The 105,298-nt window shown below is 42.0% G+C and overlaps 2 protein-coding genes across 11 annotated transcripts; both read right to left on the minus strand.

The window, feature by feature from the left end:
• Positions 1 to 16,116: 16,116 nt before the first annotated feature.
• FAM124B (family with sequence similarity 124 member B) lies at positions 16,117 to 30,482 on the minus strand. 7 transcript variants are annotated; one of them, XM_053390035.1, is made up of 6 exons: positions 30,318 to 30,482; positions 26,932 to 27,061; positions 25,902 to 25,936; positions 25,500 to 25,690; positions 20,462 to 21,204; positions 16,117 to 16,805 (listed from the first exon to the last, which is right to left on the minus strand). In XM_053390035.1, exons 3-6 carry the CDS (start codon positions 25,928 to 25,930, stop codon positions 16,149 to 16,151), a joined length of 1,620 nt encoding a protein of 539 aa, XP_053246010.1. In that variant the 5' UTR covers positions 25,931 to 25,936; positions 26,932 to 27,061; positions 30,318 to 30,482; the 3' UTR covers positions 16,117 to 16,148. The 7 variants fall into 7 exon arrangements, with proteins under 7 accessions (XP_053246010.1, XP_053246009.1, XP_053246008.1 ...); XM_053390034.1 differs by lacking the exon at positions 26,932 to 27,061; XM_053390033.1 differs by lacking the exons at positions 26,932 to 27,061; positions 30,318 to 30,482 and adding an exon at positions 29,912 to 30,278.
• Positions 30,483 to 43,066: 12,584 nt separating this feature from the next.
• Positions 43,067 to 93,358, minus strand: CUL3 (cullin 3). 4 transcript variants are annotated; one of them, XM_053390042.1, is made up of 17 exons: positions 92,937 to 93,358; positions 70,134 to 70,331; positions 63,131 to 63,244; positions 61,461 to 61,621; positions 59,661 to 59,775; positions 58,358 to 58,586; positions 57,211 to 57,356; positions 55,759 to 55,935; positions 54,783 to 54,953; positions 53,366 to 53,473; positions 48,143 to 48,267; positions 47,792 to 47,888; positions 47,087 to 47,221; positions 46,266 to 46,334; positions 45,272 to 45,458; positions 43,879 to 44,024; positions 43,067 to 43,556 (listed from the first exon to the last, which is right to left on the minus strand). In XM_053390042.1, exons 1-17 carry the CDS (start codon positions 93,000 to 93,002, stop codon positions 43,425 to 43,427), a joined length of 2,376 nt encoding a protein of 791 aa, XP_053246017.1. In that variant the 5' UTR covers positions 93,003 to 93,358; the 3' UTR covers positions 43,067 to 43,424. The 4 variants fall into 4 exon arrangements, with proteins under 4 accessions (XP_053246017.1, XP_053246018.1, XP_053246019.1 ...); XM_053390043.1 differs by lacking the exon at positions 92,937 to 93,358 and adding an exon at positions 92,322 to 92,420; XM_053390044.1 differs by lacking the exon at positions 92,937 to 93,358 and adding an exon at positions 77,125 to 77,197.
• Between the last annotated feature and the right edge of the window lie 11,940 nt (positions 93,359 to 105,298).

The raw sequence follows: 105,298 nt of genomic DNA on the forward strand, positions 1-105,298 counted from the left end.
AGAAAACAGGAGCCCCATCACAAGGCTCACAGAGGCAGCATGTGTGTCATTTCACAGGCATACAGAAGCTGCTGATCAGACTGGGAAGACAGTGGTACCTTGGGTTACAGATGCTTCAGGTTACAGACACTTCAGGTTACAGACTCCGCTAAACCAGAAATAGTACCTCGGGTTAAGAACTTTGCTTCAAGATGAGAACAGAAATCGTGTGGTGGCGGCGCAGCGGCAGTGGGAGGCCCCATTAGCTAAAGTGGTGTCTCAGGTTAAGAACAGTTTCAGGTTAAGAACAGACCTCCGGAACGAATTAAGTTCTTAACCCGAGGTACCACTGTATTTTAATTGCAATGTTTATAAGAGACTTTTAAAAAAACAAACATTTTCTTAAGAGCAATTTTGTCACTATTCTGAGGTATGCTTAATGTATTATGAGCACCCAACTTATCTCAGAGCCAGATCACCTTTGCTTTTTGAAATGTGTTAGACCAGGCTTCCTCAACCTCGGCCCTCCAGATGTTTTGAGACTACAATTCCCATCATCCCTGATCACTGGTCCTGTTAGCTAAGGATCATGGGAGTTGTAGGCCAAAAACATCTGGAGGGCCGAGCTTGAGGAAGCCTGTGTTAGACAAAATGCTTGAGTTTAGGTTCAGGCTTTACTTCAGATCCCAACTCAACCCTAACATTTATTGGATGGCTTTGGACCAGTGTCTCTCTTACATTCTCTCACACAGGGTTGTTGTGAGGATAAACAAGAGGAAGAGGGATTCATGAATGTCAACTTGAGCTTCTAGGAGATACGGAATGATAACAAACCAATCAATGCTAAAATGTATTGATCTAGATGACACATGGTCTTTTAAGCACACGTAATCCATTTTTAAGTGATAGTGCTGTTTTTGTCTTTTTGCCCTTTAAGCTTAGACATTTTTATGCCCCCCCCCCAAGTAAAATGTGAATCAGACTTTTGTCAACTGCTTTCTTGGGTAGCTCTGACTCTAGGACAGGGATGGGGAACCTGTGGCAGATCCCAGTGTTGTTGGTGCTGTGCTAAAACCTCTTCGCCAGTTTCTTGAAAGTTTTCTTCTCCTGAAAAAGAGACTTTTCATTCTCCAGCCCCTTTCTTAGGGCCATTGAGAATCCCTTTAGAATTTGGGGTGTGTGTGTGTGCAGGCCTGAGCTTATCTTATTGTTGTGAGGCAGCCAGCTGTGGGTGGTTGTGTGTATTTTTTTGTTTCCAGTACACATTTCTCTGCCACCTTCCCAGTCACTTGCACTTTTTGCTCTGAAAAAGCCCCATGGGAAATGTTATCACATTTCATCTCCCCCCTGAGCTTTATTTGAAGCAGGGAAGCCAGGGAGATGGGCTACTGAGCACCTGAAGTTGTTACAGTCACTGATTTTTCCCTTCGACTGAAAGGCCAGGCCACTAGAGAGATGATTCACAGACTTTAGTGAAAGAACCCCCACAAACACCCCTTGCCCACCTTGAAAGTAAAATAAGCACAACAAATGCCCCACAATCCCGTCCATGAGCCCCCTCCCTGAAATTTTGCTCTCCTCTTTTGAAATTAATGCACAGAAGTTGGTGGAGAAGGCTAAAACAATGCAGGATACATTTTCATTCTGTTAGTGCATTCAGGTGTGAGAAATATTGAGCTAGTTTTCCTGAATATAATGCTAGTGCTTCTGCCCCATTTATCTAGTGGTCCTTTCACATTGCAGAACCTGTTGTGTTACAGAACTGTAGCTTTTTGACCAATAAACTGGTATTCACACCAGTGGGCATGGTGTGACACAACAACCAACATCATTGGACAATGTTGCTACTCCCCCAAGCTTTCCACCCATGTGTGCTTCTGTTCCCCCATGAAAACAGCAGAAAAGTACTGTGTGCCAATATGTTGTTGTTGTTTAGTCGTTTAGTCGTGTCTGACTCTTCGTGACCCCATGGACCAGAGCACTCCAGGCACTTCTGTCTTCTACTGCCTCCTGCAGTTTCCTCAAACTCATGCTGGTAGCTTCCAGAACACTATCCAACCATCTCGTCCTCTGTCATCCCCTTCTCCTTGTGCCCTCCCTCTTTCCCAACATCAGGGTCTTTTCCAGGGAGTCTTCTCTTCTCATGAGGTGGCCAAAGTATTGGAGCCTCAGCTTCAGGATCTGTCCTTCCAGTGAGCACTCAGGGCTGATTTCCTTAAGAATGGAGAGGTTTGATCTTCTTGCAGTCCATGGGACTCTCAAGAGCCTCCTCCAGCACTCAGAAGCATCAATTCTTTGGCAATCAGCCTTCTTTATGGTCCAGCTCTCACTTCCATACATCACTACTGGGAAAACCGTAGCTTTTACTATACGGCCCTTTGTTGGCAAGGGGCTGTCTCTGCTTTTTAATATGCTGTATAGGTTTGTCATTGCTTTTCTCCCAAGAAGCAGGCGTCCTTTAACTTCGTGGCTGCTGTCACCATCTGCAGTGATCATGGAGCCCAAGAAAGTAAAATCTCTCACTGCCTCCATTTCTTCCCCTTCTATTTGCCGATATACCACCCTAAATTTCATCACTTTACTTCCACATTTTTTGGGGGGAGAAATAACAGGGAATCAATTAATATAGAAATGAGTGCTATATTCCACTAGATTTCCAGGAGTGGCTTTTATGCTCTGTGAGAATTCAAATATAATGTGGAGATTGACAGCTAGGAAATGTCAGGGAAATGGGGTGAACTGTTGTGTCAATGCAGCCCACAACTAGGCTGACCAGTGGCCATGATGGCTGGGGCTGATGAGTTCCCAACTCCTGCTGTAGAACGATGCGTACAATGGAGAGAGTATTCATAATGATACTGAATGAACAAAGATTTAAACAAGGGCTTTGTGCTCTACCTTTCGGATGCTGCAGACCTGCAGGCCGCAGCAACTGTGGCAGAAATGGAGCCTATGTGAGAAATCTGAGCTGGAAAACCTTGATCTGTGGGCCAAGTCAAATTCTTGGTTGGGAGTCTCACTTGCCAAGTCGTAACAGAGTGGGCGAAGGATAGATTTCCAACCTCAATTCAAAGAATTTCCTTGCTTTAATGATTATTAAGAATGCGGTACAAAGATTGCCCAACCGCAAGATGCTAAGTGCATGAATCAGTTGTGCAATATGTACAGATTTAGAATGTGGAGCCGCCTCACTAATTAAAAAGAAAGGAAGAGGCAATATGCTTTTTATACATTTTTTCATGGACAGAACACTGATATCTGTCTCACGTTCAACATGATACTCTCATGCTAGCCGCCTCTCCGTACGTGTTCACTCTCCATCTTTTCAGATATCATTATCACACACATTGCCATTCATCCAAAAACCCTTCATTTTATCTATGAATTCTTCCTTCTCAGTCTCTGAAATTCAGCTTAGTTGCCAAGTCTTGTGTTTTCCCCCCTCCTATACACATTGCAAATATGCATATCTTGCTCCTAGCTTAAGCCATTTCTCATTTTAATTGCTATGCACTTTTCTTCTCTCAGAACTTGTTATGAGACTTTTATTCCTATGTACCAACTGTTCCCATTTTCCAGGGGTTGCTGCTAGTAAACCTCCCCACTCTCTGCCACCACTGTTTGCCTTCCGGGGAGACCGGGTATTTCTTTTCATGTTTCGTGAGACACAGGCATGACAATGGCTTCCCTTGAGCTTTCAGCCCTTCCTCAAGCCTATCTAGAAGTTAAATCTCTGAGCAGGAGGAGATGTGTGTTAAAAAGCTATATTGTGAGCTTAATGAACATTCTTATAAGTGGACACACATGAACACTAAGAGTCAAACTATATGTTATGTAAAGCGTATGCTTATAAAATGTCCTTATGACTGATCACTCTCTTTCCATAATGAAAGCAGACCCCAGTGTCATGACTCCCAGGGAAACCTCTTGGCAGGACTGATCAGAGGACGAGGAGGAATGGGAGGAGAGTGCTGAGCTCAATGTTGGGGAGGTGCTGAGAAGTCCACCAAAAGACAAATCCACCCCGCTTGTGCCAGATGTTTCAGAAGAGGAAGGAGAGCCACCTGAACCAGCCCCTGCCCTACCTTCCTACTAACGTGGTCTCCCCAGCAACCAAGGTGCCTCATCCCCATCTCCAAGGACGTGCCATCAGATGTGCCAGTGTGAACAGATCCAGCCTAGTCACAAGACTGTCCACTTGCTTGCCCAGCCCTGCCTCCTGGGACCTGAAACCCACAAATGACTGCACCCACCCTACTCTCCAAAAGCAGGGCAAAGGGAACATGTCAAGTGTTGAAACAACATCTTGATGTCATGAACTGGAAGGATGATGGGGAGGAGGAAGAGGATCCCAGCAATGGGTGTATTCAGGACTGGGACACACAAGGGCAAACAGGGGGTGAGGAAGGAAGTACTCACTGGGTTGCAGAGGATGGCAAGAGGATGGTGGTCAATTCCCTGGAACCAGAGCAGTAGGATCCATCATCAGAGCCAGAGGGGCCCCTGTCTCCATGAACATGGCAGGCGTAGGGAGGTGTAGGGAGCAGTGTGTGTGGGGGGGGTGCTCCAGGGGCCTGAGACAGGCAAGGGCCCACAGCCCAGCTCCCTAGCTGGCCAGGTGGGGCTTGCTAGCTCTGGTAGAAGTTCAACTGTAGTAGGCTTGGAGCAGGTGAGAGTCACATGGCTCATCAAGCCCAGGTGCTGCAATCAGCATACAAAGTACAAGAGGACAGCAGAGCTGAGGTGCTGGCTCTGAAAGAATCCTGGGGACTGTAGTTCAGAGCTACATTTCTCTCTCTCTCTCTCCTCCTTCCTTCCTTCCTTCCTTCCTTTTCCTTTCTTTCTTTCTTTTTGTTGCTAAGAAAAGAGAGTCGCTCTAAGTACACTTTAAATAACATGCTTTGTAGTAATGTGGAGTTTGGCCCTTACGTGCCACTTGGCATATGCTGACTAGAGTTGTTTAAAACTCCCACTGCCAAATCGGTGTGAACATGACTTATTCCTGACCAGCAGCCACTGGTGACAAATGGGAATAGCAAGTGAAACTGTGTAAACACCTAAAGAAGGGCTTCCTGTAATGAGGAAGGCTCTGTTGAATGTTTTTCTGAAGTATCATTCGCACGGATGACTCTAAGTGAACCAACAATGATTCACTTCTGAGACCTTCAGATCCAGAGCTGCTCAGAGGAGCCCCACACACCAAATAATGGCACCTTCTCCAGCTCTCAATCAGCTTGTATGGGCAGTGATCAAATTAGCTGGGGAGGACAGAGGAATTGCCCCAGAGATGTCATTGCAAAGTCCTTTGGTGTGATCTTCTACTTCCAGTTTGGGCAGCTGTCTGCCATGTGGACCAACAGTAGCAACTTGTCTTGGCCACAATGTTGAGGGAACAAGATGACTGTCCCACAGACAAGTGCTGCTTTTTTGAGGTGCTGCTTTTCGTGTAGCTAGCAGATACTGCTCCCTCAGGGATATAGGAATTGCTTCTCATTTGCCATGAGAATGAACTTCTACATTCTGGGAAGCAGAAGTCCATGATTTGAGTGTTTGGTCGGATCCAGCAAGGCTCTTCTTCTTATGTTCTTCCTTATTTATTCTTCTTGCTGCAGCGAAATTATTTAGAAGTATCGCCTGCTAGCAGGAGACCTACAAAATGACTTTGCTTAAGATACACAGATAATGTTTAGAGCTAAAAGTGGCTGGTTCATTTGCCGGCTGGAAAAGAATACATTCTGGAACAGGGATAGACTGGGGGGAAATGGTTACTATAGCAGCAAAAAGCCTTCCTGGTTTGTCATGCTTTTATAATAACAATATGCTTGGGTGTTTACATGACCAAAATTACATCAGTAGTCTTCAGCATCCTACTCATCCTCAAATAATGTGTAAGAGAGAGCCTAGTTGACCCAAAAGAGGTCTGGGGAAAGAGAGATATCCCAGCATTAGTCTCATCTAGACAACCAAAGTTGTGGGGTTTTTTCACTGGAATTTTCTCACTCCTTATCTGACTCAGAGAGAGATCCTGGCAGTGAGCTAAGCTGTTCCCACCCTGAAATATGATCTCATTGAGCTGTTAATTGTTCACAGCTACCATATGTTGCTTTGTGGTGCAAAAGTTGACTTTGACTAACTTGGTTTACCATTTAGTCCTGTGTCTGGAGTCTCTTCAGACAGGCTGTGCTCACCAGGTTCACTGACAGGAAAAGTGAAAGAGAGAGAGCTGTTACTGGCACCACTGCAGATGACAGGAGCGAACAAGCCCCAGATCTGGTTTGCGTTGATATGAGGCTTTGGTGTTGAACTTTAATTGCAGGTAATTTACAAGTTCCTTGGCAAGGCTCCCAACACAGCTCTGCAGCAAAGTTTCATCTAGTCTACACTAAAAGGTAAAGGGAAAGGGACCCCTGACCATTAGGTCCAGTCGTGACCGACTCCGGGGTTGCGGCGCTCATCTCACTTTATTGGCCGAGGGAGCCGGCGTACAGCTGCCGGGTCATGTGGCCAGCATGACTGAGCTGCTTCTGGCGAACCAGAGCAGCACACAGAAACACCATTTACCTTCCCACTGGAGCGGTACCTATTTATCTACTTGCACTTTGACGTGCTTTCGAACTGCTAGGTTGGCAGGAGCAGGGACCGAGCAACGGGAGCTCACCCCGTCGCGGGGATTCGAACTGCCGACCTTCTGATCAGCAAGTCCTAGGCTCTGTGGTTTAACCCACAGTGCCACCCGCATCCCTCTAGTCTGCACTACAGCTTCATTAATGTGTGAACCCAAAATTCAGGATCCCCTCAAACTGATCACAAAAAAGAAACTCTGCACTACAAGGGCAAGCACACATAGTTAATTCACTGTGGCAGACTACAACACAGTTTTCCTCCCAATAATTATTATTAATCCTTAATAATAATTGATACATATTCCCCCCAAAACCAGCTTCAATCCAATTAGAAAACTTGAGCTGCAAATGAGCACACATGCACAGGTAACAGGTTCGTGAGCAAGAGTTCTGTGTGTGTGCTGCAGGGGCAGGGGAACCAAAACGGGCATGTGCATTGGGGTGAAGACATCTCCAGCCTCTAGCTCTGGTGCAAACTGTGTGCAAATGTGGCTTGAAATACAGCTGGCATGTGTGAGGGGGCGGGTGCCAGGAGCAGGCCAGCAATAACTCACACAACTTCAGTGAAGTTAACTCTTTATTCAAAGAAACAAGACAGCCCAGGAGGCCAGGCCTAGTAAGCACAGCAGCCCTTCCTAGTAAAACCTTCCCACAGCTCCCTAAGTCTCCTGCCCTGGTTCCTTCCCAAGCAATCTGAGGTTCCATTGTCTTGCCTGTCTTTGCTCTGCCTCTTTGGGTTCTGGGAGACTGGGTGGGGTGGGGAGCTGGTCACAGCAAGAGGGGGAGACCCCGGGCTTCTTCACCAGCCTGCCTCATCTCCAGCCTCCACTTCTGGACTGCTCTCTGCCCCAGCCTCTTCTCGCTCACTAAATCCTGTGACCTCTTCAGCTTCTGACACATCCTCCTCTCTGTCTGCTCCCTCTTCCCCCTCTGACCTCTCAACATCATGTCCCACCACCACCTGGTTCCCTTGGGGGTTCCCCAGCTGGTGCCTCCCAACCCTCCTCTGCATTCAGCCAGTCCATGACTGTGTGTTTGTGACATCAATGTATTTTAAGTCGCTAATGTAAACATATTCTCAGTGCCGCCTTTGGAGAACTCGGCAAGGGCAAAACTAGAATGGGTCCGCCTGTCATTGGCTCTGGCTTCACTACTGTTGGTCTCCTTGCCTTTCGCCCTACCAGAGACCCACAGCCTTTACCTGATGTCCTGGCATCCCCTGTTTTGCCTATACCAATGTTGAAGCTCCGACATTGGTAAGGCAAAGGCCATAGAGATTTGTCCAGTCCAAATCCATTCAATGAATTAAATGGTCCCTGAGGACAGATCTCTCCCACCCTCTGAGGAGATCCAAAACATCCGATGAGGCCTGGGATGCCCTCCCAGGGACCTGCGATTGCAGCCCGAAGCACGTACAGAAGAGGATGCAAAACAAAAATCCCGCCCCCAAAAGAGCAGAGTTCTTGGAAATGGAGAAAAGGGTGATAGTGCCAAAGGGATGAGAGGTGGGAGGAGAAGGAATGAAGGCTGGAACAGGAAACAAGTTGTTTCCATTTCTGTGACACGTTGTAAAGATGATAAAATGTTCTCAGCGCTCCTACTGGGCTGTAAGCCACCCTGCCTACTCCTTCTTTGTGATGAAGTTCAGGTAGACAATGGTGTCAGCTGCCTGGGCACAGGATTGGCCCGAGGCTCAGGCAAGACAGTCTCTGCACAGCTTCAGATTGTGAAACTGCGTGATGCAAGACTCTGATTCAGAGCTGCGTGTAACCGCAGCCAGCAAACTTTGCCCTTTCCTGCCTGGATTGGCTTCACAAGGCAGAAGAGTAAAGGGAAGATGCAGATGGCTGAAGAAACAAGACCCCGAAACAGTGGAAAGGGAGGCAGTTTGTAATTCTGACTGGAGATGAGCAGCCACACTCCAGGAGATTTACAGAAGGGAGAGTGACAGCCGGGGAAAGCTTGTTGTTGTTGTTTTGCTCCTGTGCAAGGAGCTATTCAGACATTAGAGATGTGCATTGACTTCAGACAAATCCCAAATCCAGAGCCAAAGTGTCACATTTCAGAAGGATTTTGGACAAATCTCAACTGAAGCAGGTACCTTCTGAATCAACCTAAGCCAAACTGGGCTGTTTCACAGAGATTTGGTACCAATACAGATGGACAAAGGCACTTAGTGAGTATGTAAAAACAGATACTCCCAAGCTCTCCATAGAAAGGAAATGAGGGGAAGTAGGGCTCAGTTCTGTGACTGACAGGTCTAGCTGCCAACCAAGGAACAGCTTTGCCAAGGCTCTCCTTTTTTCTTCCCGTCAGTTCTTTTGGGAGGGATGTAGAAGGAACTTGTCAGATTATCTCAGTGATTGGGCTGAGATTCACTAGTTGCAGTTATATCTTGACAGTGCCTGAGATCAAGTTTTTAAAGAGCTAGACAGGATTCCTAAGGCTGCCCTTGGTCCAGAGATATATTCACACCAAACAACTTCTCAGTGAAAACATTCACTCTCTCAGCACTTCTGAACACTTTGTCCCACAGTATGATTTTTAAAAATTAGTATTCTGGATTATTTCTCTGGAATATTACCATTTCAGAAATATAATTTTTATTCTGTTAAGTGTGTGCCTCTCTGGAATGGGATGAGGGCTGGTGTCATAAGTCTGTCCTGAACTCAACCAAAAAATGACTTGGGGCCTACTGCATTGCGTGTGTGTGTGTGTGTGTGTGATGCAAACTGATGTGACAGCCTGCCAACAGCGGTCACAGAAAAGGCATCAGAGGACAGAGTTGTCAGGACTACACTAGGAACACACACATTTTAATGGAACATCAGGAGTGCTGATTTGTTATACAACTGGTGTCTTGAATGGTTTTGTCCACTGGGAGGTGCAAGTTAAGGGCACACCACCCTCTGCTGGTCAGAACCATACTCTCATAGCAGCAGGTTACGGTAAATTGGATGGCAGGAGAAATTCTTTTTATTTTACTCGGAGACCTTGGAGGCGGATGTCCCCTCCCTCCTCTCAATATACATATTTCTTTCTAATAAAAAGGTGACAATCTGCTTTTATACTGATATCTGAACAGACAGTTTATAATGTTTGAGGAGTGTTCTCCATTCATGCAGAAACCTCTCTATGCTGAATCTATATTGATGCCAGGATGTGCTTCACTCCCAAATTGTCCTATTCACATCTGATATAAGAGGCAGTACACCTCTTATATTCAGGACACCAGCTGTACTGAAATATTTTAAGAAACTGCCTCACATAGTGTCTAAATTCTGGAATGCCCTACATTTGCAAATAACGTTCAGCAACCCCTGCTTATAAGTCTTACAGGATCATCCATATTGCTAAGACCTAATGGGAGCATGAGGGATGCGGGTGGCGCTGTGGGTTAAACCACAGAGCCTAGGACTTGCCGATCAGAAGGTTGGTGGTTTGAATCTCCGTGACAGGGTGAGCTCCCGTTGCTCGGTCCCTGCTCCTGCCAACCTAGCAGTTCGAAAGCACGTCAAAGTGCAAGTAGATAAATAGGTACTGCTCTGGCGGGAAGGTAAACAGCATTTCCGTGTACTGCTCTGTTTCGCCAGAAGCGGCTTAGTCATGCTGGCCACATGACCCGGAAGCTGTACACCGGCTCCCTCGGCCAATAAAGCGAGATGAGCGCCACAACCCCAGAGTCGGTCACGACTGGACCTAATGGTCAGGGGTCCCTTTACCTTTAATGGGAGCATAGGAAACACGAAGGTGAAGATCAACGACAAGTTTCAAGAGGGAGACATCTGGCCTCCCAGACCACACCCTAATCACAGCTGCTGGCAGAAAAGGCGCCTCAGGGATTTGCTTACTCACAAGTAGAGCCCATCCTCCAAAGCCTCTCAATGACTCTGGTCCTGTAGTTGTTGTTGCTCTTGGGCCCTCTTGGTGCTGGTATTTTCGACGACTGAGGAGAGGTCCCACCTCCTCCTATGACAACTCCAAGGGTTCTTTAGCAGGTCACACACCAGACAGATCCCTTTTAAGGGAATCCTCAGCACCAGTTTTGGGAGACCTAGCATGTAGAAACATGGAAGGCATGGGTGGCCCACGCATGAGGCAAGGTGAGGCAACTGCCTTGGGTGGCAGGATTCACTAGGGCAACAGATCCCAATGTCAACTGTTCTTTGACCCATGTTCCTGATCTACATCTTCCTTTGCCCCTTCTTCCCAGACAGGAAGGGAGACGCCATTTTGACATCTGCTTCAGGTGCAGTGCCAAAATGTCTTGGGCCAGCCCTGGGAGGAGGCGCCACGACATGCAGTCTCACAGGCAGGTTCCATGCATGCAGAGGGCTCCAGCATCCATCATGTAAACAGCTGGTGCTGCTACATGAATGCTGGGCAGTGGCAGCAAGCAGCTGAACCGGACAAAATAGCGTTAAGAGCTAAACAAAAGATCCTGCAAGAAGTAAACGGATAAAAGCCTTTAGGAAAAGTTGCCGCTTCTGACCGTAAGGTGGCGATGCTGTGTGGGGATCATACCACACACAGCTGAGTTGAAGCAAGCATTTCAAGAGGAACAGCCGGCACCTTCTCCTGTTCTGCACAACTTATTCTAATGCAGTGTTTTCACCATGGCATTTTATGAACATTTACACAGTCTTAATGTTTGGATTTATTTGTCCCTGGAGCCCCCAGCATGGTACGTACATATGCCCAAGACACAGCTCTTCAGTTGTTATGTGCAGGTTATTTCCCTCTCAATGCTCATCAGTAGATCAGTCTTATTACTGGGAAGGGTGTCAATCTGCATCCCATCTGGCTGGTAGGTTTAAACCTCTCTCCCCACCCCGTGTCATGCTTATTTTATTACCTTATTAATTTTTTTCCCCTTTTGCCACCACTGCCAAAATTGCTGGGGTCATGGGAGAACAGAAAAGAATTGTCTGGAAAACCAGCTCAGACTGCCAGGCCTGGGGCTAGCCACACCTGTGGTATAGCTTCAAATTTTTTTTACAAGGGTCTATGCCACCATCTGCCAACATACTGCTTGGGACTGACAGAAGTTGTAGCCCAAAATTTCTGAAGGGCATCAGGTTGGTGAAAGCTGTCCTATGCAATTATTTCATTTATTCATTCAGGACAGTTACATATAACCTTTCATAATATGTATCTCCCTGGGCACAGAGCATCTCATAGGTTAGAAAAGTATTCTTTTGTTCAAAGAATCAAATCTATCCCACCTCTCTCTCTCTCTCTCTCTCTCTCTCTCTCTCTCTCTCTCTCTCTGTGTGTGTGTGTGTGTGTGTGAGAGAGAGAGAGAGAGAGAGAGAGAGAGAGAGAGAGAGGTGGGATAGATTTGATTCTCAGGCCCTTGGTCAGGGCACACTGGGCAGAAATACTAAAACTTTCCTGTTTTGTCTTCAAGATGCCACAGAATGCTGTTCCAGCTCCTTGGTAACTAGTTAGCTGAAGCTCAGAAAAGCAAAGCAAAAAGTACTCTGCTGCTATTTTCAGGCTAGACAAAAGATGCTATTGTAGCCTAACGTTGCATCCAGCAGTGCCTGCAAACTTTGGCACTTCCTTGCACTCCCCCCTCCAAACGTCACTTCTGCCTCCCTGATCCTCCTGACCCAATCCAATAGCATCCATGTTGCCAATCTGCAATGCAAGGCACCTGATCATTTAAATCACTGCAGCACTTGGGCATGCCCGATGGCTGACAATTGTCATGATTCATTCTTTCCAGTGCTCTTTGGCTGGGAGGGTGTGTGCGCGCAACAAAAACACCTTCATGTTGAAAATCACAATAGCAAATGAAGATGTTTGCTGAATTGTTTTCTTAATAGGCAGAGGAGAATGATGTTCTGCATACTAATTGGAAAGCAAAGTAGACTGCATCAACTCATTTCTGACATTATCTTAAACACTCATATTGTGCTTCCCCCCCTGGAGGTAATGAATCTGTAAATGACAAACCCTACATGGAAAAGTACATGTATTAATGGAGTACTCAAAGAGGTCTTTACAACATACACTTTAATTACTAACATAACTATTTAGCTGGATGTCAGAATTCTGCAAACAACATTTAATGCCAATTTGCAGAGAGTCTTGCTGGGAGCACAAGTAGGAAGACTGCTGGTCAATGTGCAGGCTTCTCATCAGCCCTTGTGAGAACAGGATACTGGACTAGATGGACCTTTGGCTGATCCAGCAGGCATCTTCTTAGTTCAAGGTTTTAAAAAACCCCATGCCTATCAGCTATCCTTCTCTCAGGGAAGGGGCATTGCTCAGTTTTGCAAAAGGTCCTTAGTTCAACCTGACATCTCCAGGTAGGGCTGGTAAAGAATCCTGTCTCAAACCCTGAGGAACTACTGCTGGTCCAAAGGATAGGAAATCTGTGGTTTTCCAGATGTTGGATACCAACCTCAGGCAGCAGAGCCACTGGTCAGAGGTGATGGGAGTGGTAATCTGGCAACACATGGAAGTCCATGGGTTATTTGCCCATAGTGTGACTAACACTGAGCTATATGGACCAATGGCCTGACTTGGTATGCAACAGGTGTTCCTTATGACAATATTAGCACAATACTGCGTGCTACTTGGGGACCTTATGTCCCAAATGTGAATTGAAGCAGGAAATCACAAGTGCATTGTTCATAGAGAACACATTGAGAAATGGGAGTGCATTATTGCTTAATGCCCTACACTACCTTATAAAGGAAGACAGAACTGAACTGAGTTGGTGACTCTGAGCTGAATTGAGCGGAATAGCCTCAATTTAAAAAAAAATTATGGGCTCAACTCATGAGAAGTGATATGAAATCTGTGTTGATGGTGCATGATCTATATTGCATCTTTCATATATCCAGTGCATTACTTGGTGTTACCATTACATTGCCAGTATCCAGGGATGAGCCTGCATGCATGGATCATTCTGTGTTTCTCCTCAAGTACTGTGCCTGAAGCTACTTTGCAGATTTCCCCTTTGCTGAAGTGTGGACAAACTCAGGAATAACTGGGAAGGAGTGTGGCCTTCAGGGCCACTTCATACACATATTTGACTGTGTGCAAGCTTCCCTGAAACTGGCAACCCTTGGGTTGGCAGATTCCATGGGCACCTTCACAAGTAGAGCAAAGGGCCCCTCTCACGTTTAAAACTCTCGTCACTGCCTTCATAATCTCTTCAGCTCTCCCCCTTCCTAAGGTAACTTTCACCTCAGTTTCCCTCATGCATACAGAGTAAGGCCTTGAAGATTGCCAAGTGGGGGCACTCGTTGGTTTAACTTATGTCTTGTTAAGAGACTCTGGTTTGAACAATGTTCTAGTTGGAGGTTGTGGGGAAGAGGATAGAAGTGAAAAGAGCAGAAGATGACGTGTTTGAAAATATAGGTCCTATTTTGTAAGTATAAATGATGCTTTTATTTCTGGAATAGGCCCTTTCCTCACCCATAAGAATGCTGCAAGCTGAACCGTACATTTCATAGGAGACAGCAATACATGACAACAATGCATTATTACTTTTTAATGTGGCACAGCTGGGGAACGCTATGAAAACAATGCCAAGAATTATTGCATAATTAGACAGAGAAAAACACATTTGCTCAGGTCGCTGCTGTAAGCAAGCTGCCTGGCACTAAGGCCGAATCATGGCTCAGTCCAGGCTCAGTATCACCTACCCAGCTGGTAGCAGCTTGTTAACATTTCAGACAGACCTCCTTCCTCAGTCATGCTGTGGAGGTCTCCAAAGTCACCAGTTGTTTATAAACAGCCAACGTTGGTACCTACCCAAAGGGTTGGGTGTGCAAATCCCTACCCCAGCCAGGCAGATCCAACACAACCTACCCACACATGTCATGATTTTCTACACACTCATATACTGGCATACCTTAATGTCCCTGAGGCAAGGCTTAACTTCCACAGAGCATATCCCATTCAACTCCTCCTCTGACACACATGCTGGAAATGTGATAGGGTCAAAGCACATTCAAGGAGACTGGTATCTGTTTCCCTGTGCTTTAGATCTGGCTATAAATTATCAGTAGTGAAGCCAGAAAAAGTAGAAGCAAACCTTTGGCTCAGCTAGGATTCATTCAGTAGCTGAAGTAATATCATAGAGTGACATTGTGCTTCCTAGCGTTCACGGGGGAACCAAAAAGATGACACGGGATATATACTCCAAGAGATAAGCAGCAGAGCAGTTTTGAACAGCTTGTGTAAGTACAGGGCAATGGGGAGGGGAGAGAGGAAACAGGGAACAGCCCAAACTCAGACCGGTGAGTCTATTCTATCTCTAGTCACCATGCGATGCAAGAATCAGCTATAGGACACTACCAAGTATAATAAAAACAAAGAGATCTCCTAGAAAGAAGCCCCATACATTCAGATTTTAACAGGGACTAAGCACACACAAGGGAAAGGGGATTTCACAAGCTAGGCCACTTAAATCTGTTACCCAGCAATCCTAGCTCTAAAGCCAAAGTGTTCAGTTCACATTGTGTGACATGAAGTTTATATACTTCGCAACCTACCAAACATGTAAAATTCATACGTTAGCAAACTGCAGCATCATGAGGACTGAAAGTGAAATATACTCAGAGTTGCAAAGTGATTTCATGCTTTTTATTCAGCTCATAGTGGTGAGGAGGAATGAATGAAAGTCCCCTCAAAGTATCTGCTTTATATACATTATTTACACAATGGGCTGCACATGATTGGCTAATTCCGGAATTCTACTGTAAGCCAATCAGGTTGTGGATTCACTTCTATCTGGAGCATGATTGGGTGGTTCCTGCCAACCAATCATACTGCTGCATTGTTCTAGGACCAATCAGACTGCTGCATTCTGAATCCTATTGTTCTAGGACCAATCAGACTGCTGCCTTTTGGATCCTATTGTTCTAGGACCAATCAGACTGCTGCAGTTTGGATCCTATTCAACTCAGTACATAACAGAAAGGCTCCTAGCGCAAAGTCATAATCACAAAGTGTGCTGCTCCCTCACAGAGAGGAGCCAAATGCAAACTATGGGAATAGAGCCGTTCAGCTCCCCAGAGACTCTTAAATGAGATGATGTTGTATGAATTCAGATATCTGGTCCCATGAGTGCGAAGTTCTTCTGCATAGCTAAGCGCATCTCTCTAGAATGTGGAAATATTGTGCCACCAACTGGTGGCAGCACAGGGATGCTGAAAGCTCATAGAAGCAGAACAAGTTCATCTCTCCCAGGTTGCTAATGGATTTTAGTGAGCTTGTGGAACACTGAAATGAATGGCTTGTTTCAATCTATTGCACAGTAATCCTCCAGTGTGTGAAACTTCTCTCACAGTCCTCTTCTTCTTTTTAATCTCCTAGCATTAATCACTAGTCCATAACCTTATTTGCTCTCTTGCAAACTACGTTTAGCCTTTCTTTTTTAACACTAACATAAAAGGTAGTATAGGCAGCTGGGGTATCTACACAAGGACAGAGTCGTTGTGCAGCATACAGTTAGTTCTTTAGTGTTATTTCAGAAATAAGGCACTTAAAATAAAATCTAGAACAAGATTTATACTTAAAAAGTCATATAAAGAATTCTTCATCATCATCCTTTCCATTTCCACGGCTTGTTTTGGATGCTCCCAAGGGAAAACTTGATGGTACCTGTCCTGATCCTTTATTCCTCTTGGCAATATGTGATGACAACGGATTGTTTCTGCCCTCAGAGTGCAAGCTGATCATGGAGCCTGATCCTGTTAACAAACAGCAGGATGCCTGAGACTGTAGAAGCGCTTTCTGTATGTCTTGTGAAAATCTATTTAGTGGCGAATCACTGCATTCGGAAAGGATCACTTTGTTGCCTGTGTCAACATTAGTCTCCTCCTCCCTTTGATGAGGCCAGAGTTCATGACTGGAATGTCTCAATTTAGTGGCCAAGTTCGTTTGAGAACGGCCTAAGCCCTGGAGAGAAGAACCTGCTGGTCTATATGACTGGGATGAAGAGCAAAAGTTGCTTGGCGAGTGACTGCAAACACTTCCCGGAGCATATGCAACTTCTCGTGAGGATTTGCTTTTATTCTTCATGGCTCGAACTGTCCGGTTTTTGGGCTGTACTGCAATTTTTCTTATGGCCAGTGGAGATGGACTGGAGGGGTAGTGAAGGGGCCCTTCCTCGTGTTCATGGCTGTGCCAGCCGGAAGAGGAGTCTTGATTCCCAGTGTGCTTTGAGTTGCCTTGAACCTATAAAATAAAACAAAAAAAATGAGGTTAAGCATCATCCATCATGGGATCAAAACTCCACCTGCCCCTGTGGAACCACCATCCACAAATCAATAGTTAAAGAGGCTTCTACCAAGAACTTTAAAATCATATCCCTTTCATGAAGGGCAAAAACTCATGGAAGAAGATGGAGTAAAGTGACGTATTATGTATTGTCAGAGCTGCCCGAGGTCCCAGCTCACAAAGGACCAACGCCGCTTCGTTGTTAAGTACGAAAGTCTTTATTGACGTTCAGTTTCACTTTCACAGCCGCAACGTGCAGCCCTACGTCTCAAACTCTAGACCGCTGAAGCTCCGTCTGAATCTCCTCCCCCCAGACACCAGTTTAAGACCCTGGCCTTGCTCCACCTCTTCCTTTGCTCTTTCCTCCTCTGGGTCCGCCTGTCCGTCGGGGTCTCGCCCTTCCTAGACTCTTCTGACGCTGAGTCCCCTGAATCTTCCCCCTCCCTCCGGCGGGCTTTAGGACCTGGTTCCCAATCCGGGTTTCCTGCTGTCCCGCGCGCCTGTACATTTGAACTTGGCGCGCGCGCCCAGCCTGCAACTTTCCTCCTGACCATTGCACTGCTGCTGCCACTGCTCCCCCCTTCGGGGAGGCTAGCTGGAACTGACCTCCCCTCCGTTCCCCCACTTTCCGATGGAGGCGTGGTCAGCCCTGACTCATCTTCTCTCCCTGCTGGAGGAGACGCTGGTCCTGACACATGTGACTCTTCCCCCCCACTACGCTCTGGTGGGGAAGCTGGTCCTGATCCCCCGCTGCTGCTTTGGGAGTCCCCGCTGGCCCCTTGTTTCTGGTGCGTCCCCCCGGGACCCCCCTTGCCCTGACCATCGGCGCCCCCTTCTGGGAATCTTCTGATTCGCTGGAGAAGCTCATGGAATCTCTCGGGTCACTGTCATACTCCCCTACGCTGCCCTCGGATTCCTCCCCTTCGCTCTCCATTTCCTCTCTCCCCTGTGCTTCTGCTCCTGAGTCCCTGACATGTATGTTTGTATTTTTCTTACAAAACTGGCATAGATAGTTTTTAGAATCAATACAATGCTGCTGTTACAAAATGTGATGTTGTGAAATAGCATTATAATTGGTTTTTGCAATGAACTTTAAGGTCTATTAATCCAAACAAATACATGTGAGAACGTACAAACACGAACTATCATTAGGACACCACTTGAAAACAGTATTCCGTGAGGGCCATGTTTTCTAATGCTTTAAATCCTTTCAGTGAAAGCATTTCTTGCCCTTATGGCAATCTTTATTATCTTTATTTTGACTTAACTCCCCTAAAAAAACCCTCCAAACCAATATTATTCTCTGAATGGATAGAGGAGAAAATGGAAGGCGACACACAGATGTGAACAATTCCACGCCAGAGCTGAGTGATAGACCCAGTGTTACTATTGGCACACCTACATGGCGGAGTAATGCTCAATAAGCTTAGCACCTTAACTAGAATCACAGAAAATTCTCTTGAGCCTCTCACCTAGTTAATTCACCAACTTGGTCATTTCTGGATTTCAAATGGCAGCTGCCCTGCCTAATGCGTCCCAAAGATCCTCAGACTTTCTGCTGAGGGCCTTGCTCAGAATCTGCTTACCCTCATTTCATCACCAGATTGCTTTCTATGTGAATATACACTTTTCCTATGTTCCCTCTTCCTTCCTTTGTCTTCTCTTGGCTCACCAATAGAATGAACAGCCCCAGACTCTTCCTTCTTCCTTCCTCTAGTTCCTCAGCCCTTGCTGAGGTTGAAGACAACCTCTTTCCTTTATTTCCTTCTTCTGCAGTCTATACCGTAACTCTTTCCTCCTTAGTAAAGTATTTCCTTTGCACCGGTGTCTGCTTTCCCACTCCTAAGTATCCTCCCCATTGGGACCTGCCTCTAAAGTCTCCAGATGCATCATTGTACCCAGCAGTTGTCCAGAGGTTGTGGTGTCCTAAGAGTGCTTCCCTCATGCACCTTCACTTCCAGTTGAGATGTCTCCTTGTCATATAAGACTGGTTGAGGCATTTCATGGGAGCAGCATTTGCCAGATATGCCCCACTCACCGTGAGATGCTTTTGTTGAGCTACAGAACACAACAAACCAAACCACGAGGTGGCAGCCCATGAGCAATACTTGTGGCTCTGATGCATTACCTTAACACTGGATGTAGATGTAAACTAAAGTGTTTTGTGTTATGAAAGCAGTTGGAACAGGGTGGTCCTCCAGATGATGTTGGATTCCCAACTTCCCTCAGTCCCCCCTATCAAGTATGGCCAATGGTCAGGGATTATGGGAGTTGTAGTCCAACATACAGGTGGCGTGTGGGTTAAACCACAGAGCCTAGGACTTGCGAACCAGAAGGTCAGCGGTCTGAATCCCTGTGACTGGGTGAGCTCCTGTTGCTCAGTTCCAGCTCTTGCTAACCTAGCAGTTCGAAAGCACCTCAAAGTGCAAGTAGATAAATAGGTACCGCTCCGGCGGGAAGGTAAACGGTGTTTCCGTGCGCTGCTCTGGTTCACCAGAAGTGGCTTAGTCATGCTGGCCACATGACCCGGAAGCTGTACGCCTGCTCCCTCGGCCAATAAAGCGAGATGAGCGCCGCAACCCCGGAGTCGGTCACAACTGGACCTAATGGTCAGGGGTCCCTTTACCTTTACTACATACAGTCCAACATACAGACGGCCACAGGCTCCCAGCACCTGACTTTAAAAGTCTTTTTATGAATATAGATTGGTAAGAGATGAAACACATGACACCAGTAAGATATACCATGTACAAAGACCAAGAAAAACAAGAAAAAAGTGTGTGTGTGTGTGTGTGTTCCTGCTACTGCCCCCAAACTACAAAACTCCATAAAACATTGGAGTTGGTCCATGCAGTTAAGTTCACAAGCATTTTTCACATATAGTTATAACAGTGATTTGTGGCGTTTTCTTAAAGTATGTTTTGTAATACACCCCCTCCCTGGAAGAGTTATTTTTGCAAAATAGTAACTGACTTGCCTACAAGCATGCTTAAGTCCAGACACTTCCCAGAAGCATTTTAGCATGTTATTTGTCTTTTAATGGCTAAAGGCAAAGCAAATATGAGGAATTTTAATTCCTATTAGACTTCCGTGATACACTTCCCAGTTTTGTTGGAGTAAAAACCATCGTTTTAACGTTGTGACTCAGGATGAAGGCAGGAGAAAAATCCCAACATAAATATTCAGCTTTAACTGGGGTACAGGAACATGGGCATCCCCGTTTTTAAAAGAAATAAACGCAAAAGGGGAAAAGGGTTATGAATAAATTCAGGCAGCATTACGATCATAATTCAAGAAACCCTCAACAACAAGCAGTCTAACAGTGTCTGCTGCTGTGTTAATGCAATATCCAATGCAGTAAAGAGAGGTTCATCGGTGGTACATAGGGATATGCCTTATGCTGAGTCAAGACCTTTGGTCCATTTAGCTCAGTATGGTCTATATCAATTGGCAGTGGGTCTCTAGGGTTTCAGACAGAATTATTTTCCAGTCCTACATGGAGATGCTGGGAATTGAACCAGGGACCTTCTGCATGCAAAGCGAATCCTCTGCCCCCTGAGCTACAGCCATTCCCCCTTGCAGATTGCGCCCACCATTTATAAACCAAGCAATACCTGAAACAGGATCTTGTTCCCTTCGTAGTCTTCGGTTTGCCACCTAGTGCTGCTAATAGGAATGCAGGGATTAGGCAGAAGCGGCACCAGCTGTCCGATTTCATGCACCTTGAACTGCAACACCGAAGACTCCTTCGAGTCAACGCATATTCCCAGAGGCAGCTGCTTCAAGCAGAGCTGGACCGCAATGCTCTCCGTCACGTACAGTACGAAGGCACAGAAGCTGCTTTTCTGCACCGTCGCTTCCTTCTGCAGGATCGTCTCGTAGAGCCTCACTGCATCGGCGTAGTTATCAAAGCTACAGTAGAGTGTGACGCGCAGGATTTCCGTGCCGTAATGAACTTGCCTCAGTCCCCACACGGGCATGTGCTCGTCCAGCCCGTAGAAGTCCTGGTCGTCAAGGGCGTGGGAGGACAGCTTCCTGCCGGCAATCTCCAGGTGGACTCGCTGCCATGGTGGGCGCTGGAAAAAGTCGTGGACTTGGAAAATCCGCTCTTCCCCTAAGTCCTCATGCAGGAAAAGTAGGACAGATGTCCCAGGGAACCTGGAGCTTCTCTGGCGGTACGTCTCATAATACTTAATGGGAGAAGTGCGTTCCGAGACAAGGAAGAGGCGCACGTCCAGGCAGATCCATTCTTGAAGCTGATTGAGGGCTTGCTGCAAGGGCAACGCGTGTCCACATTTGGCAAGCAAGTGCACAGTCATCACCAATGAGTCTGTCCTTCCATCCATTGTATAGTGACCTTGAAAACACAAGGAATAACACAAGCGCTGCCTCAGTGCCTACAGATTAAGGGATACCACACACAGCAGCAAACACAAAAGTACAACAATTAAACTCTGCACTTCCCAACCAATTCCCACTTAAGCTCCTCTATATGCTCTGCAAACCTCAGAATGGCACTAACACAAGAGATTAATCTTCTTTTTATTACCTGCACATTGGATGTTAGAAATGTGATGATAAGACAAGGGTGGGGGAAATCTCGCATCTCCTAGCTCCCAAGCCTGAGCTCTGTACTTAGGACGACTATCTCATGTTTGCAAATCCAGACCAGATTTTCTGTCATGGCAAGATATTACACAACCCGTGTAAGCCACCATCTCTGTGCAAATGCAAGGTGATGCTAATGTTTTCAAAGGCTCAGTGCTGTTTTCTTCTTCAAATCTCTATGCTGTGTGTGGTTTCTTTTTATACAAAGCTAGCACTCTTCCTGAGACAACACCCTTCTGTCCTGTGCTGATAAACCTTAAAAAAAAAACAACGGCAAAAAAGACATAGGACAACTGAAGAGAATACAATGTGGATGCTGCAGATAACAGATGTCTATCTCCCAAGAAGCAATTTCAAGAGAGACAAGACTTCAGGGAAACTGTTTCTAAATGCTGCCTTTATGCATGGCTATTGCACATGCTGCCATCTGGCTCTGCACCAATTATTCCAGAGGCCTCATTTCCTCACAGCAATCTCAAAGCAAAGTGTGAGTGTATATGTGTGTGTCAGAGGGAGTTTCCTAGAAATGTAAGCTGTTTGTTTGTTGCCTAGCTACCAATGTCATGGATTTGAGATCAATCCTGAAAGTGTAAAACACCTTTGCTTCAATCCTTTAGAGCAGCCTCCCCCACAACCTGGTGCCTTCCAACAGTTTTAGACTACAACTCCCATCAGCCTCAGCTGGGTAGGAGTTGTAGTCCAAAATATCTTGAAGGCACCAGGTTGGATGTGGCTGCTTTAAAGCATTTAGGCAAGTTTTATTGTTTTATCCCACCTCTCCTCCAAGGACCCCAGGGTGTCTTACAAATTCTTACACACACACACACACACACACACACACACACACACACACACATTATTTTCGCAACTACCCTGTGAGGTAGGGAGAGAAGGAATGTAACTGGCTCAAGGTCACTCAGCGAACTTCATAGCTGAGCGGAGATTTGAACCAGGCTCTTCCCAGTCTTAAGGCTTGATTTCTGCCAGCTACCGCCCTAGCCATGCAGGAGTAGCTTCCACGTAGCTATGTTAACATTTCAATGATTCAGTGGGACGGTCAGGGCCAGTTGAGTGACGTCTAACCACAGAATGAGCAGCCCTGGGGAACTCCAATCCCAGGGGAAAGATTCATGTGATTTCCCTAGGCTGGAAATCTGTGGCTGCTTTCTGAAATGATTCTGGTCCCCATCTGTAAAATAGGTACAGGAGTGTCATGCAAATTCTATGCAAATTAGAAGTGTCACGTGCAAACTAGAACAGCTATATTGTAAACTATGTTTTGTTTAAAGAAGGCAAGAATAAAAGTGATAGAATCATTGTTTCCCATTCTGCGGATGTCCTAGATGGACGTAAAGCAAACGTGCAATGCTAGCAAATCCCATTCCCAAGTCATTGCAAAAGGCAAACAAAAGATGGCCCCGCTTGCAGTGTTGCTTAGATACAACATGCTTAAAACTATCTTTCTGGGGAGCTCCTAAAGCAAAATGGCAGGAGAGGGGTAGAGATCACACAATACAACAATTATCCCATTATCAGTAATTACCACCTGCTTCCTGTTTTCCTGTACAACCTTCCTGTGGGGGAATATGCTAATATTCTATCTTACTGAAAACCCTAATTTTCCTAAATGTGAATGCAGGAAAGCAACTTGCCCTGTTTCCCTAGCTATTACTCAGATGGGTTTCACCAACAATACCCCATCCTTTGGCGTACGCAGCTGTAGTCTTCTCTCTCCACCGAAACCCCCTCGCCGTCCTTTTTTTGTGTTTTGCTTTCTTCTTTGTGTGAAGATTTTGTGACACCCACACTGAGGTGGGGGAAAAGGGGGAGTGCATATTTTAAAAGCTGTTTTTGAGGTAAGAAGGGCCATAGCCCAAGGTTTAAATCGCATGGTTTTGCACACAAGAGATTCAAGTCCAGGCATCTCCTGTTAAAAAGGTGGCAGCATTGGGACTGGGAGGTACCTGTGCCTGTCAGGATAAGAAATGTAAGGCTAATGAGCTTGAGTCACGACATAGCTCACTATTCTCTATCTTGATGCATTTTTTACAAAAATTACCATATTGCTCTTTAAGCTTAAAGTATCTGCGAGTCCAAAGTAATTTTTCTGGACAAAGCCCGCATGGTCAATATCCCAATCACTGACTACTTCCATTGAGAGGAGAGGAGCTGGAGAGAAGAAGCAGTACCTATTATAAGTTTCACCAATTCCATATCACTACGTTTGCTTCGCTCATCTAATTTCCCAGTTACTTGCTTTAACGAATGTGAACATACCTGATCCTCACCTTCCAGAATACTGTGTGATTGGAATGAAGTTTTCATTTAGATTTCGTATTTCTTCAAATGTCATTTCATCTAATGTTAGCCCTACTCAGAGGACACCCATTCAAAATAATTGACATGACTAACTTGGGTCTATCAATCTCAATAGGTCTACCATGAGAATAATTAAGTTCCATACAGTCCAATGTTCTCTGTGCAGGGGAGGAGGCAGGGGGTTGCTAATAGTCCTATGCAGTGGTTTAAAATTACTAGCGACCAAAGCAAATTTTAATGATTGTTCTGTGTTGCTTTTAAAGGTCTTTGTATTGCTATATGCTGCCCTGATGTTCTGCAAGAGAGCCGTATATAAACACTTGGACAAATAAACACTTTAGGATAACCAATATAAAACACATATTTAAATATGAAATTTGCAGATGGCAAAAAGCTGCGGAATGCAAAAATGAGACAGAATTGACTTATGAATTAGCACACAAAATTGATATGCACCAGAAATAAACTGATCCATTCATCCCCGCTTGCTTTACAACGTGACGCTATGCATATTTACTCAGATGTAATTCCTACCATATTCAACAGGGCTTACTCCCAGATGAGTATGCACATGACTGCAGCCTCACAGAGCAATCCTAAAGCTCAATCCACCACCTTGGAATGGGTTAGGAAGCAGCAATTGTGTCCATTTTCTGGGATCCACCAATATGTATTCTAACTACACCTACCATAATTGAAGATGGGTGGAAACTGCCATCAATGAGATCCCCACTGGCAAAAGAATAGGGATATTTCTGTGGCAGGGAGGGACGGAGCTGAGCTGACTGAAGACCCACTGTGACCCAAGTTCAGCAAGTTCATCTACCAGTGATGGGCTTGAACTGGCTCTTTCTGCAAAATGGGGAAGAAACCACCCACCCCTATCTTGCAGCCTGACTGGCTTTCACAGCAGGGCTTTGAATGCAGCTGTGGCGTCACCTCTCCTGGACGGGAGCCAGGACCGCTCCCTTGTACAATTAAGATGGATTACAATATTGAGCACACCAAACAGGTAATGCAATACTTTTTAGGAGGTGCAATTCAACAGACCCCAAATAACTATAAACTGATATTTTTTTAATTTTTACAAAGCCCCTTTGAGCTAACACTATTTGGCTTGTGTTAATAGTTTCATCCTTTCTATTCGAAAATAAAAAGTTTAAACTCTTAATAAAAGTTTGTGGCTTTCTCCACTTTAGAGTAGAAAGATAAAGGCTATCTTTATGGGAGCAGCAGGCGTGCATACGCACATCCCTCTGGCCTTCTGGTCGTAAACAGCTCATGCTTTGTCCTCACATGAAACACACCCATGACAGCTTTTCTAATTGGTAATTTATACTGCAGCTGGCATGACATTGTTCCTTCCGCCTCTCTAGGCGGCTGTTTGAGCTGTTCATGGAGCCTCAAAAAGCTGGTCCCTTTTCAAATTCTAACCCCGGCTAAAAAGAAAGAAAATCAGAATGAAAGAGAGAGAACCAAGTAAATTTCACTGGGATGGTAAACACAATAGCTTGGAGTAGCGTTCCCAAAGGATGAAACTTCTCAAAGTATGAAGCTTGACTGTGCCTGCCTATGTGCACAATTCCAAGCCCAATGCTATCTCAAGCCAAGGCCATTTGGAATTCCTGGGGTGTCTCCCTAAGGTCAATAGAAAAATATATTCCTATTGTATGGATATAATAAAAAGTATATTTGAAATGGGCAGAGCACTCCAAACTGCCTTACATTGGGTTGTGGGGAGCTTGGAATGAGTGGAGGCCTCTCTCCTCTTGGCACCAGGTTGATTTGCTGATGTGTATGTATTAATATATGTCCATCGAGAAGGAAGCAATGCTAATTCACACCAGTCTGAGTCATTTGGAGTTCTTAGCATTTTCAATAAGAATTGCACTTGGGGATGATGTGTGGTACCAGATCTCATAAAGCAGAAAACCTTATCGGTATTCAGACAGTTGCTAGAATTACATTTGGACCAATATAAGGCTTTTATACTTTGCAGACTGCAAGGAGAATAGAAAGAACCCAACCAACTAAAGTTTCTGGGCTAGTTTTCAGGACTTCGGCATCTAATCTCTAGCATCCCTTCCTTAATCAAAGCATATATACTGCAAGGAAATGATTACTTACTTGTGGCAAATGCTGTCAATCCACTGCATTGGAACCTGAAAAAACAGAAGTTATTGGTACATTGGTACATATGGGGTACATTGGATAATCTAGTCCAGCCATACCATTTTGATTTTACTTAACACGGGTGCTTTCAAATGGCACTGTTCCTTTATGGTGAGATTGCCAACTGATGCTAGGACTGCTTTAAGCAAGTCATATGGGCCAGGTACATGATGCCCCACCCCAAAGTGCCCCTCACACTACAATTAGGTTGGGCGGGGAGCATACTTCAGTCACTGTTCCCAGGGAGGTGGGGAAATCTTCCTGCAGAGTGCTGTTGGGGAGGGAAGAGTTAGCCTAGCTGTTGGAGGTGCCTTGAGCTACTCTAGATCAGAGTTTCCCAAACAGCTGTTTGTGGACTACAATTCCTATCATCCCTTACCACCAGTCCTGCTAGCTAGGGATGATGGGAGTTGTAGTCCAAAAACAGCTGGAGACCCAAGTTTGGGAAACTGCTCTAGATGAAGCTCAGCCCAGGACTACTATGCGTATTGATCTGGATCAATGACTAAATTACTTATTTTATAAAATTTATACACCACTTGATTGTGTAAAACAACAACAAAAACCCCAGTTTACCAAAAGATGAAACAGCGAAATCAAGAAAAAATTCCAAAGTACTTTGAAACATACAAAAGTTAACACACTAAAACAGATTAATTTACTTCAACTTTCAGAGTCCCTTCCAAAAATTATGTGATTCTAACACTTAAAACTTTATCTACCGCCAAACAGACAAAGCCAATATGCCAAGAGCCTACTGTCACTGTGTAGCCTGCCCCATCCATGCAAGCCCCCTGGCCTGTACCCTCTTAACATACCGGTACTTTCTTGCACACAGGAAAACGTGCAAGAGAGTCAGTAGTTATCTCATAAGGATGACTGTCTTCCCTGACTCTTGCCACCTGCCAAAATTCTATGCTTCAAAATCTCTGTGAACAACAACAAAACAACAACAACACAAAGCTGTGAGAGCTTTGGGTAGTACCCCAGTTTTGTGCTGTTATGGTAGAGGGGTTCACACTTTTCATATTCCTGAGCAGAGGCTGGTTCTTTGTATCAGAGACGGACACAAGGGAGATGGCAGTCCACAGCAAACACCAAATGCCTGTGGGGTTCTTGTAAAGAATGATGGTCTTTGTTAAACATGGTACAAGTTATCATGGTAGTTATGTTATTAAGCAAGAGTAGATACTCCAATTTAGTTAGATCAGTTGCGTCTCAACCGTTCAAATATCCAAAATAAGAAGCCTTAAAGGCAGATTTGCCTTTGCTTAAAAACAGAAGCAAATTCAATGTTGATAATAGTTTGCACAGAAAACTGAGGACTTCTGATTTGTGACTCAGCTTCTAAAGATCACAGCAATGTTGCTACCTTACTCTCGTCCTCCAGATCCCAACTCAAAACGCACTTCTTTGAGGCCACTCGTTTAACCCCTTACTGTGCAACCCTACCCATGTCTACTCAGAAGTCCATTTAATGGAATTCACTGGGGCTTACTCCCAAGTAAATGGGATAAGTCTCATTAGTCTCCCCCCCCAGTTGGGTATGAAGACTAATGGAGCAACCCTAAACACCTTTACTCAGTAGTGCCATTAATAATCACTTCATGGTTAAGTGTGTATAAGATTCTGTTTTACATGAGTAACAAAATTTTCTTGCCTCTCTCCAACTTCTTGATCTAAATTAAGAGATTGTAAGAGGCTTGGCAGGAGGTACTTATATTTTGCTTATGTTGCTTTCTAAAGTGCCACACACCCAGGTTGTGCTACGTTAATAATGATTTTATTTGTTCCCACAGATAGGTCACTTTTTACCGTCACAATGCCAAAACAATTGATTAATAGCCATATAATCTCCCTTCTCTTTCCATCCTCCTTGCCCTTCATCACCTCACTTTCTTGGAGGCTGCAGAACTGTTCCCATAGCAGTTCTTAGGGAGCTGCAGGCAGGGAAGCCAGAGACCAAAGTTAAGCACAAGTCAAAAGGTCACATTTCTCAAATAACCTAGCCAAGAGGATGAATAAGGACAAGCTACCCTGGTAACCTCTTGATATATTACTTCTTTGCAAAATGGGCTTTCATTCTTACATTTTTACTTTTGCTTTTATGTACATCATTTTGTGAAGATTCTGTTTAAAAAACACACAACAGATTTGGCCAAATACAAATGTATGTGTGTATAAAAACTGATACTGCAAAGGTTTCATCATATGGCCCTTTATCTGCTCCTCATTCAACAACAGAACAGCATGGCAAACCCACTTTGCACCAAACAGTAAGTGTAAGCAGTGAAGGACTATTGCAGGGGGTCAGCAACCATTTTCAGCTGTGGGTTGGTCTGCCATCCCTCAGACCATGTGGTGGGCCGGACTATATTTTGAAAAAAAATATGAATGAATTCCTATGCCCTGCAAATAACCCAGAGATGCATTTTAAATAAAAGCACATGTTCTATGCATGTAAAAACACGCTGATTCCTGGACCATCCACAAGCCGGATTGAGAAGGTGATTGGGCCGCATCCGGCCCCTGGGCCATAGGTTGTCTACCCCTGGACTAGTGGTTTCTTTGTACTAAGTACACATCCAGATTTTGGGAGAGTGAAGGATGTGTACATAAGTGGAAGACAAACAGGTTTTTGGTGTATGTGTGTGTGTGTGATGGGAAGAGAGAATAAACTGCATATCTAGCAGTCATTTGAAAAACCTTTTCGGGGACAGTACCAATAATGCCTGGTGCATTGTGTTGCAAGCTTAACAACACAATCCTACACGTCTACTTAAACTAGCCCCAATGAACTAACCCAATGGAACTTACTCAGAGGCTTCTATTCCAAAGTAAGCCTAATGCTACAATCCTACACACTCTTGTGGAAGCAAGTCTCCCTGAACTCGTACGGAACAAACATACAGAGGATTGCACTGCGCTTCTCCTTAAAGAGGTGAAAGGAAAAGTGGAAGTTGTTATTTGCAGTTAAAACTTGATCAGCAAAGGACTCTTACAGACAAACGCTATGGGAATAAGGCTATCTGTAGATACTAGTCGTAACAGCATTACTATTATTATTATTACTTGCCCACTCTTCACCATAAGGACTCTGAGTGGGTCACAACAATGTAAAAATACAGTATCATCCCTGTGTCAAAGACACCTTACTGGCCTCAACTAGAAGTTGATGGTTGGTCCCACACTGTGTTAGTCCAGCAAAGTTTCAGGAGTCTCTTGAAGACCTTTCTATGCAGGCAAGCTTTTGTCTAATTAAACATCTGCAGTCACTTTAATTATTCTCTGTATTGCTTTTAATGGTGTTCTGTACTCACCACCCTATTTTATGATATGAAAGCACAGAAATACTTCTATAAATACATGAAGAGTAACCATTAGAATCAGTTAAAACCATTTTCAATCTGAATAATATATGTTAAGAGCCCAGGCAGCCTGCCTCTGAATAACAGTCGTTGGAGGAAAACAGGAGAGGGAGAAGACTACAGACCTCATGCTCTTGTTTTCGGGCTCCCCAAAGGCATCTAGGTGGCTGCTTTGAAGGCAGAAAGGATGCCAGACTAAATAAGACCTTTAGTTTGAGGCAGCTTCTTCCACCCTACCCGTTTCTCAGCCCCATGAGATTACTTACACCAGCTGCCTTTGGCTGGTGGGAAGCGACCCACTGCCAGGTCACACAGCCTGATCCAAGGTGGATCACAACAGCAGCAGCACTGCCAAGGGGTTAAAGGTGGGTTCTGGGTCTGAAAAAGCTGGATTTTATTAATGGATTGATTAATTGACTGATTTTATATCTCACTTAGCCCAGCCGACCTTTTCGCAGTGCAGGACCCAAGGCAGCCTAAATTTAAACACGACTGACTAAAAAATACACAATAAATAAAAATATTAGGGGGGGGGGACCAATTAAACAAGGAATCCTATGAAAAACGACCCTGAAAAAAACTTTAAAAAACACTCACGCCACTTTTGCAAGGTAAAATATTTACAGCTGCATTTCTCTCCTGTTCCCAACTTCCATCCGGTGGATAAACAAAAACCATAGCGCTCTTCAGTTCCCTGAGAGACTAGGAAGGGCCGGGCTGGAGGAGCCTATATTTTAAGTTTTTGGCAAGCCTGGGCAACAAAGTTGGCAACGTGACCTTTGGGGTGGGAGGGTTAAAGGAGTAGTCCCCCCCCCCAACCGACGCCTATCGTTCCCGTTTCCTTGGGAAAAGCACCCACCACCCATCCTCGCTGGAGAAAAGGGACGCGAGATACAGGAAGGAGCAACGGCGGAGTCCGAAGAGACGCGCCGCAGCCTGGATACCAAACAACAAACGCTCGGGCCAGCGGCTCCAGCGCTTCCCCCGGCAGCTCCGCGCCTACCTGACAGAGCCAGCGCCCGGCTCCATGGTGCCTGCGCCGGGAAGGCGCCCCGGAGCCTCCTGCGCCTCCTCAGCCGAGCGCGCCTGCAGCCCATCCTGCAACAAGTGAGCCGGCACGCCGGCTTCGCCTCTGCCCAAGCCACGGCCCGCCCTCTCCCCGCGCCATTCGGAGGCGGGACCGCCGCGCTCCCCGCCCGCGCCGGGTTTTAGCAGCTGCTCGCAGGAGGGGGGCGGAACGCGGCCGCCTCAGGAGCGAAGCTGTACCCCCAGCCACTCCCAAATACCCTTATACTAAAACAGGGAGGGGAAAGGGCTATACATAGGTCGCTGGGGGTTGTGGGGCACCTGCGTGGCGCACCAGGCGGCGCTAGGCTAGGCCGAATCCTTGCCACAGGGTGGGGAACTTGAGTCAGGTCCTTTTGGGCCAAAGCTCCTGAGGGCCACACGCCGGCGGTGGGCGGAACAACCAAGGCAATGTTTACCCCCTCCTCTCTACCCCTGCAACTCGCCTGTTCTGCAGGCACTGCTATTCCCACAGTGGCACACATATCATAGCAGGGGCAAGGAAGCATTTACAGCCAAAGGGCCTCCCAAGGGCCACATGCCAGTAAAAGGTAAAGGCAAAGGACCCCAGGATGGTTAAGTCCAGTCAAAGGTGACTATGGGGTGCGGTGTTCATCTTACTTCAGGTTGAAGGAGCCGGCGTTTGTCCGCTGACAGCTTTCTGGGTCATGTGGCCAGCATGACTAACTGCTTCTGGCACAATGGGACACTGTGACGAATGCCGGAGTGCACGGAAACGCCATTTACCTTCCCACCGCAGTGGTACTTATTTATCTACTTGCACTGGGATGCTTTTGAACTGTTACGGCCTCGGTCCAGAAGGAGCGTCTCCACCCCCATCATTCTGCCCGGACGCTGAGGTCCAGCGCCGAGGGCCTTCTGGCGGTTCCCTCATTGCGAGAAGCAAAGCTGCAGGGAACCAGGCAGAGGGCCTTCTTGGTAGTGGCGCCTGCTCTGTGGAACGCCCTTCCAGCAGATGTCAAAGCGATAAACTGAAGGCTGAAGCCTTATCCTTGCCAGGGAATCGTTTGCCTGCGTCCCCAGGGCCGAAGAGAGAGCAAAAAGCACCAGGAAAGATTCTTCTTTGGAGAAAAAAGTTTTATTGAAATCTGTGCACAGAGGTGGCCAGTGGGATCGTTCCCAAAAGACTGGCCCATAGATACAAATAAACAAGCATCTTTATACCTGAGAGTCTGCCCATCTCTTCCCACCTCTTCAAATTCTCCAATCAGCTGGCAAGGTTAAGCTTATTTCCTTATATGGTATATAGCTATCTAAACGCCCCTCCTTCCCTTGTTCGTGTGTTCTTCTCTTGCATTACTGCATCAGAGAGCATGTGCAGAGAGTACTGCAGTTTCTACTTAGCTGAGAGAAAAAACAGGAAATGGGCTTCCCTGCTAGCCAGCAGAAAGAGGAAGCTGGCCTTTCTGCAAAGCCGCTGCTCGCTGTCTGCTAGCCGGCAGAAAGAGGAAGTGGGCCTCTTCCCAATTCAGCAAAGCAGGATAGTATGCAATTTTAACAGAGCAATTTACTTTAGAAAACAATTTATCAGAGCAGAGCAATTTACTTAAATATAAAATACAGGGAATACCTTCCCTGTCCCTTCATTCCCTCCTCTTCTTTTGGGACAACCTATCTCCTAGGTTCGTCCTGGTCTCTCGGGTTTATAATCCTGGGGAAGAGCAATAAGGGCCATGATTCTTTTTGCATCACACCTTGTAAGCATTGCACGAAGCAGGGTATACAGAGGCAAAGAAGCAAAAGGATTAATAGCGGCCCTGCTAATAATACCACAATATGCCTGAGCCAACTGCCATGAGGCAGCCAAGAACATACCCAACCCCATAGATCACCTCCTGTAGTTTTCAGCGGGTTCCTGGCTATCATTGTTTCCATGTGATCAATGGTGGCTGAAATGCTGACATTATTATCTGGGACATATCTATTTTATTGCTGAAGGGCCCACTGATACTCGTGCTCTATCAGCTGCCTTGCTTCTTGGGAGGTTGTGTCCCACCTCTCTGAGGAGGAGCCTATTATCTTAACCAATTTTCCCACCTGTCCTTGTGGATGCTTAATACTCTCATGATTTCTTCCCAACACACTGTATCCGAAAGGGGCTTCTCCCTCTACATATATTAACATATACCCACAGGAATATATATCCACCCTTGCAGAGGCCTGACACACAGAGTGACTATATCAAAGAGTTCTGGCCCCAATATCAAAAGTCCTGGCGGTGCCTTAAAATTTGCTGGGAAAAAAGTCTCTACGTTGGGGACGCTGCCCGCGGGCGTCCCTCCCATCCACTTGTCCAGTCGTCTGGCGCTCTTCTGGAGATGGTTAGCTTCAGAGGATCATCAGGATTTGGTGTAACTGTCCAATCTAAAATAGCCTTCTTCACTTAAGTGTGGTGGACCCAAGGGGTGAGGTCAGGAACTTTAACAGCAGTGGGCCTAGGTCCACCTGTTAGAAAGAGAGAAAATCTCGGGAGAATTACTGCACATAATTATTAAACTGCACATTTTGACTAGCATGGGGGGTTATTGCAGAACTGAGTGGACAAAGGTTGGTCCATTGTCAGATTCTATTGACCTAGGTAGTCCATAGCGGGGAATGATCTTCTATAACAGGCACCTGGTTACCTCGGACGCCCCCTCAGTTCTGGTAGGCCAAGCTTCAACCCATCCTGTATACGTGCAGATCGCCACGAACAGGTAGCGGTATAGTTCACAGCGGGGCAATTCAGTAAAATCCACAACAAGGTCTTCCAAGGCTACCACTGCATAGCCTGCTTTTCGCTGTCCAGCCTTAACAAAGCTGCTTCCATCCACAAACCATGAAGGCCAGTGGGGGTTTGCTTCATCTTTGAGGTCAGGCCTGCTAAAATATTCTTCATCATCTTTGCTTGGGAGAGGAAATAGGTACCCTTCATGTCAAGCAGAGCTGGGACTGCATGCGGGGTCACACAAACAGTGTCTTGGCCAAAAATAAATTTGTCTGCTTTGTTCAGTAGGGTGGCTACTGCCACAACTGCTCTCATGCACGGCGGTAAGCCTTGTTCTGTAGGCATCAGGCACTCAGATAGGTATGCCACTGGCTGTTGCCAGCTTCCCAATTTTTGGCACAAAACGCCTTTCGCCGTCCCTTGGTCCTCATCCACAAATAGAGTAAAGGGTTTTTCGGGATTTGGGATGCCAAGCGCTGGGGCTTGCTGTAGTGCCTTCTTCAAATCCACGAAGGCTTGCTGTTGTTCTGTGCTTCAAACAAAGGGGTCTCTCTCAGTTCCTCTGGTTGACTCATGTAGAGGCTTGGCAATGATGCTGTAATTAAATATCCATATCCTACAAAATCCTGCAGACCCCAGAAAGCCACGGAGTTCTTTGGTTCTGGTATCAGGATAATAGCCTGCTTCCTTTCTTCACTGGTAACAAAAGGGTGTTCCACTGTGATTGGCATTGCCTCAAGATCCTATGTTGGAGCAGTCGCTCTAGATGCACCCACACTCCTTCAGTCGCCCTTCGTGGGATGGGATACTTATTTACTGCAACAGGATTGACAAATGGCTTGGGCTTCACAATTATTGGTGGGATATTCTTTGCCATTCCTGGGGGGTTACCTTCAGCCCATACCGCGGGGTTCACTTGTTCCAGAATACTGGCGGGGATGGGTCCCTCCTCTTCTTTTACCATCATGAGGCGCCAGTACTCCCTCAGGGGTGCCTCCACAACCAGTTCCCCAAGTGACATAGTGGACAATGTGGCTTCTCCCGATGGCTTAAAAGTAATTTGGGCTTGCAACTTTACCAACAAATCTCTTCCTAATAATAGAATAGGGCATTCTCTCTTCCAGTGCCCTTCCTGTCGGCAGATGGCGCACTGATTCCTCCCGAGACGGCTTCGCCCTCCTCCCCGGGCACTTCCTCTTTCCTGAGGGGTGGGTGTGGTAGCCTGTAATGCCATCAACTTCCTTGTTTGATACTTCTCCTTTTTTCTCTGGGCCTCCTCATCTCTCTAATTGTAAGTGGTTTGAGCTATTTCCAACATCTATTCCAGCCCATGGCCGATGAACCCCTCAGGCTTCTGGATTTTTTTCTTTTGGCGAATATCGGACGCTGCCTGAGCTACAAAGGCAGCCTTTATAATGGGGCGTTGGCAATATCATCTGGGTTCTCCTCAAAGGTAGGGTTCTAATTTCTCCAATTGCACACATCAGCACTTGAAAAAGGCACATGTTGGACTGTATAAGTGCATGGTGGTGCTTCCCCACCCTGTCCTGGGGGGCCTGGTGGGTCATACACTCTGCGTAGAGGCATCATTGCAGTCCCACCCTTTTTCTGTGCCTTATGGGACTTATGGAGGGACACCCTGGTTGCTGCTAACAAATGGGAACTAACATCCACTTCTTTCACATAGGGTTGTACATACTGTTGCAATCTCAATTGTCTGATACTGTGTCCACATTTTTTCCTTTCTTTGCTAACTCAATTAGTCCCTTCATAAACTCCTCATCATTCTCTTCCTCTTCGCTCTCTAATTCATCAACCTTGGAGGGTTCAGGCTGAGGGCCGGCTCCTCCCTGGTCCTGGGGCCCTGGGCCTCGGGGATTCGCTAGAGGGGCAGTTGGTGGAGCATAGGGTGGCGGCGGTTTAATGACTTCCCCCTCTTCTCCTTCCGGTTCTGGTATCACCGGGGGGGCCTTTCTGACTTCCCTGCCGGTCGGACTGCACATATTGTATTTTGTGGGGCGTCGCCTCGGCAGGCTTTCAGCCACGGTGGATTCTTTTCTACATTGGTTTTCCAGGTAGAAATATAAGGGATCTGGTCTGGGTGGACGTTCAAGATATTTTGATATAGTGGGTTGATTAGTTGCAAATTAAATCTGCCCTCCGAGGGCCAATTAGTTCCTTGGGTGGGCCAATCAACCTCACATAATGTCCTCATCCTCTCTCTTCTCAATTTGAACCCAATCATCATGCTTCGTAGCTGCTTTCCAGTTGGTTAAAAAGCATTTCAGAGGACTACGTTAGCTTGCCCCAGACCCCATTTTTTTCAGATACTCCGCTCCTAACCGGGCTTAAGATCCTTTCACACACCAACCACTACAGACTGTGACTTGGCGAACTCTCGTTGCCAAGAAATGCACAGCCCTGCAATCGCTCGGCCAAGGGGACGCTAAGCCCCGGCCCACACTTGACAATTCAGCCACTGGAGTATCTGACATGCAACATACAAAACACACCCCAATATAATTCCAACATGCAACACACAAAACACACCAAAATAATTTTCCCTCTGTTTCCCCTTTCCCCAACCTTACTGGCGGCACTCTACTGCCACCTCTGTTTCCCCTTTTCCCTTTTCCCGTCCCTGTCTGGCGGGGCGGCACCTTATTGCCACGGCCAGTTCCCTTGTTCCTTTTCTGGCGGCACTCTACTGCTCACAGCCAGACCCTTTATCCCTTTTCTGGCGGCACTCTACTGCTCACAGCCAGGTGAAGCTGTCCAGGCTTCCTACCACGCCCTTTCCCTTAGGGTTACCTGTTCCGCTGCGGACCCCTCCTTCGGCCGTCCTCTTTTCTCCCTCGACCAGGTGTCTCACTCCGGAGCGGTGTGGCCGGCTCCCCCCACGAACAGGCAGGGGTGCGCACTTGGAGCCGCGAACGCCGGTCCGGGGCTGTTCACCTAGGTCGGGCCTGGCCCTCCCCGGCCCCCTGGGGTGGGGCAATTCCCGGCCAATGCACCAAAATGAAGGCTGAAGCCTTATCCTTGCCAGGGAATCGTTTGCCTGCGTCCCCAGGGCCGAAGAGAGAGCAAAAAGCACCAGGAAAGATTCTTCTTTGGAGAAAAAAGTTTTATTGAAATCTGTGCACAGAGGTGGCCAGTGGGATCGTTCCCAAAAGACTGGCCCATAGATACAAATAAACAAGCATCTTTATACCTGAGAGTCTGCCCATCTCTTCCCACCTCTTCAAATTCTCCAATCAGCTGGCAAGGTTAAGCTTATTTCCTTATATGGTATATAGCTATCTAAACGCCCCTCCTTCCCTTGTTCGTGTGTTCTTCTCTTGCATTACTGCATCAGAGAGCATGTGCAGAGAGTACTGCAGTTTCTACTTAGCTGAGAGAAAAAACAGGAAATGGGCTTCCCTGCTAGCCAGCAGAAAGAGGAAGCTGGCCTTTCTGCAAAGCCGCTGCTCGCTGTCTGCTAGCCGGCAGAAAGAGGAAGTGGGCCTCTTCCCAATTCAGCAAAGCAGGATAGTATGCAATTTTAACAGAGCAATTTACTTTAGAAAACAATTTATCAGAGCAGAGCAATTTACTTAAATATAAAATACAGGGAATACCTTCCCTGTCCCTTCAAAACAACTACCTGACATTCAGAAGACATCTTAAGGCAGCCCTGTTTAGGGAAGTTTTAAACGTGTGATATTTTACTGTATTTTTGGTTTTTATGGAAGCCGCCCAGAGTGGCTGGGGAGGCCCAGCCAGATGGGCGGGGTATAAATAATAAATTATTATTATTATTATTATTATTAGGTTGGCAGAAGCTGGGACAGAGCAATGGGAGCTCACCTCGTTCCGATTTGCAAGCGCAAGAGGCTCAGTGATTTAGACCATAGCGCCACCTGCACCCCTACACATGCCAGTAGTGGCGGGGGCCAAAGGCAAAAAAAAAGTGGATGACTTATAGAGAAGGATCTGTTCCAGTAACACAAGAATCACCTGCTCCCTGCCGCTCCACCATTATACATCTAAGAAAGAAAGGGACATTGTCACATCTTGGCTGGTCAAAATCACTCAAGAAAGGTGTAGGACATAGCTTTTTTGAGATTTTTGATCTGAGGAGGAGGTATATTCTTGGGAGCACCCTAAGAACCAGAGAAAGAAGCCTGGGAGGCTGTATTTGGTTGTGGGGCCTGAGGTTCCCCACTCCATATTGTAGGTTAGTCTGGCCCCAAAGTTTCTCAGACTATTTGCAGAATTCATGCTTTTCATTCCCACATCAAATTGTTCACCAATGCCTTACTTATTCATCTGTTTATGTATCATCCAACAAGGTGCCACATAAGCTCTTGACAATTAATTACTTGTAGCGCAATAGGTGAATTGTCTCCACCAAAGCTGTTATTACAAAAGTGTCCTATCCACCCTGTGTTGGTTTTTCCAAATAGGCCAGCCCTCTCTTGATACCATAATTACTTCATGATGCCTACACGTGTACAAACTTGCTCAGACGATGCATTCACTAGATTCTGTCATTCTCAAACACGTTGATGCTGTTAGAAGCAAAAGTTTCATAATATGACCTAACATAGCCTCCACTGGATAAAAGTGTTTTAGTTTACATTAAGTAGTAAAACTGGGCTGAGGGACAGTAAAATATCTTCCAACAGCAGTTAAGAAAGCATTTACAGGACAGCACTAAGTGCAGGCTGTAAATAAATCTGCAAAATGCAGGACAAGTTGTGCAATTTTTGTCTGGCTGCTTGTTATTGATTGGATATAGCTCAAGTTGCAAGTATTGTGAATGATCTATTGATCCGTTTAAATGATGGAAGCTATCATCTTTGAGATATGGTCAAAGATATGCAGGCCTGTCATCAGGTGCAGAATTCTTGAGCATTACGCATGTCTATATTCCATCCATAGACATGGCAATAATTAAAATGAAGATGTGCACATTTCAAAGAATACAATGTGCTCGACCTAAAAAAATGTGTAGAAATTCTACAAATGCTAACTTTGGCAGCATGGGGGTGGATGGTGGGTGGGATAAGTTCTGTTGCTCTGGCTCCCGCCAACACACCTGCTTCATTGATTCTGGCTCAAAGTAAACCTTTCCACCTTCAGAACTATATTACGGAAATGTTTGCAGATTTAACCAATAAACTGGCTAACCCACTAAAGCAAATAATCAACTAAATTTCAGTCAACCCTAGTTTCGAACAAAGTCTTCGGGATCATGTTAACTTCCATCTCATCTGTAACTTTCATCCAATGCATGTTAATATTCTATGTAGCTCTGCGTACCAGCTCCACGACAAAGGGTAAAGCCACAATTTAATATGCATTGAAGGTAACCCTGCATTTCCTCCCATAATGCTCTACAAAAGGTTTTGTGACATAATTGCAAAGCTGCCTTGGCAGATTGCTCTACAGTATAATTTTAGGTGTCTCAGTAGATTACTTCTCCAATAAACCAGCCTCCATCACCAAATGATAGTGGATTCTTGTCATAATACTATGATGGGAGAGGGCTGTTCTGTCATTTAGAGGCTTCAGATGTTATTGTCAAGTAGCTTCATAGAAATTGGAATTCTGTGGAAAGTTATGGTATCATTGCCTTCTAAAACATCCCGCTTTTAAGCAGAACATGTCAATCACTGCTTTAGTAATATAAAAGTGCAGCAACCATTTTAAGGGAAAAGCTGTATGGAGCTCAGAAACAAAGCAGAATAAGGTTTACAGTAAGCATGACAAAAATACTAAGTACAGAAAACAGGAGCTGCATTAATTTACTCTAAAGTTGCACATTAACACAATCAGAACTTTATGTAGGCATCTTTACAGTATTTGCAGTTTTCATATTTACTGTGCTGGATTCAAACAAATGTGATTTTAACGATTTTCCTCCCATGCTGAAGAGGGATCCTTTTTCAAGGAAGGTTCTTTCATATGGTTAAGGGTTTGTTTTTAGGAAATGTAATTTGATCTTAACAGGACTGAAAAACTTTGTCTCAACACATTATAGATTTGAGGGTCTGTTTTCTGTAGTTCTATCCAGAATGGCTGTCTATGCCTCCTGAGAGATAGTGGATACCCTTTGCTGGCTCTGTGCCAGCAAACAGCACTATAGCATTGTCTAATGATAGAAAATAAACATGTTCAGAGAGGTTGAGTCAAAACATGTCCCAACTTGTCTGCTCGATGCAAGAAGGACCCCCTCCCTAACCTTTTGGCAATTCTTTGCTAACACCTGTAATAGCAGGTGTGGGAAAACTTTGGCTGAACTACAGCTCTCATTGGCCGTATTTATTGGTAAAGCTTGCTGGGGTTGATGGGAGCCATAGTTCAGCAATATCTGGAGGGCCAAATGTTCCCCACACCCATATAATTGGAACTGCTTACTCATGTTAGCAGCAGTGATGGTGTAACAAAGCTCACTTCTGCTACACTGGTAAAATCTGAAATGGTAGATATTTGATAAAGGTAAAGGTAAAGGTACCCCTGCCCGTACGGGCTAGTCTTGCCAGACTCTAGGGTTGTGCGCCCATCTCACTTAAGAGGCTGGGGCCAGCGCTGTCCGAAGACACTTCCGGGTCACGTGGCCAGCGTGACAAAGCCGCATCTGGCGAGCCAGCGCAGCACACGGAACGCCGTTTACCTTCCCGCTGGTAAGCGGTCCCTATTTATCTACTTGCACCCGGAGGTACTTTCGAACTGCTAGGTTGGCAGGTGCTGGGACCGAGCAGCAGGAGCGCACCCCGCCGCGGGGATTCGAACCGCCGACCTTTCGATCGGCAAGCCCTAGGCGCTGAGGCTTTTACCCACAGCGCCACCCGCATCCCTCTAGATATTTGATAGGCATCTTCAAATATCTAAACGGCTGTCACATGGAGGAAGCTTGTATTCTCCTGCTTTGGAGGGTAGAACCTGAACCAACGGCTTCAAGTTACAAGGGAGATTCCGACTAAACACCAGGAAGAACTTTTTGTCAGTAAAAGCTGTTTGACAGTGGAGGGGACTCCCTCAGGAGGTTGTGGATTTTCCTTCATTGGAGGTTTTTAAGCAGAGGTTGGATGGCCATTATCATGAATGCTTTAGTTGAGATCCTTGCACAGCAGGGGGTTGGCCTAGATGACCCGCAAGATCCCTTCCAACTCTACAATGATTCTATGGGGCATCATCATGAAGTATATCTGGAGTGGACACAATGCTTTCTGCCCTAATTGACACAGAATAATGGGGAAATGGAGTCAAGAAGTTGTAGGATTTGCAAATGCTGCCAAGGCTGTAAACAGGAGTCAAAGCAAACGGGTTGAGCAAGGAAAACTTTTAAAAATTCCTTCACCCACCTCCCAAAACCTCTAGAAACAGTGTTCATCATAGAGTATTATTCAGCCTTAATATAAATTAGCAACAATCTAAAGGTTAAACTAGATGATGTGCAGGAAATCTAGAAGCAGATCCCCATTCCACATACCTTTTTAAACAGCATACTAGGGTGGGAGGTTGAACTCAATACATTTTCCTCAGTAGGGCAAATAGCTTGTGGGGTGGGTGGAATTTTAGTGAGAGAAGTGGCAGAAAGGGCTAAGCAACCCGCAACCCTCCTTCCTCAGCAAAAACAAATTTTGTTTCCAGAGTTGTTGCTACTTAAAATAAAGTTAATTTTCCCCCCCAAATGTATAAGCTTCTGGCCCTATTTGCATTCAGACACTAGATCACAGGATCAAGTCTATAGGTCTCAGGATACACTTGCATAGGGGAAAACTTATCAGCTTGCACCAGCAGGCAGCCTTATCCCAGCCCTGCATGCCAGCATTCCTCGCCTGCAGAGCAGATGTATCTTGTGAATATCTTATTCAATAGGACACAACAGTCCCTTAAGGGGCATCTTACTGGCTGTTTATCAGCCCTAGAGCCTGAAACAGTGCAATAAGACAACACTGCTTCCTTCCTTTCAGCAAATGGCTACTGAAAGATAGGGCAGACAGGATGTGGCTTTATAGAGCAAAGTAAAGTTTATCTTGCAGCAGCTAAACTTCAGTCACAATGAGAGGTCTGCCAGATATAGTTCTTAAATTTACAGCTAATTAAATTAGCATGCTTGTTGCAGACTTTGTTATAAATTCCCTAGCAAATCCATGCCCTTCAAGCTTACGAAAAGAATTGAATGCAAGGATATGTGGCATGCTAACAATACTACAAAAAGGAGTGTTAAAGCAAACTTGCCTAATTCTTGTAGTGAACATGATCAGCAAACAGTAGTAGCTTCAATAAGAAATATTAAGAGCAATCATCTTCATGTTCAAGTAAGTATAGGCTGCAATCTTAAGTTACCGGTACTTTTAAAAAATTGGATGGGAAATCTTGGGAAGGTATAAATATATTCAGTTCGTTGCTGCTGAAGCCTATGCATTTTATCTGTGTTTGCTTCAAACAGCTTGTGTCACAGAACCACTTTTATTTATCAGCTAATGGTCAGGGGTCCCTTTACCCTTTACCTTTGTCTTTCAGATTCCCCCCCTACAATTCCCCCCTTTTCAATTTCTCTTTCCCATCATTCTTTTGACTTACTTTACTACATCATCATAAGGATAACTGACAATATATGAGAAACATTGCAGATGTGCTAAACACCTGCTAAGTAGCAGCTATTCTACAAAAAAGGTATTTGTTATATATTCAAATAAGCATACAAATATACTGCAGCAAAATGCTCAGCTGAGTTCTTGGAAGTTTTCCCTTCTCACTCGCACTTGCTGCACAGTTCATCCTGACAGAGACCAACATGGACTGCTAGGTGAATATTGCTCAAATACAGACCCATTTACAAGGGGCCAACACATAACAGGCAGGGAATTTGCATCTCCCCCCCTCCCCCCCAAGAAAACTTCAACTTTTTTCATGCTGCACCGGTTTTGTTTTTTAAGTTCACAATGTTACAGAGAAAGCAATCAGAGCTGTAACATCTGAGAGGTTCTCTATTACTATGCATGAAATAAAGCTAGATTTAATTCACCAGTGGCAACTTGAGGGTGATCTCTAAAGAAGTTATTTGATGCAAAAGCATGTATGTTATATGGTACAGGGACTACATAAAGTTAACATTTACGAACATCCTCTAAGAAATACCCTGGTTTTGAAAGCACTGGAGCAAATGTTATGCTGAACCACCTTGAGGAGAGGGAGAAAATACTTGCTGTAAGAACTGGAGATTTCATTAAGATCAAAGTAACAATATTTATTGCATTTTTAGATTGCATTTTAAAACAGTAAATTAATAGTGCACAATGGCTTCACTTGAACCTTCTGAAAAGTGGGAAATCAAAAGCCATAACCCCCTCTCTACTTCGTGAATAGAGTGCAGGCTAATGTGCTTCTCCAAGGGGCAATATTTAGTTTAATAAATTGCCATCCCTGTGCTCTAAATACACTTGAATTAGTGCTCCTTGTACACTAAATCCATTTATTTTAAATTTGTTTTGTCTACATTGAGTGAAATAAAAACATCGCTCTGTACAATCCACTATGAGCAGTGAGTACAACAGCAAAAAGTATCATACAGTTTATACACACTAAATTTCTTCCCATTTCTCCTATAAAGGAACCAGATCAAACCTAATCAGTATGTAACTTAATTTGGAAGAACTCAAATTACAAAAGGGAAGGCCAAATATTACAGCCCATACCTGTGCCCAGATAAAAGGTTCCTGATCATATTAGTTGGAACATGAATGAATGCAGGTGGAGAAGTAAAGCATGCCAAAACTGTGTTCTCAGGTCTTTATAAATTCACCAAATATTTAAATTAAACATGGCTCTTTAAAGAAATGTCCAAAGCAGAGCAGTATTTTTGGAAATTCAGTCTTACCAGCTGTGTTTTTCTTGTAACCCAACGTATACAATGCGCAAAGTGCTAAGCAACACTACAGAAAACACATTTACATCAACACTGAAGATCCGGGGAAATGAAATTCCAACAATTTTATTTTTTAATGAGCTGTATTTTCTAAATTTGTTTTTATTTTATTTTTTCCTGTTTTCATACAGTATTGAAAACAAAACGCGGCACATTCACATTTTCCCGAGGAACTGTAAGGATGATTTCTACTGGGATAAACGCTGAGAAGCTTGAAGCTCAATCATTTTGATGTTGAAAAACTCTCCGAAGGAGAAAAGGCTTGATCTGAATGATCTAGAACATGTATTGTAATTTAATAGAAGAGATGGTCGTCTTAATATTTAATGATTTAAAAGAACTTCCCAGTTCATGCGAAGAGTATAGTCCAAGAATAAATCATATTTGCGGAACACATTTTATGCTACGTAAGTGTATACTTTGCGGTCCTCAGGTGTTCGTGCCAAATATTCACGCTCAATAAGTCCTTCAATACGCTTTTTAATAACAACTGGACTTGGTAGGAATCGTGCCTTCAGTTGTTGGGTTACCTGGAATAAAAAATATTTTAATATTGTTAATTATACTGGCACAGCAAGAATGCACACACTAGACTTAACACTGACTTTAAAACAAGAGGGAACTTGTGCCACCTCAGTTAGCTGTCTTTCACAAAAGGCCACTGCGTATTAATCAACATTCTATAAAGCAACCAATCATCTGTATCAAAAGATGTAGTTAGTAGCCTCAAGAGTTCAGCAGCAATTTATTTTTATTACACAGTTGACACTGCTCTAAAGCAGAGGTGGCTAACCCTTTTGGTCTGTGGGCCACATCCACCCTTGACTAACCCCATTCAGTGAGTGAGATTACCTCTGCTACTAGAACATTATGCTGCATCTTCTTCCTAGATTTCATTATCCGGACTATAGCAGCCTCTATCTCATGTTTTCTGTCATCATCTACTTTCTGTCTTGTTTCTTTTCTTTCTGGGTCTGATTCTCCTTGTTTGGCAGCAACTGAAAGAATAGAAGAAATATCTCAATTTAGAAATACTGTAGCTATTTAATTCTAAAGATACTAAAGCCAAAATATTTTTCTTTAGCAGTGTCAATAAATACTTGAAACAGAATATGATGCAAAAGGACAACCAACCGAAGTGCAAAATTGGAACATATTTAAGATTAATAAATGATTATCCGTTACAGCAACAAGTTTTAAAACAGGTCAAATGCTTCTTGAGGGATTTGATATTTTTAGACCACAACAGAATGCATTTAAAAGGTTCCTTCACATTTGTTAAATTGCAATTCTGGAAAACACTGGCTTTCATATATTCAGTCACACATGGAAATAAGTTATATAATACAACCTTTGGGGCTAGTTTAGCTTGCTTTGTTGAAGTGCCAGTTTCTACTGAGACAGTAAGAGAACTGGGTCTTTGCATTTGCTATAATCATGAAGCTTTCCTAGCATAAGTAGTTCGCAAAGTCTAAAAGGGCAGCATTGTCTGTCATAACATGCTTTTTCTATCTGCATATCCTCACATCTGTAGCTGCTGTCAGTGGATCTTTATCCTACTTCTTCATTTTAGGCTTCCATTTCCCTTCCAATTTGGATCCATCTCCATTTTCATTTTGTATGAGTATCCTGTGTATCACTGGTAATCAATTTAACTATATAATAGTCAAGAAGGATAAGGCTACCAAGGATAATTAGCTATGATGGTTTATGTTCTCCCTCCACTGTCCGAGGCAGTATGCCTTGAAATACCGGTTGCTGGGAATTACAAGCGGAGAGAGTGCTGTTGCATTCAAGTCCTGCTTGCAGCCTTCCTATAGGCATCTGGTTGGCTATTGTAAAAACAGGATGCCGGACCAGATGGGTCTTTTGGCTGATACAGCAGGACTCTCATGTCTGAAGTAAATGAAGGCTTTAAGGATGTGCAAGCATAAAGCTCACAAAATATATGCCCAGTTTATTAAATTAAACACCCACCTGGAATTATAAGGCCCTGATTTTATGAATATTTATATTCTCCACAGTACATGACATGGAAAGGATCACAAATAGAAGATACATAACAGAATCCTATCCAGCTTGCAATGAGGCAAGCATTGGTTCAAGAATATATTAGTTCCTTGAAGGCACCCCTAAGAATGGGTGACCAGTTTAGTTTCCATACTAGAATGTATGATTCCAATATTGTAAATTTAGGAGTTGGACAGATTCTAGATGTGGTAGCTGAAAGTGAAAGTGAGCATACCTGTTTGAATCTTGACTCTGTGCAGTTTGGATGTGAACTGGTCATTCACTGTAAATATGTGTCCATTTTCTATTTCTTTCGATTTCGGCTCTTTTGTGAGAACCCGTTGTGTTGGCTTTCCACACGCAAGGGACTGTAGCGCTCGTACAAGCTCTCTTTCAGGGATATCAGTCTCTTGTTGTATTTCCTACATTAAATTTAACAGCCAGATGGGTGGGGTATAAATAATAAAGTTGTTATTATTATTATGGCAAAAGGTAGTTATGAAGAAAACAAAATTCTGAACAGTTTTGAAGATGTCTTCCCCCTCTAATCAAACTAGTTCAAGACTATCAATGGTTATTTTGACAAATTCAGAAAACATCTGGCAGTAAATCTATATATAATTCATAGCTGAAAAGGCTATTTAAAGAAAAATTGAAAGTTACTCTAGACTGTAAAAGTTGACAGCATTGTGTTTTAGCACTTAATTTTATCACTTAATACAGTAATCTATATAAACTTCAACTGTGCAAGTTACTGTAGCACAGGACACCTTGTTCACAAATCTGTAGAGGAGTAGGATGATCTATATGTTCAGCATATAGGAAGCTTTACATATAGCAAGTGAAACTAGTGGTCCATCTAGCTTAGTACTGTCTATTCTAACTGACAGTGGCTCTCTATGGTTCCGGACAAAGGTCACTCCCAGCCCTACCTGGAGATACTGGGGATTGAACCTGGGACCTTTTGCATTAAAGGAATGTGTTCTACCACTGAGCCATGGCCCTTCCCTCTTGGCAGAGGTGTGCTGAAGAGTCCCTCTGAACTATACCACTTCAGACTCCAGGTAGGAGGTAGGAAGTAGTGAGAGTTCCTTGTAAAAGTCTTCCTTACTATAAAGAAGCACTGAAAGAAGGCTGCTAGAAACCCTTCCCAGATTCCCTCATTTTCTACATGTAAGGAGTTTTCTTTTTAAATGTGGGGGGAGCATTCAAAAATGCAATTCCTGCACCTGCAGACTTAAGCGTTCCCGTCCAGGAAATACTCTTGTCACTTGAACATGGTGCTCAGCAATTAGTGTCTATATAAGAACAAGATTTTTTACAAAATATATTAAAACATCAAACTAGAAAAGAATGGTAATTGCTTGATTACAGGATTGCATTTCCTTTGATTTAAATATAGTTTTAAGGGGAAGTAGCAACTAGACTTCCTGTCTACAAACTGTTAACATTCAGGCTGCTTGATTTTGTTTAATTTCACAATGTATCAATTCACCTTGTGTGGTGACACTTAAAGAGTACTTTCACTTAAGTACTACCGTCACACACACATGGTGGCAAGATGGTAACTAAGTATTTGTTTTCCACATCATTACATGGCAAGTAAAAAATGAGTTTCCATTAGGAAAAATACACACCATGAAAAAGATGTGATTACTATCAGTAAATACTGTAAATAAATATATTTGGGCTTCCAACACTTAAATTTCACCCAACACAATTCAAAGGAATTTTAAAATCTTCCTTGAATCACAGGGCTTTGAAACATATAAATTATTTTTAGAGCTGAACCCAAGAAGTATTTAAGTATATAATGAATGATACAATCTCAGACTTTCACTAACAAGTGAGGGTATTCCTGGATGAGGACCAATAAGATTCCAAAATACTCTAAAAGTGTTAGCAGCCTCATACATCAATAGTTCAAGAACTTCCTGTACAAATGGCTCAAAGGGATGAATAATCCCTCTTCTCCATACGGTAGAGGAAGATGAATGCATATTTGGGAGATAAAATTTTTACAGCTAGCAGAGAAAGTCAAAGCTCATACCTCAAAAGTGTATTTTTCTCTGTTGTTAAAGAGCATTAGTATCGTCATCTGGAAAGTGGAGACTTGCAATATGTGCTTCCGTGTGTTAGAGCCAGTTACTTGGGCGCCTCCTACACCAACCTCTGAGCCATCTTCCTGTTTTAATTTTCAAAAAAGTCAAAAATCATTCTCGGAACATTATGTTATGCTCCTTCTTTCAGCTTTCTATGTACTTACTATAAGGTATAAGTCATGATCTGACTCATCTGCTTGTAAATACAAAACAAAGATTTTCGTTTTGAGATACTCATTCCGTTTTATCCCAGTTTATATAACCACAGCTTCTGATACCCCACAGCTTCTCAAAGTGAACTATAATTCCACTGAGAGCCAGAAGCAAAGGAAGCCTGCCAGAAAGATGAAAATATATATATTTTCAGAGAGTGCTATTCTGGGAAATTTGCAGTGCTAGATGGGTGTGTGTGTCTGTGTGTATAGATATTACACACACACACACACACACACACACAGAGAGAGAGAGAGAGAGAGAGAGAGAGAGAGAGAGAGAGAGACAGCTGACTATATATATTAAAAGTGGTAAGTATTGTTAACATGAGCTTATATATGAAATACTGAAATGTATGTGGAACTGAATTTTATTTCCAAGTTCACAATAGCTGAAGGCACAATTCAAAGCAATAATATGTTTACAGACACAGCTCTTACCTTTTTAACAGGACCATAGAAGGTGGCATTGAGATCTGCAGAGCCCATATGATGCTGGAGTGTCAGCTGTCTTCCACTATGTTTGGCTAAATAAAATCTACAAAATTCAAGAAGTTGAATGGCCATTTGATCATCTATACTGTTAACTATGGAAGCAAGAGCTTCTTCTATATCAATATAGAAGATTACTACTTTGTGACTGATAACATGGCAAGCAAGCTTCAACTGCATGCATATAAAGAAGCATTTAATGCATGCAGATTATCTGGCCATTAGCTGTATCTTCTTTCTTTTTTAAAAAACACATCATTCCACTAACCATTCACACAAATAATCTTAACCATTCCTTACCTCCTAAATATTTCAAAAGCATGTCTGGGGGCTGGGGGAATGTTGCACTTTGGTGTGGCCGACTGAGTAGGCCAGTAGCCTGTTGTGAGAACCCGCACTGTCAGATCAACACCACCTAATGAGACCTGCATGAATACAAAGACAAACATTTGTTGTTGTTGTTTTGTCTTCCACATGGCAGGAAATAACATAGCTTGCTATTCAAGATAGAAGTGGCTGCCTTAATTTCATTAAACAAACTAATTAGAAGCTGGTATTCAAGGGTGTAGGGTACAGCAGAAAAACTTGTATGTGCAAAGTGAGCCTTAGGTGGAAGCAGGAGACTTTACACTTTCTATGAAATGCAGAAGGGTATAGGAGGGCAACCCAGACACATGGAGATAATCGAGAGGTTTTCTGGTGGGAGGAGAGTGTCAGGGAAGGATGTAGTGAAAGTAGTAGTAGAAGGATGTAGTGTACATTCTATAGGTACTTAACCAGATGGAGGCCAAGACAGGCATGAACTGAAGGATTTACCCAAGGCCAAAACAGAGAGAAAGTGCTTATCCGATCATAAAAAGTTGCTATTCTGAACTGCTGCAAAGGCTAACTGAGGAAATCATAGAACTAATGTGAGGAACCCTTTGCCCTCTGAACCACAATTCCCATCAGTTCAACACACACACGTGTGTGTGTGTTGTGTGTGTATAGTGCAGAGAGAGAGAGAGTGCACGCATATGGAAAAGCATATGAAAACCCTTGGCATGGATTATTTGGGGGATGGAGGGGGAAATGATCTGAGGATCACTTATGCTGTCCCCATGTTGGCTGAGATTAACAGAACTACATTTATGCATATCAGCACTTTCTCTGTTTCATATTACTGCTGCCACTTTTCAAGACTGCTAAGTCTTTTATTTACTGTTTACATCTATCAGTACACTCATTCTGCAGGTGCTTTGATCTTCTGACAATTGCTTAATATTTGGCATGTTACTGAAATTAAATATTCTTTAAATAGTTATTGAAATTAATTGTTAATTGTTTCATATGCCAGGATAGTTAAACATATTCAGAGGCCTCGATTTTGAGGCAGCATAGCTTTGAGTTCAAGAAGCTGAGGACTAAGAATAGAGGAAGCCTAATACCTTCATGCTCCCTTTGGGAGCATGGGGGGGGGAGGGGAGGGCACTATTGGAAGCAGTTGCGTCCTTGGTTTGATCCAGCAGGGCTCTTTATATTCTTAATACTTTTTTTTTAATATAAACAAGCTTAGGTTTTACAGTCAATATTCTGATCTAATTATAATTCCAGTACAGTATTTGTTTTGACATGCTACCAAATTATAATTTGAGAGCCTACGTAGATGAGACATTGAAAGATGGGAGATGTAAGCAATCTCTAATTTATTTAGAAATGATATGGGGGTGGAGGTGGGGGGGACAACTGCAATATGATCCTGAGGTTGGAGGGAGGGGGAGGTTCAACCCTTTCCTTGCACCGTTTCCCCAATTTAAATATGCCCTCTCAGCTACTAGCCCGATTTTACAGGTCATTTATTTTGGCCTTTAACCAAACAGTCCTTAAAATGATGTTATCAATAGGTCCTAATATCAGGTAACAAAAGTCAATTTGATCCAATGAGCTAAGCTGTTACAGAGTTCTGAAAATTAAAACTCTGATGACACAGATGCTTTTATTTTTTTAATGCATGAACTACAAAAGGTCACAGCGCTCACAGAAATACTGCCAGAAGTTTAATTATATTTCATTATTTTAATAACAAAAAGCAGGTGTGTGCCACCTGCTGGTGAAGCAGTTCAGTTAACAGATTTTGTTTTTAAGATTCAAAATGTTTCTTCAATCAAAAAGTAGCACATACAGTGGTACCTCAGGTTAAGTACTTAATTCGTTCCGGAGGACTGTTCTTAACCTGAAACTGTTCTTAACCTGAAGCACCACTTTAGCTAATGGGGCCTCCTGCTGCCACTGGGGCACGATTTCTGTTCTTATCCTAAGCAAAGTTCTTAACCTGAAATACTATTTCTGGGTTAGCGGAGTCTGTAACCTGAAGCGTATGTAACCTGAAGCGTATGTAACCCGAGGTACCACTGTATTCTAGAAAGGGCTCTAACTGGCCATCAATTTACTGCCTCACAAATGTTACAATTTCTACAGTGCAATGCTACAAATATTGAACTTTTGTGGAACTCAGAAGGCAGAATTGCCATTAGTACTATGCAATGAAAACATGGCTGTCCTGAAGATGGCTTCTCTTGTTGGGATCACACCATCTCCCTTTTAGTGTTAGAGCTACAAGATCCCAAAGCTAGCAGGTGCTGGTGGGGATGGGTGATGAAGGAAATCCCTGTGTACTGCGTGTCTCTGTTTTCCTTTGTCCTTAAAAAAAAAGGAAGCCCCATGATTCTGTGGGAACCAGAATAAAGCACTGGCCTCATAATTCATCCGCCAAAGAGTCTCACATCCAGTTTATCCATTTGTATACAATCCTCAGTTTTTTGGTGGTCACTCCTAGGATTATCCCACGCACTATCCTCTCTCATCTGATCCCAATTTGTTGTTTCCCCTTTTCTTGCTCCAGCACCCAGAAAGCAATCACCCGACAATCTTTTCCTCCTTCAAACCCTTCACCTACTCACCACCACATAAATCTTGCTTCCTAGGGCTGGCATTGCCAGTTTTGCAGCTCTCACCGTCTGCCACACTTTGCTTTGCAAGCTGCGGTAGTGATGTTGGTCTTTCCCTTTTCCAATACTTCATCCCTTACTGAATCCCAGCCTAAGCCCCTGTAACTGAACTTAACTCATATTCCTCTTCTTTCAATTCTCACCACCAGCTTCCTCTCCTCTGTTGCCTTCCTGCACAGAGCCCTCACACACCCCTTTACCAATGTACAATGGTAAAATTGCAAAATAAATTACATAAAGGAAAATTCAAATTTTCCTCCTCAATATGCACAATACATACAAAGCTGCTGAATTTATAGCAAATGGACAAATAACTTTTTAGACCTGAGTACAGGTCTCTGTCCTTAATATAAAAGAGAACGAAAGAGTTATATATGCAGCTTGTCGTAATAATGCCCAGCACAGCTCTCTCTCTGCTGCTGCTTCCCTTAGGGAGCAAGTGGCAGGAGGGAAATCAGTCGTGTCTAATTACTAGAGAACAAATGGGAAAGAAAAAACAATGATCCAAAACTATAAACAGAGCAGGGCAGAAGAGGAATAGCTGAAATTGCATACACAAAGCAAAGAACCAACACAAAATCAGTTCAATTCCATTCACATATGTATTTAAAGTCAGTTAACTGAATACAAAATTAAATGCTGATAAAATGAAAAATCAAGGTAAAGTCAGTTCATATACTTTCATAACTCTGTCTACACTGAAATCTGAATCAATGTCAGTTTATAAATGCAAAAGTGTTCAATGATTTTAACAAATGCTGGGTAATTACCCAGGAACAATATAAAATTTATTGAATTGTTGTTCTATCTGATTTGTTAAAGAATTTAAGTTGTGTTCCAATTGCAGGCAAAAGAATGATGAAATTATTTAAATGGGCATCCAATTTTTGATGGTACTTTCTGTGCTTGTTGAAAGAGCCCAAAGAGATCTACAGTTCCCCAGAGGAAACCTGAGAAATGGCTACTACATCCAAGAAAAACAGCAGGGACACAAAATGACTCACTCCCAAACTGGGGAATTAATGATGAATATATTATTCTTCTAAGTGCCTGTAATTGGAATAAAGAGGATTTAGACAGAGGAAGGATTTATTTACAGAATGTACCCATTTCCCAAGGAGACTTTATTGCAGGCAGAGCAAGGTGCAAAGACACCAAGGATTAATCCCTTGCCTCAGGAAGTGGTAGTGGAGTCCTGACTGGAAGTTTGGACATATTTTTTCCTACAGAAGTGTGTGACTTTTGAATCAAATACTGTGTTATATTTGGGGTTGCCTTTGAAAAGTGATTAGAAACTTCAGCTGGTTTGGAAGACAGCAGCAACGCTGCTGACAGGAGCTTGGCACTGTGAGAATATTGCACTGCTTCTTAACTCCAGTGATTCCTAGTTTGTTTCTAGATGCAGCTCAATGTGTTGGTTTTAACCTTCAAAGCCCCAAACTAAAAGCAGGGAACCTACAGCCCCCTACTTAATTTCATCAGCCTCCCAACTTTTCTAAGGACTCTTTACCACCGAAGTAATGGGTAGCACAGCTGCTCTGTGCTGAGAATAGCATAAAAGGTAAGACACTCCCACCCGCTAGCAATATTTGGGAGGAGTTACTTCTGCTGAAAAACCTCCAAGGAAGGAGAGTCCACAACCTCCCGAGGAAGTTCGTTCCAGTGTCAAACAGCTTTTACCTGCTTCTCTCTGCAGGGATGGTTATATTGCTCCTGTTAAGCAATGGATCCCAACCTGAGTAGCCAGAGCTTAAGAGGGTAATATCCCAGAACCATCTTCCTAGGCAGTACTATCTATCTATCTATCTATCTATCTATCTATCTATCTATCTATTTTTTAGAATATAATTAAGAACCTGTAAAACAACCCACTTAGCAATACAAGAATTCACTCTGGTATGTGCTCCACTATAGACTTTTTTCTGTAGGTCAACAGCCCTTAATAGAAAAATAGTTCCCCACTCCTGTCCTAATACTCTGGTTATCAGAAAGACTGCTTCCTGCCCTCTGAATATAGTCAACAACTATAACCTTAACTGGAAGCCATTCTCTTGGCACCTCTGCCTGATCCCAGGAAGATGATGTTTTCTCTGGTTGTACTCCAGTTTTTGAACACTTTTCCCAAGAAGAAAGGTTCCCACCTGCAACCATTATTGCATATTTCAGGAACCCCACAAAGACTGTACTATTTTTCTGTAGTTGACCTATTTAAGATTCAGTGGCTTTTTGGGTAGCAGAGTTAGTTTTCTGGTGGAAAAAATACTAATTTATTTACTGGCTGCTCTCTTCATTTGAGTTCACATGTTGCTGTTTTATCTTGCTGCTGCTTTGTATTTTACAGTGCTGAATACTTTACTGGTTTTCTTTAATTGTTAAACTGCTTTGGCTGCTAGCTTGCAAAAAGATAACCCATTATTCTAAAATAATTTAAAAATAATTAAATAAAAAGCAGTATTTTATTCAGAAGGGCGTTTCAGTCAAAAACTTTGTTAGAATAACTGAAATTAGTGTTCAGATCAAGCAGTTAGCTTCTTACCCCTGTTGCCTGTAGATGTTGCCTAAATTCATCCATTGTTGTGTTTGAGATGCTCATATCCCTGAACATTCCTTCCAGTTTTGATGTGAACTGACATCCACATTCAGTCTATAAAAAAGAAGAAAACAATTCATTTAAAATTATATATCCCATTGTATATATATATTTTTAGGCCATATACTTGGAACCAGAACATTACAAAATATAGAGAATATGTTTGAACTTGTTAAAGATATGAAAAAGTGAAACACATTCTGCTTGATTCCAAACATCAGTTCCAACAGTAGAAAACATCCCAAAACGTTTACCACAAAATGTTGAGCTATTAATGCAAAAGTATGCCATGATTTTAATGGTTGATGGGCAGGGTATAAATATATTATTATTATTATTATTATTATTAATAATATTATTACTATTACTACTACACCAGGTTTTGTAGGGGGGACAAAAGTTGTTCTGTAAATGAACAGAAGAACCTGCTGTCCCAATCTTTTTAAAAATATAACAAAATATGTCTTCCTTATTCTTTATGTTTAGGAGGAAAGTTACAACTTTTGAACCAGGCTTTAAAGCCTTCCAAGGTATTCTGAATGACGTGCTATCTCCTATTGTTTTATATTGTTGGGTTTATGTTTTTATTAAATACCACTCTGTCTTAAGAGGAAACACAAAAATAAAGAACCCACAAGTATAAACAAACATACACAAATAGAAAAAACAGGGGTTCAGGTCAGCATACAAAGTCACATGTCTTTGTATCCTGGCTTGAACCCCTGTTTTTTCTATTTGTGTATGTCTTAAGAGGAAAAGCAGGATGTAAATGATTTTGAATTTAAAAATTAGAAATTCCTTCCCAGGTGCATTCTTAAAATCCCAGTTTAGTTCCAGCTGTACTATCCAAAGAAGCACATCATATGAAGTGCTTTTTTTAGCAGGGTAAAGAAGAGGAAAAGATGGATTGGAAGGTTAGGGTGGGGTGTTTTTCAATCCTTCTCCAAGAAGGACTAGCAGGTAAGTATTCACTTTGTTGTGAAAATAAGGAAGAGGACTATAGCTTAGATGGAGAATGAGGAGGAACCTTTTGCCATGCACCAGGGGTTCCAGAAAATCCGTGAACAGGGAAAATTGACATTACCTGCTTTATTCTATCCTCTTCAACTCCACCCTGCTTTTCAAGCTTTCTGGCAGGAAATCGACTGCAGTTCCAAATACTGCAGTTTTAAGTTTTAAAAACAGTATGAATAAACTTTTGCTGGCAATGAAATTTTTTTATTGCTGCACCTTTAGTATTTAGAAATATAGCATACTGCAATGATCCCACATTAGCTAAAATTATGACAACTGAATGTTGGACTGAAACCAGAAACAAAAGGGAAACAGTCACTAAGTAAAAGATTGCAGGGACTAACTTTACCTTTAGCTTAGATATCATGTTTTTCTCAGAGTCATCTGAAACACTTTTGTTTGTTAGAAGCCTCCTTGCCAAGTGCTGTTTATAGTATCGTTCAAAAACATCCTTCTCTTGCATAAACCTAAACAAAACCATTGCCTTGTCCAATATAGTTTCTACTTCTTGCTCAGTTAGCTGTAAAGACAAAAACATTATTTTTCAACCAAATGCTACCAATCTCCTTTGCTAGAGATTCTGCCCACAAAATCCTATGATTAAGAAACACTGATAGCACAATCAATGCATTTTTACTGAGAAATAAATCCTGCTCTGCTCAGGTAGTGTGTAGCATGGCAGCCACAGCCTTCTCAGGGCAGCTTCACACTTCATGAAATAACACTGTCTGTGATTCACTGTGATAAAACACTAAGTGGGAATGGGAGACATATCTTCAAATGTACGAAGGCATGGACTTCAAGTTTTTGGTGCAACAGTAACTTGTTAGGGGACAAAAGTTCAAGTACTAAATGGGAACATATTTTGCTGGGGTGGGGGAGCAGCAATCTGATTACATGGTCAGCATGCTAAACTACAAAGAACTTGAAAGCATCATACTGTAAGCTGAAGATGTATTGCTGTGCAAGACTCACCAGAACACATATGTTAGTACTTCTGACACTGCCACCAGTAACACTTTCCTTTAACATAGGTCATTTTTAAATGTCACTAATTATCAGCATTATCATTCTAAAAACAACTACAACTAACAGTGGTTAAGTCAATCAAGAATTATTCAGTTCTCTATTTACACACATATATAGTTCATGCAGTTGCAAAAGACTGACAAGCACATATAATTTGTTCACTCAACTGCACTGCTTATTGCATTTTGAAAGTTAAAACAGTATACTTTCAGGAACGTAATAGAAGAGAAGTTTGCATAAATATATGTTGCTGTTTTGTCACAAATTTGGATAGTTGTAACTGAAAATATACTTACTCCCTTGACTCCTTTTTTTAACTTGTCATCAATAAATAATGAGAGGTACTCTGGAGACCTAGAGTTAAGGTTGAGGAAATACTCAAAGTCACCCGCAATGGTTTGTTTGAAGAGCCTGTCGTTATTGAAAGATTCTTGAAGGAAGCGATCAAACCTACTCTTCAAATCCAGTAAACCCTTAGAAAAATAAAGAATATTTTTATTTTCAGGTAGGTAGCTGTGTTGGTCTGACACAGTCAAAATGAATTAAAAAATTGTCCAGTTGTACCTTAGAGACCAACTAAGTTTGTTCTGGGTATAAGCTTTCAGATTTCTGAAGAAGTGTGCATGCACATGAAAGCTTATACCCGGAACAAACTTAGTTGGTCTCTATGGTGCTACTGGACAATTTTTTAATTTATTTCAAATAATGTTCAAATATGTTACAGATTTCTACTATATGTTATATGGAAATCACATCCATTGTGAGGTTATTTGACTGAAAACTATTTGCTCATTGCTTCAAAGTGTCTAGAACACTTTACTTGACATTAGGTTAAGCTTAGAAGAACCTGGTATTTTAAATGGGAAAGAAAATCCATTGTTAAGTATAGATTTCTTTCTCAAGTGCAGAGGACAGCTAGCAAGAGGATGTTACCAGGGTTCACATGCATCCTGTATAACCTCAAGCACCATCTTGCAACTACCACCACCAACTCTTTTTCATTATGGTTGTATTTGCTCCTGGAGGTCCAAGTCACAGGCAACAGCCTCACATACTGGACTGTGAAGTGAATGACAGCTGCATGTTCTGGCTCTTCCTAGAATTCAAACATTCAACAGTTTGGGTTTTGGTGCCATGGTTTCTAGCGTATAGCAAAGTGCTCTTCACTGCTCTGTATTCTGGTTCTACACTTGGGGAAGCATGATTTGGGGAAGGTTCTGGGAGTGCAGTCCATTTCAATGACCACTGGGCGATTTCAATGAAATCCTGAATATCTTCCCTTAGACCAAGGTGACTTGGGTGAGGATGCTGCCTAGGAGTGTGTAGGCAGGGCCCCAGGATTCCAAGGTGCTTCAGATGTTTTAAAAGAAGATCAGTACTGAAATTGCTGAGGTGGCGTTTTAGTGGGCTGGTGTAGCCATTTGTCAACAAGTGATCTCTTGGGACTTGCCCCACTTGCTTTAGAAGGATGATGTCCACCTGTCTGCTAAGAGGTGTCATCTTTACAAAGGGACTCTCCTGTGTGGGGCTTCCTTTGCTTCTACTCTAGCTGCTTTAGCTGCTGCAGGTGATTTTTTTGGGTCTGTCCTGAGAAATGTTGAAGGTTTGAGTCTTGTCAGTTCTACAGGGATGAGAAAGGAGTCAAGCAAAGTTTGCCCTTTCTTGTGGCAAGTCCACCAGTGGCAGAAGAGCAGCCAGATCTGAAGTTCAGTTAAGATGGGCAAATGAGAAATGTAAGGTTTAACTACCTGAATATAGTCAACTGGGTTCTTTCCTTCTCCTTCTTCAGATACAAGAGCTTTACCTTGCTCTCGGAGGTAGGAGCTCATACACTCACACATTGTCTTAAGACCATTCGGCACACGGCTGAACAGCTTGTACATACAAGCAAGATCTGCAATGGGGGGAAAGTATATTAACTACCACCAACATGGTATTTCTATCACAAGACAGCAGATGAACAGAATAAGTGTTCTCAAATTTTTGTCAACTCATATTTTAACATTAAGTCTCATTGTGAGGCTCTTCCTTCTGTCCTGGAATAGCAGACACAACAGACCTGTCCTAAATGTTACATTAATTTTTGTTCTTCACCTTTTGGATGCTATATTATTTTAAATAATAAAATCATTATGGTGATTTGCTGCAGCAGTATGGCACATTGAGTGTCTTTGAATATAAGAGCTATAAATGTTTAAAATTTAAATTTTAAAAAATTATCAGCACAGTGTCCAATTCAACAACAAAATATAATAAAACTAATGCCAGATTACAAATTAAAAACCCTAATGAATCCTAATGCTATGTTATGCTAAGTGACCATTGGCTTTTAAACTAGAATTGGTAAATATAATTATATTTAACTAGAATTTGGTTGATCACAATAAGCAAGCATGAATACCACATTAAACTATTAAAAAGTTTCTTGGAGGTACATAACATTTTATTGCTGTTGCAAGGAATGAACTGAGCTGAAACTCATTTCAGGTGAGCTACCATCTCACTCATTAGTTACAATCACAAGCATACCCAGCACACACTAATACAAATCTGCTAATGGAACTATGCAAAGCAAAAAGTTTACATTAGTAAACATTGATGAGGGGCAGGCATTATAGTTTTCCAAAATAAAATGGCATTTCTTACAAAATCTTTGGACATGTAGGAAGTATGTATAGCTTAGTCACAATAATTATTCTTTAGGCAGCTTTAGATAGAATAATGCTACTGAGGGAATGGAAAACACAGTTGTTTTTTCAGTATATATATCACTTCATATTTCAACAGAAATCTCTAAGATATTCTAACAAAAAGGAATAAATATTAAGAAATATTTAGTACACTTCATGCTTATAAACTACTTCAGTGCCTATAAGCAGCATAATCTGGATTTACCTTCTGTTTTTCCATTTTTTAGCATGTGAACTAGACCAGAATTCTCCATTTCCACTATAGTCTTCATATGCTTGGAAATAAGCTCTCTCTCAACAACTTTTACAATTGGCTCTTCAGTCGATTTATCAAGGCAGTGCATCACACGTTCTATTTCTTCATTAATTCTAGCTTCTACTTTCTTGATATAAACTGAAGCACTATTTTCTGCTAAAAACTTCTGGCTCTCCATCTGTATTGGAACAAAGCAGAGCACGCCATGTGATACTATAATATTCTGAAAGAATTGCTAGAGATGCACTCCCCCACTATAAACATTTTTAATTGAAATAAGGCTTCATACCTATTACCTTGATGTAATCCATACATCAACCCTGTATTATTATCCATATATTATAGTATGCACAATGAGGAATAAAGGATGGGGCTTGGCCTCATGTCCACGACACAGGCAGGATTTGAAGTAGGAATTTCCCAATTTATAACTCTGCTATGCTACATCACCTCTGAACATGCCCCCTAATTAGTGATACTTGCTAATTTAGAACCCAGTAATACAGCCTTGTGGATATTGGTTAGGATTCACTCCCACCACCATCTGCGCACCAGTCTCTATGTGGACTGTGGATGAAGCAATATTTATCTTTCTTTGGAATTGGAGCATCCTGCACTTTATGGGATTCCACTCCAAAGGACCCCCCCTCCCTTGAATCTGAGTGCATGCATGGAAGGGGGCTCCCACTGAAAAGCAGCAGAGATGAAAAGATGCCAGGTGCGAGAAGAATACCATCTGTATCAGGAGTGCTCTGATGGTGTTTCCTGCTTGGCAGGGGGTTGGACTCGATGGCCCTTGTGGTCTCTTCCAACTCTATGATTCTATGATTCTGTATGATATATAGAGAGTGTGAGACATCGCCTTCTTCTTTCCCACTGCAGCCCAAATTATGCTCTGGAGGGCCACCACCCTACCTGCTGGAGCAGATTTTGAGGGCACAAAAAGCGTTTCAGGGAGGAGGAGAGGAAGACAAAGTTGCACTGCATAAGTGGAAGTCCATTCTGCTTATGCATAACCAGCATTGGATATAACCAAGCGTTTTCCTATTTTCCAAATAACATTTTATTTTTGCTGGATGTTTGGGACAGTGAATCTTTAAGCAGCATAGCAGTCAATATCTACAACTGAAAACCTTATATGGGGGGGGGGGTGATTAGAAAGATTACTTGCAAGTAATTCCAAACAAATTCATTAAACAGATTAACACCAATAAACAGTTAACGTCACATACACTTGAAACATATTTTGTACCTGAAAGAATTCTGCTGACATCTCTAAAAATGGGGCTTCAAAATCTTCTTCATAGACAGATCTTCCTTCAAGGCCTAGAATCATTAACATCTGACAAGCATTTCTGATTGCTCCTCTGTCAAAATATTAAATCAGATGTAGAGATTAGATATATTTTAGCAGAAGTAGCATTTTCAAAGTCATTCAACAAAACATCCTCATACAATTTCCACCCTCAGCGTCAAGGATGTAAGAATTAGAAGAGAACAAAGAAGAGACTTCTCCACTCTTACCCCTGAGATTACAGTAGTTAACCCCATGCAGAGATAACAAAAATGTGTATTGCTGCTGAACTTCAAGAGGCAGTTTAAGGAATCCCTCCTTTGGTGGGCTCTTTGGAGACTATAGTGACACCGGGTTCACTCAGAACTGATAGGCTGCTCAGCTTGATTTCCTAGCTATAATGATTTCTGGTTGTCTCCATTTAGATCTGGTATAATTAGTTATTAAAGAGACTGAACCGTGAACCATGAAGTCATAAAGTCTATCATTCCAGCTGCCATGAATTCACTAGGTGGCATTAGATACCTTCCCTTATCCTCACCACCATCTGCAATATGCAGGCAATGGCCTGTTTTACAGACTTTAAGAGCATCACTGAGAGTGTATGCAAATGTTATATATTATTCTGAGTAAGGAGATTGTTTAGAACCAATTATTTTAGATAAGATTATAAAAGTTCCTTTACTGGCTCTTCTGAAAATTTTTAGGTACTTCATCTTTAACTCACTGATCTTATTCAGTGTTCAAGTGCACAAAAACACATACACCAATCCCCTAATTTCACAACTTTCTCCATCTCTAGAAACTCCTCAGCTGAAAATAATAATAATTTAATAGTCACAGCAACCAGTCCGTATGCAATTTTGTACAGGAAAATAACTAAATTATGAAATTGGAATAGGAACTTCACACTAGCTTATCTGTGTAAATTTGTAGATATCAGTATCTTGATAAGCATTAAGGGGAATATCCAGTGAACTCATTCCATTAGCACAAGGATTTATGCCTGAACAACAAAATTCTTCCCCCATCTCCAGTATATGCCAATCCCATATCTACTCCAGAGTGTTGTGGGAACCCCTGGAATAGATTTGGGAGTACACAGAAGGGAAGTTCCACTGTGCAAGCAGATATCCATGTGCCAACAGAATGGGTGACACAGCACTACTTTGAATACAGCCTTTAGGGTTGCGTAGCAATGAGGAGTTGGCCAAGTTGAAATACTATGTACACATTTTAAATTACTAACAAAGTGTTAATAGCTACTAGAGCTCCAACACTGTAACACTCTGTAACTGTGTCAGAAGAACAATTTGTTTACAAGCAAAGATGTGTTGAGAATGAAGCTCCCTAAACACTCCAAAGGAGGAGAATGTTGCACATAAAATGCCAATGGGCAACCTGCAGCCAAAATAGAATCGAGTTTCAAATTGTTTTTAAGATGGTAAGGAATTTGGGGGAGGCAAATAGCTACTGTAGTGGCAGAGAAGGTAAGAAATGGATACTGAATATATTGATGGCATGTATTTTTTTAAAAAATGTTTCAGTTATCATCTTGATTCTGATAATATAGTGTACTGCAGTATTAGCCACCCAGGGAATTTTTATTGGTGGCCTTGTAAAATATATCCCACTATTAATAATTAAAAATGAAATTAAAAAATGCAAACAAAAGTGCAATAGCAGCAAGATTAACTCATGCACACAAAACAAAGATCTTGCAAGAATGATAACAAAGCTATTTTTTTGCAGTTGTACCTGTCCACAACTTCTCCTTTCCGTTCCCTTGCAATCATGTCCAACAATGTCTGTCGTAGATGATCCCTAATACACCCGTAACGTACAACTTGATCTCGAAAAATAATTAATCCCAAGTTGTAGACATTTTCCACATTATTTTGTTGTACATATACACGGTCCTAAAATTGAAATATAAATAATAAGGCTTGTATACAATACCACTCGTATGCAGTTTATCCAGAGACTGCTTACAGCTACATGAGCATACCTCAGTCACCCCCTCCCCAAAACAACCTCCAATGCACTTTGTCTTGAAAACTGATACCAAAATAACTATAAATGGTTATTGTTTATATTGCAGAAAACAACTGTCTTACAATTATCAGGGCAAAATAAATAAATTGGACACACTATCATTTAAGTTCTCTCAAATCATGTGTGTGTTTATCACCATGTAACACACACATACCCTTAATCGATGCAATCAAAACTTTTGCCATTTGAAAGATGATATTTTTTTTATAAAATTTTTATTGATTTTCCAACATATATTATAACACATTACAAGTGACAATACAAAAACAAACAAACATATAAACATGTATAATTTCATAACCTTTTTTTCCTTATACCCAATTTTGACGACTTCCCCATGCCTCCCTTTTCTGCATCCCCGTTTTAAACTTTTTCAGCAACCCCTAATCTCAATTACTTATAATTCACTTTCTGCCATTTGAAAGATGATAAAGCTGACCAATACAGTAGAGCTCAGACTACATACAAAGAAAAAAGAAATCTATCCCGTGAGTTATGAAAGATGTACACATGCATAATAGAGAACACTGACTGCAAGGAAGAGGAGAGAATCATAAAATGGTATTAGGGTACCTAATCCTAAACAGGAATGGTCCTGGTCAAAACTTGGAAGAGAGACTATTTGGGAACCCTCAGAGCTCTTCAGATGAAAGCAGACATAAAAATGTAATACAATGTAATACAAACACTCTCGGTAGAAGAGTGTTTTCATATGGCACTGGAAATATCAGATCTAAGAACCCAATCCTAAATTGTGCTTTGCAAGATTCCTTGTAAAGGTAAAGAGTAGCTGCTCTTTCCATTTAAAAATTAAAATTTCCAGTGACAATATGGTCCACATACAGAGTAAGACATGATATGTAAAGGGTAAAACATCTAAAACTGTGTTCAGTTCAAAACAGTATTTGAATAAAGTGGAAATCTGAAAGAGCGCACTAGATAAATGACAACAACAACAACAAAAATCGATCCTGATCTTTTGACATTTCATTAGCAGTCTTTAGCCTAGTTCAGGAGAGATGATAGCAACAGATTTCACATGGAGGCATGGGTGTAGCTACTCCACCGCATATCTAGAACAATGCATTATGCAGGTGCCCCACATGGAGGCCGATATATGAGCCTTTCTCTTTCATTATGTAAGCACATCTTGTTAACCTCTATTCCAATCTCAGCTTCCCAAAAGAACCTTTCACAATGAAACTACTGAGGAGGAAAAGTGGACTCCAGTGTGTGTATGCTCCACATTCATATCAGTTAAATATTTCAACTTATCATGTCTAGTTCTTCCATGTGTATGAAGATCTACAAGTTTGTTCTTACGACTAAATACTTCTAGCTCCAGAGAGAGAGAAAAATAAGACATTACCTACCATATACATTAGAATGTCTCTAATCATCACCATTGCTGTTTGATGATCATTCCATGCTTGGTTTAATGTTTGGAGGAAGTTGTTATTTAATGAATTTAGCACATCTTCTCGCACCTGCAACCAAACAGAATGTTTCAAAATAACCAAGGCAACTTATTTAATACAAGTTATTGAAAGCTACTATGCTATGCTACTGTCACAAGAAAGAGCAAAAAGACGTGCCAAATAACCACACTACCAGTTCAAATCGCACCACAATTAGGAAGCTCTTTGCATTTAAAAAACAGGCAAGTATTGTCTGCAGATAGTCTGACTCATGAGTATATAAATGAAATATATAGATGAAACTTTTTAATTTATCATGTTTTGTTAGCAGTGTACACAGCTTTACCATATAGGATAAATGATACATTTAGCCCTGAAGCTCCTAAAAGCATAACCAAATTAATTTTGTGATCCTCACAGCAAGTCATATTACTCACAAACATTTACACTTCTTTCTTACTGGAAGGACAGGAAACAGCTCTAGTCAGTCATGTGCATTGCTGTGCTACTGGGACTTGTCTTGTAATGTGTGCAAAATGCAAAAGGAAGAGTAATCATGCTTACTTATCAAGAGCTGACTGACCATGCCATTGGCTCTTTGCTACAATGGCATACGGAAAATGGATTTGAGTAGCAACCTTCTTGGTTGGTTCTTGGAGCCTGCTTGTTTATTTTTTGATGTCTGCCTCTTCTGGATTTCTCCCTCCTCTTTCTGTGGCAATTGCTGACCTTGAGTTCTGGATGCATTTGATGAAGCCTGCCTCTGTTCATTTTTAACTCAGCAGGTGAGTAGTAGAGCAAATGCTTTGCATGCAAAGGATCCCAGGTTCAATCACTGCCATTTCCAGGTAGGGCTGGGAAAGATGCAGGTCTGGAATACTAGAGAACTATGGCCAGTCACAGTAAACAATACTGAGCTAGATGGTCTGAGAAGGTATGAGGCAGCTTCCTACATTCCCACATACTGGCACCCAACCTCTGTCTGGAATTGTAAGTATTCAATGTTGTTTAAAATTTAACTCTTAATTTTACCATAAAACTGTAATGGGAGGAAATAATGTAGTGTCTTCCTCTGTAATGCCTCACAATTTCTGATGGCTCTGATCTACCACTACCACTCTTTTTCCTAATCACTAAAATACAGTTGTTGTTTTTGGGCCATATTTCTATGACTAAGCATTCACTGAGCCCTAACTCAAATTAAACACTTTCTGTGAACCAGTTAAAATGTTTGGGGGTTTTATTGGAGGGGGGATTTCTTTGAATGAGTAAGAGGATGGGGTGTCCTTATAAAAGCATTATATCTAGGGGTGAAGGAGAGACAGCAAGGCAATATACTATTAAAGTCACTTTCATTCATCTTAATGTTGCACAATGTCCCAGAAACGAAAGACAAGTATGGAAGCCTTACAAATAAAATGATAACGATGATAGAAATGTAGTAGGCTGCTGGAGGTGGGACCAAGCTCTCTATCCCTCCTCAGCCAGCCACCAACACACATAGCAAAAACACTTTGCAGGCTAGTAACTTTTGTGCCTTGATTTACAAGGTTAAAGAATGGTCCTTTTTGGATAGAAAGATCCCATCTGAGGCTAACAGGTATTCATCTCAAAATATTTGAAAGTTGTTTGCTGTTCTTTAAATCCCCTTTGCAGCTTACTTTTTGTGATACAAGCATGTAACTGTTTTGATTCCTACAGTAGTCCATGGAAAGTCCTGCAGTTTCAAGGATAAATTTGGGGAGGAGACTGTCATTTAGCAGCAGCTGCAAGTAACAGTCAGAGGCTGTATATTCTTATCCTTAAAAAAGTAGACTTTGCTAGTTCACAACTAAAATTCTTAGTCTCTACATTTCAACCAGCTGTTGAGTTCAATGTTTATACAATATAGAGGCATATTGGGAATGGGGGATAAAATTGGCTCCTGTAGCCTTTTAACTTCAAAATTCTCAGGTGGTAGCAGGCACACCAAAATAAACATCTAGATTTCAGGACTATTTACATATGTTTTAAGAATAGCAGCATTTGACATTGCTTTTCCATAAAAAGGTTTATTATTTAGTGAAGTCACATAGCAATATCCCAGAGGAAGTCTTGGCTCTGTTTCCTGCTATACAAACAGCCATAGTCTCTGTGATGAACACCGGGTCCTTGAGAAGGAGGTGTTAAAGTTTTTCTTGTAACATTCACTTGAACAAACAGTTCTGGATATCTTGTAGTACTACTCAGAAGGACCAGCTAAGAGGTCTTTCTGCTCCCAAGTCACAAAAGCACTCTTTGGGAGAAAGAAGATGAAGTCTGTCAGTCAGTCATAGGGCATCTTCCCTATGTTTCATTCGCTTTTCATCTATAAAGTCTAGGTTCTCCTGCATAGCACATAGAGACTTGATGTAGCTGTTACTGACAGTGCATTTGATCTGTATCACTCCCTGTACATCTATTTCAACCAGTGTTTGAAATTAACCTGTTACCTGGCACATTTTGCACCTGATTGTCGGCCACTTGTCGGCAACCAAGTGAAGATCCCTGGGTGCCAGGATGGCACCTGACATCACTATCTTGAGGTGCATGTCTGGGGATCATTGGATCTTGATCGTTTTCACACACTAATACCACATCCTGTAGAATTCTATCAGTTATATTTTATCTGCACAATCACAATGGATTTCAGGAACCAAAATGCTTTTTCTGTGAAGCCTAAGCAGGAGCAGTGAGCAATGTTATAGCTAGCTGTTGTAGCTTGTCTTCACTTACCCCACCCTACTGCCCTGCTCACAGTTGTGAAGAATATTTTTATGTTATGCATGGTCTGTGTCACCATTAAGATAAAGCAGTAGGAATAGGCCAATATATATGTGGACGATCCCTGGATAAAGTGGCTTTTCTTCCTTAAATTCTCAAAGTTTTTAATCTAGCTCAAGATTATCATCTGAACTACCCAGATGTTTAACTGATAATCAATCACAGTCAGTAAATCATTTGGAGGAAAAGCCTTTAGAGTTGTCTTGCCCAAAAATGGCAACTCAACATTTTGTTTTGCCAACTGTAACCTTTGGCCTCTAGCTTATATAGCTGAGTTTCTAGCACTGATTGCAACCTGTTTCTTTGAGGAAGAATAGGTATGGAGTATGTGGTGGTTATCTGCTCACTAAAGTTACTTCACATTTATCACCTATGCAGCTCCTCTTTCCAAGGCAAAGAAGCTTCATGAAAGTCAAGTGCTTAAGACAACTATAGATTATACAGCAAATTATACAAAATAGAAAAATGACTCCTATTTTTAGCATATACTAGATGCTAGTCATGTTAGAAGATCTTCTATCTACATATAATTGGGCTGCTGAAGAATCACAATATGTGTTTTAGTATTTCATACTTCATGCAAAAATTGGACGCTTTCATTTGCTCATTTAAGTTTTACGTTCACTGCTTACAGATAATGACAACCAACAAGTACAATCATGAATAGATTTTTAACAATAATTGCTCACTGTCTTACTAGGTTATATAATTTTTGTTTAAAGTACCAGTGTCTGAGTGAAGATTCAGCAAACAAATTAGAACAAATTGAAAGGAATACTTCCTATATGTGCCACAGTAAAAAATAAAAAGAAATCCCACTCCAAACAGTAACAACTTTGTATTCCAAACATGAATGCATGCATTTAAAATTGTATACAGTGATTAGCAAGTAGCAGTTTACTAATCTTCCCAGACTATTATCCTGAACTGACCCTTAACTGAACTCTTGCTTTATGGGATATTGTTAGCACATTTGGAACATTTTAAAAGTATTGTTCCTAAAGGTTTTATAACAATGTAGTTATGATTTTCCATGGGTGATATGTATACCAATTACTTACAAGTATACATGAGTGGAGCTAAAGGGATATGCTGTGCTCAGCACACCTGTCCCACTATAAGCAGCAAATATTAAATGCATAAGGCTTCATCAAGGTGGTTTGTGTTGTAGTGCCCAAGACAGCATTACGAAAACACACAAGGCCTCCCCAAATCCCAAAGCTGCAGCAGTGTTTTTTTCTAATAGAGGACCCTGAAGTTTATTTTTTTCCAACAACCTTCCCCCTCCTAAATTAATGAAACAATACAAAAAATAAGAACTAGAAAACACTATATTTAAAAAAAAAAAACCTCTTCAATCCTCTGTCAGTTTAGCCCTGATCTCTGAAACTAGGCCTAAACAATAAAGGTTTTGAAATGCTTCTAAAAGATGGCCAAGTGTGCTTCTGAATTGTCTGGTGTTCCTGCTTCTATCTTTTTTTCTGACAATGGCAGCAACCTAAACACATATAAAACATTCATATCTGAGGTTGAGTGCATTTTATATACAGGTGCAAAATCTGTCCTTGTATTATCAAATATATTTTGTCATTTTCGGGAAAGACTAAATCATGGGTAGGCAAACTAAGGCCCAGGGGCCGGATCCGGCCCAATCGCCTTCTAAATACGCCCCGCGGATCATCCAGGAATCAGTGTGTTTTTACATGAGTAGAATGTGTGCTTTTATTTAAAATGCATCTCTGGGGCACAGGAATTCATTCATTATTTTTTTCCAAAATATAGTCCGGCCTCACATAAGGTCTGAGGGACAGTGGAACGGCCCCCTGCTGAAAAAGTTTGCTGACCCCTGAACTAAATGAAACAGATTCAAACAAGACGAGACTGATGACAAAAGACTATCACAAGTGTGCCTGTCACTTCCAAATGGCTGCAATGATAACATAGGAAGTAGCTGTGTCAGCAATCCATTCCTCGTGATTGCTTCCTATCGCTACTGTCACAGTAGAATGCGATCCAGACATGGAGCTGAGCCAACCATACCTCTGCAGCAATAGGCCTTGAAACTCCCATTACCCAAAATGATACATTCACACTAGTTGCAGCAGTCCCAAAGCTGAGTCAATATCAATAGGTGGCACAGTCACCACCACGGGCAAAGACAGCTCTAATTCACTAGGCTATTGACCACCAAAATCAACTTTAGTAGATGACACTTTCCAGACCCAATAGCAGACAACCACTTTTTTTCACCACAGCTACTTCTGTGACACAGTCTTTATGTCAGGGGCACCAACATGGACACTAGTATGACAGCCGGTACCTCACATGGCGCCCATAGTAGCTCATAAATATCCCCTAAAAAATCCATAATGCATGAAACAGGTTGCACTGGCTCAGCCCCTCCAACATTCAACATGTCCCCTTTAACATGTTCACATTTAATTACATGCCACAATTATACACCGACTTTGCCACCTGTTCAGAACAGTGTAAAAAGTTTTCTATCTGTGAACAAGCATGGCAGTTGCTATGGTAGGTGCCTTGAACCTCACAGATTTTTTTTGTGGTGGAGGGGGGTGAGTGTGCCTACAGCATTTTGAGGTTCTGTCTCTATTTTGCTCTTTTAGAAGTAGAAGTCATTTTTTTATTCCAAATGTGCCCCGGGTCCCCAAGGGTAAGAGTTCTCTGCTTTATTCCATCACCAACCATAAAGCGTGAACCAACATCTGTGTAAGATGAAAGCTTTCACTAAATTAAAGGTAAAGGTACCCCTGCCCGTACGGGCCAGTCTTGCCAGACTCTAGGGTTGTGCGCTCATCTCACTCTATAGGCCGGGAGCCAGCGCTGTCCGCAGACACTTCCGGATCACGTGGCCAGCGTGACAAGCTGCATCTGGCGAGCCAGCGCAGAACACGGAACGCCGTTTACCTTCCCGCTGGTAAGCGGTCCCTATTTATCTACTTGCACCCAGAGGTACTTTCGAACTGCTAGGTTGGCAGGCGCTGGGGCCGAACGACGGGAGCGCACCCCGCCGCGGGGATTCGAACCGCCGACCATGCGATCGGCAAGTCCTAGGCACTGAGGTTTCACTAAATTAGGGTTTCTCAAGCTTGGGTCCCCAGCTGTTTGTTGGACTACAACTACAATCATCTCTGACCACTGGTCCTGCTAGCCAGGAATGATGAAGTATGTGGTCTTGAGCAAGTTAATCATCCAGTTCAAATATAAACCCTAAACAAGGTTTCAGAGTCCGAGCTGTTGCACTAATTGTGTTTTGAATGAATCACTGTTTCTTGTATTCAGACATTACAAAAAAAAAAATGTGTTGAAAGTTGTGGCAACTTTTACACTATTTGCATATGCATGAGAAGTGAAAGGGGAGTGCCTAGCCACCGGCTCACACTGCTCACCTTCATGACAACAAGCCATGGCAATAGTTCCATTCAAACAATATGCCAAATCAGATTTGGTGTTGCAAGTCTTGGGCTCAAGCATTTCATCCTCCCTTGTTCCATGTGAGGAACAAAATTAGCAGCTTTCATTTCTAGTTTGCAGTAAACAATCATTCACCATTTTATACAAATTTGGCAAACCATAGTTTGTCCCCAAACCAGGATCAAATCCTGACTTGGGATCCTGGTTTGTGGGAAAACTACATTTTTGGGGGTTTGAATGAAACGTGATTTCATTCAGATGAAACACCAAACTGATTTGACATTATAAACACAAGTGGCCTCTGTTCTGATTCCCATGCTTCTTCCTACATGCGCAAGAAAAGAAATTAGAAGTTTGTTTTCTGGCGAATAATAATTTTTAGTCTCAGTCTCACCTGTAAAATTAATATGGCTTACTTTAAGAATAACATAGCTGTGAATGTAAACACGAGAAAGACTGTAAAAACTTTCTACATATTAAAAGTGATTTATAAATGGTTTTTACTAGTAACAGTTTCACTGTGTCTGAAGAGAACGTCCCAGTGCAAGAAGCTAAATTTTTGTCTAGCATTTGCTAACATTCGGAAAACAATCATAATGTAACCAGAACATTGTGTATGATTCTCTAAGGACAGCCATATGCCTTAAGTAGAAATAAGTTTCTTCTAGAACCTTAGCCATTTGCTTCCAATTTGCATATGGTGTTGATTGCACGCAGATACCTTGTTTATGAGATGCTCAGTAACCACTTCTCGTAGTCCAGTGTATAGTTTCTCGCCATGTTTATGTAATACCATAGTATATGCATTCCTATAGAGTTCCTCAAAGCTGAGACCACTGTTGTTCTTACGCTGAATCTCTTGAATTGCGTTTTTCAGAAGATCCCAAATGCTGTTCACATATTTTTCATCCATAGTCATCTGCAAAGGCAAAGAAAAATACTAATTCAGAAACTACTCTGATTAGGAAGTTTCAAAATTATTTCCCTTTCAAAACTGTTGCACATTCATAACCCCAAATATATGTGATTATCAGAAGCTCTGTTCCAAGCTGACAGGTGAGTCAAGCCCGATACCAGATACATGACTAATTTTCCAGCAGTTTGTATTAATAGATCTTCACACTGCACAAAACTCTGTAGGATATCAGACATTCTTCTTTGCAACACACACCACTGATTCACACGTGTTTTATTATCACTTGATGACTGATGTTGTCTTGCAAACATAAGTAAGCTATCACAGACACAGAACTTTTATCTTACTTCAAATACAACCTTTTCCAGAGGAATCAGTTCACACATTCAGCTACAAACTATCAATCACTGAGTAATTATGATGCAAAAGTAACCATCTCAGTTTCACTAGACAATAGGATCTCGAGGGAAATATATTTAAGTATCACTGCAATTTCCCCTCCCCCACACTATCATGCATATTACCAGTGAGCCTTGCACTGCTGGTGCGATCAGGTGTTCAGCTTACTATTAGTGCATTACTAGTCCAATGTGTAACAAAAGCTACTGATCTGAGTCACTGCTGAATCATTTGTTTTTTGCTTACTGAAATATGCCTATGGCAATATAAATGTCTCAAATACACTTAAAGAGAAGCTAAATGTTTTTATACTTTCACATTATCAACTACTCTATTTATCTGGGAAACAACCTTGGCTGAAAAGTAGGGTAACAAAGTAAGAAAAGCAAGACATATTAGATAATTTACACATGCGAGATTAATAGTAAATCTTGTTATACCTTGCAAATAAAGGTATAACCCTGGACAAATCATTAATGTAATGCTTTACAAATGCTTTAGTAAGTGAAATTAACAGGAGGGCTTTTTATTTATGTATGAAACCCAATTGTTTAATGATAAACCATAGATTAAGGCAAAAATCCTCAGCCACCTCAGTTAATAGTCATCATTCATACTCCAGTAATACATAAATATGTTAATAATAAGCATAACCACCTACAATGACTTTCAGATATAGCCTGATGCTTTAAAGAAATCCCTCACTGCTGTTTTAGGCATATTTCCAATTAATTTAAATAATACTAATAGCATTACTCTTCAAAACCATATTGAAATGGCTGTCTCATCACTATACTATTGAGTAGCCTACTAGTTCAATCTCCAATATGATTCTAAATCACTGATCATTTTGCAATACTAATGCTGTCCTCAATTATGTGTTAGGACTGCAAAGCTGGAAGATTTTTTAAAACATGCACAATGAAGGTTATAATAAAAAACTTTTAAAGTCTAGCTAGATATCTTGGAGAACCATCTCTCATCTTACTAAGCCAATATATAATCAAGCTTTCTGTCCAAGCAGCAACTGAACCAAGAAGTCCCTAGTTAATCACAAATTGCAGTTTCATACAAGTAGGAAGCTATGGTTTTCAGTTTCAGAAGAAGCCAAAAGTCTAACTTGACCCAATGAACCCAGTACACACAATCAAACCCTGGCTTTAATAAGCCATAACATGTAAGATATTCATACACATACTCATATCCTTGCTGCTCTTCCATGAGCGAAACCGGTGAAAGAATGGAGCAGTTATGTGCAAATTGAGCTTCCCAAAAAGCCAAAAATCAAAAGGCAATGCATTAAGATAGGATTTGATCATGTTTTAGGATTCTGGCTTGTCCTAAAACTGATAACCATGGTGCTCAGTTTATGCAAAACAGAAAACTATAGAAACTTCTGCACTGCATTAAGGTGTGCTGAAAAGGGAGGAGCAAATGGACTGTTTGAACCAGCAAGAGGCTTGTTTGTATCTCACCTTATAAAGCAATAAGACCAGCATCTGAACTGGGCCACTGCATCACTTCTGAACAGATTGAGTCCCTTCACTTTTTAAATTATTAGTTCAGAATCTCCAATTCAAGGAAGTCAAGATAAAAGCTAACAAAATCAAAGTTGTACAGTGAAATGAATAAAACTTTTATGCAACCAATGTATCTTGACAAAACAGCAGAGATATAATAGCCATCAAATTTCTAAAGGGCTATCACATGGAAGATGGAGCAAGCTTGTTTTCTCCTGCTCTGGAGGGTAGGATGTGAACCAATGGCTCCAGTTACAAGAAATGAGATTCTGACTAAACAACAATAAGAACTTTCTCATGATAAGAGCAGTTTGACAGTGGAATTGACGTGGTGGACTCTCTTTCATTGGAGGTGTTTAAGCAGAGGTTGGATGGGCATCTGCTATTGATGCTTTAGCTGAGATTTCTGCATAGCAGGGAGTTCAACTAGATGACCCACAGAGTCTCTTCCAACTCTACAGTTATAGGATTCTATGAATAGCCAAAGAAGCACATCATGCTAGCTTCCAAATGTGTCAGAATAAAACTGTTTTCACTGATTTGCTAAAAGTACACAATGAAGGATCGAAGCTGGTCTCTGTAGGGAATTGGCTCCAGAATTGCAATACCAATACCACTACAGAAGAGGCCCTATCCTATCCATCCACAGTTCAACTTCTGGAGGATATGAGGCCCAACAGAATCTTACTGCCTGACCTTAACAGACAGGAAAGTTATAATCAAAAAGCATTCCCTACAGTACACTGAATTTGAACTTTAAAATTTGGGAGAAACTCTATACTACACTTTTCCCCATCCTCTTAAAAGCATTTTAGAGCAGAATGATGCAGAATTTGAAGGAAATTCCATCTAGCAAAAGATTGCCTGCTCTATCTCATATTGGACACATTACCTGTTGCATTTCCACCAATTAATTTGAACCCGTTTCCATTCTAGTTTTGTATAATGATCAAAGCCAAATAGAAACTACTTCAGAATTCAGCAGCAGCAAACATGTCTATCCGAAAATATATGCCAAGGAAATGGCTTGGGTCAATATTTAACTAGTCAACTCAAAGACCGTTTTGACCGGTCAAATGTTTAACTTACCAATTCCCATTTGTATACAGCTGTTTTGAATCAGACAATATGATATAGCAGAAAGGGAGGACGGGTGCTTGTATTAAGTGGGACCAAAACTGCATAGCAATAAGCTACTCACTGTTAAAACATGCAGATAGGAAAAGCTTTCATGACATTGTTTTTCCAGGAACCACCATTCCTTTTACAAAACAAATGTTTTAAAGTCCAAAGAAAGTAGCAAGACTGCCCTGAAGTACTATTTCAGCAGGTATGAAATGACTTCCAGTTACAAATTTCCTGGCTACTAATGCTGTGCTGGATGAATTGGGAAGGATGAAAAAAAGATGCAGAGGCTTATTCCACTTACAAGTGGAGCTAGTGATCAATTTGACATCAACACTTGTATATCATAACTAAGTCTACACTTTCTGTATTTTTATTATATTATTTTATTATTTCTGCTTATATGTAAAAAAGAAAATACCACTTCTAGCTCAAGCAAGGTACAAACACTATGCTACAGATAGATAGATAGGACAGATCGATATCTCACCTAAGTGAAGAAAGTAAATAGATTGGTACCTCGGGTTATAGACGCTTCAGGTTACGCGATTTTGGGTTCTGCACCGCGCTGAACCCGAAAGTACCGGAACGGGTTACTTCTGGGTTTCGGTGCTTCGCGCATGCGCAGAAGCGCCAAGTTGCGACCCAAGCATGCGCAGACATGGCGCTGTGGGTTGCGAATGTGCTTCCCGCACGGATCACGTTCACAACCCGAGGTTCCACTGTACTTTTAATCTTAATGTGCTAAACAAGTTGTACTGTTTGTTGTATAAATCAAAACTCTGCACACGATAGCTTGGGTTCTGACACAATGCTAAGTTTCATACTACAATAATGAGCTTGGTTACAGGTAGGTAGCTGTGTTGGTCTGCCATAGTTGAAACAAAATAAAAAAAATCCTTCCAGTAGCACCTTAGAGACCAACTAAGTTTGTTATTGGTATGAGCTTTCGTGTGCATGCATACTTCTTCAAATACACTGAAACGGAAGTCCATGTGTTTGGGTGAGCCAGGAGTGCATGAATTATTCTCCCCTCACTCACCTGGAGCAACTAAAAGGAGACTGGAAGCAACTGCTTCTGTTTTCACCTAACCAACCACAGTTTGTCTAGGTCAGTACTGGGATGAACTGTGGCTAATTTAAATCATAGTTAAATCTGAGCAGAAAGACTTAAAATCATGGATTACAATCCTGGCTTGCATTGTAGCTCCCTATTCAGACATAACAAACCATGGTTAGTTGAAGCAGAAACAAATGCTTCTTATAACCTCTGCATGACCACGCCAGAGGAAGAGAGATGAGGGGTAGCAGACACATGGATATAACACAAAATTATTATTATAAATCAACGAGTTGAGCTACCATATATTTAAGTGATCAGATCCTCTTTAGTTGTTGTTGGCATCCATCTGTCTTGAGAGACAGCAGTGTGCCGCTGGGGGTGAAGTCAAGTGTTAACCCTAGAAAGCTGTATTATGGCAAAAAATTGACGTTACCACACAGACTAAGAAAATAGGCTGTTTAACCAGACATGGGAATGAATCAGGCTGTGCACATGCACATTTTCCGATACAGAGTATAAATAAAACAAATGTTGAACAGACATTATTTTCTGCTATGTATATGAGCACATGCGACATATGTGAAAGCCCAAGAAAAAACAGAAAAATTAAAGAGGAAAGCCTGAACTCTGAAACCTTTGGGGGTAGGTTCCCAAAAGAATTAATTTCTTTTGGCTTGTAAAATTTTTTGCTTTAGAATAATGAACAAAATGTTTTAGACGAGGCATTCATACTTCATTAATCCAAAATTATTTCTAAAACTGTGTAACAAAAAGCGTTTTATGTACAGAATTAGATCATCACAATTCCTGTACATTAGAAGACAAGCAAGTCCTGAGTAGTATACTGAGAGTATAATTTTCAAATGCAAGAGCAAGGTGCATTCCAATACTGGAAGGGCAATGCCATTGTCACAAGGAAAGAAAGGAGGCAATGCATTATTTGATTGTGCTTTCCTCTTGTTGGCATAGCTGGTGGATCTGTTTCTGTTCTCTTTACTATGTCTCAAAGGAGTGGGAGAAAGTACAGAGCAACATAATTTTGTTGCCATCAAGTTCATGTTGTTGCAAAACTGTCAGATCCAAGATTCAGAGGTAGAAATGTAAATGATGATAGCACTGCTTCTGCCATTTGACTGGCTTACAAAACAGGCTGCAGATTTAGGGAAAGGTACTTTCAAATGTTGCAAAGCACAGAACATCTTCAAGTATTTGGCCAAGGAATGCACTCTGGGATTCTGCCAAGCATATCCCTCATGTAACATGGTGGCAAGGCCTTTTGCACAACACAGCCTCTGACTTCTCTTGCTTCTCACCTACTTCAGATTCCACCATCTTCCGCAGCATGTTGAAGAAAATGGTCTATGTTTGGATATACATTAAAACAAGAAATAAACTGACATGTGAAAGGATAAAAGCTTGTTTCAATCTGGGATAACCTTCAGTCTTTAGAAGTCCATGATAAATAGGAAGACAACTATGAAGAACAGAAAGTGATAGCAAAAACTTGAGACTAACTAAATTTCAAAGTATTTCCTGAGTTTTGTTCCATTTCTCCTCTTTTTCTCAGTCCTTTTTATAAAAATCAATGCCTTATGGCTGCTTAATAATGGGAGTCATAATAATTTTCCAAATAAATAATAATTTAGTTTGTTTTTATTGTTTTTTAACCTAATTCTCATAAAGCAGAAAAACCAAAGAGATGCTTGGTTTCTTAAGAGTTCAACAGCTTGTAGCTCCATTTGTATCAAATACTTTTAAAAACAAATATAATTTGGAACTATTGTCCCATAAACTGAACTTTCAGTATACAAAAACTGATAACTCTAGGGTATATTAAGTTACACATAACAGTTTACGTTGCTAAAATAACAAGCAACTTCCAAAATGTGAAGAATGATTTAAGAGAGAGAGAATTGCATTTTTAAAAAAGATTCTGAAAATTTCCTTTTCCTAAACTTTTACTGTTGTAGCACATACCGCCTGCTACATGAGGAGTCAGTTCACATTTCACCATTCTCACCTCTTCTAAATTCACTAGCACTGATCGATGTAAACAGACATGGTAACATTACAGGCAATCAGTCTGAAGTTTCTCCTTTTATCAGTACTCAACATTGATTTTATCATCTGCTTCAATAAAACATCTCATTTCTGAATAAAACGAGCCTGGTGCTTAGTTAAAATTATAACTGAAAGTATTCCACTTTCTCTCAATGAGTTGGGAAATATGCACCCTGGTTGTCTACTAACCAACACTTTCAAAAGCACTATAAGGTATGGTAATTCACTTGGGTTAAGCCTCATCAACATCACTATAGAAAGCCAGTATAAAGGTAAAGGTACCCCTGCCCGTACGGGCCAGTCTTGACAGACTCTGGGGTTGTGCGCCCATCTCACTTAAGAGGCCGGGGGCCAGCGCTGTCCGGAGACACTTCCGGGTCACGTGGCCAGCGTGACAAGCTGCATCTGGCGAGCCAGCGCAGCACACGGAACGCCGTTCACCTTCCCGCTGGTAAGCGGTCCCTATTTATCTACTTGCACCCGGGGGTGCTTTCGAACTGCTAGGTTGGCAGGCGCTGGGACCGAGCAGCGGGAGCGCACCCCGCTGCGGGGATTCGAACATAATAGGGGTATCAAACCCTGGAAAAGATGGATTTTAAGTTTAATTTTTCCCATAGCCATGCATTACCTTCAGAAGCCCAGCAGCTACGTACAGGACATCCTACCACCACCACTGCCGAAATACATGCAAGTAACTTGGAGAAACTGTACTACACAAAAACGAAGTTCAGAGGCCTCTGAATCAATTGGCAACACATCACACCAGTGAACAGGTCATGGAACACTTCTGCAAAATTCTGTTTTGCTTTGTAGGCAATATGCAATACCTCACATTGACTACAAGTTTCTTTCTCAAGTGAAGGATTTCTAATACACTGTTACCTCTGAAGTGTTTTCTTTATAACACTTTTCTAAGAATCCTTTGAAAGGATTATTTTCAAGTATTTTAAATAGTTTTACAAAAACTGCCTTCATTTATTCACCACACACACACAAACTCAATGTTCTAATGTGGTTACCAAGGAGCACAAGAGTAGTCTGTGATGTCATTAGAATGTTGAGCTATCTCTTAAAGAAATTCAAAGATTTCTTGCAACCAGATTCCACCACAAGGTTTCTTCATCTACCCCCCCCCCCAAGTTCAGTGCAGACAATATTATTTTTGGTGATGTACATGGAAGATTCAGGTACACCAAGTGAGCCACAAAACACTGCAAATGGTGTAACTGCTTAGAAATGCAAGTGTCTACCATTTATATTGTCTTTTTTCAAAAGTTCCTCACTGTAAAATGAAAGAACATATACATAAGCTTGTATCCAGGACTGTGCACATCCTCTTCCTGTACACCAAAAAATCAGCTCTGGAGGCTTCTTCAGCCCTCTGGATCAAATTTTGAGGGTGCATGGGGGCCCTCAAGGGAAAAGAACAACTAAGTTCCATTGTGGAAATATAAATCTGCTGCACTAGTGGAACAGCAGTGTTGGAAACAACCCTATATGTTTATTTCAATGAGAATTATGTATCCTGGCATCTAACTCATGTTATCCTTATCAATATTTTAGATGTTGCTTTAACACTGCAATTTTACACATACCTCTCAGAAGTAAGTACCGGTAAGTTCAGTGGTGCTTAGTCCCAGGTGAGTATAGGCCTACAGTCAAACTAATCATTTTACCATTTTTAAAGCAATATTTAACCTTAATGTATTCAAAGAAGCTCAGAACCCCAGACATTTCTGACACTTTAAAAAGGAGTCTATAAATAAGAGACTTCAACACTTGGCAAATAAGAAAGAGGGAGGGAGCACACAAGCTTCCAGTCAAAACTTAGCATATATCAGCAACTTTCTTAAATGTCTGAGCATTTCAGTGCTTGTATTAGCGGAAATCTCTAAGAAATTTTGAAGTGAAGACACACTACTATTATAAAGATCAAAGTGTCACCATCACTCAAATGTTTTAGCTCATAGTGTATGTGAAAACTTTATATGGCATTGTAAGGAAATTAAAAAATCAAAACTCCAAGAGAGCAGATTCAGCACGTTGAAGAGGAACCAATGTCCTTAGCAATGTAGGACATGCTTTGCATGCAAAAGGATCCAGATTCAATCCCTGATGTTTTCAGTTAAAAGGGATCATATAGCAGGCTAACAAGTCCTCTACCTGATATCCCAAAGAGCTGCTAGCATACTGAGTGAGATGGAGTTTTGAACACGCAGATACATCCACTAACAGAAGAAGAGGGGGAGATTATTTTCACCAGTTCCCACCCCTCACCCCTTACATGCTGCTCTCTAAAGCTGATTCAGGTGGCTGCGGACAGGAATCAGGAAAAAATATCACCTACTCTCTCCACTGAATCAAAAGTGCCGGACTGGCTCTGGAGACAAGCTCTTTAGCGGCACCTTGTTCAACAACTGCTCCTGAATCAAAGTATCACATGAGACCACATCCGAAACTTTGCTGTTTTCCTCTAGTCCAGGGTTTCCCAAACTTGGGTCTCCAGCTATTTTTGGACTACTGCTTCCATCATCCCTGACCACTAATCTCACTAGCTCAGTTGTTGTAGTTGTAGTCCAAAAACAGCTGGAAACACAAGTGTGGAAAATCCTGTTCTAGTCTATTAAACCAGTTGGTTGCTCAAGAAGGAAACTAGGGTAGTACCTCTTAGGTTGGTATGCAAATTTCTTAAACAATAATACCATGCTGACAAGTAATTTTCCATATTCTCATGAGAACTTACAAGTTTATTTGTTTCATCACTTTTCAAGCACAGACACTAAACCAAGTTTTTTTGTTTTTGTTTTTAAGACATTAGTGCCATTTGCTCTTTAGTCTCCTATGACTGTACGACTGTCTCATGAATTCTGGAGTCCAATACTGATTAACTAATGTAATCAGATTGTCATCATTTGAATGACTGTAGATTATCCAAGAATTCTTAAACACACTTTCCTGTTATCCTGACAAGGATTTTTGCCTTGCCTTCATTGGTGTTCTATATCTAAGCAAGGCTCCATTCTCTGTAAATATGAAGTACCCCAGTCTCCATAAATTCTGTCATTTTTCCTGTTGAGGGTAACTGTCAATTCAATTTCTTTGAGTTTCTTCAGATATACTTATAAAACCTTACTGTGGTTTTTCATTAGTTATTAGTTACATTCTGGAGCCAGTCCAGACATTACATTTTTCATGAAGAGGAAAGTTGTAAATTATCACCAATTATCAGCTTTGGCATGTTGATGCTGTAACATGCAGTATGACTAATCATATGGTTTTCTGGTATGAAGTCTTTCCATGCCACTGCCAACACCTGCTATTATTAGGAACAGGTGGAGCTCATGTAGAAACTCTTTTTTAAATGTGAAAAAATCATATGATAGCCACTGCTACATGTTGTCATGGAGCATGGAGAAACTGTCAATTGTGTTTTGGGTGGCATGCATATTTGTAGTATGACAAGGTTAAAGCACATAAAGCATTTAAAAACCATATTGTTAGGAAAGCATTGTTTAATGTTTGGATTAGATATAAAGATTTATTGGAAAATAAAACCCCAAGGTGGTTGTCACCAATGGAAACGAAAGCACAGAAAAAGCTCAATATGGAGGCCAAATGGCCCAAGTATTGGGAAATTTTGGAACAAGAAGGAGATAGACTGAAACTGCAGAGTTTTGAGAAACTAAAAAACAAAGTGCAAGACTGGCTTCATTATTATCAGATAATGGAGGCTTACAATTTGGATAAGAAAGTTGGCTTCCAGGTGGAAAAATCTAAATTGGAAACAGAACTGTTAGAACCCAAAACTAAGATTTTGTCAAAAATGTATAACTTGCTGTTGAAATGGAACACTCAGGATGAGACGGTCAAATCTGCTCTGATCAAATGGGCACAAGATGTTGGACATAACATTATGTTTGCTGACTGGGAACAGTTGTGGACCACTGGGATGAAATTTTCGGCATGTAATGCCTTAAGAGAAAATATTATGAAAATGATATACAGGTGGTACATGACCCCAGTCAAGCTTGCAAAAATTTACCATTTGCCCGACAATAAATGTTGGAAATGTAAAGAAAATGAAGGTACATTCTTTCACCTTTGGTGGACGTGCACTAAGATTAAGGCTTTCTGGGAAATGATCTATAACGAATTGAAAAAGGTATTTAAATATACCTTCTTGAAGAAACCAGAGGCCTTTCTCTTGGGCATGGTCGGCCAGTTGGTGTCAAAAAAGGATAGAACTTTCTTTATGTATGCTACAACAGCAGCAAGAATACTTATTGCAAAGTACTGGAAGACGCAAGATTTACCCACTCTGGAAGAATGGCAGATGAAGATGATTGACTGCATGGGATTGGCAGAAATGACTAGCAGAATCCGTGACCAGGGAGAAGAGTCGGCGGAAGAAGATTGGAAGAAATTCAAGGACTATCTACAGAAATATTGTAAAATTAATGAATGTTGAATGATGTCGGATAGAAATCAAGGGGTTTTTAGCTGTAATGCTTTGAGATAAGGATTTGCTGAACAAATAATTCGAATTGGAATACAAGAAGGGGAGGTATGAGGAGGTCAGGGAAATATGTCATTGAAAACTAAGTATTGCGAATTTTATGTGTTTTTAAACTTTTTTGCTTTTTTCTTTTTGTTTGTATAAAAATTGGAAACTTTAATAAATATCTTTAAAAAAAGAGAGAGAGAGAGAGAGAGAAACTGTCAATTGTGATAAAGGTAACACATAAGCCAGAAGTTGTGCATCTGTTTCTCTCCTGTGTTAATATGCTCATATTAAATATATTTATGCCTTTTCAAAACTAAACTCCATTTTAAAATTTCTCTTTGCTTTCCAACTGGTTATTAAACTCTGAATTTGTCAAAAATATGATCCTAAACTGTAACATTGTATTTACTGTTCACCCTGTTCTTACAATAAAAACAGATGTAATATTTTAATTTTGCTGCAAATTGTTTGAACAAACATTTACTGCTGTAAAAACACGCAGACATGCAGATGATCAAAGTTACACTTTTTAAGACTTCTTCAACCCCAAAGCCATAATTTCATTATCAATGTTTTAGGTTTCTTGATAACTGAGAAATAACGGTAATGAAAATGAATTTTATATATTTATATTTGAGGCTTGCCAAGGGTCCACAATTCCAATTACCATGATGAGCTCTTGTAAGCACAATGCAACATACACAAATCCCTTGAGTTTAAACTCTCTTGAGTTTAAAGCTGGGGATGTGGGGAGGGGAGAAGTTATCTCCACATTTGTGCTATACCAGAGGCCCTCCAAAAAACAATGCAATTTCAAGGACAATCCCCTATTCAGCTCCAACTCCAAGCCCAAGAGGAGGGCTAGAACTTGTGCTTGTTAGATTGTGCTTCCAAGGGGCCTGAAGTGGGAACAACTCTTTCCTCCACTGTGGCAAGTTTGAAGCTGGAAAGGGCAGCAGATAATTTTCCTGGTCCTCGGGGTATAGTGCAATGTCAAGGATTACACCTCCACGCATGTGACCTACTAAGGTAAACTAGGATTTGTGGGCTCCTATTAAGGGCCACACAAGACATGACAGGAACAAAAAATTTTCTTTACATCCATTGCCTTAATGTATGGTGATAATCTACATTTTCCAGCAAAAAGTTTATAGCTGAAAGCAGCTGAACTCTACCTCCTCCCATACCTTACATCCTGAACCCTGCATCCCTTCAGGCTCTTTTCGCCAAGCTTGGCTCCAATGTGAGCCAGGGCCGTGACAAAAGTTCTCCAAACAGCAGTGTGTAGGAAGTTCGATTCCTGGCATCTACATTTTGCGGGGGTAAAAAGTAGACCTTCTTGCTTCCTGTGAATGGGGCAAGTATGCAAACAAACATACTTGGCTGCCTCACCACATATAGGTTAGCACCATTTTATAGTCTCAATTATAACAAATGGGAAAACTTCTTGAAAAACAGAGAACTCTGAAATAAAATAAGTGATTTTTTTTTAGTATGGAGATTTTTGAAAGCAGTTGAAAGCACCTTTTGTCAACCCTTATTACAGATGCATTATCTAATTGGACAAAATGCCAGACTGAGCACAGGTTTGAGTGTTATAATGACAACATGCTTCAACCAGAACTCTATTTTTAAGACCCACCTATTCTATCAACAGCAATTTGCTTTAACATATTTTAATCTTGTATTTTTAAATTGTTGTAACCCACCCCGAGACAGCACAATAATAATTGCAACAAAAATACCCTCCTACTGCACACTGAAGTCTTGCCCCCACCATCATAACAAGCAAGTAAAAGACTAGGCCTGTGATTAGTTTGTGACTAGGAGTTCAACCTTAAATGTGATGGGGATGTGTGCAAAGTTCCAGAATCTATCAGCACTTCTAAAATCCTGCCAACAAACACACCAGCCAGAACAGAAGGGGTGGTGGTGGACTTACCTCTCTTTTGATCTGTTAGTGTGTGTGAAATAGTTACACCAATACCAGACATACAGGATCCAATTTAGGGCCTCTCGAATGAATGAAAGAACCTTGAATCCAAGGCTGCCTATGTCCTGTCCCAGAAACTCCCATTTTGGGACCACTGGTAGAAAGACCGCCAGTGGGGACTTCCGGTCAGCGCCAGCGACGAATGGCGGATTCCCTCTGAGCTCCGGAGGGAATCGGCTCCACGGGACAGGGTCTTGCCGCTCCGGCGAAGCGCGGACCCGAAGAAATCGCAGGCAGTGAAGCCTGGGAACTTGGAGGCTCGGCGGGCTCCATTTGTGCCCCCCCCACTGCGAAGGAGCCTTTTTAAAGGCTGCGGAGCGAAACGGGGGTGAGCGGCGCGGAGCTGAGAGCTGTCTACCGCTTCCGTGGAGTGAAGCCGCATGGCCATCGTCGGAGAGCGCCGATTTCTTCCTGGCAATTGGACTCTAAAGCAACTACTCGTGAGTAGGATTAAGTCAATTAATTTGAGGAAATTTTTTTTAGAAAAATTTGGCACCGAAACGGGAAAGGTAAAAACAGGAAGTCTACCTTTCCGGCTTGTAAGCAGATCAAAGCAAAGAGACTCTAAAGCTGTAACTTTGAAATACGTCTTTTTAAAGGTCTAAAATCCAGCACCAAAAAAGCGATCCCCCCCTGCCTGCAGGAGCAGAGGGGAGAAATTTGAGAGGTATTTACCTGCAAGGAAGGAGGGAAGTAAAGTTACATCTGCTGCCTCTGAAATCTGGGAACGGACTGCCTATGATAGGGAAAGCCTAATTGGGAAGAATTGCCAGCACGTTAAAGGTAAAGATTTTTGATACAACTCTGTGAAAGATACAGTGTTTCTGGAACTGCTTTTGACTAAAAAGTAACTTTTAAGGACACTGAATTTGTGGCTTTTAAGGGTACTGGAGACCTATAAGGACCATATTTGTTTTAAAAGTTGCAAAGTGAAGTTGGAAGTGTGTCCCCCTAGAGGAGACTATGTTGCAACAACAACTAAGCCACTAAGTAACCAAGCTTGGAAAATTCCTCTTCAAAACAAATCTACCAGGCGTGAGACTGACCTTGGGTTTTGCATGAGAGTGTTATGGCAAATGAGAAAGGGAAGATAGAGCTGGCACAGGAAAAACTACCAGGTCCGGTAGACAATACAAGACTGATATTACACATCAGAGAAGGGCTTCAACATCCGGAGCAGCAGGCACAGTAGGAACTGCTGCTTCGCAAGCAAAACCAAAAGCTATGTCATCTGAAGATTTACTGGCTCAGGCACTCGGCAAAATTAATGCATCTTTGGAAAACTTAGCCAAACAGGTTGCAGAGACAAATAAACAAGTAGCTGAGGCCTCAGCAAAAATTGACTTGAACACTACAAGTATTAATGAACTGGGAAAGAAGGTGAATTCTAACACACAGTCCATTGAAAAACTATTGGAGGAATCGGCCTCGACTCGAAAGATAGCAGAGGAAGCTAAGGAAATTGCAACCGCTGCTCAAGAGAAGATACCACCGGTATATAAGAAACTAGAGGATCACGACCTAACACTGTCTATGATTGAATTACAAGGAAAGGAGAGAAATTTAAGAATCAGAGCAGTACCTGAAAGCGAGAAAGACAACCTGGCAGACTTCCTTACAAAGGAATTTACAGATTTTTGGCAACAGGACCTGGGGAAGGAAGAATTCAAGATAGTGAGTGCATTTAGGCTTGGTAAAAGACAAAGAAAGAACAAAGCAAGAGACTGTTTGATTACCTTAAGAACAAAAGAAGAAAGAGACAAAATCTTGAATTTGCACTATCAAAGAACTCTGGAAATTGAAGATTCATTCGTGGAGATCTTTAAGGATATACCCAAATATATTTTGGATGTAAGGGCCTACTACAGAGATCTTGTTGTTCTATTGAGAAGAAACAGAATACTCTTCAGGTGGGAATTCCCCCAATGTCTATCCTTCAAATACAAAGGAAGAAAAATAAGAATAAGGACAGTGAATGATAAAGACAAGTTCTTGAAAGACCACGAGGAGGATCTACAGAAGGAAGTGGAATCTGGTGAGGAGCCAATCGCATCAGGAAAAGGAATTTTAGACATAGCAAACTTATCATTTGGACTCCTTGGCCCAGGGAAAGACACACCACCAACAGAAGAAGAACAACAACTCGGTGCAGTTGGAGGGAAAACTAAGTAACTAACCATGGCTCTGCAACTTCTAAGTTGGAATTGTAATGGACTTAACTCCCCTCGAAAGAGAAAAGGTGTTTTTCATATATTAAGAAAAGAACAATTGGACTTGATTTGTTTACAGGAAACACATGTAATGAGGCTACACAGGAAAATACTTATTAATAAGAGATTGGGACAAGAATTTATTTCGTCTGATAAGGTCAAAAAGAGAGGACTGGTGATATATGCAAAGGAGAAATTTTTACCGAAATTAATTTTTAAAGATGAACAAGGAAGATATTTGGCAATCGAAATTCAATTTCAAGGAGAGAAATTTCTGATTGTAGGGGTGTATGCACCGAACGAGGGGAAATCTGAATTTTTTAAGAAGTTGCATGAGACTCTTTTGGACTATATGGACTATAATATTGATGGGGGATATGAATGGAGTTGTATCTACAAACATGGACAAGGCACAAAAACAGGTAGTCACCAAAGATGGTAGACTACCAAAAACTTTCTTTGAATTGACTGACAATATGGACTTGATTGACATCTGGAGAACTAAGAACCCCCTGGGGAGAGAGGGAACTTTCTTCTCTGAAGCTAAGATGACATGGACTAGAATTGACCAAAGATGAATGTATTGCCTAGAACGTTGTTTTTGTTTCAAACATTGCAAATTGTGGACAAGATGGACTGTTTCAAGAAGTGGCAGAAAGACATTTCTAAATTTGTCTGGCAGGGCAAGAAGCCCAGAATAAAATTTAAGATATTAACTGATGCAAAGGAAAGGGGTGGATTTGCCCTGCCAGACTTTAAACTTTACTATGAATCAGCAGCGTTCTGCTGGTTGAAAGACTGGCTGCTTCTTGAGAACACAGACATTTTGGATTTAGAAGGTTTCAACAATGTTTTTGGGTGGCATGCATATTTGTGGTATGACAAGGTTAAAGCACATAAAGCATTTAAAAACCATATTGTTAGGAAAGCATTGTTTAATGTTTGGATTAGATATAAAGATTTATTGGAAAATAAAACCCCAAGGTGGTTGTCACCAATGGAAGCGAAAGCACGGAAAAAGCTCAATATGGAGGCGAAATGGCCGAAGTATTGGGAAATTTTGGAACAAGAAGGAGATAGACTGAAACTGCAGAGTTTTGAGAAACTAAAAAACAAAGTGCAAGACTGGCTTCATTATTATCAGATAATGGAGGCTTACAATTTGGATAAGAAAGTTGGCTTCCAGGTGGAAAAATCTAAATTGGAAACAGAACTGTTAGAACCCAAAACTAAGATTTTGTCAAAAATGTATAACTTGCTGTTGAAATGGAACACTCAGGATGAGACGGTCAAATCAGCTCTGATCAAATGGGCACAAGATGTTGGACATAACATTATGTTTGCTGACTGGGAACAGTTGTGGACCACTGGGATGAAATTTACGGCATGTAATGCCTTAAGAGAAAATATTATGAAAATGATATACAGGTGGTACATGACCCCAGTCAAGCTTGCAAAAATTTACCATTTGCCCGACAATAAATGTTGGAAATGCAAAGAAAATGAAGGTACATTCTTTCACCTTTGGTGGATGTGCCCTAAGATTAAGGCTTTCTGGGAAATGATCTATAACGAATTGAAAAAGGTATTTAAATATACCTTCTTGAAGAAACCAGAGGCCTTTCTCTTGGGTATGGTCGGCCAGTTGGTGTCAAAAAAGGATAGAAATTTCTTTATGTATGCTACAACAGCAGCAAGAATACTTATTGCAAAGTACTGGAAGATGCAAGATTTACCCACTCTGGAAGAATGGCAGATGAAGATGATTGACTGCATGGGATTGGCAGAAATGACTGGCAGAATCCGTGACCAGGGAGAAGAGTCGGCGGAAGAAGATTGGAAGAAATTCAAGGACTATTTACAGAAATATTGTAAAATTAATGAATGTTGAATGATGTCGGATAGAAATTAAGGGGTTTTTTTGCTGTAATGCTTTGAGATAAGGATTTGCTGAATAAATAATTTGAATTGGACTACAAGAAGGGGAGGTATGAGGAGGTCAGGGAAATATGTCATTGAAAACTAAGTATTGTGAACTATATGTGTTTTTAAACTTTTTTACTTTTTGTTTGTATAAAAATTGGACATTTTAATAAATATCTTTAAAAAAAAGAAAGACCGCCAGTGGTAGATCTAAGTATATGAAGGCATAGCAGTGTCCCTCAATGGCAGATTATGTGTCTCTGCTGGCGAAGCTCTTCCCTACTGAAGAGCCATTGTTATTTCTTTCTAACTCCCTCCAGCCAGATGTGGGGTTCAGAATTGCAAGGCTGCATCACTTACCAACTGGGAAACTCAACAAACACTTGCTGAAATTTCATTTAGATGAATTGGCCACCACCTCTATCAAACAGAGAATGCATCATTATTCAAACTGAAAATGTGAAGCAAACTACAAATATATCTCCTGAAGTAGGCTATTGGGTAACTCACAAAGAAAGAGGCTGAAAGAGATTAGGCAGTGAACAATGGGCTCAAAAACAGAATTGTCACCTTCTAGTAGGACTGCTGCATAAAATATGTTTACACCAATCTGCAATATTTTGCAGTGTCCTTGTTTACAAAATATTTAAGTAAGACACAAAGTCTTCAACTTAAACAATATACCTATATCTATTGCTGTCTGACTTGGCCACTCCCTATAACAGGAATCACCAACTTTTTTGGACCAGAGGACAACTTTTGAATTTTGAGAGAGTGATGAGGGTTCCCATAACAAATCAACTGCTGGGGTGAGGTTGTGGTATAACACAAAATGGCTGCCATGGGGAGCATGGCATAACACACAATAGGAGATCACCACCCATGACATCCTTATGTTTAATATGGGAAGCCATCTATGTCCTGCTAGTCCTTACTGTGGAGATCACACAATATTATTTTTTTACAAACACACTGATACTGTCTCTGTCCAATAGCAACAGGAAGCAATCCTCAGCACCAGGGGAAAAATACAAGGTGGCCACCTCACACTGACTCCCATTTCTGAGGCCTCTGCCCTAGGGCACTGGTAAAAGCATTTGTTGGCAGCAGGCACCAGGTTAACAATCCCTGCCCTACAGGGAAAAGTTACCACTGTCACTAAAGTCACTGCCTGAGGTGGGTGCAGAAGGAAATCTTGTAGAAAAGCACCACATAAGGAGCCTATGCAGAGGCAGGCAAGAGGGAAACAAACAAGTATGGCTAGGTTTAACCATCACCTAGAGCAGTGTTTCCCAAACAGGGGCCAGGATAATCCAAGGGGGCCACAGGTGAAAATTGTGTAAAGGGGGGGGGCACAGCACGAGGCTAGGAGGCCACAGAGGAATCTGAGAAGTGAAGGGGGGGAACCTTTTTTAAAAAAGAAAGAAAAAAGTTCTGATCGGCTGGCTATCAGCCTGGCCAATCACAAGCGGGTAAGGGGTCGGCTCACCAGGGCCTAGAGCTCCTTTTTGCCATGTGTGTTTTCTTGGATAAGTCCTGGATTGCTTCCGGCAAGAGGGGGCGATCACTGAGGCTCCAATTTTGACCAGTAGAGCCCGCAATCCAAAATCCCCAGGTCAGGTGAGTGCGGTGGTGGCGTGGCAATTGGTGAGCCGGAGCTGCTTGTTGCTGCTGCCAGTGCTGGGCCTGACTCTGCAAGATGCAGGGTGCAATCCACCCCAGCGCCTAGCCGAGTGCAGTCATCTGGTGCTGCTGACTTGCATCTAGTAAATAACTAAGTGTCTACTCAGAAGAAAGTTGCACTGAATTCAGTGGGCCTTATACCCAGGTAAAGGTGTGGAGGGGATAGTGTTTTATCTAGGCAGCCAGTGCTCCTCCAGATGACAAGATCTTTTTGCACCAGGTCAGCGAGGAGAACTTGCTTTTTAAAATTCTCCTTTATACAGAACTCCCTGCACGCCTTTTGGACTTTTATCTGTAGGTTTTCTCCTCTGTGTCAAATAATTGAGATCAAATAAGTGTTGTTTACTTTTTATACTACATGGAAGATGGATCTTCCTCAGGAGGTTCTGCACTCTCCTTCCTTGGAGGTTTCTAAGCAGAGATTGGATGGCCATCTGTAATGGATGCTTTAGCTGAGTTTCCTTACACTGCGTGGTGTTATACTAGAAAGATGACCCTCGGGGCCCATTCCAGCTCCATGATTCTATGTTTTTCTGCTTCAACAATATTTCATTATGTTCCTATCATGTTATGTAATTGTATTTTGTATAAATAATAAAAATTATAAATAAAACAGGTTCTATTTACAAACAAAACATTTAAAAAGCTACCTTTCTACCAGCAGGATGAGGGGGGCATGGGCATAGTCAGGATTTTATTAGGGGGGCAGAACATCATATTTATATTGATTTTTACTTATTGGAGGGGGCAACTGCCCCCGGCTACACCCATGGGGGGGGGGCACAGGAGGGAAACAAGGTCAGAAGAGGGCCATGGTCAGGAAAAGGTTGGGAAACTGAGCTAGGACACTATGATCACTCTTGGTAGAAGGATAGTTGCATCTTGCCCCAACCATTTCCTAAACTTTCTGAGACTGCATTGCTTTGCTATAGGGGAGAGGTTTTCAGAATCTGTCCAAATTTCTGTTGGAGCAACAGAAGTGTTATTTATTACATCTATATCCTACTTTACTTCATTTGACATTTAACAGACATTAAGATCACATAACAGGCACTGAATTAAAAAGCAGATATTGTGATCAATATAATGACCTGTTCAATTACTATATTGAACTTAGGTCAGTTGATCCCTTAACTCCCAAAGAAAAATATGCTTTCTTTCAGCATGTTCCCCTATGAATGATAAACTCAGTTAGAAAGCACTTTATAGGTCATTAAGTGTAACCCATCAGATTTTATTAGGGGTCTCTCACAGAGTTGTATGCTGTTTGTGCACAAGTAGAACAGAAGGCTAGAAGGCCTTCTGGAGTGGATTTTGGGAACAGGTTGGGGGTGTTATTTAAGGGAAAGGAAGGTTAAGGCACAAATGCAAGTCTACTTATGCAACAATTAATTCTGTCCACAAAATTTTACAGCCCACTAGCACAAATTCAAAACTTTCATCAACCCAATCCAAAGTCAATATATGGACTAAGTAAGGCTGTCTCAGCATGTGATCAATACTACATTGTACATACTTTATGTATAAACTAGTGTAGATCGTGGTTAATTATCCCCATAATTCAACTATGAATTGTGGGCATCTATCTTTTTGTCATTCCTCTTGATTTTCTAATGCTGCTTTTTTGCTGAATAAGTTGCACCATGCTTGGTACCCATGTACTGAAGATCTTTGCTTCTATCGGTAGCTCAGTGACAACTTCTTGCCTACTGACAGCCTTCAGTCAAATTATTTAGATGCAACCCTTCCCCACGATATTCTAAAGAGCTGAGTTAAAAATATGCTTCCCCCTCCCCATTCCAGGCCAAAGCATGAAAATGTATGCCTCAAGGTAAAAACGTAAGGTTTTGTTGTTTTTGCTTTGTTTTGCTGCTGCTGGAAGTTGGATGGTAAAGAATGGCAGTTTATATATACAATGGTACCTCGGTTTACGAACTTAATCCGTTCCGGAAGTCTGTCCTTAAACCAAAGCATTCTTAAACCAAGGTGTGCTTTCCCGTAGCAGTGGGGCACTCAATTTACAAATGGAACACACTAAACAGGAAGCGGAACATGTTCGGCTACTTCCAGGTTTGCAGCGTTCTTAATTCAAGTTGTTCAAAAACTAAGCTGTTCTTAAACCAAGGTACCACTGTATATAAACCTGTCTAGAAATTAGCTCCAACTGGTGGGTTGGACTCAGTTCCAGATCAGTCTGATCCAAGGTAGGGTGCAAACGCAGCACTACCACAATACATACATATAAAAACATGAACAAACGCACATATGTAGTAAGGGGGAAAATACAAAGAAACTGGGTCCCCAAATACATCTTTGAGTTAAAGGCCGGTCCCAGGTCCAAAAATGTTGAAGACTACTGTTAGTTTGCTTTAACAATGGTTATTTTAATTATCTTCAGCTCATGATGTCTATGTACCCTCCCCACTAAGTAGGCATTAAATATAGCTATTTTAAAATATTTTTCTAGAATGAGCCACAATTATGACAACTGCTAACAAAAAACACTTTTACAGGGAAAACAATGTTCTACTTTGTGTGAGAAGGCTGTGTGAACATTCTTCACCCACTAACATTTTATAGGCTCATCTGCAAGAAAGGAAAATGAAAAATGTTTACCCTGACTGCAAACTTTGTTTCTCTCAATCTGTTCAACTCCCATATACAACCAAGTGTTTGATGCATAAATCTCATCATCCAAATTTAAAAGGCTTCAAGAAACACTTGTAATATATGTTTTGCTTAGAGAATAATTGTAAAACACTGTAAGCAACTGTCATTGTTGATTATCATGATAGCATCTCCCACTGCTATTCAGGCAGCCAAAACCAACTTTAAGACATTTCAAAATTAACTTGACTAACATGTTGTACTTTCAACAGCTCCTAAGAACACAGCACTTTATTTAAAAACACAGATCTCTTTATCTTCAGAATCTATTACATTGTCATTCAGGGAGTCAATCTTAGCTGAAAAGCAGGGTAAATATATAATAAGCAAGTTTTGTTGCTCTTTTGCAGAGTTAATTTTCCTAATCTAACTATGCTGACTTGGAAGAAAACACTAATGGTTTCAATTGGGCTTCTGAGTAAATAGGATTGGGCAGTAATAAGTTAAAATATATAAATACAAGTTTAATTTTGAGAATGGAACTGCAGGTTGATCAAATGCTGACGGTGACAGTTGTTAGTTCATTCACATAAACAGGTAGAGCCAGTTTCTTTGTGAAGGCAACAATTATTTGCCACTAGTTTCCTGACTCAAACGCAACAAAAACTTTTGCTCAAGCCTAAAAAACGTACAACCAAACATCTCCTTTTAAGCATATATGTATGTGTATAAACACTCCAGTACTTTGGCAATCATCAAGTCAGATATCCTTAAAACAAAAACTTTACACGTTACAAAAAACAAACAAACCCAGGCCTTCATCTTGGGTGTCCATTGGCTTTCAATCTTCAGCTGAAACAACTATCGGTCAGGAAAGATATGAGGTAATTTATGCTACAAATCACCTCGAAAATGCTCCCTCCCCGTATGACAACCCCACAGAGGGGGGAAAATGTCATAAAAACTGTCCGGTGTCAAAATCCTTACAATATTCAGCTTCATTTATTGATACTGGCAAGACAAAAAAAACAAAACACAACAAGTTTGAAGTTGATACAGAACTAGTATGACGTTGGACTCTTCGGGCGAGTGTGTGTGTATATGTGTGTTCTTAAGACCTTCACGCAATTTATTGTCATTATTATTATTATTATTATTTAATAACTGGCGCTGTACTAGGCAGGCCATTGTCAAGGGCCCGAGGGGAAAGCCGCGATCTCCCCAGAGCCCCTTTCCTGGGGCGGCGGCGGGGGGGCCGCCGGGCCCTCTAACCTGCCTCTCCCTTTCCTGGGACGGGAACTTGGGCTCCCCGCCCGCTGACAGCCTCTCCTGAGGGTCTCCCCGGCGGGCCTCCCCTCAGTGCCCGCGGCCCGCTCCCTCCGCCGCCCCAGTGACAAGCCAGGTCGGGCGACGAAGAGACGGGGCTCCCTTGCACGCAAGGCCGCGGCCGGCGGCTCGTCTCGCCGCCAGGCCCCGGTCCCGGCCCGGCGCCGCGACGTCCCTCTCGCTCCCTCACTCACCGGGAAGGCTCGGATCCGCATCTTGGTGTCCTTCCGGCTGCCGGTCCCCTTGCTCAGGTTCGACATCTTCGGGCCCGGCGGGAGCGGAGCCCCCCTTTCCTGAGGGGCGGGGAGAGGGAAACGGGGCCGGGGAGAAGCCCCCCTCAGGCGGCGGCGACCTTCACTCCGAGGGCGGGCGGAGAGGCGAGGTTGAGGCGAGGCAGGCCCAAGTGGCCGTCTGTACGCGGCGGCGGCGGTGGCTCCCTCAGCCTCCTGCGCCTCCTCCTCCTTCTCCGCCGCGATGGCGGCCAAACATCGCTCAGTGCGCAGGGCCGAACAGGCCCCCCCTCCCCTCACGCAGAGACACAGACAGATCCGGCGGGGGCGGCGGCGGCGCAAGAGAGAGAGGAGGGGAGGGAGGAGGAAAGGGGAGGAGCGCAGTCGGCGGGGAGGAGGGAGGAAGGGGGAGCAGAGTGGGGCCGCCAAGTCTCGCGAGAGCTCCAAACGGCTCCCGCGATAATAGGAGGCGCGCGGGGCGGGGAGGGGGTGGAGAGGTAAGGAGTGTTGTCTTTCTTCCCACTGACCCTAGGGAAGCTGGAGGAGGCGGGCGGGCGAGCGAGCGAGCGGTGCTGGTGATTGGCGGGTGGTGGCGCGGAGGAGGCGGCGAGTGGGTGGATTTAGGTGTCACGTGCTACGCAGGCGGCAGGAGGCGGCGATTCGGGTTTGCACGTAGTGCGGTTGGTCGTTTGTTTCGGTTAAACCCGCTTTTAACCCGTTGCTTGCCTGGAGGCCTCTCTTAGGAAATCACTCGGGAGGTTTGGAGCGCCCCACCCGCCCCAATTCGCCTTGAGTACCTGGCCAAGGGCGTTTGGCTGGCGGTGGACCAAATGGCGCATCTTCTGCTGGGCCCTCATGTAAAACACACACAGATTCGTGGCTGCTGCTGCTGCTATTTCTCCCGTAGAACCAGGGACGGGTGCTTGCGGCTCTTGGGTTACCTCAGACTCCTTATTCTCAGGAGCCCCCGTCAGCATCGATGGTAGTCAGGGATGCTGAGGGATGGCTCAACACCTGGAGGGTCATAGGTTGCCCGCCTACCCCATGTCTCCCACAATACATCACTACTTTTATTAGTTATGATACAGCTGTGTTGCATAAGCAAATAGAAAACAAAACTTTCCCCAACCAGGCATACTTAGGAAACGATATTTTAGCTGTTGAAAATACTTGACAATACACTAGCTTGTCTACCATAAGGTAATTACAGAAAACAGAATAATACAAACCAGATGAAGGAGCTGCAGAAAAAGCCCATGCAGGTGACTGGGTGAATTAATCCCAAGAAAAGGCAAGGCAAGATGTTTTATTGGGCAGTGTGTGTGTTTACACACACACACACACACACACACACACACAAAAGCATAAAGTCAATAAACTAATACAACCTTTAAAATAAACAACAGCTGCGTAACAATTTACTAAATAACAATCTACCAAAAGCAGCAGCAACTAATCGATTTATCCGATCAGGTCTCTCCAAATGCCCACCTAAAAAGGTGTACCTTAACTAGCTGCCGGAAACTAAATAGAAGGGGTTCTCCGTAGAGGGGAACTTTCACGTGCAGGGGGCTACCACTGAAAAGACCCATGTGGCCCCACACCATGTGCTTCATCCTGCACAGGGACAATGAGGAGCACCTCATCTGCTTCAAATGCATTTCTCCATAGTTTGAGATCACCATCAAAAGCCTTTCTCCAGGTTTTTCCACCATCTAAAGATGTTGTGGGAGCCCACCAGGGAGAGGGACTTTGTCAGTTGTGGCACCCTGGTGCCCATTCTGATTTTTCCAGCTTCAAGTGAACTTGCTTTGTTTTATTCTGATTGTTTTGATAGTATTTTTAATGCTACTTTTACCAATTTTCCAGTTTTAGCTTATTTTTATTTATGAGTTATCCTACAGTGTTTTTAATATTTTATGATAAGCCATCCAGATAGCGTGCTTGAAGGGAGGGGTATAAATCTTAATTGTAAACTCTGATTGGCAGCTTCCATGGATGCAAGAGGACTTTGTCTTCACTCTCATCATGTCTGCTTGAGCCTTCTGCCTACTGCTGTTTGTTCATGCACATCCCCCAAATTATTTTTCAAACTTCTCCTGTTTTTGCACAAAATTTAAATGATTGCACCCATAGAACATTAGTCTTTCACAGATGTCAAGATCATAAAGTACCAAAATTTCGTCCAGTGTAAGTAGAAACCACATATAGCATATATACAGGTCAGCTTGCCTTCATTTGTCATGCTTGCAATAGGCTTTATACTGAGACTGAAAAACAGGTTGTTATTCATTTCAACATGCTAGTGTAGAGCTAAAAAGTTTAGGTCTAAAGATAAATGAGGTGTTTACTGAGTGCCAGGTGCAAAATGAAATCCACAATATGGTAATACATTTATTAAAACATATTGTCAGGAAATAGTACTGCTGTACTATTTTGGACTTTTTTCCCTAATAGACCAACATGGCTGCATATGGGTTTTTCCCCCCAGTGACTGGGAACTTAAGAGGGCTGAAATTTGCATTGAAATTCAGAATATAATATATGTATGATTCATGGACTGGATATGACACATGTAATTTATGTATTATATTTTGTATTTGTTTATATGTATATATAATGATAAACCAATAAAAATTCATTTTGAGGGGGAAAATGAAATTCAGAATGTGAAAATTGTTGGAAGTCAACAGTATTATTCCATATGCACATTAATACTTTGCAGTATTGAAAGAAGACTCTCATAAATGTTTTGAATGGTGTCGCTAAGAACAACAGCAAATCCATATTTTTGTCGGTTTGGAATTTGTGAAATGAAGTGAAATGATAAGAAAGGATTGTAGGCCTGTTTCAGATATATATCAGTGCTAAGACACTTTGGAGATGGTATGAAATTTGAAATGATGGAATTGATATATGAAGGCCCTTTTCCAAAAATTACAGTTTGTCATGATTATAGCAAATAGGTTTCAAGAGGGTTTTTGCAACTGATACAACAGAGGCTGTTTTAGTTCAATTCAATCAGTGCAGTAGCACTGGGTGTTGGGCTGCAGGGGGCACCACAACAATGCTGTAGAATGGAGCATGAGAGGTGGGGGGGGGAGCACCAAATTTTAGCATTGCTATGGAAATTTCAGAGCCCAAAGTCCACTACTGGATATAACCTCTGAAGTCGCATGTTTATACCAGTTGTACCCAACTAAGTGAGTCATATCCATTATTTTCAATGTGTCTACTCAGAGTAGGAGTAACATTGGATACAATGCACTGTAGCCATATAACCTATTATGTTGAAAGTCACTTCTGTGACAGTCAGTAGGCTGTCAAGAATACACCAGTGATCAACTTTGTTTTCCTGTAGTTCAAAATATCTGGAGGGTACCATGTGGAAGGCTAAACTAGAGTGAGATGATAGGGCCAGCTTTTTGTACAAGGCAGAGAGAGTGACATCCAGCAGATTTGAGCTCCAGTACCAATTATTTTAGACAATAAGAACTTTGTAAATAAGCAGCCTTCAGGCTTGTGAAGATGGATAGGTATGCATCATATTATTCACATGTGCAGCATTGACTGCAGTGAAAACATTATTTTGCCTGAAGTGAAATGTATATTTGAGTGTTTGTAACTCAGCATTGTTCATTACACATATACAAAGTCTGGCTTCCTGTTATTTGAATCTGAGAGTGCATATTCAAGATCACACCTCCGATGTGTGCTTTAAATAACTCATAATAACTAACTACCTCTGCCTGGTTTCCTGTTATCACAAATGTGAATCAGAATCTCCTCATAACTTATAAGCATACATTGGAAGAGCAGGAGGAATTCCAGCCCTTTCCCACTCTTCAATTACTCTGGTTGATGGGTTATGGATGCAAAGGTCTAGCAAAACTATGTTAAGGGAACATGACTCTACAGTTTTTGTGACCTTGTACATTCTTTTCGGCTGTGTACATACTGACCGGTTTGTAGCGCAACAATCTATTTTATTTTCATTCCAGAATTGCTCATGCTTGTCCTCAGCGTGCTGCTTTCAACCTAGATAAATTCTAGATTCTGTGGTCTATGAAGGTGTGGTTACTTGGTACACATTTTAAAAGCCTCCCCTTGATTAGGTTACCCATGCCTCTTCCTCCCTACACATGCCCCAGGTGAATCAAGAATGAAGTAGTGATTGTGATCTTGGTATACACCCACCCACAACATCATTGGGCAGGTGTGGATGCACAACCCCCCAATTGCCAGGATATCCTACATGATCTGTTTTGAACTCCTGACCCACCAGTGGAAGAACAATGATCCAAATCTCATAACCTAAATACACACAAATAGAAAATCACAGTTGCAGAAAGTAAACAAACAGTATATTGCAACCAACAGGTCACACCAAGCTGGCACACCTCAACTGAAACTGCTCTGTATGCCATGCAATAGAACTATAAGTATTATTTTGCAGAGATTGCATATCATGCTCTTATTAGTGCCACCAAAAAAGGCATCAACATAACAAGCTGTTAGACAGCTTGCCTCCACACTGGAATTTTGATAATGTGCTGTGGGCACCAGGCTGGGGTCATGGGGTTATGGCACAATACCTGCCCTATCTTAACAAGCGGATGCCATCTACCCTCTGAACTGTATTAAAGCCAGGCTGCTTGGAGTACAGAAAGACTAGTACCAGAAACCTAATTGTCAGTTGACTTGTTTTGCTTTGTATTTATGTACTTAAGACTAGATTGTTAAGGGATTTTTATGTAATATGGAATTTACACTGTTTTTGCCGCATGGTTGATTTTTGTCATCTTTTAATTTAACCATCATCTTCTGTATTTTGCATGTTTCCGAGTGCTCTGTATGTTGATGCTTTGAACGTTTGCAGTAGGACACAGCTCATTGTGGAAAAGTGGCATATGACTAAATCAAACAAAAAGACAGGACTACAGAATTGTGTGGACAGCTGCCCCATCAATGAGGGAAAAGGCAGCCGCCGCCACACACAATCAGAAAGAGAAGCTCTTTGCGCGTCTTCTCAGTTCAGAAGAGATGGGAGGGTGGGTGTCCAATTCTGGCCTCCAGTAAAGAGTGTACATGTTTAAGGGACATGTTCAATGGAGAAGAATCTGACTCAGTGCAAACAGGAATTGAGCAGGAAGAGCAAAATATTTTTGAGTGGATATTTACTAAGATCTTTCAATAGGTACCATAGGAGTTAATGGTGCCTGTGAATGCTGCATTGGTGATCTCTGCAATATGTTAAGCAGTTCTTCTTCCCTATCACATTATTTTCATTTTCTCCATTTTTTGCTGTCTTGCAATTGTTCTTAGAAAATGATATATAAGTATATATTGTTTAACCAATGCATTTAGATTGCAGTCCTGTACATACCTACCTGGAAGCAGGATCCCTTGAGCATAGTGGAGCTAAAAGGTAAAAGTAAAGGGACCCCTGACCATTAGGTCCAGTCGTGACTGACTCTGGGGTTGTGGCACGCATCGCGCTTTATTGGCCGAGGGAGCCGGTGTACAGCTTCTGGGTCCTGTGGCCAGCATGACTAAGCCGCTTTTGGCGAACCAGAGCAGCACACGGAAACGCCGTTTACCTTCCCGCTGGAGCGGTACCTATTTATCTACTTGCACTTTGATGTGCTTTCGAACTGCTAGGTTGGCAGGAGCAGGGACCGAGCAATGGGAGCTCACCCCGTCACAGGGATTCGAACTGCCAACCTTCTGATTGTCAAGTCCTAGGCTCTGTGGTTTAACCCACAGCATCACCCGCGTCCCAGTGATTACAGTGATGGAGCTTACTTTTGAGTAAACATGTATATGATTTAATTGTCCTCCTTCTGCTGTGTGGCAATTTTTTGGGTACCCCATATAATGAATGGCTCTGACCCCATGCAGGCATAGGCAAACTCAGCCCCCCAGATTTTTTGGGTCTACAACTCCCATCATCCCTGACCACTGGTCTTGTTAGCTAGGGATGATGGGAGTTGTAGTCCCAAAACAGCTGGAGGGCCGAGTTTGCCCATGCCTGGAATAGAGCAATAGAAACATTAAGACATGTTGTTTTCAAATGGTACTTTTCCAGAGATGAGTGAAACAAATTTTTCACTCCCATTCTACTAAAATATCCAGGAAGGACTTGTGAATTATAAATTGGCTGACACAAATTGGCTGACACAAATAAAATAATAACAGTAACAGTTGCTAGATTCCTTTTTTCTGCTTCAAGGGATTTTCTTAGGTTAATTGTATATTAGTTTGTTTCTGTATAACTGTTGGAGTTTTATGACTTTTGAGTTTCAATTTGTTTTCATCAGTTCTGTGACCATGTAATAAAAGTTATTGTTCTCAAAAATGCATAGAATTGTGCTGTTAGTTTCTCAAGAAATGTTGCTACCATTATGCATGTACACTTTGGGACACTTTGACAGTAGCTGTGATCTCCCCCCTTTACAGATTGTAGATATTTTTGTGCACAAATGTCACTTTGAAAAGAGACACTATAAAAATCTCTTTACCTAATTTTCAGCATAATATATGTTAAATCACAAAATAGCTGTAAATGTGCAATTCACTTCAAGTTTCAGTCCCCTGGGCAATTGAAAATGTTGCATCAAACACAGTGGGACTTACATCCAATAAAGCATGTATAGGATGATGCTCCAACTCTCATAGATCCAGCTGGATATATACAGTATATGTATGCACAAATCTGTGTTAGATGGTATATATCATCTTTATTGGTACCTCATGTCCTGGTTTTATTGACTTAATTCAACAAGCCAAGCTGAAGAAAAACAGCATCCTCCTTGTTCTACCAGATCTTGTTCTACTAGGTGTCTACCATATCCTGAATAATCCCTGGTGGCCTGCTGCCATTTCGTATACCTTGAAAGGAAAGGCTTAAGATCACAAGGATGTTATAATTACACCATGACACACTTTTAAAACAAGTCTAGCCGGAGAAAATCTGTAGCACTGAAACAGATGGGTGGAGTTTGCCTCTTGGTGTCAGCATGCCATGTTCTACGACTTCCTCACACAGGTGTTTCTATTCCCTTCCTACTTCCTAGCTTAGCCTCAGCAGCCGTTTAGACATGGTTTACTATGCCCATGCCAAATAGCGCAGCAAAAGCCAAGCAGCAGATATTTCTGCTGGACAGGTGGCTAAACCGTCAGCGGCGGATAGGGTTGAAGAACATCTCCCAACCACAGAGAAGGAAGAAAATATACTTCTTGACTTCAGCAGGGTGGCCCAACCAAGGACTTCACTCCCCAAATAGTGGAGGAATATTGGGGTACAAGAGGGAATTTTTGACACCACTTGGGGCTGTCTCCAGGACCACTTTTTCTTGCTGGATTTATTGTGGCGTTTGCTGGCCTGTGGTCAACTTCCGAGTGTTGCTTCTGCCTGTGCAGCAGAATTATTTCAAGCTTCTATCTAGTGCAGTTGAAGACATCAGTTTGCCAGGACAGAGAACTGTAAAGAAACAACTAGCTTATCATAATGCATTGGTGCCACTGCTCATTTAAGGACTCGCCCATCTTATGTTTACATCACAAAGTTGTCCTTCAAGGAAGCCTTTTAATGACACACCTACACATGAAAACACATCACTGCTAGAGCCTACATGAAGTTAATGCTGCATCGTTTATATATTCTAAAAATCCAATGCACATGGTTAATTAGAAACCTGGATGAACTGGAAGGCTATTTGCAAAGGCATGACCTATCATGCAGTACAACTGTGAGGGCAATGTGCCATAGATTTATGAATCCATTGATTGCTTGGCTGATAACTAAAGCTACAAACCTATGAGCACTTACCTGGTTGTGTTTATTTACAATTACATAGGTGGAACAAAGGAGGAAATCTAATACAGTGGTACCTCGGGTTACATACGCTTCAGGTTACAGACTCTGCTAACCCAGAAATATTACCTTGGATTAAGAACTTTGCTTCAGGATGAGAACAGAAATCGTGCTCTGGCGGTGCAGTGGCAGCTGGAGCTAAAGTGGTGCTTCAGGTTAAGAACAGCTTCAGGTTAAGAACGGACCTCCGGAACGAATTAAGTACTTAACCCGAGGTACCACTGTACATAGTTTCAGTTTTCCTACAGAGAAGTCTACTTCTTCAACTTTATTTTATTTTATTTTTTGCATTTATATCCCACCTTTTTCCTCCAAGGAGCTCCCAGATTGGGAGCTCCCAGATTGGGAGCCCCCATGGCTGCTTCTTGAGGTATAACTAGTCCTAAGCATATGATTAGAATATGCTTTTAATGTTAACACTTACCTATCATGTAGCATAGGAAACCACTATTGAAACCATTAATTGAAAGCAACTTACCGGTAATATACGACAGAGGAAACTGTTGCTTGTACAAGTTAACAGCTCCCACCTAAAATTTACTCTCTCGTATGTAGTAATTCAGGTCAAGGCATACATGTTTAAAATTAATTGTTACGTCTTCTGTGCATTGTACAATTATTTTTGTACATGCACACCTTGACCTGAATTAAGGTATGCATATTTAAGTTTGATTGTACAATGGACAGAAGGCGTGACAATTAATTACAAACATGACTGTGAGAAGCAAAAGTACAAGCAAGATGGAAAACTTTCAGACATGGGGACTCCATGTACAGATCTGTTTGCATAAATGAATGAACACACTGGGTTGGTCTGCACTGCCAGCCACACATTCCACTGCCTGCTTCCACTCCCCATATTCCTATAAAGTAAGTATTGTTTTGTTTTATTATGGTTTGTTATGTCTTGTTTGATGGTGTTCCTTGTTTCTATTAAAAATTCAATAAAAACCTATAAACAAATGGAAAAAAATGTCCAGTATATAACATTGAGATTGGACATCTCAAAATACCTGAGTATATAAAGTTTGGTTAGCCTGGTTAAAACCAGTCAGGTGACGTGATCTCTTTACCATTAAATGCTGAAACTGGATGAATGGGTGCCTTCCCTATTTATAAATAATCTCTCACTCGCAAATGTCATTTAATTTAGCCCTCCATGTTAATTAGGAATATTATACACCTCCTGCCAGTCCTTTCATTTCCCTCTTTGAATTGCCAGCCTACTTTAAGGACTTAATATTTCCCATAATGCAGTGGAATCAAGGGAGGTTGATTGCCAACCCCTTTAAGAATTCCCAGGAACTAACGCTGAAACAGAAAGGAAGCTGTGGCTCAATTAACGTTCCATTTAAAATCTTTTTACACTTGTTCCTCTTTAAGCTCCTCTAAGCTCTGTGTTGGTATCCATTAGATGTAACAAGCTAAGGCTCTGTTTTAACAATATGTAGAGTAAACTCAAGCTGTTCCTCTGCATCAGGTTGGAGTGCCTTGTTACGGGTTTGTAGTTTAGCCTTTTTTGACCTTCTCAGGGAGAGCCTATTCAAAGTGCTGGTTTTGATCTATAAATCTTTACGCAGCTTCAGATCTCCTGGATCTGAAGGATCACCTCTTCCCATATGTATCTACTCAGGCCTTAAGATCATCAACATAGGCCATTCTATGAGTGTTCTTTCACTCTTGACATAACAGAGAGAGTCTATGAGGGAGAGGCTTTTTTCAATGGTGGTCTCCCAGTGGAAGAATGCTGTCATTAAAGAGGCTTATCTGGAACCTATAGTAATTCCCCCCCTTTTTTTTACTATGTTGACATTTTTATCAGTGTTATCATTTAAACTACAGTGGTACCTCTGGTTACATACACTTCAGGTTACAGACTCCGCTAACCCAGAAATAGTGCTTCAGGTTAAAAACTTTGCTTCAGGATGAGAACAAAAATCGTGCTCCAGCGGCGCGGCGGCAGCGGGAGGCCCCATTAGCTAAAGTGGTGCTTCAGGTTAAGTACAGTTTCAGGTTAAGTACGGACCTCCGGAACGAATTAAGTACTTAACCTGAGGTACCACTGTACTGATCTCCATATCCCCCCCCCTCACCCTTGTATTTGCTCTTCATTTGTTTGCTTGTCTGTTACATTTATATCCCACTTTTTCTTCAAGGAAAAAGTGTGTTCCATTTTCTACTGAAAACACTTAGAAACTCTCCCCCAAATGGGAAATCACAATAAGCCAGGATTCCTGCTGGAAGGGAGGTTTCTAAGTGTGCCTAATAGAACACACTTAAAAGCCCTCTTCAGACCTTCAGCTTGATCACACAATTTCAGGCAAATCCCTTAACACAGCATCCTATTCACCTCTCTTTTAAGTGGTGACAGTAGTCTTCTTTTTAATTCCACCCTTCTCTGCAAGATGTTTCAAGACCACATACAGATATGCTATAGTGCCTGCATTTCATAGTCCTCAGTCATTCTGTCTCTGGAGTAATCCAATTTACTTAACAACGCCACAGTTAAGAGGTTTAGGGGTAGTAGCCCCAGCCTGACCAATGACTGGTTGTCACAGGTAATATTATTGCAAAACTTAAACCTGAGCAACATTGAGTAAGATTCTAGCGGAAAGAATTGGGGGGAAGCTGAACAGCTGTTGCGGGGCAACCTTTAAGGGAAGTAACACTAAAAGAGACCCTGAAGGAAATGATTCTGAGTTATGTTTGTGGAGTCTTGCCCAAGGAATGATCAGAGGACTGCTGAGTCAGCTTTAACTGAGAGTGATTCCTCTGTAGTCTTTAACCCAGAGCAGAGAAGGAACCCCAGGGAGTACTGAAGGAATCTAACACATGAATCTTTCTAACATGGGGTGGGGGGTGGAATATAAACTCGCCAAACCAACTCCAGCTGTTGATTGCTTTTATAGCTGTGTTCACATTAATGCATGCAGACACCCATTAGTTATTTCTGTAGAAGATGAACAAGGAGGACACAGCTTTCCTCCTATACTGTTCACAAACCTTTTAAGAACATGAATATACAATGGGAAACCAGCAAGAAAAATAGCCCCAGCCCCAAACAGGAATAGTCTTGTGCAGGACTCCAGCTGGGCTGGAACAGTAGCTTTGGAATGCTGTTGAGGGTTTGCATGGAAGGTTTCAGAAGGTGGAAAAGGATGAAGGATCTTTCCCCTCCCTGTGCCAAACAATGCCAGAGTACCCAGCCTCAAGAACCGAGTGTTTTATTGGTATAGCAGGGGGTGGGGGTCTAGAGAGTGGGGAGTTACTAGAGAGAATAATGATGATTCCACGTGTTTTTAAGGCAGGAAACTCAGACAAAGGAGTGCATGCTGTGTCAATGTTTTGGAAGCACCTTTCTTTTTTATATAGAAGAACTTGCCATTGCTTGCCCAACGAAGATACTCAAAACATGTCAGACGATTTAATCATGCCAATGAACTGTTTCAGGTTCACCTCTCTTGGCCCTATTCGGTGGTAACATTAGGTCATTAGGAGTTTGGCGGCAAGGTGGCATCTGCACGCTGGTGACACTCAGCTCTGTTTCTTGATAACATCTGAATCAGGAGAGGCTGTGTGGGCCCTGGATGCTGTGGTGGGATGGATGAGGGAAAATAAGCTGAGCTTGAATCCTGACAAAATGGAGGCACTGTGGGAGGGTGGGTCCTGGGTTTGAGAAATTGGTCAATTGCCTGCCCTGGATGGGCTTGCACTCCCACTGAAGAAGCAGCTACGCTGCCTGGGGTGCTCCTGGACGAGAGGTAGGACCAGAGCTAAAGGTAGGTGAAGCCATCCCATTGTTTTACCTTTCTCTTTCCAATGCCTTCATCCCTTTCTTCTCACTTCCCTTTGTTTCTGGTACCCCATACCTCGGGTTACAGACTCTTCAGGTTGCGCATTTTCGGTGCGCAGATGCGGCGCTGCGGGTTGCGAATGCTTCGGGTTGTGAACGTGCCTCCTGCTTGGATCACATTCGCAACCCAAGCATCCACTGTATTTCCACCCCCCTCCTTGCCACCTGCATGAAATTAGTCCAAGGATTTATAGCCCTCAGAATTCTGGTTGGCCACCTGTGTGGTTATATAAAATAATAAAATGGGTCTATGTACTAGATTTGCATAGAATCCTTTGCTTTTAAAAAAGATACCCGTTTGATGTGTGTTTTATAATATTCCTGTAGTTATGAGGTATAAAACATTAAATACAAGGCCTCTTAACATGCACCATTTTTAGCAATTTCATGTATCCAAAAGACAGCCTTTAGAATCTGTTAAGAATTTTCTTCTGTCTCCAGATCTGCTACAGAAATCTGATATGGAGCCCCTGTCAATTTTCCCTATTATCTTTAGAATAGTGTGCCAATATTAATCTTTTAAAAATTACATACCGCTTTAAATTACATACCACTGTACAGTCTGTGCAGAGCAGTACACCTTCAGAACTTATTTTC

This window comes from Podarcis raffonei, chromosome 5, assembly GCF_027172205.1.
Source record: "Podarcis raffonei isolate rPodRaf1 chromosome 5, rPodRaf1.pri, whole genome shotgun sequence".
NCBI lineage: Eukaryota > Metazoa > Chordata > Lepidosauria > Squamata > Lacertidae > Podarcis > Podarcis raffonei.

Coding starts and splice junctions, on each gene's coding strand:
- FAM124B (XM_053390033.1), bottom strand. CDS start 29,992: ATGGTTTTTGTTTATCCACCGGATGGAAGTTGGGAACAGGAGAGAAAT. Junction 21,205..25,499: donor CAAGCTCCCCACAACCCAAT/GTAAGGCAGTTT, acceptor TGTGTTTTCAAG/GTCACTATACAATGGATGGA. Junction 16,806..20,461: donor GGAACAAGATCCTGTTTCAG/GTATTGCTTGGT, acceptor TTTATTTTATAG/GTTCAAGGCAACTCAAAGCA.
- CUL3 (XM_053390042.1), bottom strand. CDS start 93,002: ATGTCGAACCTGAGCAAGGGGACCGGCAGCCGGAAGGACACCAAGATG. Junction 63,245..70,133: donor CTGAGCATCTCATAAACAAG/GTATCTGCGTGC, acceptor GTTTGGTTGCAG/GTGCGAGAAGATGTGCTAAA. Junction 47,889..48,142: donor GCTTTTGAAATATTTAGGAG/GTAAGGAATGGT, acceptor TGAATTTTGTAG/ATTTTATTTAGCCAAACATA.